This window comes from Rhinichthys klamathensis, unplaced genomic scaffold (genome assembly GCF_029890125.1).
Source record: "Rhinichthys klamathensis goyatoka isolate OS25496 unplaced genomic scaffold, OSU_Roscu_1.1 h1tg000003l_1, whole genome shotgun sequence".
NCBI lineage: Eukaryota > Metazoa > Chordata > Actinopteri > Cypriniformes > Leuciscidae > Rhinichthys > Rhinichthys klamathensis.
Genome location: NW_026606556.1, coordinates 3,702,680 through 3,846,858, shown reverse-complemented (window position 1 = coordinate 3,846,858; position 144,179 = coordinate 3,702,680). Strand labels below are relative to the sequence as shown.

Sequence of the window (144,179 nt, the reverse complement as noted above, 5' to 3'; positions counted from 1 at the left end):
CAAATAAACCACAATCAATAATAATATTTACAACACAATATACACTTTCTTCTAACTAACATAATACAATCAACTACTTAAAGCATAATATAACAAACTACAAACAAACAAAACAAAAAGATAAACTGTACGAAATAAATTAAAGAATCCCCCTCCGAATCGGATCATGATGGTACAGCTCAATTTCCTCTGGACCAGTATAAATTGGAAACCTGAAGCACCGCCTTTCCGATTGTCTGTTGCCACATGGAATGCGGCCGTCACTCCATGGACCAGGTGAATCTAGGACTCAGGTAAAGTTAAACAGCAAAACCGAGAGATATAAGTGTGCACCCTTCTGTACATTTACGATTTTAATAAACTGTTAACTCATTAAGGGGAGACATGGCAAGCAAAAAAAATGTCAATAACAGACTTGTGGTGAAAAAAAGTCCAAAATACACATTTAGGTCTTTATTTTACTATACTGTGTCTATTTGCATCTGTAGATTTCTCCTAAATTCAACAAAAGTTGGCGTTCTAAATCAACATGCTGCTCCGCGATCGCAATCTGCACCCTGTCATCACGTATACAGTTGGAAAGCTCTCTCTCTCTCCTGTGCAATGTTGTCAGATCCAAATATGGTCATTTCCTTTTTTATCAGTAACCAATTGTGAAAGTACAATGGGGCATTTAACTCTAAAAGCGAAATCTCATTGGCTGATGTCAATTCTTTAAAGGCCGTTTTCTCAAAATGGGGTTTTTCTCATACTCTGAGCCAGAAATCTCCACTTCAGCAGCACTTACATACACCAAACTTTCCAGTTGTATTCCTATCTATATTCTTAAGGTTTTTACTGAGGGGTTTGTTCATATATCATTCAGATTCTTTCTGAAATACAACATTTTATACCTAAAAGCGGGGCGAAAATTGATTTTGTATGGCTGTTGACAGTTTTTCTGATTAATGTAGCTCTGACAGTTTATCGTGACTTATGAGAACAAAAACTTTAGCTGAATAATGACACTATAGTCTTATAAAGTGCTTAGCATAAGTGAATACACCCATGCTAAAGTTGACTAAAAAGAGGAATAAAAAGTAATCTTTTGGAAATTGATCAAATGCCTTAATTAAAAAATGAGGAAAAATCCAACCTTTAAGAACACCAATTTTCTTTGTGAATGAATAATGTATAATATGCATAGTATCCTGGATCCATGAAATAACTGGCCTTTAAAAATAAAAATCTACCTACCTCTATGGGAATTTAACATAGCGGTGTCCTGACTTATGCCCCCTGTATTTTAAGGACGATACATTATTCATTCAAAAAGAAAATTAGTGTCCTTAAAGGTTGGATTTTTCCTCATTTTTTAATTAAGGCATTAAGATCAATTTCCAAAGATGATTTTTTTATTCCTCTTTTTTATCAACTTTAGCATGGGTGTATTCACTTATGCTATAGCACTGTAACTGCTTTTGATGTTGTTTTATAATTGAACTTTGCAACATTGACAGTTACTGAACTGAATTGAATCACTAAATTTAGCTGAATAATGACACTATTGTCTTCTGTAGAGTTGCTTTACAGCTTAAATTGAAGTTGTTTCATAATTGATGTATTTTACAACATTAAAACTGTTATTTTCCCTGTTTTTACTATGAAGCTGCTTTGAAACAATTTGCACTATATAAAGAAATGTGACTTGAGTCGACTTATCAAGCACCAACAATTATCAATATGTCAAAATAGAAGGTCAGTATGAGGAACAACATGAAGCTAAAGCTCTATCATCTCAATTGTGATGACATTCAGATTCAAAAATGGAACTTTTATGCTTCATGCCATGTTTGATGTCTCGTGTGCAACAACTGCCATAATTTTAAAGCTGCAGTAGAAATGAATGTTTTCAATGAATTGCAATCTAAATGTTAGCCTGTTTGATTGTGGAACACTTTTAATATTGCACATGAGTCATAATAGACTACTTTTATGATTCTTTTTCAAGCTTGACAAAATAGCTGCATGATGATGGAAAAATTCACAGCATATGGGTTGTGAACAGCATGAGGATGGCAGAATTTACCATTTTGACTACTTTAACTACTCAAGAGTTAAGCTACTCACAGTTACTGTTATTAATTTCTCACTGTCAGGTTATGAGACTGTAATACTTCACTGGGCTGTGCTGCAAGAAGGGAATTCATGAATGCTAATTGGACAGAGTGTACTCCTCTTGGCTGTAATGGTTGTAGTTTTATGAGACCACGGGCTGTAAAAAAGTTATTTGACAGACCACCTTACTCTCTTTCAGTACGGCCAGGCGTTGACTTTCCCCATCTCTACGGCCCATTTCCACCCCACACATGACTAATGTCACTGACAGCGTTATTAGCGCTGATCTACAGATGAGGTACACTCGCTAAACTTTCCACACTGACCATGAACTTCCCAGAATGTCATTAGTTTGTCATTAGCCCCATGAAACACACAGCTTTTGGCAGTATACAAACACATAGTAAAAACAAATAGGAGAAAGAAAATCATAAATTATAACATTGCTGTCACCTAGTTGGCACGACACATCACTGCTTGTGCAACCAAATTTTGCACTCCTATATATGACACAACAACACTTTGAGTGACCCAAGTACAATTTTTGGCTCATGTTTTTTTCCCAATCCCATTCCCATCCCTCCCTGTCCTTATCAAAATAAAAGCAGAAAGCCCCAAAATATAACTTACGTAAAAAAAATACATAAAGTGCCTTGCATAATTCTTTCTTTTTCCCCTTCTCAACAAAGACAAAAGGCATTTTAGCACTAGTGCAATAAAATGAAGAACAAAGGATGTGCATTAGGTGTGAAATTGATGTTTTATCTCCTGTATGTATTTTATGCTTTGACATTTAAAATCATATGCTTATTTACTGTATTTCTCCAACTTTCAACCATTAAGGTATTCCAATGCCCAACACTCTGTCTGAGGATTGCATAGCATATTGTGGTGAGTAGGACGAGGCCGAGGGCCGTGAGAGAACGGCGTGAGGCCAGTGGCGTGATTGATAATGAACGACACCTGGGCGACGCACCGCACTCGTATCTCTCACGGAGGAGTGGAAGCATAAAAGGAGGAGCGACGACAGTGAAGGACGAGAGAGGAAAAGGCCTGGACTTATGTTGTGTTTTATTGTATGTGACAGTCATCCATGAGGGTCTGCTGTCTTTTACTTTCGTTTTGTTGTTTGTTTTACCATTATTAAAGTATGTAAAAATTCGCCGGTTCTCGCCTCCCTCTTTCCACAACATCTAACCTTGCTGCATTGGTTCCGAAACCCGGGAAGAGGGAGGAACACGCTGTAAAAGAGCCCTCGCCGCTGTGGGGAATCTGCGGTGCCATAGAACATGGCTGAACAGAGGCTGTCACCATGGACGCTAGAGGCGGTGCGCTGGAGTGAGTTGCCGGGGAGGGACGGACGAGCTCGCTGCCGGCCGCCTGGGTGCTGTAGGGCCGGCTGCCGTCCGTGAGGGAGCGGAGTCGCCGCCGCCGTTCGCCGTGGGCCGGAGCCTGCTGCCGTCCGCCACGACTTGAGCTCAGTTTCCTCCGCATTATAAATATATTGCAGACCTATGAGATCTGAGCCGTAGATTCTTTATGTTGACCCATTATCTACGCGCTGCCTCAGCAAGCACGAGATCCAAGCTAGTTAAGACTCAACAGGGGCGGAGCTAAAACTTCCGATAGTGCGTGTGTTTTTCTACACATAGGGAAAATTTGTATGAATGAAACTGTCAGCCCACACTGACGTGCATGCACCGCCCCAAACAAACACTTTAACCCAGGTATACCCACTAGTAATGTAGTGAGGGCAGGGAGGGACACGATTTAAAAGGTGGTTTGCTTCACATGAAGTGGCGAGTCTGTTTCGATAACTACAACATTCAGCTCCTCAGAACTGGATAATTGCAGTACCGGTGTCTCATTCGGGGTGGATGTAATCGCAAAGCGTGATTCCGAACCCCGAGATGAGACAACTGGACCTGGCAGGAGGTGAAGGCAGAGAAAGGGTGAAGCCCGTCTCTAACCCCTCAGCAAGCATAATAGTTGTTGTGTAAACGTACCCTTAAAAATGAAGAGGCTGAACAAACCAGGCTTATATAGGGTGAGTAAACAATGTAATGAGTAGCATAAGTCCGGGCAAAGTATTATGGGATATGCAGTTCTTGATGGAATGACAATGGTCCAGGGAGGAGTGCCCTCTAGTAGATATCAAGGGCACACTGGCTGGTGATTGTCGCCTTGAAGGCATAATTATTTGAAGTCTACACGTTTGAGAGCTTGTTGTGTCCCAAGAATGAACCATTGACAAAAGTGCTTTTTTGTAAATAACTTCAGCAATAATGTCATGTTCCTTCCAGCCAATGGCCATTCCCCTGTATACCACAAACTGTATTGACTAAGCTTTCTACCAAGTTTATTTTTTAATGTACAGTTTCATTCTCTCTCTCTCTCTCTCTCTCTGAAGGATTTATAAGACAAATGCAATATCCCACATCACATCATTAGACATGAGGCTGTTTAATTAAACCCTGAAGCAATGCCAACAATAGCCATCATGAATTTCTCCTCCACCAAGCATTTAATTAGTCCCTTAGACCCACCAGTTTTCCAGACTCCTTCCACTTACGAACTGCCTTTCATAGACTTTCCAAACACATGAAACTTCACTCTGCATGTTCTTGAAACCAAAGCCCCTAAGGTTCTACGGAACAAACAGATGAGCGCAGGGGCGGACTGGCCATCTGTGTGATCTGGAGTATCACAGAACGGCCGGTACTCCAGGACGGTCGGCGGGCCGGCCCACCACCCGCCACACACGCAGTCATAAACTGTTTCCCCCCCCCCCCCCCCCCCCCCGCCCACTAATTTGTTTCACACTACAGTACTGTAGGTGGCAGCAATGCACCTTTAAGTTGGATGCCAGCGCGGAGCATTATCAGCTCGGCCCAAAAAAACTGCGATCGCGGCCGAAGCAGCTGTGCGAACTGATCTCGATCACGCGAACATTATTACACAGAGTTGCGCGATCCACTGAGAAGCATTTCAATTCAGCGCAGAATTCTCTATCTCTATTATAAACCCACAGATGGCTGTGATTTAAGCTAGTTAAAAGCCAGATTAAACAGCGCTGATATTCTCAACATCTTGACGCAAAAAAACAGGTGAAACATTGTTCCAAGAACAAACCAGTTAGAAGACATTTCACTCCACAACTTATGAATTAACTGTAACTTAGTAAAACAAACTTTTTTGACAGAAATGTGCCTGTATTCATATTAAAAATGCTGTTATATTAATAGTCATGTAGGCCTATAAATGTAGGCTATTAAATGTAATGCAGTAATGTTTTTGTTTAGAAGTTATGGCAGTTTATTTATTTATTTTGCATTAAATATTTATACTAAATGTTTATGCTACAATAGGTTTTTAGAGAATAATATATATATATATATATATTATATATATATATATATATATATATATTACAATTTTTTCACCAATTGTTGAACCAGAATATCAAGATATTTTATTATTTCGCATATGATGGTGAAAAATAAATAAGTTAAAGTTAAAAGTAAAGGTAAAGGTAAAGGTAAGGTAAAAAAAACACCACCATGTTATATGTATAATCAATATTTTTGAGTATAGCCCTTCTAGATTATTTTATCACTTGAGGTAGCCCTCACACACAAAAAGGTTGGAGACCCCTGGTATATAGTAACTAAATGTTTTATAATTACAAGTTTGTGTAATTAGTATTTAGTATTTTATTTTCAATGCAGATGTAATGGCATTGTACATTTTTTTGTTTTTATTTGAAGACTGAGGCTTCATTAATAAACAAAACCCCAATTGTCATCATTGTTTTTGAGATATTACTTGCTGTGAATACCTTGTCTGATATAGGTTACAGTATTGTGGCATAGTATCAGGACATCCTAGTGGCTAGGGGCGAATGGCTGGATGATGGGCCTATTTGGGAGAAAGTCCAGGGCTGTTTTTTAGCCCCAGTCCGTCCCTGGATGAGCGCCAACTCTGAGCATAATGGATTTTAGAGAGCATGTTTTACTGCCCTCTGTTGGGCTGGGGTGATTTGCCTGAGTGTAGACAGTCTACATTGAAGATTACAAAAATAAAAGAGTGAGACAGAACTATTCACATAAAGGCTAAGGCCATGTCCACACGGACACGGGTATTTTTATAACCGGAGTTTTTCCTACAGCGTTTAAAAAAAAAATCCCGTCCACACATGCTCGGTCTCCGTCTACATGAAAACGTAAAAACACGCAATCAAGCGCGGTCAAGAGCATGCCACGCCAGCAGGCGGCGATATAAACCTTAACCCTAAAGCCACGTTGGCCAATCAGAAGCGCAAATCTGATGTCAAACACAGCTGATAACGGCGCACACTCTGACGTCGCAAGGCAAAAACCCCGGTTTCACTGTCTACACGACAACACTGTAACCGGCGTTTCTGAAAATCCTCACCCTGGCAGGGTTTTTTAAAAATGTTCGGTTTCAGTGCGTTTTCGTGTGGACGAACGGCCGAACCGCGTAAAAAAAGTCACGGTTATAAAAATACCTGTGTCCGTGTGGACAGGGCCTAAGTCTGTGATTCCAGCACCACTAAGGACACCAAACAGAACTGCTTTTTTTTTTATTGTGATTTTCTTTTTACATATTTTTCTTATGTTAGGGACATGTGGCAGTTTAAAAGTACAATAATGCAAATAATCTTTACAAAATTTACTTTTTCCTGTTTATTGTGTAAATGTACACTCACCTAAAGGATTATTAGGAACACCTGTTCAATTTCTCATTAATGCAATTATCTAATCAACCAATCACGTGGCAGTTGCTTCAATGCATTTAGGGGTGTGGTCCTGGTCAAGACAATCTCCTGAACTCCAAAAGGAATGTCAGAATGGGAAAGAAAGGTGATTTAAGCAATTTTGAGCGTGCCATGGTTGTTGGTGCCAGACGGGCCGGTCTGAGTATTTCACAATCTGCTCAGTTACTAGGATTTTCACGCACAACCATTTCTAGGGTTTACAAAGAATGGTGTGAAAAGGGAAAAACATCAGTATGCGGCAGTCCTGTGGGCGAAAATGCGTTTTTGATGCTAGAGGTCAGAGGAGAATGGGCCGACTGATTCAAGCTGATAGAAGAGCAACTTTGACTGAAATAACCACTCGTTACAACCGAGGTATGCAGCAAAGCATTTATGAAGCCACAACACACACAACCTTGAGGTGGATGGGCTACAACAGCAGAAGACCCCACCGGGTACCACTCATCTCCACTACAAATAGGAAAAAGAGGCTATAATTTGCAAGAGCTCACCAAAATTGGAGAGTTGATGACTGGAAAAATGTGGCCTGGTCTGATGAGTCTCTCGATTACTGTTGAGACATTCAGATGGTAGAGTCAGAATTTGGAGAAAACAGAATAAGAACATGGATCCATCATGCCTTGTTACCACTGTGCAGGCTGGTGGTGGTGGTGGTGTAATGTGTGGGGGATGTTTTCTTGGCACACTTTAGGCCCCTTAATGCCAATTGGGTATCGTTTAAATCCTCTGATGGCTACTTCCAGCAGGATAATGCACCATGTCACAAAGCTCAAATCATTTCAAATTGGTTTCTTGAACATGACAATGAGTTCACTGTACTAAAATGGCCCCCACAGTCACCAGATCTCAACCCAATAGAGCATCTTTGGGATGTGGTGGAACGGGAGCTTCGTGCCCTGGATGTGCATCCCACAAATCTCCATCAACTGCAAGATGCTATCCTATCATTATGGGCCAACATTTCCAAAGAATGCTTTTAGCACCTTGTTGAATCAATGCCACCTAGAATTAAGGCAGTTCTGAAGGCGAAAGGGGGTCAAACACAGTATTAGTATGGTGTTCCTAATAATCCTTTAGGTGAGTGTATATTTCCTTAAATGAATGATCAATATATTAAATGATTTAATGGTAATTTGAAAATATACAGAATACATTGTGTTAATATATTACAATATATTGAATAATACATAAGGAATTTAAAAATATATGATAATATTTTTACATCTATGTCATAATGCATTTTATATTCAGTAATACACTGAATGAATCTATATGAATCTGTACCGTACTTTTACTTTTTCTTGCGCACAAGCACTTCTCACATGTTGCCAGTATTCTGGCTACGTTTACACGTGCCTGGCTATTTTCATAAACTGCCATTTCACCCGTCTCCGTTTTCAAAAATAACATCGTGCACACCTGTCAGTTTTCAGAAAAGTGTTTGTTTACACGAACCCGTGTATATGTCGTCAAGAGCATGCCAAACCTGTAGGTGACAGTGTAACGAGAAGCTCAAGCCCACGTTAGCCAATCAGAATCCCGAAAATAGTCACATACTGTGTTGTCGGCTGCCTTAAACTCCGTTATTCTCAGTTTACATGCAAACGAAGTTTTCCAAAATCTCCACTCTGGCCGGAGGTTTTAGAAAGAGTAGTTATCAGAGGCAAATTCTCCGTTTGCGTGTAAACGAAGGGAAATGTGTCCGTTTTTTCAAAATAACCATGTACATGCCTCTGACCACAAATACCTAAACATATAGAATCAGGCTATTAATTAATTGTATACATCGCATATTCAGAGCAATTATAAGCTGTATGAACTGAAGGGATCAATTATCTGCGCAATATTGCTGTGACTGAAGCCCAACTGTTTAATTTTGCACGAGAGGCGCGCAAATTACCGTAGGCGAGTTCACCACTGTGCTGAGTGTGCTCCAAACATGTGATAAGATTTGCGCCAACCGTTCCTATCGCGACGCTGATGATAAAAATGCTAAGGAGAAAGTCAAACATTTTCTAAAAACAGCCACTAAAGCCCCGTTCACACATCCAGTGACACGCAGCAACAAAGCGATATGATCCCATTAATTTCAATGGAGGGCTGGCAACTTCTGGCAACAGTGGCCATTGGCGACAGAATGTGGGCGTCAAGTGACGCGAAACAAGCAACAAAAGTTCAGAAATGTCAACTTTATTTAAATGAAAATCGATAAGAGTGAAGTCAGTGGAGTGCACGTGATTTATCTGCTGTAGTGTGGTGTCATGGCAAGATGGAGGAGAAGTTGATTTTAGCAGTTAGCAATTTCCCTTTACTTTACGATATGTCTCTGTGTACACACATTGAAAAAAAATAATGCATGGAAAAACGTGTCAGGGATTGTGGGCATATCAAGTAAGTTTCATTAATTTACCAAACTGCATGTAATATGGTCCACCTATGAATTGATTACAGTGTGTATGTATTCTAATAACTTACAGTGTTCTGCAAAACAATTTTATAGTTGTACAGTGGGGTAAGTGGGAAGTAGCACCCCCTGTTTTTTCTGTGGGCTACTGTTTAACTGCTGGGAATAAAATAAATTATATTATTATATACTGTATAATTATATTTATACTGGAATATTTGGGATTTGACTATAAAAAGAAATAGTGCAGATTTTATTATGTTTGACTTGAGTTGTTCAAATAAAATCAAGATGTGTATTAACCAATTGTCACATTAGTTTGGAGTTATGTTTTGTCATCACCTGCCTTCGTCACTCATTTGTTGTCACGGACACTAATTACATTCAGCTGCGCACTCATCAGTCACCATCATTAACACCTGTATATATATGTTCAGTTCTGTTTCAGTTCAGTGTCCGGTATCGAAGAAGGGCTAACGTTAGAAAGCTTGACAGCAGGACCAATGTGCAAGTTGGTGGCAGTTGTTGACAAACTTTACACTTTTTAGGGTTTTTGAAAAACTCTAAACTCTAAAAAAAAAGAAATTCTCTTTTTTTTTTTAGAGTTTAGAGTTTTTCAAAAACCCTAAAAAGTGTAAAGTTTGTCAACAACTGCCACCAACTTGCACGTTGGTCCTGCTGTCAAGCTTTCTAACGTTAGCCCTTCTTCGGCTAAACCCGCCTCCGCGGTCACAAAGCCAGCAGAAGATGGAGCTGCTAACATCACTATCAGCCAAAGGATTTTAACTTTCCATCCAAATGTTTTGGGACTGAAAGCTTCGCAAGATCATTCAACTCAGGTTGGTTTCAGAGGTGGAAATGACTTCATTATGTGAAAGAGACGGATAAAGCATTGTGCTTCACATTCTGCTGTTGCAAAGAAGGTAATTATTGAGGGCCGGACAAGAGGTTTTTCAAATTGGCGAAAGGCTGCGGAAAAATTTATAGAGCATGAAAAATCTTGTTTTACAATCTCTGAACAAGATTGCAGGGGTACTTCGGTCATTTCTGACCGGATTTTTTTAAATAAAAAAAAATGTTAAAAATCGTAGCTTCGTCGGAATGGTACGAAACTTGGTGACTTTTATGGTACTTGGTATACGAACACACACAAAAATTGGGGACAGGATTTGAAAAGTCTAAGTGGTCATAAAAAAAATAGTCACACTCAGGACCTTCGGGTCAAAAATGACCGGCCATAGGAAATGAATGGGAAATTGGCAAAAAATATGAAAATACAGAGTTTATTTGTGCGTACAATCTACAAATCAGCCACGATGCAGGAAAAAAGCACACAACAGTGAAGGGGGGAATCTCTAAAACATCAAGAGTGCAAAACAGACAAATACACTCACACACACACACACTTATACACACAAAAACACACACATGTACACAAATGAATGCGTGTCATTGCAAAAGCTAATTTTGGGAAACGTGTGAAATAAAAGCAATTATTCATCAATGTAAGAAATAAAGCGCACAGCAATGAACGCATGAGACTGTGAACAATCAAGGTTGCAAAATACACACACACACACACACACACACACACACACATAGGGAAATATGAGACTGGTGAAACTGTAACAGAGAAATGTGAGAATATGTGAAATAAAATCAATGAATCAAATAAAGGGGAGACATTGGGTCCAAAATGCAAAGGTCACACACTATGTCTCTCTCTCTTGAACACACACACGCACACACACACACACACAGTGTAAGATCAAACGATGGAATTCTTCCTTAGTAACCTCCAGGCCTATTGCAGCAATATGTGCTCTTTTTATGCGTTTATTAGAGGTTGAATTCAAATCAAATACTGTCAAACCACCCATACTACTTCTGAATAGGATGTCTACTTCATAAATTGTATGAAAATTATGGAAATACATGGTTCAGCAGATCACTCAAAACATATATGAAAATGGAGGTGCCCTTATATGGTCAGTAAGGAAGCTTGGCTTTCCATCTAGTAAAAAAGTTTGGTATGCGCCAAAATAAAATCTTGACTGAAAGCTTATTTTTTGAGATATCAACCTAAAATTTGGAACACAACTTCTTAAGATTTTTGGCTTTCATTTTCTTGCAGTTTTAGAGTAAAATATATTTTGTAATATATATATTTTATATAAAATATAGATAATTAAATTTTTACATTGTTCATTTTCATTAACTCAAACTTACATAACTTTTTTTCTGTTTCACTTCCATAATTAATTTCACTTCTACAATAATCTGGCAAATGTCTTCTTTAAAACAAGACCAACCATAGGTCTATATTCCAAAGCATTCTTGACTTACAACCATTTAAGTTTGGATAGTGATTTTCATGTCTATGCGAAAATAATATAATTTTTTTTTTTTTTTTTTTTTTATAAAATAAAACAAACAAACAAACAAAAAACTTAACAAAAATAGTCTTTGAGAATCACTTATTATAAATTAAAATCCACAACCTGAAAAAAATAGGCAAATATGTGCAAAAACAACTAGAATTCACAAGCCTTTCTACAGAGGCTGTAAATCCATCTAGTGGTTAAAATATGATATTGCATGATAATTATGCTCACTACATCCACCAGATGGCTCCAATGTGATTTAAAAAAAATGTTTTCTATAGGCCAAGGATCCACTTTAACCTGAAATACAGCATTAATTAAAAAATAATAAAAATAATATATATATATAAAAATTTTCTATTATATTCAATGGGAAAAAAATTATCATAATTATTGCATAAATATTAATTATTTTCATAAAATCCTCTCAAAACACCAAAAAAAATATATATATATTATTGAACAAAAATAAATTTCATTGATTTTACTGAAAAAAAATAAACATTGATTTCAGGGGTCCGGTCACTTTTGACCGCGAAGGTCCTGAGTGTGACTGGAAAACGAAGAACCCCAGAGGGTTAAGCAGCACACCAATTAATGCTTTGATGGCAAACGAACAAAAAACTGCTCGGATGGTTCTGGAGCTGGCTTTCAGGTCAATCAAATTTTTAGCCCGCGAAGGGCTGCCTCTGAGAGGCCACTCTCATCATGGCGGAGTGTTATGGCAACTTTTGCTGGAGCACACATTCACCACCCACTGCAGTCCGGGAGTAGCTGCTCAGAAGGGAGAATCAGATGTCAGATACAGTGCAAAATGAAATACTGGAAAGCTTTGACTCTCATTACTACGGGCTGACTGCTAACGGAACAACGGACACTGGTTAATCTGAGCAGTCCTCTTGCCATTTGTACTACGTGGATCCAAACCTTTCCCGGCAGAGTGTATTTTTTGGATTTTATAATGCACCTGACACAACATCAGAAACCCTCTTTCTTTGCATCAAGGACATCTTCTGTCGACTGAACCTTCAAGGACATCTTCTGTTGACTGAAAAACTCCAAGGCTACTGTTTCGATGGTGCCAGTAACATGTCTGGTCGATAAGGGTGCTCCGATTGATCGGTCGCTGATCATAATCGGCAGATAATTGCTTTGGGATGTGTGATCGGCGGTCTCTATAAAGGCCGATCCAGAAAAGCCGATCAGATGACGCAAAACTCGCGAGACAATTTTTTTACGCCCTGGTAAAAATCATAGACAGTAAAAGAAATGGACAGAGCGATCTCATTGGAACTCAGTTGAGACAGTTGAAGCCCACTTTTAGCGACTTTTGAGAACTTCCGTTCCTGACGCGCAGACTCAGACCGACTCAAACTAAGCTTGATGACGTGAGCAACCTGTCTGACAGACGTGAATCTTCTAGTAGCTGTGCGTGAAAATTGCCAACGTTAATCTTGCAGAGACGGGGAACTTGAGCAAAGAGTCCTTTATCGTGAGTGAGCAGGAGTAAGTATTCCGTTGCTTTTATGGACTCATTATCTATGGGCTTCTCCCTTGACGGGACGTCCCCCCGATTGCCTGCGAGCTTCTCCTCCTGTCTGTACGGTAATTTCTGTACAGCGCGACAGAGAGTCGAGTGGTTATGACGCAATCGTTAGCCTATTTTTACTAAAACTGTTTCTACGGGGCCATAATGTAACATAGAAGGTAATGGAGCCATTTATACATTGTCGTGTTTCTTTAGAAATAAATAATGGACAAATGGAGTCTTTAAACGCCTCAGATGTAAAGTTATTCGCTGTCAAAGTGACGCCAAAATGAATGGTAGTCAATGGAAATGCTAACGCAAGTGAAGTTCTGCTACAAGATGGCGGTACCCGGCCGACTTCAACTTCCGGTCGATGGATTACCCCCTTGGTAAAAATGGCTTCACCGGTCTGGCAATTCTACAACAGGGCTCTCAAGTGTCAAGCATTGAGCGTGACAGTCACTCATTTCGGTCTTTTGTCACGCTCTCCCGCCACACATTGTATTTCTCACGCTGAAAAACTATTTGTAATATATATTTAATATGCCGCAGCGGCCAAAACTCTGGCCGCGCCGCTCTCACTGTGGAACCGGCATGAATCAAGCGCGTTTCCTCTGGTGTTGTTCGTCGAGCTACACAATAGCCAATCAGAAAATAGCACTATTGTATCTGGGTAAGATTTAACGCAACAACCAATGACAAAAATGTATCCAAACCCCCCCGTGCGTCCGTCAAATCACTCGTACATATTTTTTTCTCTCATCAAAAAACTGAATATGTTCATCAGCGGTTACAGTTATATCAAGCAAGGATACGTTTGTGTTTTATTTTGTGATTACACCGGAATGAATAGAGTCCGCAACGGCGATAGATTGAAGCGCGCGTCCGAGTGAAGACTGCGCGAGACACAGAGCACTGTATCCATGCAACTGATCGCCGCGGCAACGAGCGCGCAGCTTGAGTTCAAAAACACATTTTAGCGCTAGATTTCTTATTTAATAGCGAACTAAATGAATGATCTGCTAGTTAACTGAAGATGTTTTATTTATTTTAATTAGGTACATGGTGGGACAGACTTCACTGGATCTAAAAAAAATCAATCTAACCATAGATGTGACCAGTAGTGGTGGCTTTCTTAATCTGTTTAAAATAATTTTGCAAGGGAATTATTTCACACACACACACACACACACAAAAGGTTTCTCTACCTCTCTCTTCCTCTCTAAATGCCCACAAAATCTGACTAAGCATCCCAGAAAAAAGCAAAGTTATAGATACAGATATGGAAGTTGTTAGTTTTTGTTTTGTTTTGTTTTTTGTTGCTGTGCACTTTACTACCTGTGGTCCTTTAAGTGTATTAGAAAAACTGATGGCTGACTGACTCAAAACATTGTTTTGGCTATAGCCTTTTTTGTTGCTGTTTTTAGTTTAAAGTAGTCTAAAGCTAAATTTAAAGACTCAGATGTTCTGTCTTTTATTCATTTTATTTTATATTCTACAGGAAAGTTGTATGTCAAGCCCTAAGCTGCTCCCAATAACCAAGCTGCTATGTTAATACATGTTGCTTGCAAATAAATACACAGGTGTCAATTCATTATGCATTGTCTTCTCTTAAATGTAATACTTAATGTACATTGTTGTTAAATATAGTTTAATAAGTAATGCTACATGATAAAAAGAAGTCTTCAAATAGACCCTGTAATCGGTGATCGGTATCGGTATCGGGTGATACAGCTTCCAGTAATCGGCCATCGGTGATCGGCCCCAAAAATCCTGATCGGAGCACCCCTACTGGTCGATTCTCTAGAATACAAGCAAGACTTAAGGAGGTTTGGCCTGGCTCATTATTTGTACACTGCTGCAACAATGCTCTTGACCTGGTGCTGCAAGAGGTAGCACGGGACGTGCGTCTTGTAGCAGATGTACTCAACTTTGTGCAGAGCGTCGCCACACTCATCAGAGAGTCAGATGCCAGTCACAAACGCCAAAACGTGTACCAGTCTTTTTTTGGTGATGAAGAAGTTGTGTGCAACACGGTGGTCTGTGAGGACAAAAGCAATATCAAGGATTTCCCATGCCTATGGCCCACTTTTGGAAACACTACGTGCACTCCAGCAGGATCCAGGTGTTCGTGGTGAGATACGGGCAAAAGTAGCTGGGCTTCTCAAGCAAGCTAAGGGGAGAACTGTTTTTGGGCTTCTCTGTTGTGAGGCAGTCTTTGGACCTTGCGAGGCCGTAGCAAGAAGTCTGCAGAGTGAACAAGCAAGTGTTTCTGGTGCACTCCAGTGCATACGCTCAAAGAACGCATATGCGCACTAAGAAAGGAGAGAGCTGTGGAGGAGATTTTGGCAAAAAAAAAAGCCTGTGCATCAGCTAACAACCTGAAGCTGCAGCCGGACTCTAGCGGGACAAGCAGGACGCCAGCTCGTTTTCACAGCACGACAGCGGTGGAGGATGTTGTGTCAGAAAAGGGTGAATCACTGTGTCGACGTGAATATTATGAGGCACTTGATCTAGTGACATCAGAAATCAAGCCCAGGTTTGACCAAACTGGGATGACTATTGCCACACAGAGGGACCAAATTCTCATGGATTCCGCAAAGGGGACAGTGTGCACAGAGGCCGACCTGAGTTCCCTTCAGCTTCCCAGTAACATGGACAGAGCGTCTCTACATCTGCAACTGAGGGTGCTGGGTGACCTCACCAAAAAAGAAACACTCCGCACAGTTCAGGAACTTGGACTTTATAAGTCAAACCTTCATCCACAAACAAGAGTACTCTTTAAGGAGGTGGAGAAGCTGCTTCAGTTGTGTTTTGGTTTACTTGTCTCTGCTTCCTCCGAGAGATCCTTCTCTGCACTTCGCCATCTGAAAACTTGGCTCAGTAACTCTGTCACTCAGAAGAGATTGACTCATATGGCATTACTACATGTCCACAGAGAAATTTTGGATCACATTCATACAGACACATATCAGCATCATTTCAGAGCGCAAATCCACATTTGCAGTGCCAAAATGTTCATACGTAAAATGCTGTTTTTCACATATATGACACCATGTGTGCTTGTTGTTAACTCTTGTCACTGCCGAACAGAATATTTGTATAATATTTAGTCTCTCTGGTTGTGATTTGAGACATTTCTCACAAACAGCAGAGGGGTTTGCAGAATGTGGCCCATTGCTTTAAGTCTGCTTTAGTGGTTGGCCTGGTTTAGCCTGTCACTTGCGTTGAACCGGTTGTAGAGTAAAACTTTAGCGTTCTTGTAGTCCATCTGCTCTCCTCTCTCTCTGTGGTTGCTCCAATGTTTATAATATTTAGTTTAAGTTGGCTATTTTTCATTTATTTCTATCTGCTTATAGAAATATTTACCATTGCCCATTAATTCAGCAGTTGTAAGAATTAAAGTTATTAAACTGATGCACACTTGTTAATGATGTTTCTATTGCGAATCATGGGTTTGTCAAGCCGGGTTTCACAATTCTTTTTGTTTGCATTGTACAGCTATATCATCGTTTTGGCTTTCTGCCGTGTGTGGGGTTCTTAAAATTATTAGATGTAAAATCATAAATGGGATATGACTATGAGTATATAGTATGATTTTTAAATAATATAATTATGGTTTAATATCATGGAGTGTAGTAAAAACAAGTTACAGACTGACAGCTGTCTCATAACCTGCGCGGAGTGAACGTGTATCGGAAACAACATACGCTCCTCTGTATGAAGTGCCTGTATCCTCACTGTCCTTATTATAAACTATAATAACCTGGACGCGGGTCACATCTCTAATTTTAGTTTTTAAAAATTGAGTTTAAAATATTGTTAATAACTTAAATATAAATGATCCTGGCCATTCAAAAACATGAATGTCGCAGAGCTTTTAGTATGAGGTCACTATATAGACCGAATTTCTCTCAGCACCCCCAGCTGTGACAAACTTCCAGCGCCCCTGTAGTTGTGTGATTTTATTGAAATATTTCTATTCCAAATTATGAGTGTGTACACAGACATTCATGTGTAAAAATCAAGCGGCAACCTCTCGTCTCTCTCTTCAAAACCAACACAGAAGTGATTTAAACTGCAATTCATCGACTGGCCGCTTGAGGCTGACAGCAAAAGTGAGTAAAATGTTAAAATGCCCAACTTCACAGCAGAAAAAAATATGTTTACAGCCTGGTGGCAAATAGTTGTTTTGGTCTATATAGCTAATTTTGCCCTTCATGACGACTGTGAGGGGGGTGAATTTTTTTACAACTCATCCGTTTAAATTATATTAAGCCTTAAAGTTCTGCATAATTAAAGGCGTGGCCACTTGAGTGACAGGTGGATTGCCGCTGCTGTCACTGCTAGTCGTTTGTCTGCTGTCTGTTAGCGTCACCCTCAGCTGTGTTTGTGCTTTTTTAGGGATTATTTCAAACAATTTAATACACGTATTATACCTTCGCCCATGCACGCCGTTGGATTCCGTCGTTGTCGAGTATGGAGAGAACAACCAGTGCTATATTTCCAGTTGTTGCCCTCGCATGCACTAATGGATGTCTGACAATTTCATTGCTTTTTGGAGTTTAGATTTAAAAACGTCTGTAGATATAGAGACCACACTCGTTATGCGGTACTGTTGCTCTCACGGGACAGATATGCTTATTTAACTTTTTAGTGTAAAATAAAAAGTACCGTCAGATGAAATCCTGCAAGTGTCAGTGCTTTCTCTCCGTCCATGCAATATGCACACCCTTGAATGACTGCGGATTTCTAGTGCATTTACTTGAACTTCTGAGGTAATATCTTTGGTTTAACCCATTTGAGAAATTGAGAGGCGACCAAAATCAGATTTTAAAATGGACTGAACAAAGCTCTTTATGAACTTGACGTGCGATGCCCTGCTGACTGACATGTATGCGCACGAATCACTGTCACACGCACAAGCTCAGAACTATATTGTAAGTTACTGCATGATAATAAATTTTTATAGCAGAATAATAATACATCACGATACACAGTCTTACTTTTAGTTACGTCTTTTAACTATTATAATATTTCGAAGGGCAAACACATGAACTAAACTATTGGCTTTTATTCTTCAATCAGCTGTCACTTTAACGCGAGGCCAGTAGCTCCACCCACGTCCTGCCTTTTTGCCCATTTTCTGTTATCCGGTAGTGACGAAAGGTGACGCGTTGCCAAGATGGCGGCGGCCGGCCCCGCCCACTTTAGGCTTCAAAAACCAAGGGGGTAATCCATCGACCGGAAGTTGAAGCCGGCCGGGTACCGCCATCTTGTAGCAGAACTTCACTTGCGTTAGCATTTCCATTGACTACCATTCATTTTGGCGTCACTTTGACAGTGAATAACTTTACAGCTGAGGCGTTTAAAGACTCCATTTGTCCATTATTTATTTCTAAAGAAACACGACAATGTATAAATGGCTCCATTACCTTCTATGTTACATTATGGCCCCGTAGAAACAGTTTTAGTAAAAATAGGCTAACGATTGCGTCATAACCACTCGACTCTCTGTCGCGCTGTACAGAAATTACCGTACAGACAGGAGGAGAAGCTCGCAGGCAATCGGGGGGACGTCCCGTCAAGAGAGAAGCCCATAGATAATGAGTCCATAAAAGCAACGGAATACTTACTCCTGCTCACTCACGATAAAGGACTCTTTGCTCAAGTTCCCCGTCTCTGCAAGATTAACGTTGGCAATTTTCACGCACAGCTACTAGAAGAGTAACGTCTGTCAGACAGGTTGCTCACGTCATCAAGCTTAGTTTGAGTCGGTCTGAGTCTGCGCGTCAGGAACGGAAGTTCTCAAAAATCGCTAAAAGTGGGCTTCAACTGTCTCAACTGAGTTCCAATGAGATCGCTCTGTCCATTTCTTTTACTGTCTATGTCAAAAACGCTCTTCAGAAACCTAGGGGTGACGTCACGGACACTACGTCCATATTTTTTTACAGTCTATGGTGCACCCACACGTGTGTATATCCAAATTAAATATCTATATACATATATATATATATAAAACAGGTGTTGATTATGCTACAGCTGTGATTATGCATTATGATAATGTGTGTGTGTATGTATGTTTGTGTTTTGTATTTTTAGTGGAGGAGTGTAGAAACAAGTGGAAGAACCTCCGTGACTCGTATAGGCGGGAGGTTAAAGCAGCACTAGGTTACTTTTCAACCTTCATAATATATTTCCACGTCTCTTGTGATGGTACATAGACTTACAATAGGTTGAATGACACGTCTGCCATAGCCTGACGGGGTCTGTAGCGTTTTTAATCGTACTTTTAAACTTCGGGTTTCGGTTAGTAACCGGCGAACAAAGAGAACTACAAAATTCGACTGCTTTACGGCATATACGTCACTTCCACCACCACCCCCACTTCCTTAAAGGGGGGGTGAAATGCTATTTCATGCATAGTGAGTTTTTCACACTGTTAAAGAGTTGGATTCCCATGCTAAACATGGACAAAGTTTCAAAAATTAAGTTGTACGTTTGATTGAGTATTTCTGTTCTCAAAATACTCCTTCCTGGTTGTCACAAGTTTCGGAAAGTTTTTTTCGAGTATGGGCGCGTATGACGTCAGATGCGCCGGAATTTCCTTATACGGCCCTAAGGGCACTTCTCTCGGAAGGGCGCGCGCGCAGCTGTAGAGCAATAGCCGTAACCTATGCCCATCAAAGCGCTGTGCATCGGCTGCTCTCGAATATGTCACCAAAGAAGTGTGTTTTTGGTTGCCAAGGCAAGACAACACTGCACAGATTCCCAAAGAACCAAGCGTTAAGGGACCAGTGGATGGAGTTTGTTTTTCCAGAACATCTACACAGTTGTGCAAGTGTTCTTGTTTGTTCCATGCATTTCGAGGATGATTTTTTTATAAACAAGGCCCAGTTCGAAGCCGGATTTGCTAATCGTTTTGTTCTCAAGGATGGAGCAGTCCCAACACTAAAGGTTAATGGTCTTGCATTGGAACCGCAGGCGGTGAGTAGAACCAGAGACAATTAGAACTGCTTCAAATATCTGTGAGTGTCTATCGGCGTTAGCTCGCCCACACGGCACGCCTCCACCCGCTCGGCTTTTCCGGAAAGACTCGGTACAGCCTATCTTTCTTTTATAAATATAATAAAACTAAAGACTTTTTGGAGATATGATGGATGCAATATTACTCTATAGACCTTATTCGCAAACACCGGAAGTAGCTAACCGCGGCCATATTGTTGACATGACATCTGTCCTGCTGCCCCTAACCGCGCGCAGATTTGAGTTGAGGGGAGCAGTAACCTGGCTTCATCTCGTCGGTATCAAGAGAAGATAATGCTATTATTTGATGTGGGTCCACACCAATCAAGCTTAAGTAAAGATCCGTCCTTATTGCCACTTTGCCAGCCGTAACTTATCCGGATATTTATAACGATCTCGTTCATACAGTATCCGTATACAAACTACAATACACCTCAACACAAGGCAACATAATGAACGACACTCGTCTCATTCGTGGAGGTGGAAAAACAAGTTCTTTGTGACATGCAAGATTTGTTGTATTAAAATGTAAATGCAAAAGAAAAGGCATGAGAGTCGGTTGTTTTTGTCAATTTTAAGTTTTCATTTAAAATGTTTGTGCGTTCATGTAAATGTTTAACATGGTTACATATTTGACCAATTTTGAGCAACTTAATATATAGAAGTAATGCATGGAATAATTGGCTTACATTGTTGAAATGGTGAGTATGTGTTAAAATAAAAATAGTGAGTACCGGGGTGTTTGTGGTAACGTTACAGCCGCGGATCAGTTAGCTATACGCACTGCAAACGCAGCATATAGCACTAAAGCACTGTAGCGCGTCCTGCTTCTGTACCGTATACGCAACGCACCGCACACGCATTGCACACGGATTATGTGTGAAACCTGTGGTAAAAGGATGGGAACAGACTTTTCTGTGGTGAGTTGGCTGAAAGTTTAGCCTATTTATTCTAGCTAGCCTCTCCTGCGCTGGCTCAACTCTGTCTCCTTCCCTTCACGTTTTCTGACAGTCGGTGACGGTAACTTATCGAAATCATAAAAACTAACTCAGAACAGACGTGTATTACACAACACACCATCACGCTGTTTAAAAAAAAAAAAAATACAGTGATAATACCATGGATAATACCGACGCTGCCTCGCTTGTGAATTGACAGACTGACAGTTGCCGTGATTTCTATGTCAACAATATGGCCGCCGCAAACATTGATGACGCAGATCGAATAACATCTATAGGTACCCAAGATTAACATGAGATTGACTGAAACTGAGTGTTTCACCCCCCCTTTAAAATCGGACGTGCGAGCCAAATGTTATAGTCATGGCCGAAGCAGCACAGAAAAACAAGAAAGCAAAGGTTTTATCGGAGCAAAGCAAAAAGAGACAAAGAGAAAGTGATCGCAGAACAAGGATCAACATTGGGCCAGCATTTTCTCGCTGGCGTGAGCTGAAGGAGGAGGAGGGGTGCCCGACCGATGCGGACTTGGCAAAAAAAAAAAAAAATCAAAAGAAAGCCTGTGTCTAAACGGCGTGCACAAGTTTGGTAGGGGCTACATTCTTGCAAGTAAATATATAAGATGTACAAAATCATATTTTAGGATACCTAACATGTCTGTGATATTTGTTTATTTGTCTTGCCTCAAGCTATAATGCAAAATCGATTTGTAAAATTTGCAGATTAATTTATGGTAGCTTGATATTATAATATTGACGATATATGGTTATTATCAACCACTCAAACATTGCATTGAAGTATCATATAGATTCAGTAAAACGGTAACCAATAGACTAGGCTACTATAATGACGCTGGCTTGTAAACGTGATCATCGCGATCATTTGTCGTTAGAAAAAAAATAAAACCCATGAAATTATATTCATATGACATGCTGAAATATATGCCACTGTACCTGGGATGAAGACATTTCACACGCGACGCAAGCAGAACACCTGCATGTGACCTCCTCCTACAGTGTTCAGGGCTATCATGGTTGTCAACAATTGCACGTGCATGTAGGATGACAGAGTTTACGACAGTAGTAGAGGTCTAGAGGACAATACTGTTTCCCAACTGTAGGGGGACCCCACCCCGAGAGCAAAAGTTCCCTGGTGTTCCTTTAATAAAAAAAAACAGACCAAAAGAGAAGTGTGCCAGCAGCAGAGGGTCAAAAACAGTGGAAGTACAGTGCCATCATGGGCTTTCTTAACCCTTTCATGGAGGCAAGAGCCAGCAGTGGGAACATGCCGGAAAAGGGTTAGGGAGCCATGGCAACTGAAAAGAAACGCAAACCAAACTGGAAGGCAAAGCAAGTCAGCCCGTCAGTCACAGTAAGCATCCAGGCAGACCCAGCGTTCCACATTGTCTACCGTCAGAGGACCCAGATGAACTATTCATTCGAAGCTTGTTGCACTAAATTAAATTGCTAAAACCAAGAAGAAAGGAGAGGCTGAAATTTGAAATTCATAAAAAAGTTTAGGAGGCCCAGCGCAGTCAAGAAGGAGGAGAGCAGGGTACAGACACACGACCAATTCATCCAAGTGATTAAAAGGTGGCTAATTCGTACGACCTCACTCGTACAAATTTGTACATTTGTCTAATTTACATTTGTCTGGGTAGGTCATTCGTACGAGTTCATATGAATTTGGTAAATCGTAAAATATGTACGAATTAGCAAAAATCATATGAATTCGTACGAATTAGCCACCTCGTAAAATTTGTACAAATTGCCGTGAGATCGGGTTGGGTACAGAAGGCCGTGAGGGGTGTTAGTAAGCTTATTTGCCCTCATGGTCCTGTTAGCTATACCTTGTGCAATCAGTGTTCATATTGTTAAAACTTTATAGTAATGTGTTAAAAAAAAAATCACTTTCAGGTCAGTTTTGATGAATAAATACATATGCTTCAGTTTTAAATCTGTTCCTTTTTTGTGATTGTTAAGAGGATAATTTGCTAAAAAAAATTATAATTATTTCATCATTTGATTGTTACATAATTACTTACATAATTTACCCTTATAATTTCATATATACAACAATTTAGTACATATTACAGTTCATAGCCTGAGTGTGTTCATAATAAGGTTTATTTGCATGGAGATACCATGGACATGCAGTCAGCATATCATTGGTTTAAGAAATGACACATGACAAAATTTCTCTTTTATTCAAATGTGGGTGGCTCTTAAAAGAGCCTTTGGTTTGCTTCTGTGAAGAATCTTTCATGCCTGTGGCTGCCAAGGAACTGCACCCTCAGCACTGAAGTAGTTCACGAGTGTCTCCCTCACATGCATTGCTTCTCGTGCAGCATTGTTGCTCCCTACTTGGCTGATGTTGTGCAGTTCAGAGGCTTCTCCGTCACCAACATGGGAAACCGTCCTCATTGTCCTCCGCAGGAAGTTGTAAGAGGCCCCTGTTGCAAGGAACCTGTAAAAATTTGAAATACGCAATTGTCAAAGCAGAAATTCATATGAAAAAAATGTTGAGCTATTAAAAAATACTGAATTATACATATAAGAAACAGCAAAGTAGAAAGAAAAAAATGATATAGGCTTTGTATATGATAAACATGTTGAACTGTAAAAACACGTACATGGTGGGTAATTCTACGCATGACACAATATACATTATATCCGAATTAAATGTGATATATACTATCTTTTAAATCATACCAGGCTCGGTAAATGCATTTATTTATATATATATATATATTAGAGGTGGGCATAGATTATTTTTTTTAATCTAGATTAATATTGAAATTAATCTAGATTAATCTAGATTAAAATGGCTCATTTGAATTCTCCCGAAGGCATTCAGAATATGTGTGCTACCCAAATGACTAAAAGTAAGTCTTTGAGAATAGTTTGCCTCGCGTAGGGATGTGCATTTCTGCCAAAAATGCCATTCGACAATCGAGGAGCAAAAGTAGAATATCGTAAAAACAAAAACAAAAAAAAACGCAATGACAGAAAGGGAGGCCAATTTCATCTTTAGCGATTTGTCATCAAACAAACTGTTTATTAATTGAACAAGTAACATGTTTTCGTCCTTTTTTTTAACATAGTAGGCTAATTGGAAGAAGAAAAAAAAACAATACGCACAACAGTCCGTTTTTGCATCGCCAATGCTCGTTAGATCAAAAAATAATGTCATCATATGTCATAAGAATTTTATGTGAACCTGCCTTGTTACTGCAATAGCCTCATTTTTAAACAAATTAGTTTCAATCAATGTAAACTATTCGTGTGATTATGCCACTGCGCAATACACGCGCAATACACACACAAAATGTATTACCTGAATGAAATGAAATCGAATGTATCGTCCTGTGGAATCATTCATTCACAGACAGCTTACGAAGATGTTCAACTAATAAAGATCTTCATCGCTGGCAAAAATATGATGCATTTGCAGATTTGCATTCACTAGACTAGACTGTAGATCGGCCACTTCATCCAACGCTCTTGATGCTCTTAAATCTTCCTGTTTCGAGAGTGTGAATTGAAAGCGCTTCAGACGATTCAGTGCGCGAGGAACTGAACAGATCAACTGATTCGCGAACCGATTTAGACAGATCATCTGACAACTTGTTTGATGAAGTCTTTAAACAGAATCGACTCAAAAGAGTGATTCATTTGTAAATGAGCATCGCTCATGCCCATACAAAGGACACAGCGCGCTTGATGCTCTTAAATCTTCCTGTTTCGAGAGTGTGAATTGAAAGCGCTTCAGACGATTCAGTGCGCGAGGAACTGAACAGATCGACTGATTCGCGAACCGATTTAGACAGATCATCTGACAACTTGTTTGATGAAGTCTTTAAACAGAATCGACTCAAAAGAGTGATTCATTTGTAAATGAGCATCGCTCATGCCCATACAAAGGACACAGCGCGCTTGGAATAAACTCATTTAACAACGTATTGCATTAAAATAAAGTAACGAGTTACGAGAGGAACGTCGCCCAACGTAACAAAGTAAAAGTACACCTTGTGTCCCTGACAGGAAAATACCCTACTGCGCGATCTGTGACAGTAGGCGCGGCGTCATACTACACATTAGAATTGCGCGAAAATATAACGATATTCGAAAAAGCTATTTATGATCCCAACCCAACTTTTATTAACGGCGATATTTTTTTTATCGCCCGATAAGAGTCTCACGTTAACGCAGCACGTTAACGCCGATAACGGCCCAGCACTAATATATATATATACATACACACACACACAGGGTTTCATGTAGGTGTTAAAATTAAAGCTTAAAGGTGCAGTGTGTGATTTTTAGCGACATCTAGCGGTTCGGTTGCGAGTTTACATTAAGGGCTCAGCCCACCGCTCACCCCTCCCTTTCGAAGAAGCTACAGTGGCTAAAACGGGACAAACATCGTAGTCTGAGACAGCAGAGAATAGCCAGCGTAAACCAAGTTTCTGTACCACAGTCCATTATAAACCACATCATGGATAAAGTTTCAGGTGAGGATCTTAATACATAATATAATAATAGTAATCAGCTGATTGTCTCACGAACGTAACCAGCACATTCTCCCCACATAGCAAACCCATAATACATCGAGGGAGAAGAACCACATGAAACTATGCAACTATATATTTTTTCTAACAGGATAGTAAAAGTTTAGCTGGCTTATATGAGCTGTTACTGTGGCTGAGCTGGTTAAAGCGTAAAGCCTTGTTTAAAGTCCCTGTAAAGGCAATTTAAAAAAAAAAATTCTAAACACATTATAAATGTTAGAAATGTATTGCTAAAACATATTACAAAGACTGTGAACTGTGAAGTACTGAATTGTGGAGTTAGACCGTTAAACAGTTTTTCACCATTGCTATTTTCCGGATTTTTTGGGCGGGGCTAAAACGGGGCTCGATGACGCACTGGAGCCCCTGAGCTCCTGGACACGCCCCTACTTGATGACGCACTGGAGCCCCTGAGCTCCTGGACACGCCCCTACTTGATGACGCACTGGAGCCCCTGAGCTCCTGGACACACCCCTACTTGATGACGCACTGGAGCCCCTGAGCTCCTGGACACACCCCTACTTGATGACGCACTGGAGCCCCTGAGCTCCTGGACACGCCCCTACTTGATGACGCACTGGAGCCACTGAGGCTGTCCGCTCCCCTAACAATAGAGCACATTCGCATCAGTTTTGCTGCTCAATCGTGAGTTACGGTCAGTACTATTAGTTACTACAGCAGCCTACAGATTGCTAGCTAGCTATGCCTTCGTCACAGAAATGCGTAGGCTACTACCTGGATGCGATCACCGGATCACATACAAAACAGATCGGAGTCCTTATTTAAATTTCCCAAAAACGATTACATCAAGAAGAAGTGGATTAATTTTGTGAAGAGCCAACCTTGATGGAGAGCTGAGGATCACTGCCAAAACCCGCCTCTGTGTAGTGATCATTTTACACGGGATAGTTAGTGATCATTTTACACGGGATAGTTCGGAGACAACTGAGACATTCACTGATAATCCGTTGTTACTGGTGAATGGGGCCGAACCGACTATCTTCCGCCTCGGACTATTCATCCTCCCGTCGCGCCGACAACTGGTGCCATCATCGAGCATCTATTCCGGCTGTAGAGTTGAGTGTGGCGACGGCAGCTTTCCCGCGAGTGGGCGTGGTTTCAGCGCAGCCAGCGGACACGCCCCCAGCGTTTGAGAGCAGAGACTACTGCTCATTTTTTCAAGATTTTGATAGCTTATTTTATGTACTTGCTGGCTGTTTTTATCATTCAAATTTGGCAGGGTGGCTAATAACACATTTTTCTGTGGTGTGACAAACTCAGAATACATACAAAATTTTGACTTTACAGGGACTTTAAACTCGACGCGTCCGCATGAGCCCAAAGGTGCGTGCGGCAAAAATGACGTGATTGTAACAGCGCGCACGCCTCCGCATCCCCTAGACACCACTACTACACACAATAGGCTTTTTTTCTCTGATTTTGGAAACTCGATCGACTTAAAATGCTTCCAAGATCGACGGGTTGGTGATTCTTGTAACTGTTTTACGGTCAATGACAAGAGTAGCCTACTAATCCGCTGTCTCACGAACTTAACCAGCACATTTATCCCCACATAGCAAAGCCATAACACAGCGAGGGAGAAGAATTAAGTTACATGAAACAATCCAACTACATATTTACACCACTGACAAGGGAAAAGTCACTACTCACGGTGTTTATGACTAGCTTCTTCTAGCTTCCTGCGGCTTCTCTTTCAAGGTTGAAGGGTTGGTCAAAATCCCTTGCCTCTTCAAATACATATATAATCATATATCATTTTGAATGGTTATATACTTCCTTTATAAAAATCAATAATCAAATATATTCATTATCACATAATAATTTTTATATTCTTGTGCTTGTGAAAATATATTTTCTTAAATGCATGGATGCAAGTAACCAGTTTCTTTTAGGTGCATTCCAATCTTACTTTGAGATTGCACTTAGTACACGCAGGACACGAAGGCCACGTAACCCACAAGGCCGTTTGTCTCTTTCTCTGGGATCAGTAGAAAGGTTAAAGGGTCCTAAAGGCAGCGTGGGCACATATGATTCTTCGCTGGACATATGGTCAAGCTATATTGAGCGTTACTATCAAACTTTAATTGTTGTATTAAAATGTATTCTTTCCAGTATATTTCCTTCCTTGGGAGTAAATGTCAGTTATCTGTTTTTCTCCCAAACGAGTGAATGTTTTAGCATTATGTTTTGGTATACTTAACTGATAATAAGGAGCTCAGACTCTCTTCAGCCTTGATGGGAGCTGTTATTTGCTAGTGTCTGTTATTTGTGTGTGTGTGCGTATGACATTCTATGTAGGTTCTGGACGGTTGGACCAGACACCCCGGCGCCCTTCTCTAACCTGCGAGGCCACCACAGACCTAAATCCAATGAGTGGACGACAACTATCTTGACTAATGGCGATAGGCACCCCTATCTCCTCACATGTGTTAAATTGTTTAGGCTTTCATGTTTCTTAGCCAATGAGAATCATTCAACCTGTAAGCAATGACGTAGCTTAGACCTTGGAAATGGTATAACTGCTGTGATCTTTGTAACTGTAAGCGGGGCGGCCTACGAACTCCTGTGTGAGTCTTGAAGCTGACTTCTGCTGATGAAAATGCAAACTATCTTCAGTAAAACTTTTCTTTAATTTTTTATAATTCTGACTCCGGGTCTTCATTCTTCATATCTGGTTCTGGGTCTTTGACTGTACACCCCTTACAAGGTAGTGACGAAACGCGCTCTGTAGATATAAATGCCTCATTCTAAGGTAATAAAAACATTACGGTTTATTAAGTAAGTTCTTTATACACCACTGAACACATAGTTATGGATGTCATATTGCATTTCTGTTAATAGATACTCAAAAATGTTACACATTGCACCTTTAATAAACAGGTTACTCACCGTAAACAAATTGCCAGCTGTTCGCCGGGTTAAATGGCTCGGCGGTAGTTTGTGTTCTCCTTTGCACTCTCCGCCGCAGCTCATCAAACTGGGTCCTGTCCAGCCGCAGTTCCTGCACCAGCCGGTGGTACTCGCCGTGCTGACTCCGAGCCCGAATGGTTTCGTGAACCCAGACAGACTGGCGTTTGCGCTTTCGCCGCAGATATGTAGCCGTAATGGCCAAAAGCATGTGTTATTCCACTTTCATTGTTCATATATTAAGCACTTTAAGCACTGATTCCATTTATATTGAGTAATTTCCATCCAAAATGTTAATTTCGATCCAAAAAAATAATTCAATGTCAATGTCAATAATGTAGGAGGGGTGACATTTGCTAATGACGTTTATAAGAAACCAGTATTGTAGAAGTGGGAAGTTCGAACTCGGACCCGAACCCGAAGACTCGAGAGGTGAAACTAATCGTTTCTGTTTCCAGTACAGAACCTATAAGCTTTTGCGCAAATGCGGTGAACAAATCACTCTCTGAGACAACGCGGTAGTCCCGAGTCATATTAAAGATTCGTTCAAAATGAACAAATCATTCATGACCGACCAATCACTACAGTATTGGGAACACCCACTAGCGACCTGAGCAAAAGTCACTGGCTTTGTGAACGGGGCTTTAGAGCTGCTTTACAGCACAATCGAACTCTGTTTGCATCATTGATCATTATCTTCCTGTTATCACTGTAAAGCGGCTTTGAAACAATCTGAATTGTATAAAGCGCTATATAAATAAAGGTGACTTGACTTAGCAAAGCAAATGTGGCTGTGATGACATGACTTAACTTCTTTCCAGTGTTCAGTGTCTCATGTTCTTGCTCAGACGTGGACAGGCTCAGATCTCTCTGGTGAAGCGGCTCACGTGAGTGGCTTGAGTTTCCTGTCAGGATGATATCCATCCAATCCTGCGTTTAAACCAGTGTGTTTTGTTGGATGGTGTGTGTCCAACCCTGGGGAAGAAAAGCAAAACAATTATTTAGGCTGACAGTCTATTACATCCCAGTCTTTGGGCTGGACTTCAGCAAGCCAAATATGTTATATCATATCCAATACAAAGATTATATGAACATGAATGTCTCTTTTAGAGCTTCTTTACAGCAGAATTAAATTCTGTTTTACTAATTGATTCTGTTAATTTTCTGTTTATTACCGTGAAGCTGCTTTGAAGCAATCTGTATTGTATAAAGCTCTATATAAATGAAAGTGACTTGACTTGGCTATAACAAGAACATTAAAATGAACTCAAACTATATTTGAAAATCTCACTACAAAAAAAAATCCAGAAATGAAGATAAATGACATCACAAATGTTGTATCCTACTCTGCCTGTTACACTTCTTCACACCTGAAATCACTGATCGAGTGAATCTCCTGAACTTCTCCATTCTACAGTAGATCATTTCTAATCCATCTATGTTGTAAGATCTGCTCTAACGTCGGGCGTTTAGTTGGATCCAGGGTTAGGCACTGGATAATCAGATCACTGCATTCTGTACACATTTTAATAAGGATAGAGCTGGTTAGTCATGACCATGTGACACTAATGTAGGCATTTATGAAAACAGCATCTGAAACATGAAAAATATAATGTAAAGTGTTCTTCATCTTTCCTTAAAAGATGAAGTATGTATTTTCTGCTGCACTAGTGGCACCTTGGGGAATTATAAAAAATAAAGCATATTTCAAACAATCTTGCAAACGTCCCTTTCGTGTGTCATGGCTCCCCCAGCTCAAACATCACAAACGCAGCTCTTACTGGTCCGTGTGAAGCCATGTTTCAGGTCCAACATATAAGGAATACTTTTAGCTGTGTTGCATTTGTCTTTATGAACGGGTGCATGATGATGCTGTATGGTATTAAAGCATCCTTTGTTGTGTGCAGCATCTCAATGCCCCGTTTGCTTTGGCGAGTTCATGACTCGTCTTTGAAGTTATAAATGCAGTGAATTTTTCCTATTATCCCACTGTGGCTAAACACCCTCAGGCTCCGCCTGCTACAGTAGCCACGCCCCCAAACACTATAGGTTGAGCTGGAAAAAGATTGACGGCTCTCAGTGTTTAGATGGAGCCTGGGAGGCTTAATGTTTACACTTTTGGGGAGATAAACCCACAAATGGCATATTAATAGTAATTGATGAACAATAAACTGGGTTAAGAGAATGTATTTTAACAAAAAACCTTACATACTTCACCTTTAACTGTTTCTGTACAGAGCCTTTGCTTTGTGTGTTTATCAATGTTATCAATATTATTCACTCACCGTTGGATAAGTTGGCGTTCTGAAATGTAACTTTGGCTTCTTTGATTTCCGTTGGATTGTGAAAAGGAGGACATGCATTCACCATCTCGTACAGCAACACTCCTAGAGACCAGACATTTGCTGGGACGGCGTGAAATCGAGGTTCTGTGAAGACTTCAGGTGGGCAGTAATCCAGGAGTCCTGTAAGCAAGACATTTGTGCATTGTTGAGCAATTTTTTCAAAGTGTCAAATATTCAGCAAGTCGTTACATCCAGGTTTCCAAACTCCCAAAATGCTCACCAATGTAAATGTCGCTGTCATAGCCATCACTACTAAGTAGCTGTCCAGAGCCAAAGTCTATCAGCTTGAGCTCTAACGTGTCTTTCTTCAACAGGAAATTGTGCGCATGAATATCATTGTGAAAAACGTCATGCTCAATGCAGTGTTGCACTGCCAGCACAGCCTGTCGCATGATGACCCGTGCTGTTGTTTCGTCCAGTTGAGGATTACGAATGATGAAGTCCAGCAAGCTCTCGCAGGGTTCGGGATACTCCATCACCAGGGTGAATTTTCGAGGGTGTTCAAACCAATCGTGTAGTTGTATGGCGTAGGGGCTTATGGGTTCTTGCCTCATCATTAGCAGCAGAGCCACTTCTGTAATGAGAGGTTCGGGACGCCCAGGCTGGAGAAAAGTAGAAGACAGAAGGTTAGCTGGGTAAAAATCTGAAGAAAACATCATTTTTCTTTGATTTTGGTAGATACGATGAACAGGCTTATTTGTCTATTACATTTACACCTAATGCTCCCTACAGGTGTATTAACTACAGTACTCAGCACTTAAACAACTAAATACACATTCAGCTTTTGGCCAACTTACAATAGCAAGATAAAGATCGTTGCAAGTCTTGCGCATCCGCTTGATGGCAACCTGCAAAAATGAAAAAAGAAACAGTATTCAATAACAGTAACAGCATTCAAGCGCCTGACCTTGCACATAACATTTTTGATTTGAGCATCTAAGTATTAAGCCATGTGTATTAAATATGTTTTGATACATGCAAGAGCAAAATGTTTATACAATTCAGCAAAATCAGCGAAAACCTTTTTGCCATCAAATTTCCGTGTTCCTTTGAAGACTCTTCCGAATCCTCCGGATCCAATCATCTCTCCCGCGTTATAGAGAGACTCGAAGGAGTCTGAAAAACAAACAGAAAAATAAGAGAAATATATGAGCTTGCTAGATCCTTTGTTTTATATTAAAAATATCAGTGCTGGTCGAAAAAATAAAATAAATATTCTCTGAAAACAAACCTCAAGATATCTTTAGTGGAAAACAAGACGATAATATTGTTTAAAACAATGTTTGAGAAATAATGACTGCAGATTTACCATGATGTGGCTCGACACCGGAGTGATCTGGATCAGAATCAGGCTCTGAGTCCAGATCTAGTGGAGGAACGAAAGGCTCCACAACATCCACAGCTTTACTGTCAGAACAGCAGAGGAACGGACTCTTTATAGCCGTCCACACGTTCCTGAAGAGCGAACAAATTCTTTCCAACTTCTTACGTTTTGTAGGTTTTTCTGAAACAAAGGGGGAAAAATTTAAGCATAAACAAAATTTAGAAACATCTCTGACCTCACATTTAACAATGATATAATGCTATAACTTCCATTTTACTGTTAAATTCTTATCTTTAATGTCCCAAATCCAAAGTAATGCAAATATTTCCAAGCTATCCGCCTGATGATCTGTTTCTGCTCAATACCTGCATAAATGTCCCTTAAGGGTGACCAAAAGTTTCTTTCACAATATTATGTAATAATAGTTGTTTATTTCACGATAACGATAGTTATTTCTTTGAATCTTTTATTAAAAATAGAGCATACATTTCCAGGCCTCATTTGGCACAGTTCTGGCAATGGTAAAGGTCATATGAGCCATTATGTCTTAAAATATATTTCACATTTATTTTCTATGAAATATAATATATTTAAATAAACATTTATTTTATTAAATACAGCAATGTCTTATTAAAGACATAACTTAACCGACTCTGTTTACATGAACACTGGTCACAACAGCCATTTTGACAATTTTGTCAGTATTTGACCATTCAAACGCAATACGTCTGAAACAACGTGGGATTGTGCGTGTGTTTTCGGGTGTGTGTCAGACAGCACGAGTGAGTTCATGGCTTATTGGCTTAACAAAAATATATTCTAAGAACGTTTTGTCCAACTAAAATATTTCAGAAAAATTTCGCTGAGAAACAGTAAATGTGACCAGACCTTAATTTATCAAATTTTTAAGCAGTCATCATTCTGCCTTATTTCAGTCTCACCTGTTGAGCTCTTGTTCACAGGTGAAGCCTCCATGGCACCCTGAGCAGTCGCAGTCGGGACATTAGAAGTGCCGGTTGGCTCGACGGGAACTTGACCAGGCAGTGGAGGACACATCAACTCTTGGAAGCTGTTGGATCTGGACAAACTCCTGTTAAGGCTGTCGGATCTGGACAAAGTCCTGTTTCCGTGACTGACCTGTTCATGTTGGCTCTCAGATCTGTTGTCACTGCTCCTCTTCTCGATGATGTAAGTGCCTCTGCTGCTCTTCTCGGTGATGTAAGTGCCTCTGCTGCTAAAGCTCGACAACCCACATAACCACCTCTCCACATTCCCCACAGAGCGGGACAAAGATGGTGTGGACATGATGTCCGGTGGAGAATGTGTGGAAGCAGCAATAAACTGCAATAAAATAACGTTAATACAAATAAAATACAAAACACAATACAATACAATTCTCCTCAGAAATACCCCTCCCAAAAAAAAAAAAATTTAATAATTAAATAAATAAAACTCTTAACTCCCTCTAAAATAAGAAAATAACAATCAAATAGAATTGTCCTCAGAAATAATATGATAAAACTATCAATAAAACTATGTAACTTAACGGATCTATCGTCCGATCTCCTTCTAGAATAAAAGTCTCCTCTCTGAAATCCTCCGAACAGCTTCAAAATCGCAAGATCAGCACAGAAAATATTCAGCAAGTCTCTGAATTCGCCTCGTCTCTCAATCAACAGAAAGCGATCTAGCCTGTTGATATTTGCAGTCACGCGTCGTCATAGCAACCGTATTATTCGAAATACCTGAAGACGTGCGCGTGAGCGCACATCGCATCTGTAAACAAACTGAATCAGGAATGCAGGACTGAATGTTATCGTTAAATAACCATTTAACAACTGATATAATCATGTATCATTACTGCTTAGCTAAAAATAATAAAGCCTTTTTTTTACAGTCTATGGTTAAAGCATGAAATAAGGTAACGTTACCACGAATCAGTGAATTTGACGTGGGTATTATTATATCAGTAATAAAAAATATATATTTAAAAAATTGTTATGTACAAAAAAAAGTATCAGACATTTATGTCAATGCGATTCAGAGATGAATACTGATATTGTCCACCAGAGGAGCCACAGAATAGCAAATCCAGATCACAGTTAAAAGAAAATTTACAATAACTTGTAATCAAAATAGCATATAAATTCATTATAGTTTCGTAAAGTTGAATAAAGCCCAATAATGAGTTTGAAAAAACTTACAGACCATGCATTTTTTTATTTAAATTTTAATGATATTGACAACATGTCAAGTTGCAGACAGAATGTCCAATTGAAGAAGAGGCACTATATTAATTTGTCTACTTTTATATAGCACATATATTAATACTTCCATAAAGTGACACTTAAACTCATATTTTATTTGAAAAGAGACATGTCCATTGTATAACTATATATCATCAACACAAGCCAGTGCTTGAACCCCGCGATCGCCTCAAGTTAAACTGCATTGTTTCATTTGCTACCTTCCGTGTCATTGCCCACAACGCTTACGTGACAGGACTTTGAAACAGCAAACAGGTAAAACAATAAAAGGCATGTTTCCCCAATATCTGTTTGTCCTTTGTTTGATGTTAAATGTCATTGTAAGCCTTTATGAAAGTTGAATAAAAATTTTTTTTAAAAAAATTTAAAAAAAGCATGACTTACGTCGCTCCATCATCATTATTTTTTCTTCGTTTTTGAACGCCCTGAGAAAGGATTTTTGTAAAGATAAAACCGAATTTAAATTAATCTTGAAAGAGATATTGCGCCTGGCTGCGTTCAGCGCCGACAAAACGTTGCAGAACGTTTTTTAAACAGAAACGGTGATGCGTTGAACGCACTGTTGTGATAACGCAGGAGTTGCAACTACGGCAGCTGAGAAGGCTTTTTGTGTTCTTTGTGAAGAATTTTCGGAGCCTGATGAAGTCGGAATAAATATGTTTAATACTACAAAATATGCCCGATGTAACAGTTACTGCACTTGCCGCCCAGAACACAAGAGAACATCCCAATCGAGTGAAGGGATTTGTGGAAACTGAAATGGAAGCACATCTTACCTAATAAAGACTAAAACACATCTATTTAGCCTCACATTCTTGTTGTTCATAATGTTTTATTAATACCCTGTATTTTCTTTCTCATTTTTAGGAAAAGCACTTTACATGCATTGTTTATTTCTATACCAAATGTCACACACTTGCAATGAAGCTAAAAATATAAACAACTACATCATTATGTTGATATCCTATATTTTTACAATAATACTTATGACAAACATGTCTTCTGATATCCTTAGTTGTTGCGTATCGAACACATTTGTAAATTACTTCCATTGTGCGAGTTCTCTTTAATACCGTGTGCTTTATATACATGTTGCTGCTGATTGGACTGCAGTTCTGACACGCCCACCAAACAAGAGAAAACGCATCTCAAACAGGGATGGAAATTAGCACCCGCCACCAGCCAAATGCGGGTGATTTTGTGTTGTGGCGGGTAAACTCGCTTCACCTACCGGTCACCGTGGCGGGTAAATAAAAATAGCATACTGTTTCACCCGGACGGCGGACACTTTTAGAGGAGGCACACCTTCAAACAAAATGTGGCGTTACATCGCAGGCGTAGAGGTCTGCAGAGAAAACATCATGGTGCGTTCACACCAGACGAGAATAGAGCGTCTGGCGCGAGTGATTTCAATGCAAAGACGCGTTATGGGCCTTTCACACAGGACGCGGAAAGCGCTGCGCTGCGCTATGAAACCCATTCATTTCAATGGCTTGCGCCGCGCGAAGACGTTTTGTTGCTGCGTCGAGCAAAGCGCAAGCGCAGCGGTGCGCACCATTGACTTGCTCGCGCGCACGCCGCGGTCAAAGTTCAAAATAGTTTAACTTTTGCCGCTGCGCTGTGACGATTATCAGCGCGGCCAATAGAAACGGGACATCCAAACAAACACGGAAATCAAAATGGATGAACGGCTAGTACTGTGTGTATCGGAATTTCCTGAGCTCTATGATACAAGTTTGAGGTCGTATAGGGACATCGGCAGAAAAGCTGTGTCATGGAGACATATCTCCATTCAAGTTGGCATGTCAGGTGTGTTTTAATATATATATAATTGGTTCCTTTGTGTCAGCTTTAATGTTTGAATAAATGTTTTATTCTAAAAAAGAACTGAGCTCATGATTCGTGTGTTGATTTCTTCTCATTAGCAGGAATAGTGCTATCAGTAGTGCTAACAGTGCTATCGCTCGCTTCTTAGCACGGGACAGATACATAACGTTAGTTTACTGCTGACCGAAAGGAGGAACAACAATCAAAATAACTATACTTATTACTGACATATAGAACTCTCAACATATTTTTTTGATTATGTTATCTGTAAAAGAAAACATGCCTAATAAATATGCACACCTGAACATAAGGCGTTTTCATTTCCAGCCTTCATGAACATTTGCAGACATGATATCACTTATAAATTATTAAATGGAAAATTAATAGTATAAGATTAATGTGGTTTGGAATTGTAAAAAATGTGTCTGCAAAAAAAAAAAAACTAGGACTCAAGTGCAGAGTTGATGGGTCTTTAATGATAATAAAATAAAACACAACAGACAACAAAAACTGACTTGACTTGACTGCAGGGAAACACAAGCTGTGTCCCAATGTGAAGGCCGCGGACTTCGAAGGATGCAGCCTATTCGTCCTTCGAAGGACGCACCATGTAGCCTTCGTAGGATTTCCTAATTGCGCAACCAGGTGTTCCCGATTACCGCTCCAGGCGCCAAGCAACAGTGCGAGAGTACAGCTGCCACCCTGATCATTCATTTGATAAAATTGAGTAAAGAGCTATGGAGCCAGAATTGGCTGTAATTTTTTTGTTTTATATTTTACTGGAGGACATGATGGAAGGATGTTTCAGCCCCGGCGCCGCCAAGTCATGTATTTTCGGCTTAGCCAAGAGTTGGCCAGAGCTGGTTTACTGCGTCCCTATTCAGAGGCTGCGTACAAATGTGAAGTAGCCTACTTTTTCCCTCACAGGACAGCAACACTACGCATTGTTTTACATTAAACTACACAAAAGTATATAGTTGAAATGTATCAACCTTGCAAACACTCAGATACCATTACAAAAATAAAATGTCCAGAGCCATGAATTTTATTTTATTTACACATTTAAAGTTGCATAAAATAATAAAAAATGATGAATAATAAAGAAATAATGTACAGAAAATAATTTATTCGTTTTCGCGTTTCCACATGACAAATGACGCATGCAATTGTGACGAATGAGTTAAGATGAATAAGAAAAAAAAACTTGTGGCTTTTAACTCTGGTTTCTCTAGCTATTTGAGTAAATGAAAACATAATACTTTTACATTTAAATGTGAATTTGCCGTCCACCACCGAACTCTCGGCCTCCCTTTAAAAAAAAAAAAAAAAAAATGCTGTCGTCACCAGCGCAATGACGTATGGGGTAGGATAGGCCGCTTAGGATCAGCTTAGGATCCATTTATGTATCCTCTCTTTCACGGGGAAACGAAGGGTGCATTTGGCGTTGCTTTTGAATCAGGGTAGCCTTCGTCGCGGCCCGATGACGCAACCGGCCTTCGAATACGGCCTTCGAGGATGCAGCCTTTGAATTGGGACAGCCTTCGTCGCGCCGCGGTGACCGGTGCCCAGGGAGGGACGGGAGGGTTGAGCCAGGGAGGGACGGGAGGGTTGAGCCAGGCAGGGACGGGATGGTTGAGCCAGGGAGGGGAGGGACGGGAGGGTTGAGCCAGGGAGGGGAGGGACGGGAGGGTTGAGCCAGGGAGGGGAGGGACGGGAGGGTTGAGCCAGGGAGGGACGGGAGGGTTGAGCCAGGCAGGGACGGGATGGTTGAGCCAGGGAGGGGAGGGACGGGAGGGTTGAGCCAGGGAGGGGAGGGACGGGAGGGTTGAGCCAGGGAGGGGAGGGACGGGAGGGTTGAGCCAGGGAGGGGAGGGACGGGAGGGTTGAGCCAGGGAGGGACGGGAGGGTTGAGCCAGGGAGGGGAGGGACGGGAGGGTTGAGCCAGGGAGGGACGGGAGGGTTGAGCCAGGGAGGGACGGGAGGGTTGAGCCAGGGAGGGACGGTTGGACCAGGGAGGGACGGGAGGGTTGGACCAGGGAGGGACGGGAGGGTTGAGCCAGGGAGGGACGGGAGGGTTGAGCCAGGCAGGGACGGGATGGTTGAGCCAGGGAGGGGAGGGACGGGAGGGTTGAGCCAGGGAGGGGAGGGGAGGGACGGGAGGGTTGAGCCAGGGAGGGGAGGGACGGGAGGGTTGAGCCAGGGAGGGGAGGGGAGGGACGGGAGGGTTGAGCCAGGGAGGGACGGGAGGGTTGAGCCAGGGAGGGACGGGAGGGTTGAGCCAGGGAGGGACGGGAGGGTTGAGCCAGGGAGGGACGGGAGGGTTGAGCCAGGGAGGGACGGGAGGGTTGGACAAGGGAGTGACGGGAGGGTTGGACAAGGGAGGGACAGGAGGGTTGGACAAGGGAGGGACAGGAGGGTTGGACAAGGGAGGGACAGGAGGGTTGGACCAGGGAGGGAGGGTTGGACCAGGGAGGGTTGGACCAGGGAGGGTTGGACCAGGGAGGGACGGGAGGGTTGGACCAGGGAGGGACGGGAGGGTTGAGCCAGGGAGGGACGGGAGGGTTGAGCCAGGGAGGGTTGAGCCAGGGAGGGACGGGAGGGTTGAGCCAGGGAGGGACGGGAGGGTTGGACAAGGGAGGGTGGAGCCAGGGAGGGACGGGAGGGTTGGACAAGGGAGGGACGGGAGGGTTGAGCCAGGGAGGCTCAGGCAGGGCTAGAGTCCTGGCAGAGGGCCAGGGTGCTACCGGAGGGACGGACCAGGGGGACTCCGGCGGGTCTAGAATCCTGGGAGAGGACCAGGGAGGTGCCGGAGGGACAGACCAGGCAGGCTCCGACAGGTCTGGAGTCCTGGCTGAGGGCCAGGGTGGTGCAGGGAGTTTGGGTGGAGCAGGCAGGGCAAGACATTTAGGCGGCTCTGAAGCGGACCCGTTCTTCCTCCTCCCTCTCCCTGAAGGGGTCATATGAGGACTGGGGACCTGGCAGTTTGTGAGGTGAATGGGAGGTGGGCCAAGAGGTGGAAGGCCACCCTCTTCCCCACAGTGGTATACATACCCCACAAACTGCCAGAAAGACAGTATCCCCAACATTTCCATCTCCCAGGCGCTTATTTTGTGGGAAAGCACTGAAAAATTATTCACAGTTTGGTCCGTATAGACTTCTAGTTCGCTGAATTTGTGAAGAGTTTTGAAATTGTGGCTTCAGTATTTGACCGATGCTTGTTAGTAATTGAAAAAAAAACTAACCAGATATGATTTGATCTTGGATCAATATGATACATTTGTAGACATTTAATAACATGTGTATAATAAAAAGGAAGAGTAAAGTCTCGTACACACCGGGACGAATATCGGTGCGCGTTATTCGTCAGCGTTTTTCAACGCGTTTTTTGTGTTCACACCCAAGCGATTTTCGCTGACGATGAGCCGAGTGAACATGCAAATTCATTCCCTGACATTAGATGGCGCCCATTTGCTCTGCAATACCACTCCATAACATTCTCTTTTATCAAGATTTTTGTAGTCGCTGTCGCGTTTGTCATATAGTTCTTTATGTTCCGACACCAACGAGACCAGCAGCTCTACATTCATCTTGCCTTGCATCTTCCTCGTCTTATTTCTTCCCGGGAGTGTAGACGCTACTTGACGTATATCTTCGCCGTTACGTATGTGTGCTCGGCAAGACCGTTTTGTGTTTGAGTGCCCCCAAGTTGTGTTTTACTGTAACTTCAGAAGCTCCAGACACGTGAGCAAAAGCGCCAATCTCATTGGTTGGATAGTTTTTGACGCGCGCGTCAAACTAAAAAAACGAACCCGAGGCGTTTTAAAAAAAATTACGCTTTTGCGCGTGGCGTTTTTCGTGTTGGTGTGCACACTCACATTGGCGCCCTTTGTTTAGTCACGAGGCGTTCAACGTCGGCGAATATCGCGCCCGAAATTCGTCCCGGTGTGAACAGGCCTTAATAGTTAAAAGTATCTTAGTGGCTGATTAACCAAGCTTTCCATAAAACAAGCCCTACAGTTTAATAAAATAACATTATAGAAACACTTTATATTTAGTTGTATTAAATGATTTGTTAATTGCATTAAATAGAATACAGGTTTAATAAAATATTTGCAGTTGGTAATAAACGTTGTTATGTGTTTGTGCAGAGTTTTTTGGTCGGCACTTACACTGTTCTGACCGGCAGGTGGCGTTTCGATACAGGGAATCATTTTGCGAAGCAGTTAGTTAAATTAATTAAAAATTTCGAAACGCTTCATTTCTCCCATCACTACATAAAGTATTCATAATTTCCAGAAATCTAAATACAAAAACAGAAAGAAAAGAAAGAAAGAAAAACATTGAATCAGAAGACAATACATCCAAATGAATTGAAAAAGAAAAATAGGATTTAGTAGTTTTAATGGGACTGGTATTATTGATGGTCCGCATCACACATTTCAGATTATGTAACCCCAAATATAAAACAAAATTAAGACTATAGGAAAGAATAAAACAATTAAAGAAATGCTGAAAAAGTATCTAACTAACACGGGGTGAGTAACTTAAGTGGTTTTCAAACTTTGATTTTTAGTTTAAAACAAGCCATCTTGAAAAGAATGCTGCTACTCAACACATGTACACCGTGAACAACACGGCATCATAGACAGTCACATGGTAAATGGCACGCTTCTTGAGCAAGTCCAAGTGCATTGAGATATTTGTTGCGCTTAATCTCAAAGTCTGCTAAATATTTGTAGAGAAAATTCAATGCGTTTCACCAGTCAACCCAATCAAGAAAACCTTAGGTGTTTTCCTTTGTGGGAATGCTCAGTTGTGTCCTTTCTTTTCGTGTCCTTTCTTTTCTTGTCCTCTGGCTCCCACAGTGCACTCCGGACAAACCGTGATGCTGCATCTTTGTCCAGACGTGCAGCTTTTCTTCTGTCTGTGATCTCTTTAACTTTGTTCATATATGTCCTGATTCTCTCCTGTGAGGTGGAGGAGGATGTTAGTTTCCCTTCTCTGTTAGTACAAATACCAAACCAATATTCACAAAGACAAGTAGTGACTTTACACAGAATTCTTCTTTCACATACTGGATTTCTGTTCACAGATTTAATCAGGGTTTCTGCTGGTTTTACGAAGGTACATTTTTTTAAAAGATCTTTAAGACCAAGTAAAAAAAATGTAAGGAATACATTGAAGGGAAAACAATATGTTTTGTAAATGTCTAGGGAGAAACACAATGAGTTGTATTAGCAACACTACAGGGTTTGAAAATATAACTTCCAACATATATACCTTTTTTTATTATTCATTTTACAAAACAAGTAGCTTAAATACCTCAGCTCCCAACCACTAGAATTTGGATATAACTTTTACTTTACATTCTGATAACACTGCAAAAAAGTGATGTTCCTGCTTTTTGTGAAATTAATCAAAACGCAGTGTTTTTGTTTAAAACAAGATAACGGAGATATCTCAGAAAAATCAAGGGAAGTTTTCATAGCTTATTGGCAGATATTTGTTCTTGTTTTTAAAGCATGAACTCACTTAATTTGGTTCAGTTTTTCAAAACAATGTATCTTAATTTAAAGATGTTTAGATACTGTATGTGTATTGGGAAACAAGATCTTTGCAATGCAGGCAACATTTAATGCTCTGCTCTGATTTAAGACCCTTTTAAAGCCTTAATTGACGTAAATTATGACCATAATTGAGAGACCTGAATTAAGACTTTTTGGCCTGGTTTTTAGATTAATCCAAGATTAGGACTTGGTTCTATTTGGACATTTAAGTAGCTTTTATAAACCTTCCTTAGAAAAAAACATCACTGGTGTTCATCTTGAGACAAAACAATGTCACTGACATATTTTAAGATATGTCAGTGCAAGTTGCTTTTAGTCTGGGACTAGGCTTAAGCCTTGTCTGTGAAACCGGGGGTTTAAGACCATTTTAAGACCCGCAGAAACCCTGTTAAAGCCACAGCAAGTAATTTCGGCCACTAGAGGTCGCTTATTCAAAACAATAATAAAAGCGTTGCTTGATGACCCCGTGAATGAGCGTGGAATCATGGGATGTGTCGTCTTCACCTTCAAGCCAATAGAAAGCAATCTGACGGGACTCATGTTCATGTAGGAGCTGATGTAGGCTATTAAAGTTGTATTGACGTTACTATGGTATGAAGCAGGGCGGGGCGAGAACCTTGGGACACTGTTTTTATTATACTTATATGCTGCAGTCATCCTTTTGTTTTGTTGTTTATGAATATTTTACGATTAAAGTTACATTTAAGGTCTGCCTCTTTCTTCCCCAATCTTGAACTTTGTTACGGTTACGTTTCATCACTTAAATTCACATTATTTTATTTCATTCCAATCAAACAGACACAAGTGATGAATTACTACTCATACAGGTCACTTTATTTGACGTATTAAAATTGTGGGGTAATGCAGCGCTGTTTAACTCAAAACAATCATACTAAAACACATTTGAGTGTGTTGAAAGTTATAACGTTACTGTGTTTTCGCTTGGTGGCTGGTATGAGACACTTGTTGCACATTGCCGTAAGCTAGATTGATATTAGAATATCATATTAATAAAAGCTGGATGACTTGTGTTGCTAAATAGCATGCAATTCATTTTAAAACATTGTATGGTGTGGAAAATGCTGAATTACTGTTACTACAAATAAAGCCCTGATTATGCTATGTTAGCCACTTGAAAGAATAGCTTTGCCTCTGAGGCATGATACAAACATGTTACTCGCGGTGAAAACAAGAGATTCAAACAATATGACTAACTGTATTGAGCTATTTAACAATGATTAGTTTCATGTCGATAAATGTATCCAAACAGTTGCTCACTTGTCTAATAAAACACAATATATTAAAGCATCTTTGGTGTTTCCATGGTTTAATAGACCAGCCTCGACGACCGTGTAAACAATAACATGGAGACAGAAGCAAGCTTTGCTGACTTTGTTGTCCTTTTTTTAGCAGCCATTGTGCAGCTAAACTCTGCATTTATAATACTGCCGCTGCCCACATGCGCAAGAGGCAAGCTATTATTATTAGAGCAATCGGCAACAGTTTATACTTGTAAGCGCATGCCCAGTGTGCATGAATGGTTATGTGAAATGCGTTTTCGGTCGTGAAGTGTGGTCGGAGATCGTTTCTGAAATGCAATGGAAGCACCAGTATGACGAGAAGTGTAAACAGGGCCTCAATTTTAAAGAACATTTATTCCAAAAAAGGTTCTACATAAGGGGAATGTCTTATTTCATGTTTTTTTTTTTTTTGTGGTGATACATTGTTTACAAGCTAGTTCATACAATTTCACATTTAAAGTTTGACGACAATGACACTAGAGTGATTAAAATAACTTCCTAACCTTGTCTATACAAAATTATATGCAATATTTCAACTGTTATCATGAGTTAAATTAATTAAAAATTAAATGATAGGCAATTAAAATTATTTACTGTGGTTATCCACAACGTCACAAATACTACTGATGAATTTTAACTTGTAATTTGAAGTAAAATGACAGTCTTTTCTTACCAATTCTTGTTTGATCGCATGGTCTTTCGGATTGACTCCTTGTGTCACCAGATACACTAAGGAGGAAAGTTAAATCTTGTCATAACCTGTTAAATTTTTATTACACTTGACAAGTAAAACACGTGGTGTAAAATCTTACTCCAAAACATAGAGTTGAGGGCATATGCAGACATAAGATCCAATTTAGCTTGATCAAGAGGATCCAGCTGGAAATGAGGTACAAAAAGATCAAAACATTCCAATAACAAGTGTAACAATGTATAAACATAATAACATAATGTAACAAGTTAATTTAACTGTTGATTTATGCATTTGTTTCCACATACCTTACGCAGATGGTCACTTCTGGATACAGACACAAGTGTTTGGACCATATTCTGGACAGAGCTCACAGAGGAGTCAAAATCATTGAGGTTTTCCTCGATTTCGGTGGGATAATCCTCTGCTGGGCCGTCATCAGCCATTGTCTAACAACTGACTGAAAAAAATAATGATATATTTAAAACAATTTGATATAAATCCGGGTTCCTATACAAACTGACACTGAATTACCTGAAAAAATACATTTTTAAAAACACATTTGAATAGGAATATTTAGACGTCTACATGATATTTTAAGTTTAGCATGACTTTTCAGGTCTAGGCTGGACGTTTTAAATTCCTTGATATTTGACAATGGGGAAATGCATGAGAGATGCTTTAATATACAGTTGTGGACACCACGTTAATGTTATAATATTATATAACAATAAAAGCATATCTAATCAATAATACACAAAAAATACAAGATTATAACAAGTGTGCAGACTGAATGTGATAGACAGTATGGAGATGTCTTTATCCACGTGTGTGTGTGTTGGTGAGAATGGTGACTGCGTGTTTTTACAGCACAATTGCTTTTCTGGACGAAAAACAAGATCAATCCGACGCCCTCCGGGACAGTCCATTAAACACTTATTACAATCACATTTTCACACAAGTATGTTTATGTTATTTAAAAAGCCCTTACCTGTAATCACACACACGACACTGCACTTCCGGCAAACACAAGAAAAATCCAAAATGAGCGACGTTCAATTCCCGTGTATTTCAAAATAAAAGCCACGCAAGAGTACTTTTATAAGCAAACCCCATAATGTGCTGTTGTGTGGATTGCGAAATTAAATCTAAACATTTCAATTTACTGGGTGTTAGCAGTGTTTTTACAATAACACACTAAGTAAATATTACACTGATAAACACGGCACACTTAAATAATATGTATTACTGTAAAAAATATTATTTTATATATTATTATTTATTACTCATCCTCCTTTTCAGATACTCATCCTTGCATGAAATGGATAAAAAGCTGTGCTTACATAGTATTTATCAACTTACTTATTATTTAAATATTAAATATAATTTAAATATTCATAAATATTAATTTATTAGTGGATTTTTCAGGTTGTAAGAGGAAAAAATGGGTTTAACTTTAATTTAAAGTTGCGTATATTATTTCTAAAATCCTTTGCTGATTGCAATTTCGTGAACACAGAAATCATTATCATAAATGTGTCTCTTTTTTTGGTTACATGACTTTTAACTTGCCGTAAAGCTTTTAATTTGAAATCGTGTTATTAATGTTCACCAAGTAAACTGTACTGTACACACTATACAGATGGTTTTGTTGTTGTGAACGCTCCTATGTTTGTGTGACGGGCACCACGTCTACTAGAGTGTGTTGTAGTCTATATGTGGAAACCAGGTACAAGAAAGATGAATTCAGCTAAAATCAAGCTTTTGGTGAGTGAGACTCTTGATACAGAAGAACTGATAAGAATGTAACGTTAAATGTGTAACGTTACTTTGACATGCAATGTAAGTCGCTTTGGATAAAAGCGTGTGCCACATGTAAAATGTAAAAGTAAATCTACGCGAAAAGTCATACTGTTGCAGTTCACAGTTAAACCTAGTTCAGCAGGTTTGAATTGATTCATATGTGAAGGAGTGTCATAAGTCACCTGATTGCGATAAACATTAGACTAAACAAGGTTAAACACACGAGACTTTTATCTGGTGTAAGTGTAATATTGTCATTATTTATAGCCTCCAAAACAGCTGTTTCGTCTCTAACAGCTGTGTAGATTTCTCTCATAACATCTGTACATTTCTCTCATAACGGCTGTACGTTAAATGTATTACTATACAGTTACTTTATCTGAACTTTGTATATCATTCGTCTGACTTCTGATTTATTTTCTTAGCTATAACGTTAGCCTACTGGTTTTCTGTTTTAAATGCAATTTTCCTACACATTTAAAAAAAAAATGCTGAATCTGTCTTTCCTGTCATACTGAAACACACTTCCCTTCACTGTCTCGAAACCCAGCTGACTACCGACACAACATTTATTATGGGTAACACGATAACCAGAAATGTTGCTGCCTATAGGAGCACCTATAGGAAAGAACAAAATTACATTTAACCCTCTTCATTATCTCATTTGTTTCTCCCAGACAGCATTGAGAGTGAGAGAGAAAACTGAGACATGTTGCTGCAAATTCTACTAAGAACAAATGATCTGAGCTCCTCTTCACACTAATTTTATATTTTTATACTCTTTTACTGTATGCCAACAGTTGTCTCGTTTGTCTTTTTCTTCTAATGAATTTGAGGAAAAAACTCTAAGACAAAGTTCATTTTTCAGTAAAACATATTTGAGAACTTTAGTTTAACTCTTTTTATTGATGTTTTTCCAATCAGAGAGATAATAAGAGAAAGACAATACAGTGTTTGTTTCGACATATAGACCAAGAAATACGGATGAAATTAAGCAGAGGTATTTCTTACTCTGATTCAACAACAACAAAACAAATGAAACAAAAACAAACAAACTAAAAAAAAAGGATTATAAATGGTGGCTTCCAAACATACTAGTATATTACAAAACAATACAAGTAAGAATAATATTAATGTAGTATGCATGTACAGTGTGGTAGCAATAAAATACAGCAAAAACTGTAAATTTTACTAAAAAAGGGGGGGGGGGGGGGGGGGAACTTGTCAAGAAAAGCAAATACTATTTATTTCCCTTTTTTTATGTACTCATATTTGAGAACTTTAGAACTAAATGAATGAGCAGCTTCCAAACAATACAATGTTTTTCTTGGTGTCTATATTGTCAAGTATTCTTTGTAGTACCATGTGCATTTAGTTCCATGATATTACCATCGGACACTATCAACTGTACCCTTTTGTAATGACATCTTATCTTTCTAATGGCTCTGCATAAAACCTTTTGCACTGTAGTGATCATATTTGCCACCGTTACCATTGGTGAATGACCATTGTCTTTTTTTGATAGAGCAGCCCAGTTAACAAAAATATGTTCTAAGAATGTTCTGCTAACATTCCTATTAGTTATGAAAAAGTTATTTCTCAATGTTTTCTGAACGTTCTGAAACAAGTAATAACATTTAAAAAAGCATTAAACGAATGTGCAACTAATATGTAAAAAAAAAAAAAAAAAAAAAAACTCGATGTATAAATAACGACCGTTATATCAACATTACTGGAAGAATGCTTGCTCATAACTTTGAGAGAATGTTGGCGAAAGTTCTGAGAACGCTCCCTGTTAGCTGGGAGAGTGAGCAATGGGCAACAATGCAATGTAATGCTAGTAAATAAAGGCAAAATTGGTGAATTTAAATGAAGACTTATGTTACACAATATTTATTTCAAATTATAATAAAAAATAGTAAATGTGCACTGTTCATTGATGAGGAGGATATCATATTATCAGCGGTATATTAGAGTGTGGTATTTGTTAATAACACAGTGAGTATGTTTGTAGTCTTCTAGGTAAATGTTAGTCTGGTGGTGTCATGTGATTGAGTGGAGTACAGGAGGAGCATGTGAGAATTTTGTAATTAGTTTGAGCAAATGCACATAAAGCATTACCAGTTACTCCAGCATTCCTTGAGTGACGCACCAGAGGGGATTGGGATAGAGACAGATTGTTCTGTGTAACTGGCTCACATGCTGTACTTTGAGTAATGTGGTGGAGGTGTTTTCTCATGTCTCTTGCAGCGCTGTGAGTCCTGACGGAGTGTTTGCTTCTTTCTTCCTTGGGATCTGAGTGGCCAGCATCTCCAGAATGGCAGACTGGTTTTAAAAGCAGACTGACAGTAATCTCACAGCAGCAGAGGCGCTGACAGTCTAGTAAGTTTGGATACACTCTTTCCTTCGTTTTTTATGGGTTCTGTGTTTTAATGAAGTGGTTGTTATATTTTTGAAGTTCCTTCCTCTTTATTGCTTAAGCAAACATGGACATGCATGATCATGTGACTTATGGAGGTAAGGCATGCTATTAGCCTACTTTTTTACTTATTTTACATTTTTTTAATATTAGATTTTCGCCTGGTGAATGATAAACTGGCATAAATATCCCAAAAGGGAGAACCTGAGCCATGTCTAGAGATCTGAATAGCCTTTCTCAAGCACCAATGTTTTCACCTAACTGAATGGAAACACCAAGGTGTGCTTAAAAAAGAACAACAACAAAAAACTGCGCTCAGTTGAAGTGGATTTTTTTTATAAAGACATGCTTATAAACTACAGTGGAAACGCATTTACCAATTAATGTGCAACAAAAAAATTCATGTGATTAGATAACTGCACTAACCAGCATACAAATCTCATTGGACACCATCTCAAAAATTAGTTTTAGTCATTCTAAAATATCTGAGGCAAAAAAAAAAGCTTTAGTTGCTTCCCACGGTTGCAGCTTTGTTTCTCTATATTTACAAATGAAAACCACCTAACCACTGCCCAGAACACCCTAGCAACCATATAGCAACAATCCATGAGTGGTTCTCAACGATCCGCTCACATTTCACCCCAAAATTACTATATATATATATATATATATATACACATATATGTATATAACACTTAACACTTGACTCATTAATAGTACCACTTTCTATTCTATTTCTATTGTATCTTTGTTTTCTTTTCTTTTTTTTTAAACTAACTGCCAAAGATGCTTTTCTTACTTAGAATTTGTCTTGTTTCCAGTCCCAATATCTAAAAATCCTTAAATCAAGATGCATTTTCTAGATAAGTAAAATAGCATAAGATATATTGGGCCAGATTTACTAACAGCTGACACTAACCCTCTTTTGGTGTGAAAAAACTTCTGTCAGAATTTACTAAGTTTTGCTCTAGTCAATTTACAGGTGTTTGTGCAATTATTTAATGCCCAAAAAAAGCATGTCTTAAACCAGATGCTAATTTAGCGCTGCTATTGGTGGATTGCGTTGGTCATTGTGGAAATGTTCCGGCTGCGTCTGTGTTCTTTAATTTGCTCATCATCAGTAGATCAAGCGCTGAACTTTCCACTCCCATCTGGGCTTTTGTGGAATTGTCTTCTCAGGATAATTTGCCCTGTTTAGTAAATCTGGCCCTGTGTCTTGTTTTCTGGGAGGAAAAAATTATCTAAATTAAGTGAGTTTTTGCATAAAACAAGCAAAATTATCTGAAAATAAGATCTCTTAGCCCATTGGCAGATCATTTTGCTTGTTTTAAGCAAAAACCCACTTCATTTCTAGTAAATGCATCTTGATTTAATAATTTTTAGATATGTGGACTGAAAATAAGACAAAAAGACATACATATTGTTGCTCTTTTTTTTGGTTCAAATGCTTCTATTGATTTCCTCATTTGTAAGTCGCTTTACACAAAAGCATCTGCTAAAAGATTAAATGAAAATTTATAAGCAAAATATTATTTATACATTTTTTGTCTTTTGATTTTGGGGCAAAAAATGTCCATATAGTTATATTCCTGACCGTTTTTGTAAGAATCACACCTGTTTACCCCCATTATTGTATTAGCAAGCTTTGCAAGGACAGGAACCACTCACTTTTTTACTCTGAAAATCGATACATTTTCTTTCTAGTTTTTACCCTTCTCCTATTTTTCTCTCTTTTCCAGCATTAGTTTATCCTGGTCACCCTCACCTATACAATCCGTTGGATTTCCCTCCCTCCATCCTCTCTCTTTGAGAATGGATGGTAAGCAGTCTCTTCAGGGCAGCACGAACTCCTCCTACATTCCCACTGCCATCTCCTCCATGTCTGACGAAGAGCATTCAGAAGGTGAGGCGGCGGGGGACGACACTTCCCCATTGCTGTCCCGACTGCAGCCAGCGGGACCCCTGGAGACCCGTCGCTGCCCGGAGGACTCCTACAATCTAGTGTACATCATCTTCTTCCTGATGGGCATCGGCTCTCTGCTGCCCTGGAATGTCTTCATCACAGCCAAACAGTACTGGCTGTACAAGCTCAGTAACAACTCCAGCCCCGCTGGTCAGGAGGAACCTCACAATGACCTCAGCGTAAGTGTGTTAAAAAAAAAAAAAAATCTTTTGTTTATAATTTACATGATTTTATCTATTTGCACACTGTAAAAAAAGAAAAGAAAAGGTTGTTTGCCAGAAGGGTGGTTGCCAGAAATTCACTATGAAAAATATGATGACAATATTTTAGTGTGAGTATATATATGTCATACCCATTACCAAGCCAAACACTCAAGAGTTGTCATGACAGAACTTACAGTAAACCAACGGACAGGATTTTACCGTGGCAATTTAAAGGTTTTTTTTTTCTTCTGTAAAATTACCGGAAAAAATGACAGTGCGGCTTTGAAGAATAGTAGGTTTTACACAGCATATACAGTACATTGCACAGCCATGTGCCAGATGTTGCTAAAGCGTGTCAGATGACAGAGAAAGTGTTTGTCACCTACTTGCTGAAGAACTATTTAAAGGAATCACAACGTTTCTGCGCTTTCTGCTCACTCCAGCATTCTCAAGGTCTTGTGATATTTGACAGAACTGACGTTCTTTTCATATGCAGAATCACAGGACCTCTTTTTGTTTTCTAGGGTCACTCAAGGTAAAATAAAGTAATAATGGGTAGAACATGTCCCCTTTAGATGAGGACATTAGTTGCATTAGTGTGTGATTTATAGTGTTAGGGCTGGTTTGCACGTGACAGAACGTGTCTTTTCCACTACGCTACTTTTCCATTGTTTTTCTATGTAAACACACTAGACGCACCATTGTGCTCACGTCTTTTGCACCGTCTTGTGCATCACACGTGTTCAAAAATGTGGTCCTCAAGTTAAAATAAGCAAAAAACAAAAAAAACTTTCTTGTGACCTTGCGGTATTTTTCCATTCCACTGCCCGTCTCACGTTTTTCAAAGCAAAAAGGCATTCTGTCTGAATGGCCCCTTAGTCTACTGTTGTCATTCCTTCTAGACTGCAATTGATCTAATGACGCCCACTGGTTGCATTTTAATGTTTGTTTCTAAATATATTGAATTAGCAGGCTTTTATAGCTTTTATGTTTGTATTTCTCTCTTAGTTGCTGGGGTGTCAAAGGCAGATCACATGATTTTAAACAGGAAGAAAAACCATCAGGTTTTTACGTCAGTTCTAGTATTTGGATCATTCATTTTTAAACTAAGTTGAGCATTCTTGGTTAAGTTGCCATAAACAGAAATCTGGACACTTTTTTCCAAAGAGATTAAAGTTGCAAATTCAAAAGTATGATTTGAATATTTTTCTTCTTCCCTGTTTGTCACTCTCACTTCTCCTCAAACTTTAGTTTTATCTGACAGGGCAGGAATGGTAAAAAGTAAAGCTTCTTCCACTTGTGTTTGTGCGTGTCAGTCATCAGGAGCACATGAGCTTTGGCCTTTTGAGCATGTGGCATATTTCTCTAGGAATTGTAAGAGGCATCATTAAGGATGACTGGCATATTTAAAGGGGCTATATGCAGAATTCAGAAACCCTTGTTATTAGCGACACCGGTGGCGGTTAAGTGAACTGCAGCCAGCAACTTAATGCTCGTGCTAGTACTTGTGCACACGTAACATAAAGAGACTGAACGTGATTCAAGGTCCTGATATACTCATTGTGAAGTTCTTTTTTGTTCTTCACTTAGAAATGTGAGAAGTTGGAAATACCTTTGCAGCGATATACTGTTAACGAACATCCCGACGCCTTTTACGCTGCTGACAGAGACGTTTAGATGAATATTTAAATATGTGTTGCACACAGCGGTAAGAAAGCAGCAGTTAAGGAATAGCGATGTGGATATGTTTGCACGAGCTCTGCGATTCACATGCATCATGACAACAGATAGTAATAGGTAATTTGGGATTACAAAGTTAAGAATCTGTTTAAGATCTGCTGATCCTATGTCTTGACATGACATCACATGAAAAACAAAGGGGAACTACACTGTATTGGGCATTCAAGATGAATATAATGGCATCAGTTTCCAGTGAGGGGGGGGTTGTCAGTCGTTGATCTTCCTACTGAGAGTCAAACTATGTGTGAATGTTTACATAGTCTTAGTTCTCGTGACCAGCTACTGTTTATACCATTTGGGGTACTATATTCTTCACAGTCGGGGATAATTGCCTGTATTGTCTGTCTTTAGATGCTTTTGTTTTAGTGGTCACTTCTAAGGCTGTGTAAGGTCAACACCTTTAAGGACTGCACACTTAAAACCTATAAAATACTCAGACTTGATGACTGCTGCTACCAACAGCACGTGTTCTCAATGAAAAGTCCTACTGAAGATACAACAAAGTCTCCTGGTCTTCGCTTCTGACATTTCCAACAGTAATACAAATTACTGAGGAAAACTAGGTCACAGGACAGGACCAAAACACAATGAAAACAACAGAACAGGGGCATACCTATGGCTTCTTAACTATAAAGATTTATTTTTACTGTATTTTTCTGTCTGTAATTTGTGAAAAGTTTTTCAGTGGATGATATCTAGAGACCTGGGTGACCAATACATGTCAATAAATTATATAATACAATTAATGATTGCGAATAAAAAACGCTAAAATTGCTGAAATTAACCTTTATTGTACACAAGGTTTCTCAAAAATATTTGGAAACAGAAAATGTGGGTTATCTATTTACAAATCTGATACTGGACATATAAACACAGAATCACTATTATCAGGTAATGATCTCATGTCAAATAGCAGCAAATGAATAATCCAAGGCAGCCTATTGGTCTGTCAACTTGATATGAATTTAAAGCTGAATACTTTCTGCAATACATCTGATTCTGATTGGTCAATGTGGTATTCTGCAATCAGATGTGTTTATATAATGACCTTAAGCTAACTGCCCTATGTAGCTGTGCTAGTTTCCTCTTTTATCATTCTGCTCTCTAATTATTCTTGCATAATAATAATATTTCATGCCTATTTATTGATTGGGTTAGTAATAGCCATAAAAGAAGTGTTATTTAGGAAAAATGACTGGCATTGTCCCTTACATACACCACTGATGCATGTATGATTTTGAGTAACGTGAGTTGACTGATGTTTTTTTTTTTTTCCAGGATTACTTTGAGAGTTACATCTCCATCGCTTCCACAATTCCATCAGTGCTGTGTCTCATCCTCAACTACCTCCTGGTCAACAGGTAAAACAAACACATCTGCACACTTTCTGTATTATCCAGCCAGAGCATGTGATTTATGATTTCAAATGCCTATAAATCAATGAGGGACTTTGAGATTTGCATTTCAGATTCTACAGTGGATGAAAAGTAGCATTTGTTTGTCTTCCCATAAAAACAGGCGCTAAAGGTTGCAACTTCTTTTGCAGCACAAACAAAGCATCTGTCTCAGCCTAAATTAAATCAGTTAACACACAGTGTCCTGTTCAAGTGTACTGTGGTATCTTTGTAACTGTTGCCAATTCCTGTACTCTCAGAGAATAAAGATTCACTGTCAGTTTTCCAACATTACATGTTCATCTCCAGGATTCACTTTTTTTTATTTTTTTTTATTAACTAATTTAGGCTAACCCTAACCCTAATACCAGTTGCAAACAACATTCCTTTGTGGCCAGCAAGTAAAGGAGAAACGTCATATAAATAAAAATAGTAATAATGTTGACCCTTGGCATTGATGTTGACCTGTAAACAGGGGCTAAATTGGCTTTAGAACATTCCTTGACTTTCTGCAAACTACTGAAGGAGCATAAGCAGCATGTCAATAAGCCTACACTGCAAGAAATTGCTGTAAAAAAAAGTAAAGAATTGGCAAGTAGGAGTGCACTGATCTTTGAATATACCATCTGCCTCAAATTTCCTAATTGGTGCACCAGTATTGGCAAGGTTTAACTAGCAGTAACCAATATTGATATCAGTATCTAGGCAGTAAGGTGGCTGATGGCAGTATGGTGCCAATATATATATATATATATATATATAGCATAAACCAAGAAAAACCCAAACACATCTACTAGGGGTATTTAATTAAAGTTTCAAGAGGTCTGGTCTCTATATTTGCTTCCCAGTGGAGGTGCGGACAATGCTTTTTTGGAACAGTTATACATTTCCATTGGGGCAGTCGTAGTACTTTGTAAAAGAAAACATCCTATACACTCAAAATAATCATCAAAGATGAGATTCTTGGGCCCCGCGAGCATACCTGTCAACACTCCCGGTTTCCCCGGGAGTCTCCCTCCTCGTATTTTGGTACCCAAATGTTGACTGGTCTGCCCGAGAACCAAAGTTGTGATGTCTAAGAATTTTTATCTATGTTTACCAAAAAACGAACATATTTCTCCCAATTGGATATGGATATAAAAAGATGGGGTTTTTTTGTTTTTGTTTTTTTTACATTTAGATATGTGAATGGCACATAGAAGCCTTGGGACTGAGAAAACATACTGGGGGTGCAGGTTTTACCTCTTAAGAAAAGTATGGACCATTTTTATATTTTGCACAAAGTAAAAAACTACTAAAAACAAACATTGTACATAATCTAATAATCAAAATTCTTATCTTGAGGACAAAACAAAGTCAACTAGTAATTTCAAAGTTTTTTGTCATTCCTTGCCATCTTTAAATCATTTTCCAAATCATAACATTGTTTATCATGAAATGCTATTAATATGCTGATTAATAATGCTAAATGTATGGAGAGAAAAAAACATCTAAAGGTGCCACGCGTCTACTTAAACGGTCAGAGTCACATGTATAACAGATACATTTGCTGCATTCTCGTTTTCTGTAGCGTTTTAGCAAAAGTATCTATTTTGCTGCTCATGCCATGGAAAAAGGCCAGAACGCTAGTAATATTCTACACTGAACAAAATTATAAGCTCTACACTTTTGTTTTTGCCCCCATTTTTCATGAGCTGAACTCAAAGATCTAAGACTTTTTCTATGTACACAAAAGGCCTATTTCTCTCAAATATTGTTCACAAATCTGTCTAAATCTGTGTTAGTGAGCACTTCTCCTTTGCCGAGATAGTCCATCCACCTCACAGGTGTGGCATATCAAGATGCTGATTAGACAGAATGATTATTGCATATGATTCTTGTGGCCTGTGGAATGTTGGTCCACTTTTCAATGGCTGTGCGAAGTTGCTGGATTTTGGCAGGACCTGAAACACGCTGTCGTATACAGTAAAGTGTACAGTAAACTGCACATTTTAGACTGGCCTTTTATTGTGGCCAGGCATAGGATTTTCCAAAATCCAAAAGGATAACACATCTATGTGATAGATAACACATCTATCCTCACTAACACAGATTTAGACTTGTGAACAATACTTGAGAGAAATAGGCATTTTGTGTGCAAAGAAAAAGTCTTAGATCTTTGAGTTCAGTTCATGAAAAATGTGGGCAAAACCAAAAGTGTTGCGTTTATAATTTTGTTCAGTGTAAAAACCACTCAGAACAACAAACCAAGCATCACCCCGGCAACCTCTCACAACAATCTAGTTCTCTCTGTGACTCTGTATGTGTATTTCTTTCAGGTTGTCCTCTCGGGTCCGGATACTGTTCTCTCTCCTGGTGATCTTGGTTGTGTTTGTGGTGACCACAGTGCTGGTGAAAGTGGACATGTCTGGCTGTAGGATGCAGTTTTTTGGGGGTACTCTGGCCAGTGTGGCGCTGGTCAGTGGGGCGTCCAACATCTTCTCTGGCAGTGTGTTCGGTATCAGTGGCCATTTTCCTATGAGGATATCTCAAGCTATAATATCAGGTACAGCTGAACTTCCTTCTGATTTAACTGAATAAAAAATGTCCCATATGCCACCTGCACATTGTTACAATACTTTTGGCTAGACCTTCCGCTTATCTCACGCACACCTCAGTCATTTAGTCCGTTTGTCCACCAATGTGTTTTTTCCTATGGTTAATGTATTTTTTCAATTGTTTTCAATGGGTGCGCCACATATTTAAAGGGTTAGTTTACCCAAAAATGAAAATTCTGTCATTTACTCAACCTCATGTCGCTCCAATCCAAACCCATAAGGCTTGGCTTTCGTTCATATTCGGAACACAAATGAAGATCTTTTTAATGAAATCTGAGAGCTTTCTTTCCCTCCATTGACAGCTACGCAACTACCATTTTGACGTTTCAAAAAGTTAATAAAGAGATCATACAACTAATCCATATGAATTGAGCGGTTTAGTCCAAATTCTCTGAAGAGACACAATCACTTTATATGATGAACAGATTGAGTTTAGGCTTTTATTCACATATAAACATTGATCAACTCACACATCAGTTGTGGTAAACAGAACCTCAAGCATGTTTGCTTGACGTGCAAGAAGCAATGAGGTTCATTCTCGTGTTACGCAGCACATTCAAGCTTCCACAAGAACCAATGAGGTTTGTTCTCAAACAAACGCAAAATCAAATACTAGTAACACCGCCGTGAATATACCATTTCATGCCAATCAATGCATCTCAACTGAAAAACTGCACCCTCAGCTAGGCGTTTTCAGCTGGCTAAAAAATGATTTGATGGACACAGCCTTATTGTCAATGCTCTTGCCATTGTACTGTTTTCTGAAATTATAGAGTGAGGTTTGGAGAAAAAAATTATCTAAAGAAACTGAAAGTAGCTGTGAGAAGTAGTAGTCTGGCAGAACAATCATCAAACTTCAATCTAGTTTTTGTTTGTAAAAAAATGTATGGGGTTAGAATTGTTGCATATTTTCAGATAAATAGATTTTGAGCCAAAAATAAATGTAAAGAGATTCACAAATAATTACAAATTCACAAAAAAAATTATTTTTTCAAAAATTCACAAATAAATAAAATAACTTTGCCTGCTGTTTTTTTGTGGACCGCATAACACAAATTATGAATTCTCTGCTACACGAATTTGTGGATTTTGAAACATTTCATGCGTCAACACACAAATCCGCAAATAGGTAGACTCAACCCACTGTCTACTTAAGCCAATCAGATAACAGCCACTGACCAATCATAGCACGCTCTCGCTCCAACCAATCATGTTTTATTTTACAATCAGGGAGGGAACAGAGTCAGTAACCAAACACACTATTACTGTTACTGGAAAGGTACGTGTTTGGTTCAATTAGTTTTATTGTGGCCAAAACATTTTAACTAGTGGGGGGAACGTGATAAGTTAGCCTGGATGCCAGCCGAAATTAGCCCCACCCAGCACCCACATCATTTGAGGATGGGAAGTTCGGTCTGAACTTGATCCGTTTTGTAGCAAGTATGCCCGAACCAAAGCTGTTCGGACCAATCAAATTGTCAGGGCGGGCTTTATACGATGACGTAACGTAACGTAATCATCCACGTCACCAAAGAGTGCTTGTGTTGAATTCATTTACAACAAAGAATGGCTGCCGCTGGAGAATTTAGATGTGTAGATTCAGCCTGTTATAGAAGATGTAGACAGCGCATTCATTTTAAAAGAGGAACAGAGAACCGCGATCAAGGCATTTGTCGATCCAGTTGAGCGCTGAGGCATTTTCTTTCCTGGTTCGGTTGAAACACGCCCCATAATCACAGCCCAATGGAGCAGTATCAGACTCACATTCTGACTAGAATCTGAGCATGACGACGTCAGGCTAGTGATAAGTCATAGGCGGCCCAAAATCATTTCGTCAAGGTAACAACGTCCTTATGTTGTGGCCATGCGATCTTCTGTTCAGGGAACAACCTTATTTTCTCTTGGTCTGTGGTGATAGGCCAGCCTGGAAGTTAGCATCACCTTAGACCCCTCGACAAAAACCCATTAGAATTTTTCCATACGCTTTTGGATTATTGCAGAAAAAAAATTCTGTGACTAACAAAAGTTTATGATTCTACATGTTTTGTTCATTGTGATAATCTTCACAAATGACACCACGTCGCATGACTTCAGCGTCATCGTCACTAGCTTCCGAGAGCTCTTTCAGTCTATGTTTAAAAAAAAATCCGTCAAAGTTCGAGTTATAATAGTTTGCTAGAGTGTGATTATAAACATGACTCATTTAATGCCCCAGACAACCTCTGTAGATCCATTTAGACATTTGTTATCAACTGCCTTTTACTAGACAAGTAAAATCTTTTTGAAAAATACAGTCTATACATCTATACAGTGAGTTAAACTGACTCTGTTCCCACCCTGATTGTAAAGCAAAACATGTGTATTCCAGTTCTGAGGTACAGTTAATGAGAATCGACATGGGGGGTCCTGTTTCATGTGCTCTAATTTACAGGCCTCCAAAATTTAACAAGGATTTTATTCAACAATTCTCAGAGTTCCTCTCTAATATCGTATCTCGTTGTGATAGACTGTTGATTCTTGAAGACTTTAACATTCACCTTTGCTGTCCATCTAAACCTTTGGTGAAAGAGTTTTTATGTCTCATTGAATCTTTAAATCTGTCACAATCAGTTTTTAGCCCTACTCACAATTTGGGGCACACATTGGATTTGGTGTTGTCTCATGGTTTTCCCATAACAAATCTGAGAGTGATTCATTGCTGCTATCTCTGTATTTTCTTAAGTGAACATAAACAGTTGTGAAAGAAAACGCTTGTGTATCAGACTGTTGGATCAGTGCATTCGCTCTTAAAGTGACAGCAGCCTAATAAACCTGATGCCGCCTGTGACCCTAATGACCCCCTGAAATCAAAATGTAAGTTTAGTAGCTTTTAATATGAATATTTTCACCTTAAAGGTTAGTTCACCCCAAAATGAAAACTCTGTCAGTATGTCAGTGTGTAAGCAAGTCTACAAGAGTCTGGCTGACAACCAAAACAATCGATTTAATCTGTAATTAGCTCACGCATTTATACGCTGCTATCTCTGACCGTTTTGTGTTTGAATCTGTCTGTGTTTTCCCACCTCCACTTGCTCTCAGTCTGGGAGTTATTCTGGTTTCATTCAACCTTCCACTGCCAGTTTATTTTCAGAGTACTATCAAACTAACTTTGCGGATGCCATCTTCTTTGACGAATTAAACATTGACGAGATGGTGGAAGATTTGACTAAATCCTGCTCCACTTCGATAGACTCTGTTGCTCCCCTTAAGCCCAGGAAAGCCAAGGGAAAGGGCACTGCTCAGCCTTGGTTAAATAAAAAAACCCGCTCTCTTAGACAAGAGTGTCGGAAGGCAGAGCGAATGTGGAAAAGAGACAAACTCTCGTATCTTATGAATGTTTAACTGCATGCGTGACTAGTTACCAAAAGTCAGTGAAAGAGGCTAGGTCTGAATTCCTCACAGAACTCATCACTGAAAATGCTAACCGACCGAGACAATTGATTCAGTGCTAAATCCTTTACCAGCTCCTTCTCGTGCTTCATCTCGGGAAAACTTTGAGAACCTTTTAAAATGTTTAGATAATTAAGTTTTGTTAAGCCAGTAACTTTTGATCCCCCTTTGATTTGCTCAACAACTGATTCGCTAACTTGTTTTCATCCAGTTACCACTGCTCAGCGACCTGATATTGTTCCAGCTGCGAGTCTGATGTCATCCCAACTCGTCTTTTCAAGGAAGTGTTTGAAACCTTGAGCCCAGCTGTCAAAGCTATTATTAACAATTTTCTAGCGAATGGAGTTGTACCTGCTAGTTTTAAACATGCTGTGGTTCACCCATTTTATTTATTTGTGAATTTAATACATTTTTGTAAAACTTTTGTATATGTTTGTGGATCTCATTCTAATTGTTTGTGAATCGCTTTACATTTATTTGTGGCTATTTATCTGGAAATATGCAACAACTCTTTTTTCGAATACTATTTTCTATTAATATCCAACAATTCTAACCCCCAGTCACCATGAAATCAAAATGAACAATTCTTGTTTTTTTATGTAATATTGCAGTATTTATAAATGATTTACCTATTTAATTCATTTTCCCAGGTAATCTTAAACTGAATAACTTCCCACATCACATGTTCTTTCCAAATCTTTCTTCCCACAACATGCTCGCTCAAGTTACAAAAACAAATGAGATGCACACCGATGTGCGAAATTGGATCTAGCAAAGTCAACGTGCATGTCTGCCAGCACTGTGATGACATTATTTTCTGTTACATGCAACCAAGTGAACTTGAGGACGTGGCGAGTACAAACCAGGCTTAATCTTGCATCTTTTGACTTCAGGTCAGGCCATGGGCGGCACTTTGAGTGCATTGGCGTCGATAGTAGATCTGGCTGCCTCAAGTGACGTGACCGACAGCGCACTGGTGTACTTCATCACAGCTGACGTCTTCACTGTTATCTGTATCATCATGTACCTGCTGCTGCCCATACTGCCTTACTCGAGGTGAGTGAGTCTCCATAACATGTAGCACAAACACATTTCAGGTATGAACAGACCAGCTGACACATTTCCATCGTTGCACTGTTATATATCGTCATACCACCCAACACTTGATAACCATTATGAACATTTCACTACACTAAACATGGACCCTATGAACATAGTTTACTTTCATTTGTCTCATGAGTATCTGCCGTAAACCCTCACCACATGATATTCACAGTGTCGTTTGTTGAAAGGGAGCAGAAAGAGGAAGTGTGCTGCTGGTAGTGAATCCTTGAGTTTCATCAGCGGTTTCGTGACACCACAGTTTCGTGACACAGTTGTGGTGTTGAGATCAGGAGTTGACGATGTGCCTCATTTCTGCTGATTATCAAATCTGTCGGTCAGCCAGACACAAAACGAGAAGTTTTGCAGAATCTCTCTTCCATATAATGTCACTGAAAGGAGACAGAACTATCAAACCCCAACAATTCAGTAAAACAACCATGAAAGTATAAGTAAAGTTCATATGTTTTGTGAATTATATTACAAATCTTCTGAAACCATGTGATGGAATTGTTTGAAGAACAGCTCTCAAATCTCATTCAGATTCAAACATTTACTTTCATCGTATGGAAAAGAGCGTCTTGGAGATTCTGCTAAATATCTCCTTTGTTCCAAAGAAGAAAGAAAGCAAAGAAGATTTTAGAACAACATAAGGGTAAATGATGAAAGAATTTTTGGATTAAAACTATTGGTGTAAATGCAGTACTGCGAGATACCATTAGGGCACTACTAGAGTACTGAATTTACATAATGCGATTATATCACACTATCACTAAATCATTTAATTATTACTTATTTAAATCACAAGAAATTATTTAAGTAATAATACAAGAGTTGATCACTTCTGTTTTGTGTTTTTGTCTAAATCATTGATTGTAAATCCTTACTTTTAAGAAGATAATTTTAATGTTTTCTTTTCTTTTGTCAGCACTATTTTCATGGCACATAGCATTGGTTTCTTTTTCTTTTCTTTTTTTTTTTGGTTAGAAGACACTACTGTTCAAAATGTTGGGGACAGTAAGACTTTAAAAAAGAGAAAACAGTACTTTTATTCAGCATGGATGCATTAAATATATCAAAAGCAACAGTAAAGACATTTAGGTTGCACTTTATTTTACAATATGTTTACTTAGTGTACTTACCTAAGAAAGTACTGGGTAATGTAAGGTAAATACATGGGTTAGGTTTAGGACTAGGTTCAGAGTTAGTACAGTTATTACCCAATTATTGTAATTACTATAATACGTACATATGTACATGGGGAACAGGACTGTAAAATATGGTTTCCCAAAAAAACAGAACAACTGTTTTTGAATAATCATAACAATGTTTCTTGAACAACAAATCAGCATATTAGAATGATTTCTGAAGGATCATGTGACGCTGAAGACTCAGCTTTGATCACAGCAATAAATATATTCAAATAGAACATTTTGAATTGTATTTATATTTGTCAATATTGTATTTTTGAGCAAACAAATGCAGTCTTGGTGAGCAGAAGAGACTTCTTTCAAAAACATTTTAAAAATCTTACTGACCCCAAACAGTAACGGATAGAAAAAAACCCATAAATATGTGTGGTCCATTCCCATCACTGGGATCATTTGGAAAATAATAAAGCAATAACAAAACAACAGCACACAAATCACTGGCAAAATGCTCAAAATGGTTACTGAGAGTCTATTGTTAAATACTTCCTTTTTTTAATCAGTATAATTCTTAAACACTGTAAAAAGTGATCAGTTGACAACTTAAAAAAGTGAGGAAACCTGTTGCCTTAAAATTATTAAGTAAATAAACCATGCGTATGTTGAATGGTCAAGTTCACATAAATGAATTCTTTCAATTACGCATGAAGTTTATTTACTTAATAGGGCAGGGCTGGTGATGGCGCAGTGGATAAGACACATGCCTTTGGTGTGAGAGACCTGGGTTCGAATCCACTGTGAGACACCAATGTGTCCCTGAGCAAGACACTTAACCCCTAGTTGCTCCAGAGGCGTGCGACCTCTGACATATATAGCAATTGTAAGTCGCTTTGGATAAAAGCGTCAGCTAAAATGAATAAATGTAATAATTTTAAGGCAACGTGTTTCCTCACCTTTTTTTAAATCAACTGATCTCACTTTACAGTCCACATAGTGACCTTCACACACAACCATGAGGGTCTACAGAGGTTTTCTGCTTAATATATTTGACTGTTTTATGGTTCTCTTGTCACAACACAAAAAGGCTTCCTAGTCATTACATTAAACTGTCATGTGGTTGGTTTTGACATTGGCTGTCACGAGGCCATTATAAAATTTTAATGACAAATTCAATTTGTACCACTGTAGTTGAGGTCAAGAAAAGTATTCATGACACAGTTATAATGGCCTTATGACAGCCAATGTCAAAACCAACCACCTGACAGTTTAATGCAATGTTAACCCATAAAGCTAAGTGGTTTCTTAAGTTTGATAATTAATCTGCTATGTCATGTTTATGAAATATTTATGACAGGTTGTTTTGTCTTAGTAATGTCAAGTTGTCATGACAAAGACACTGACAGGTTATGATGTATTGGTTTATGTCAAGTTGTCATAACAAAGACATCTCAAACAATGTCATATTTGCATTAAAAATGTCATAATTGAGCGAATGACACTTAATGACAGTTGTCATAAATAAGCATAAAACCTCCTTCATATTCATGACGTGTCATGTCATGATTATAAAGGTGTCATGTCAGTCTTATGCACACCCCTTCAAGTAAAGTGTTACCGAGTTTTTGAACAGAAACGAACACAACTAGCTGTGACAATAGAAATGTATAATATTTCATAGAAATGATAAAAGATTAGACAAAATACTATTATAGTCTATTATATATTAGTAGTCCGTTATTTATTATATAACAATAATATATAATAATCAATGAAACCATTTATTTCAGTACCCAGACAGTTACACCACCTAAATATTTTTTTACTTTAAGACCCACAACACAATTTCAACGCAGAATTGGAAAACGTATTCATCACAGTCATTGTCTGTATGAATTGCAGCTTTAATTTAATTTTATTTCTTTCATTTTCATTGACCATAATACCAGATGTCAATCTGTCTTTCAGATATTACATGGACTTGGCTGCTGCCCCCTTTAGTGAGTCTAACAGCCACACCAGCAGCTCAGACTCGTCAGACGTATCCGTGCCCCCCCTCAGACCCATCCTGAAGAAGACCTGGGTGCTGGGCGCCTGCGTCTTCTACGTTTTTTTCATCTCCATCATGATTTTCCCGGCCGTCTCCTCGGGAGTCCAGTCAATGAATAAAGACTCTGGAAACCCTTTGACTACCACATACTTTGTGCCTCTGACTAGTTTTTTACTGTACAATGTTGCAGACTTCTGTGGCCGCCAGGTCACGGCCTGGTTGCAAGTGCCGGGTCCGACCAGTCGCGTGCTGCCATTACTGGTCATCTCCAGAACCGTCTTAGTTCCTCTGTTCATGTTCTGCAACTATCAGCCGCGGTATCACCTGCACAATGTATTTTTTGCACATGACCTCTTCCCCGTGGTCTTCATCTGTCTGCTTGGGATTTCTAACGGGTACCTGGGCACACTGCCCATGATCTACGGGCCCAAAGTCGTGCCGCGGGAGCTGGCTGAACCTGCAGGTGTCGTCATGTCCTTCTTCCTCACGCTTGGGCTAGCTGTGGGTTCAGCCGTCTCTGTGGCGCTCGTTCACTGTATCTGAGTCTGTAAGACAGGCTGCCCTTCAGACTTTTAAAAGGATTGCCTCAGGACTGATCATTTACACTACAGCACACCATTTTTTTCTCATATTTTTTTGTTACAGTTTTTATGCATTTTAATGGTCCTAATGACATGTATAGGTTTTTTCTTTATTTTATTCTTTTACTTTTTTTATTTTTATTGTCATCTTTTAATAGAATATATGTGGTCATGTTCGGGGCCAATTTAGACCTTTTATAATAAAATATTTGTATAAAAAGAAGCATTGTATATTATTTTCCTGCCATAATACACAGACATAAACTAGAAGGGTTTTAGTGTGCTTTAAGGGTTTAAAGTGTTGTTGTTTTTATTGTGATGTTACATTTTTAATGTTGAATGCAAAAAAATTAGCATATCAGCTATACTATTGTCTCTTGACAGGTTATGCTTGAATGCTTATAATTTTGTTGGTATTAATTATACACATGAATTTAGACCTTTTTTAATAAATATTTTTAATTGATGAGTTGAAGTAGAGGAAGGAAAAGCAGCCATTAAGTGTCCAGCACACATCTGAAGTCCTTCAATGCTGATAAAAAAAAAAAAAAAGTTTCCCATGATGCACTTCATTTAGTTGGGTGTAAAGACAAAGTGTGCAGAGCTGGAAGTGTGCTGGACTCTGGACAAAGAAGCAGCTCAAATATATTTTGTCAAATACATTTTTGATTATTTCTTAGTTTTGATTACTATTTTTTTTTAAATTGGGAAATGTTTACAATAAAGAATTAGTAAGTGTATTTACACTTTTGCAATTAAACTCTTTTAATCCATTTGATGCATTACATCAATTACAGTGGAAAGATCTTAAAAAAACATTCAGGGTATCCATAATTATATGACGTTCCCCTTTATACACTTTTGTGTTTTTATCTAATATTAACAGATACAACTTTTTGTAAATGTTGAGATTAACATTTAATAAGATTAGTAAATGCCGTAGAAGTATTGCTCATTGTTAGTTCGTGTTAACTAAGTAGTTAACTAATGTTAAAGAAACACTCCACTTTTTTGGGAAATAGACTCATTTTCCAACTCCCCAAGAGTCAAACAGTTGAGTTTTATCGGTTTCGAATCCATTCATCCAATCTCTGGGTCTGGCAGTAGCACTTTCAGCATAGCTTAGCATAGATCATTGAATCTGATTAGACCCTTAGCATCTCTCAAAAACAAAAATGACCAAAGAGTTTCGATTTTTCTCCTATTTAAACCTTGACTCTTCTGTTGTTACATCGTGTACTAAGCCCGACGGAAAATGAAAAGTTGCAATTTTCTAGGCCGATATGGCTAGGAACTTTGATGCGTAATAATCAAGGAACTTTGCTGCCGTACCATGGGTGCAATGATATTACGCAGCGCCTGAAAATAGTCCCAGTAGGTAACTTCCAACGTGACCGGCACTAATATCCTTGCGCCTGCTGGACCCATGGTATGGCAGCAAAGTTCCTTGATTATTACGCAGGAATGAAAGTATAGTTCCTAGCCATATCGGCCTAGAAAATCGCAACTTTTCATTTTCTATTGTTCTTAGTCAGATGTAACTACAGAAGAGTCAAGGTTTAAATAGGAAAAATATCAAAACTCTTTGGTCATTTTTTTGAGAGGAATATTAACGGTCTAATCAGATTCAATGATCTATGCTAAGCTATGCTAAAAGTGCTACTGCCAGACCCAGAGATCAAAATGAATGGATTCGAAAACAGTAAAACTCAACTGTTTAACTCTAAGGGAGTTGGAAAATGAGCCTATTTCCAAAAAAAAGTGGAGTGTTCCTTTAACAAATGAAACGTACTCGGCTACTAACGTAACCTCGGTTCCCTGAGATAATGGGAACGAGTACTGAGATGAAGAAAATATCCTTTTTCTCTGAATGTTGAAGACTTTTTATTAAATAACTCATAACGCACAAGCCATAACAGTGCAGGAATCTGCCTGAATCTAATGGCTGAGCAGTGACAACTCCACAAACCTATGGCGACACAGCGTATGTGCGCGAACCAATCAGTGGGCAGCCAGCCCAGCGGTCCCTGAATTCGCCAGAATGGGCGGAGCATCTGTCTATAAAACTGGGCTCATCTCACCATAGGATTCAGATTAACTCGACTGATGCGGCGGACGCCTAGTCGTGTAGCATAATAGCTCGGCAAGCTACGCAATACTCGTTCCCGTTATCTCAAGGAACTGAGGTTACGTTAGTAACAGAGTAAGTTCCCTAACGAGTCTGAGCCTCCAGGGAGATATTAGCTGGTCACACCGAGGTCAACTACAGCTAAATAGAGAGGACTCGTGCTTGTAATTTAGGAATGTCCAGGTTATAAAACCTGGTGAAGGTGGATGGCGAAGACCAGCTGGCCGCTCCACAGATGTCGCCAATAGATACACCACTGGACCACGCCCAAGAAGGGGAGTGTGCTATTACACCGATGGGGCATTGAAGGCTCATCGAAGTATAGGCCAAAGCAATAGAGTCCAATATCCAGCGGGATAATCTGCTTCGTGACCGGGTGCCCTTTGGTGCGGCCTCCGAAGCACATGAAAAGCTGCTCTGGCTGTCTGAACTGGGCAGAGCACTTGATATATACTCTTAAAGTAAGCTCAATTCTCGCTCATCTTCATAAACGGGCAGATCAGTCAGTAAAATGACCTCTTCCCTGAATGGAGTAGACGGCCCTTTAGGCACATTGAGGATGACTTAGCAGTCGTAATGCCCAAACTCAAGGCAAAATGCCATCATGGAGAGCGCTTGCAAATCACCCACTCGCTTGACCGATGCTAGCAGGAGGGCGGTCATAAGCAAAAGTGGCCATAATTTGACCGACTGTAGCGACTCAAAGGGAGGTCCCCTAAGGGCTGTCGACAGGGGGGATGAGGGATTGAGGTCCTGCCAAATGACTGGCCGGCCACAGGAGTGTGGTATGTTGCTATGGCCACCACATACACTTTAAGTGTGTAAGGGGTACGACCACCACCAGTTGGAGAAAACAGACCACTTAAGGGCATAGAGGCATCTTGTGGACAGGGCTCTAGCCTCAGATATAGTGTTCAGGACTCCCGCTGGGAGGTCCATAAGTTCCTGTTGAGCGGCCATGGAGGCCAAATTGTTCCTTTCCCCTTAGAAAGGACGTCCTTCCTCAGGGAAATTGGCCATGGGGCTGTTGCTAACAGCTGCATCAACTCAGGGAACCAAGGCTGTGTCTGCCAGAGAGGGGCCACTAGAAAGACTAAACGTCTGTCCTCCCTGATCCGTTTAATTACCTGATGGGTGGACCAGGGTGGGCTTGATCTGAGCCCACCCTGGTAGTTTATGTAGGACACCACTGCCGGACTAAGCCGGGGTGTCCTATCAGGTCTGGTAGGAAGGCTTTGAGGGCTAGAAAAACCACCAGCATTTCCAGTCAGTTGATATGTAGCGCTTTTCCGTACTCGACCAGGAGCCGGAAGTCGGTCTGCCTTCGCACAGAGTTCTCCAACCCGTGTTGGAAGCGTCTATCGAGACCACCTTCCTCCTCGAGACCAACCCCATGCTCACAACGGTTTGGTATCAGCTTGGGGTCCTTTCAAGGGGCCAGGGCTCTGATTCAGCCGGGGTTTACCTTGACGCGGAGGCGACCTGAGTGCCAAGAATGAGCTGGGACCTGGGGTTTCAGCCAGTACTGCAGAGGCTGCATGTGTAGCAGTCCCAGCGGGAGTACTGATGATGCAAAGGCCATGGGGCTCATCATCCTCTGAAAGGTTCTGAGAGGGGGGGGGGGCACTCTGAACAATGCTGCGAGCCGCTGAATCGTTAAAGCATTCTCTGATGTAAGCCAGTCCCGCATCCAGGCCGTGTCGAGAACTCCCACCCGGAAATCAATTCTCTTCTCCTGGGAGGAAGAAAACGGGAGAGCACGAAGGGCAGGGCCGGTCTCTGAAAAGAAAGCGTCCCGCTAGCGTAGAGAGGAGAAACTCATGCTCTCGCAGTGAGAGCAGCACATCTCGGTGAGCACGGCTTCTGCATGGGATTTCCCCCAGACAGGCGACACACTTACTGTGCTCGTCAGATGGGTGCAGAGGGGCTTGACATTTGCAACAATGCCGTGAAATTTGCTCTTTAAAAATGTGCTCTTTGAATGCAAGCTGGATATCCGGCAACAGGCTGCTTGCAGCTGTAGTCTGCTTGATTGCAGAGCGCCGAGTCAGCTTGTTGGCGCTGAATCTGCTCGTTCCGCTACAAGGCTCGTTCTACTACTTCAGCTTCTCCAGGAGTTCAGCGAAGAGATGTCGACCATTGCTGAAGGAGATTTAATCTGAATCCTATGGCGAGACGAGCCCCGTCTTGTAGACGATTGTGCCTGCTCCGATTGGTTCGCGCACATACGCTGTGTCGTCATAGATTTGTGGAGTTGTCACTGCTCAGCCAATAGACTCACGCAAATTCCTGCACTGCTATGGCTAGTGCAGTTTCACGGCGTTATTTAATAAAAAAGGCTTCAACATTTGGAGAAAAAGGAGTTTTTCCCATCGCGTCTGGCGACGCAATACAAGTGAACCGAATCGATACGGAACCTTATTGTAAAGTTTTACCAATACATTTGTTACAATTTAGAAAGATTGGGGATTATATTAGTTTTTCAGTAATATAAGCATTAACATTTTTCCATTCCTTTATGATTTAAGAATTAGCCTATTTAAATATTGAGACAATTCAAATAGAAAACATACAGTAGCCTACTAACCTGAAATTTCACACTCCGTACCTATAGACTGTAAGTGTCAACTCTGTCTGACCTCACTTAATTCTCACTTATTTGCCTTTTGCATGAGGAAACAAACGTAAAAGGATAGTTCAAAAGGGATAGCACAGTTAAAATGAAAAATAATAATAATATGGAATCAGTGTTGCCCCACAACTGTTTGGTTACAAACATTCTTCAAAATATCTTCCTTTGTTATCTGCAGGCAAAGACATTTATACAGGTTTGGAACAATTTGAGGGTGTCAGAATTTTCATTTTTGGGTGAACTATCTCTTCAACACTCTTAATAGGCAGACACACCTGTTCATTCCTCTGATCCTGCAGGCTTCAGCAGTTGTGTGTGATAGTAATGCTGTGATGTAGCTAGGGTTGGGTACCGAAACTCGGTGCCAATAGGGAACCGGTTCCGACGTAAACGGTAGTAACCAGACCGAATAAGAACGAAAATTTCGGTGCCTGATTTCGGTGCCTAACTTCATTAGGCACACACGCACACACACAAGGTCTCTCGCTCTCTCTCTCTCCGCCGTGCGTGTGCTACACAGTTTGGAGCACAGTCTCTTCTGTCTCGCAAGCGCGCTCTTTCTCGCAAGGTTTGGCTGCATTTCACGTGTAAAATTACGTGTCAGAACGCCCTCTGGGTGTGCCGATAGTCTGAATCCCATATAGAATCAAGCCAATTCATTGGCTGATGGCGCGGGCGCCGCATCGACGCACTTACGTCGTCATACTATGTTGGCGCGCGCGCGCCATCTGCTCCTCAGATTTCTTTGCCGAAAAAGGAAGCTGGTCGGCAGCGCGAGGAGCTTGGCAGCGTCTCGTTCCCTATTGAGAGATATGTTACACCAGTAACCAGAGATGTTCTCTTTCATAGGTTCACTCAACGCTGCGTAGCTAAGAAGCAGTGGATTTGTAGGCTGCTGTATCACGTGCCGTTTGAACTGACGCGCTACAGCGATCTGTCACATTTCAAAGAGCCAAAACGTTATTTATTGTGTGAATCTCGTAAAAATATTGACAGAATCTGACAGCTGTGGATTTGTTCCATATCAAAAGTAACCTTCTCTGTCTTGTCTGTCCGTGTCCTCTTTGTCCGCGATTTTTCTGTGTGAAAAGGGTCATTTGCGTGAGTCTCACGGTCAATGCGTGAGAGTTGGCAGCTCTGCCTGCTAGTAATCTCTATTAATCTCCAGTATTATTACATTGTTTGATACAATATTGTTTCATTTGATATTATGTAAATATTAATTTTTATTTTATATTGGTTTTATTATTACCATATGTTACTTGTATTTATATTGTTTAAAGATTTAAGTTAATATTGTGTCCAGTTTGGCCCTGTAAATTAAAGGGTATTATTTTTTGATAAAGTGTGTGCGGTTTCATTTTCTTAAGGACCGATTTAAGAACCGTTTAAGCACCGGAACCGTTTAAAAAATACCGAGTAGGTACTGGAATCGGATAAAACCCAAACGATACCCAACCCTAGATGTAGCCTACATTGATGTACAGAATGCAGATATGGAGAGATACATTAACCAGCTGTTTGTTTCGACTTTGTGATGTTCTTAGAAGTGTGAGTTAAAGCCCACCCACCCATACAAACCACAAACTGACCAAAGGCAGGACCACCATAGGTGGACTAAATAAACCCAGAGGAGCACATTTCCTCGAAGACATGGTATGTTAACATCTATTTTAGGGATTTTTTAAAAACGAGAATGTAGCCTAACTTACTTAGCGACTAAAGTAAAGAAAAAAGGGGGAAATTCCGTGGAAATTCTCGAAGTTCTATTTGAGAATTAGACTAGTTGATTTGTTTTAACTTTAGGTTAGTGTGTTTACCAAGAGTGAGAAGCGTCGGCATTATTTCACTAACAGAACAGGCTAATGATAAATTACACAAGTCGTCACCGTTTTCTGAGAACGAAAGTTGTAGGCTATGTTGACGATTTCGCCTGCGATTTAATGGGACACAGGAACGTGCTATTTTATAAAACGTGATCGATATTATTCCTGCATGACTTGTTTCGTTAAAGTCGCATAAAACGGCAATGTTGTCTTGTCAGAAAAGTGAAGACAACCTAAAATCAGCCAAGCAGATGTGCCCTTTTTTCACAGTTGCTTTTAATTTCTGATCTGTCGTTTGGAACTCAGTAAATCGGGAAGTTAAGTTACTGCCAATAACGAATGCAAGTATGTTTTTTGAGTCATTAAAATTAACCAGCTCTTACGAGTCTTTTGTTCGGGAGTCAGAATAAACTGACTGCGATGTATCTTTATGATTCACTAATATGAACCGGCTCATAAGATTCATTCGTTCGGGAATCAATCGGGCGCTGTGTGTTTCTCACACACGCTATGCTGTAGATTTCACGTTGTTCAACAGCGGTGATTCTGCGCCAGATAATACTGTAGTAAACACGGTGTTTCGTACTAAACAATGAAACTTGTCCTGAATAAGAACCGCATTTCGGCTATCAACCCTAATCGTTACTGCAGTGCAATACTGTAACAAAAGCCAGGTTCATACTCCAGGAAGTGACATCATTTTTGTAGGATAACAACAGCACCAGCATCAGTAAGTCGTAACAATGGATTTAATGAATGTTCTGTGCTATTAGTTGGTTGTCTAACTTTAAAACATTACTCCTCGTTTTCACAGACAAGGCTGAAGCCTAGTCCCAGACTAAAATGCATGGAAATTCTCTTGCACTGACATATCTTAAAATATGTTGTCTCAAGATGCACACCATAGACTGATGCACACCAGTAGTTTTTTTCTAGCTCGTTTATAAAAGCTACGGCTTAATCCTGGCGTAATCAAGTCTGTGAGTGTTGTTTTGATAAAATGTCAGAAATCTTCCAAAAGGTGGTTCAAATATCAAACATATACAACATCCTTAAACTTAAGCAGATTTTTCAAGAGGTAACAGTTACAATCAGGAATGACACAATTATATGTTGTATACGTTTGACACATTAATGCAGATAATTATGACTTTTGCTTGTATTTTTTATGCACTTTACATGTTGTCAGTGGTACAAATGAAATGTACTTGTTTAGGTGTTCATTGAAATCCTCACGTATCTCCCACAGACAGAAGGCATCATGCTGGATGAGGTGGTTGTGAACGATCAGTCGTCGATAGACACAGAGGAGTCGATGCCATGTTTCCAGACTCCGGGCCCCACTGTCACCTTCCATCAAATCCGTTACCGTGTCAAAGAACGATTAGGAATGTTTAGTAGGGAGTGGGTTGTAAAGGACATCCTCAAAGATGTCAGGTAATGACGTGTTCTGCTTGTCAAAAGTTTGGGCACACCTACTGGTTCTTTAAGCATGTACACTCCAGGGCAAAAATATGGGCCAAGTCCAAAATGGCTAAACTCTAAGCTTTTAATTGTCTTAACCACAAATGATTGGCAATTCAAGCAAATGCACTACTTAAAAAGCCATTGCTGTATCAGAAAAACATCAAAGGTCGAATTAAGTTTTAGGCAGAATATAGGAAGTTGTACGATGAATTACATTGGAACACAAGTTGTTTGGTGATGTTTCAGAGCGGTATCGAAAATCTGGTGAGAAATATAATACATGTATCTCTACCAAAGTGAAGCATGGAGGAAGAGTGTCATTGTTAGCTGCTGGTATTGGTGAGCTACTTCACTGTGAAAAGTCATTTAATGCTTCAGAGTACAGAAGAATATTGCATATTGCAATATATATAAGTTGTGATTAGAAGTTATTTTTATTAACAAGACAATGCTCCTGCCCAAATTGTGAAGACAACCAAGGAAGTGGCTTGAGAACAAGTCCATCAGGCTCATGCTTTGGCCTGGTCAGAGTCCAGATTTGAACCCTATAGTGAATATTTGGTCTCACATTAGACTCAACTGAACTGGGAGACATTTTTCATCTACTCATGAACTGTTTGAAGCCATTAACATTGACTGGCTCTTCTTCCTGTAAAAACCTGTCTGCAAATTGGGGAAGGCTATTCTGTGCTAAGTTACTTTATCTACAGTATTTGTGCAATTCTTGCTAATTTCCTGACCAGTGATTTGTGAAATTAATTAGAAAAATTAAAAATTCAAACTTTTGACTGGTAGGTTTTACAATACAGTTTGAACACATTAAATATTTTTTTTATGTTGTTGAAAGAAGTCTCTTCTGCTCACCGAGACTACATTTATTTGATCAAACATACAGTTAAAACAGTAAGATTGTGAAATATCATTACAATTTAAAATATTCTATTTTAATATATTCATAAAATCAGCATCATTACTCCAGTCGTCAATGTTTAATGATATTTCAGAAATCATTCTAATATGCTGATTTGGTGCTCAATTATTATCAGTTATTATTGGTGTTCAATTATTAATAATGTTTCTTATTATTATCAGTGTAAGGTTTGCTGCTTAATATTTACGTGGAAACCATGAGACATGAGTGATGAATGGAAAGTTTAAAAGACCAGCATTTATTTGACAGATATCTTTTGTAACTTTATAAATGTCACTTTTGATCAATTTAATGTATCCTTGCATTTATTTATGTATTCTTCTTTTAAATATTACTTTTGAATCGTAGTGTCTCACAGTTTCCATGAAAATATTAAGCAACAAAAACCTTTTTCAACATTGATAATGATTAGAATTGTTTCTTGAGCACCAAATCTTTTTTTTTTTTTTTGTGTGACATATGAAGGCCAATACGGGTAACCCATACTCGGAATTTGTCCTTTGCATTTAACCCATCAAAATTAGTGCACACACATTAGGAGTAGTAAGTGGTGAACACACACACGGAGCAGTGGGTAGCCATTTTTGCTGTGGCGCCCGGGGAGTGATTGGGGGTTAGTGTCTTGCTAAAGGGCACCTCGGTCATTTCCTGACGGTATTGGGAATCGAACCCAACCCACAACCTTTGGGTTACCAGTCTGACTCTCTAACCATTAGGCCTTGACTGCCCTAATCTTATTAGAATGATTTCTGAAGGATCATGTGACACTAACGACTGCAGCAATGATGCTGAAAATACAGCTTTGCCATCAAAAGAATAAATTAAATTTTCAAATATATTAAAATGAGTTTTTTCATTTTGTAATAAAAATGATGTCTTTTTAATTTTTATTACAAAAAATTTATATCAGCTGTGTATGAAGAAGAAACAGTGAAATACATTTCACAGCTGTTCGCAAATCCATATAACTCCTTGTCTAGTTAAAAGCAGTTCAAATGATGTTTTCATTTTTTGTTTTCAATCTGTTGCAGTGGTATCATAAACCCCGGAATGAATGCTATAATGGGCCCTACTGGAAGTGGAAAGACATCGTAAGCACATGTTAATTTATTTCTGTTGATTCTTTTTAATAGTATTTGGATGCTAAAAATATCTGAATCTCATTGCATTAGACAAAATATCAAAATAAGTTAGATTCATTTTAAGGAAAAAAATATCACAAGCACAAGTTTATATATAAAATATTTTACAAAATAAATACATTTTTCTTAGTCACTGCACAGTGAGATTCATTCACTTTCAATCGTCTCATAAAAGGATAATTCGCCCAGAAAGAAAAATTTTGTCATAATTTGTATGTCGTTCCAATCCTCGATGACTACAATGGAAGTCCAATGTTGTTTGGTTCCCTATACCTTTAAGTGTTCAATTGTTTTTTTGTTTTTTTACTATTATTTTTAAGTAGTTATCTGCATATAATATATGCTATTATTAATATCAGTGTGTCTGTCTTCAGGCTTCTGGATGTGATTGCAGGACGGAAAGATCCTAAAGGCTTAAAATCAGGTCAAGTTCTAGTTGACAACGCCATCGTGACCTCTGACCTCAGGCTCTGCTCTGCATATGTAGTTCAGGTGAGGAGACAAAACTCTCTGGCTTTCTAAATATTTTAAAGGTGACATATTATGTCCCTTTTCACAAGATGTAATATAAATCTATGGTGTCCCCAGAATGTGCCTGAAATTTCAGCTCGAAATACCCCCAGCCCAGATCATTTATTATAGCTTGTCAAATTTGCCCCTTTTTGCGTGTTAGTAAAAACACGCCGTTTTTGTATGTGTCCCTTTAAATGCAAATGAGCTGCTGCTCCCCGCCGCCATTCAGAAGATACTCAAGCAATAACAAAACACGCAAATCTCACTCATCTCACTTGCAGCTAAAAAGGCTCTTACTCGTAAATGGCTTCAACCTACTTCACACACTATAGAGGACTGGAAAGCAATTGTATATATAAGATGGAATTCCTTACCTTTTCTTCAGAATTAAAAAAGCAAAAAGGGGATCTGTAGTCGAAAAGATGGAAGGAATTTTTGGAAAATTGAGAAATAGTAATTATATAATATAATAATTATATAATCATAGATTCATATTGTTGTAAATTAAACACTGTAATTATGTAAAGTTTCCACTTGACTGTACTGTACCCTATTATTTTTATTTTCATTATACATGCACAATTATACATATATTCTTTTGTTTGTTCTCAACGTTATTTATTTATTTTTATTTTGTTGTGAATAATTCAGGTTCTGTAAATGTTACGAATTTATTGTGAAATTTGTAGGAAGTCAGCTGGACTAAGTGCATCCAATTTTTCTTTTAATTCTGTAATGTATATTTGACTCCTCCTAAAGCTGAATTTTCAGTCTTCAGTGTCACATGATCCTTCAGAAATCATTCTAATATGCTGATTTGCTGCTCAAGAAACATTTATTATGATTATTATTATTATTATCAATTTAATTGGCCGAAAGCAAATGAGGTGGCAGTGTGGCAGCAGCTCGATAAGGACCTTAGCTTCATTCTGGAGCAATCACTGCGTGGCAAGGTGGAATCCAAGCTGAATCGCATTGGAGACATCCTGTACGAGGAGTGCAGAAGCAGGTTCGGAGTAGTGGCTGAGAAGCAGAAGGGTTCAAAGCAGAAGGGGAGGAGGGAGAGAGAGATCGAGAAACTGGTGAAGAGGTGGCGCCAGCTCCTAAAGCAGTGGAGGAAGGCAAGTAAAGAGGAGAAGGAGGGCCTGAAGCCACTGTGGGAGGAGGTGAAGAAGAACCTAGCCAGCCTTCGGACGGCAGAGCGCATCCGCAAAATGCAGAAGGCGGAAGGAGAGGAGCAACTTCTTCAAAAACCCCTTCAAGCATGCGAGACAACTACTGGAGGATAAGAGAAACAGGAAGCTGGAGATCACACAATCACAGCTGGAAAGTTTCATCAGGGAGCAGTACAGTGACGCAGCGAGGTCAACGCCGCTGGGATCACCAGGTTATGTTCCTCGTCCAGCCCCCCCCCATCCTTCCTGTTTAACACCGATCTCCCCAAACTCAGTGAGGTAGCAGAAGTTGTACGGAAAGCGAGAGCAGCCTCAGCTCCAAGCCTCAACGGGATATCTTATAAGCTGTACAAGTACTGCCCAGGGGTCCAGAGACACCTGTGGAAGCTCCTGAGAGTGGCCTGGAAGAACAAGGTCATCCCTTCAGAGTGGCGACGAGCGGTTACAGTGTTCATCCCGAAGGAAACGAACTCTACCACCATTAGCCAGTTCAGGAGCATTGCACTCCTGAATGTTGAAGGCAAGATTTTCTTCTCCATCCTGGCCAAGAGGTTGTCCACCTACCTCATAAGCAATGGGTACATCGACACTAGCTGCCAGAAGGCAGGCGTGCCAGGCTTCCCAGGGTGCGTGGAACACTCTGCAGTCCTATGGGAGCAGATCCAGAGAGCAAAAAGAGAGAGAGGTGACCTTCATGTGGTGTGGCTGGATCTTGCCAACCCATACGGGTCCGTCCCCCACCAACTCATCGAGTATGCCTTGGACTTTTTCTACATCCCTGTCTGCATTCGTGCCCTGTTGACCAAGTACTTTGAGGACATCAAGATGTGTTGCACCCATCAGGACTTCACAACAGGCTGGCAACAGCTGGAAGTGGGCATTGCCATGGGATGCTCGATCTCTCCCATCCTGTTTGTAGCAGCCTTCGAGGTTATCCTGATGGGGGCATGGGTGATGGTTGGAGGTATGAAGCTACCATCAGGCCAAAGGCTACCACCAGTGAGAGGCTATATGGACAACATTACCACCATTCTCCAGACAGCAGCATGTACAACAAGACTGCTGAAGAGGATTGACGAGCTTGTGGGGTGGGCGAGAATGAAGATCAAACTCGCCAAATCACGCAGCCTGTCCCTCAGGAAAGGGGTTAGAAGCGACCATACCATCTTTGTCGCAGGCGGTGAAGAAATCCCTTTGCTGGTAACTCAGCCCGTCCGTAGCCTGGGTCGCACTTACACAGTAGACCTCTCTGATAGGCAGATGGGGGAAAAAACAGTGAGGAAGCAGCTCGCAGATGGCCTCGCCAGGATCAATCACAGCCAGCTCCCCGGCAAGTATAAAGTATGGAGCTACCAGTTCATACTGTACCCAAGGGTGAAGTGGCCTCTGAAGTTGAGCGAAGTTCCCTCCTCAGTGGCAAACAAGATGGATGGGCTAGCAAACTCATTCATCAGGAAGTGGCTGGGTCTACCAAGATGCCTATCAGAGGTAGGCCTCTTCAGCAGGAACACAATACAGCTGCCACTGCGATCCATTGGCCTGGGATACAAGCATTTGTCATGGTCTGATCTGTGGAAGATCCCCCAAGCCAGGCTCAGCTTCCTGATTAGATCCACCTATGACACCCTACCTTGTCCCAGAAACCTCCACCAGTGGTTTGGCACCGAAGAACATTGCCCCCTTTGCAGTACCAGCAATGCAAGCCTCCAGCACATCCTGTCGGGCTGCAAGACAGCAATGTCCCAAGGCCGCTATAGGTGGCGACACGATCTGGTGTTGAGGAAGCTAGCAGAGGTGGTAAAATCATGTAGACAGGAGGCTAATAGTAATACCTTCTGTGCCAACGAAAAGTCCCATCCTGTTTGCAAGGGCCGGAGAAAAAATCAACCACCCTCACCAGAGAGCAACATCTAGAGTCCTCTTATCTGGCAGTGAGTGGAATATGAGGGTCGACCTGGGGAAGCAGCTCCAATTCCCCAGGGAGATCGTAGAAACTTTGCTCCGGCCAGACCTGATCATGTGGTCAGAGCCATGCAAGACCATCTTGTTGGTGGAGCTTACTGTCCCATGGGAGGAGGGAATGGAAGCTGCCAACGAGCGGAAGCGTGTCAAGTATGCAGACTTGATAGAAGACTGCAGAGAGGCTGGCTGAAAAGCCACTATGTTTCCCGTCGAAGTGGGATGCAGGGGCTTCGTTGGGTCCTCAACGGTTCGCCTGCTCCGCGAAATGGGATGTACAGGAGCAGGGTGTCGAAAAGCCATTAAAGAACTGGCAGAGGAGGCAGAGAGGGGCAGCTTTTGGCTGTGGCTAAGGAGGAAGCATAGGGGATGGGGGCCAAGTAACATCTAGGGTATCAGCAGGGGGTGGCAGGGAGTGATCTGGGGTTAAAGGAGCGAAACATCCATGACTGGTGGTCCCCAGCTGATGACCCGTTTAAGCCCAAAGAGGTGGAGCACACCTGCACAAAAGGCACCGGTGGAGGTGTGTCAGGCAGCAATGCCCAGCAGGTCGACCATCAGCCTGTATTTCTATAAGTTATCCATTTTGAAAACATTTGTGCTGCTTAATATTTTTGTGGAAACTGTGATGCATTTTTACAGTATTCTTTGATGAATAGAATGTTTAAAAGAACAGCATTTTAACAAAGAAATCTTTTGTGACAATATAAATGTCTTTCAGTTTTGATAAATTGAATGTGTCCTTGCTGAATAAAAGTATTTATTTATTTTAAAAAAAACAACTTTTGAACGGTAGTGTATATAATGTTTTTGTTTTACAGTATGATTTGTATAAGAATTGCTGGATAATTGGTAGAAAAAATGATGAAATCATACATTTCCTTTTGTTTGTCTTTCAGAATGACATTCTGATGGGTACTCTGACCGTAAGAGAAAACTTGGCCTTCTCTGCCAATCTTCGTTTGTCACGAAATGAGTATTCCTCATCCGACAAAGAGAAGAGGGTCGATTCCGTCATCCAGGAGCTCGGCCTGAAAGACTGCGCAGACACTAAGGTAATGGACTTCAGCCTCGTGAAGAGGAATGTTGAAAATGATTTGTTGTGTTGGTATGAACAAAACATCCTCTCTTCTTCAGACTGAGTGTTTGAAAGAACTTGGTCAAGGTCACATGTGCTTCAGTCACACACAAACAATTTCTAACAATACGATTGGGCGCTATGTCAGAATATACTGTGTGACAGTAGGTATGTGTCCTTGTTTCAGATTGGGACGATGTTTTTGCGGGGTGTTTCTGGTGGAGAGAAGAAGAGGTGCAGCATCGGTATGGAGCTCATCACCTCCCCCTCTCTCCTGTACCTGGATGAGCCCACCACAGGCCTGGACGCCAACACTGCCAACTCCATCATGGAACTACTACAGAAGTACCACACGCTCTTATCAAATATACCTACTTCTTCTGCTGTAAACACAGTGTTCTAGGTTCACTACAATTGAGCCATTTAAAAGAAAATCACAAAAAATGACTCACCCTCATGTCGTTCCAAGCCCGTAAAACCTCCGTTCATCTTCGGAACACAGTTTAAGATATTTTAGATTTAGTCCGAGAGCTTTCTGTCCCTCCATTGAAAATGTATGTATGGTATACTGTCCTTGTCCAGAAAGGAAATAAAGACATCATCAAAGTAGTCCATGTGACATCAGTGGGTTAGTTAGAATGTTTTGAAGCATCGAAAATACATTTTGGTCCAAAAATAACAAAAACTACGACTTTATTCAACATTGTATTGTCTTCCGGTTCTGTTGTGGATCCGCGTTCAGTGCCGCCGCTGACGTGTGTCTGGTGTGCCCGAGCTTCGTTCACAGTCTGAGGGAGACGCACGCTGTAAACAAAACAATCTTCGCAAGCATGTCTAAGGATTTCGACACAGAGGAAGACTTGCATTTCTTTGCCCAGCCATATTTATTTGAACCCGAATACACGGACGCACCAGAGACACGTCAGCAGCGTCTTACGTCAGCAGCGGCACTGAACGCGGATCCACAACAGAACCGGAAGACAATACAATGTTGAATAAAGTCGTAGTTTTTGTTATACATTTTGGACCAAAATGTATTTTCGATGCTTCAAAACACTCTAACTAACCCACTGATGTCACATGGACTACTTTGATGATGTTTGTATTTCCTTTCTGGACAAGGACAGTGTACCGTACATACATTTTCAATGGAGGGACAGAAAGCTCTCGGACTAAATCTAAAATATCTTAAACTGTGTTCCGAAGATGAATGGAGGTTATACGGGCTTGGAACGACATGAGGGTGAGTCAATAATTACATAATTTTCATTTTTGGGTGAACTAACCCTTTAAGTGCTTTAAAAGAAAGTACAAGCTTCATATTTCTGCTTTGATACCATTCTGGTGAATTCTTCCCATGGACATCCATTCAAAATGCATAATTTACACGTATTACTGTGCTTCAAATTGAGGGACAAGTCAAAATAATGATGTGTGGTAAATGCCAGCCTGTCTCAGATGATTTTAAGTTTTGTTGAAACTTCCGGAAAGTTGCAAAACATGTACCGTGTTTTCACCTTCAGGGTTGTTGTACTGTGTAGCTGTCAGGAGAAACCACATTCCACTCAAAGTCAAAGCACAGGCACATACAAGGTGTTTTTTTGTCAGTTTTGATCATGGGCAAGTTAGAGATTGATTGATGTTTTGATCATTTACTTGAACTAGTTTTTACACTGGTTTTACACTTGTTGTTGTGTTACTCAGGATCTCCAAAAAGGGTAAGACCGTCATCTTCTCCATTCACCAGCCACGCTACTCCATCTTCAGCCAGTTTGACCACCTCACCCTCATGAATAAAGGAGAAATCATCTACGCAGGGGCCGCCGACAAAGCCATTACTTACTTTGAGGACTTGGGTACTGACATACTGATGATAATCCAAAAATTCAAAAGCAAATAAGCTGTGATTCGCTAATTACATCATTGCATGTGTACTATGATTCTCAAACTTGTGTCGCTGTGTCGTAGGCTACAAGTGTGAGCCATTCAACAACCCGGCAGACTTCTTCCTGGATGTCATAAATGGAACTGTCCTTCCTCAAATTCACAACAATAAATCAGGTGCTGTTGTGGTTTAAAAAAAAGAAATTATTCAGCAAGGATTGGACAGATTAAATTGATCCAATCTGACAGTAAAGATGCTTATAATAATATAAATAATATATAAATATAGATAAATGCTGTTATTTTATACTTTTTATGCAGATAATAATAAGAAATGTTTCTTGAACACCAAATCAGTATATTAGAATGATTTGTGAATTATCACGTGACACTGAAGACTGGAGTAATGATGCTGAAAATTCATAGGAATAAATTACTTTAAAAAAAAATATATATATATATACACATTTAATTTAAATGATATTTCATGATATTAATGTTTTTACTGTATTTTTATCAAATAGTGAGCATAAAATACTTTTCAAAAACTTAATATTTATCCATTTCTGGTCATAATTTGGAGACAATGAGCATATGAACTGTTGTGCCGTGCTGCTTATATTTATCACGCAGTAAAAATGCCCAAAACCAGTCGTCTATGGATGAGAATCCTAAACCAGGACTGGTGGGACGTTGTCCTGCTCCTCTTCACAGACACTGAGTGAAAGGAGAATTTTAGAATAATGGGACACTCATTTATATGACAGTTTATTCAACAGGAGAAACAGCTCATTCCGCACGTCATACATTATTACGCTATTTCAACGTCATTACACATGCGCAGTCCTTTCTGTTTCGGTTTTCAGTCTGATCGAGTGTTTACATGTCCTCTCGATCAGATTAGAAAAGGAATAAACCACCCCTTTCAATTCGATCCAAATTCAATTCGGATCGAGCTAAATCAGATCGATTAAGGTGTTTACATGAAGGCGTTTTTCAGTCCGATTGAGCCGTCAATCCGATTACTAACAGATTATTTGGTTGCATGTAAACGTAGCCAAAATGTATGCTTTTTCCTGTGAGCTTTTTGGGGGGTTTTTGCATTCTTTTTTTGCATAGTAAAATAAAACCTGTAGCTGTAGTTTTTGCCTTTTTTGTCGAATAATTTTGTCAGATAAATACCTAAACCAAGTTTAGTGTTTTGTGTGTTCCCTATTATTTAAAATATTTAATAAATATAAAATGTTTTCCTCATATTTTGATGGTTTATTTGAATTTGTATGGTCATTAAAAACAAATATCCCCAATACGTTTGGCCACTAATGGTTGTAATTCTTGGTACTTCACATGGACATTTCTAAGGTTTTAGTCGTGGTAACTCTAAAATAGTATTTTTTTTACATTTCTGGACTATATGTGATCAGCTAACCATCTGTGTTTGGGGTGTTTATAGAAAAGTGCAGCAGCAGTGAGGAGACTGTGGAAAACGAGAACCCTCTGGCAGTAATTTACAGACAGTCCACTCATTTCATCAAAGTGAAAGAACAACTCAGTCAGATTTCAGATGGGCTTGACCCTGAGGTCACTAAAGGTGACCGGGTCGGTTACGCCACACCTTTCTATTACCAGGTACGTAGAAGCAACGGGTTAGCTTGACCTATGTTGACTCATCAGGTAGGTATATAACCAAGAATGACATCAATAGATGACCTTCCATAATTGATGAACTTTACACAGTTATTGAACTAAACTGAATCAACACTGCACTGATTTCAACTGAATAATGACAGTTTACTATTTTCTTTTTAGAGTTTCTTTAGAGCAGAATTGAAGTCTGTTTGCATCATTGAATCATTATTTTCCTGTTTATCACTGCAAAGCTGCTTTGAAACAATATGTATTGTATAAAATAGGGATGCACGATATATCGGCCACCATATCGGTATCAGCCGATATATGATCTTTTTAATGTTATCGTTATCGGCCCGATAAGGAAATTTGGCAGATATATTTAAGCCGATAAATAATGGATTATTTCCTTCAACTGAAACACTTCAGATGCGCACTGTTCGCCATGATGGGTTTTGAATTGCTTGAATATGATTGAAAAAGTAAAATAGAGTTTAGTGCAACGTGCAGCGCAAGTCTGTCATATAGGCTACATAAAAATATAATGAGCACATTATAATTGTGTACTTGGGACACGGCTTTTAATAGTGAGATTTTCGTTTTTGTAATCAGGCCTTCAAAATTGATACAAATTTGGAATTAGATTTATCGGCCAATATATCGGTTATTGGCTTTCAAATATAAAGAATGATCGCATTGATCAAAATGTTCATATCGGTGCATCCCTAGTACAAGACACTATAAAATTAAAGGTGACTTGAACTCTGTACATTTGTAATGAGCATATGTCTAATATGTTGCAGCTCCTTTTAGTGAGTGGCCGCACTGTAAGAAACATCTTGAGGAATCCTCAGACGTCCTACGCTCAACTGTTCCTCAACATTTTCTTTGGTATTTTAGTGGGACTGATATACTACCAGATCCCACACACTTTACCAGAGGCTCTTCAGAACAGGTGAGTACCTGCTACCAGACCAAAGGCTCAAAATTAGTGTTCACTAGGTTCTAACTTAACTTTTTGCCACCATTTTTAAAATTTGCATTCATGGTACGTGAATTATGAATATACACTCACCTAAAGGATTATTAGGAACACCTGTTCAATTTCTCATTAATGCAATTATCTTATTAACCAATCACATGGCAGTTGCTTCAATGCATTTAGGGGTGTGGTCCTGGTCAAGACAATCTCCTGAACTCCAAACTGAATGTCAGAATGGGAAAGAAAGGTGATTTAAGCAATTTTGAGCGTGGCATGGTTGTTGGTGCCAGACGGGCCGGTCTGAGTATTTCACAATCTGCTCAGTTACTGGGATTTTCACGCACAACCATTTCTAGGGTTTACAAAGAATGGTGTGAAAAGGGAAAAACATCCAGTATGCGGCAGTCCTGTGGGCGAAAATGCCTTGTTGATGCTAGAGGTCAGAGGAGAATGGGCCGACTGATTCAAGCTGATAGAAGAGCAACTTTGACTGAAATATCCACTCGTTACAACCGAGGTATGCAGCAAAGCATTTGTGAAGCCACAACACGCACAACCTTGAGGCGGATGGGCTACAACAGCAGAAGACCCCACCGGGTACCACTCATTTCCACTACAAATAGGAAAAAGAGGCTACAATTTGCAAGAGCTCACCAAAATTGGACAGTTGAAGACTGGAAAAATGTTGCCTGGTCTGATGAGTCTCGATTTCTGTTGAGACATTCAGATGGTAGAGTCAGAATTTGGCGTAAACAGAATGAGAACATGGATCCATCATGCCTTGTTACCACTGTGCAGGCTGGTGGTGGTGGTGTAATGGTGTGGGGGATGTTTTCTTGGCACACTTTAGGCCCCTTAGTGCCAATTGGGCATCGTTTAAATGCCACGGCCTACCTGAGCATTGTTTCTGACCATGTCCATCCCTTTATGGCCACCATGTACCCATCCTCTGATGGCTACTTACAGCAGGATAATGCACCATGTCACAAAGCTCAAATCATTTCAAATTGGTTTCTTGAACATGACAATGAGATTACTGTACTAAAATGGCCCCCACAGTCACCAGATCTCAACCCAATAGAGCATCTCTGGGATGTGGTGGAACGGGAGCTTCGTGCCCTTTATGTGCATCCCACAAATCTCCATCAACTGCAAGATGCTATCCTATCAATATGGGCCAACATTTCTAAAGAATGCTTTCAGCACCTTGTTGAATCAATGCCACGTAGAATTAAGACAGTTCTGAAAGTGAAAGGGGGTCAAACACAGTATTAGTATGGTGTTCCTAATAATCCTTTAGGTGAATGTATATAGCTTGTGTTAGCAATGGTGACTTTCAAAGAAAGACTTGCAGCCATCATTGCTTTGCATCAAAAGCCTCACATGTAACATCATGTCACAAGGTGAATCATGATCATGAAGTGGCTCGGAGATCATTGTATCCAAATTTTAAATTCATGGCCAGGCAACTCCCTGGATCTTAGAGAACCCATAGAGAACCTGTGGTCAATCCTCAAACGGTGAGTGGACAAGTCCACAAATTGTGATCAACTCTGAGCACTAAATAAGGCAAGAATGGTTCACAATCATTTAGGATTTGGCCCAGAAGCTGATTTCCAGCATGGCAGAGCGAATTGCAGAGGTTATTTAGAAAATATGTACATATTGACAAATGTTTTTCATTTTTCTCTCTTCAGAACGGGAGCTTTCTTTTTTCTGGTCATCAACATGGTGTTTGGCAACCTGTCTGCGGTGGAGCTCTTCATCAGCGAGAGAGTGCTCTTCATGTGAGTCAACCTCTAAACATGAGCTTTCCAACCTGTTAGATGAAGACCATCAACACATGTTCCTCTCGTCTTCAGCCATGAGAACTCGAGTGGTTTCTACCGCACCTCTGTCTACTTCCTGTCTAAAGTGTTTGCTGACCTCTTTCCAAACCGCATCCTCCCCGTCTTCATCTTTTCTGCCATCCCGTACTTCATGATGGGTAAGTAGTGGCACTGCCTTCTATGATACCTTCTCTGGCCAAATGTCACATGTATCCTTTTCCAAGAAGGCAATCCCATTGTGTCACAAATGATTAGCAATAGCATCTCCTAAAATAACACGTATGAACATAAACGGCCCTTTTTTATGAGCTCAGGTCTGAAGCCTGACGTGGAGGCGTTCTTCCTGTACTGTTTGACCATGAGCATGGTCAGTCTGTCAGCGGTGAGCTTGGCCTTCTTGGTCAGTGCCAGCGTGGGCTCCTTCGCCATGGCTAACATCCTCATCGCACTACCATATGTCTTTATGATGGTGAGTTTGGTGGAACAGAATATATTTACTTAGGGGCAGGTTCACACAGAGCATGATTTTCCATAATTTTCCATTATACAGCACTAATTTAGACTGGACATGATCAACCGTTGCACTCGTTTTTTAGTTCCTGTAACCTGCGTCTCACGTTTTTAATTGCAAAAATGTGTTCTGGGTGAATGGCTCCTTATAGAGTGTTTTCAGAACTTTAGATTTTGCCTATGTTACAAAACAGAGACTTACAATGTTGCACTTTCTCATTGGTTTAGTTAGCTTTTTAACATTTCAAAGTGTAAATATATACAAGATCTTGACCAAAAATGTATGCACTTCTTGAGGGATATACACTCACCTTAAGGATTATTAGGAACTCCTCTTCAATTTCTCATTAATGCAATTATCTAATCAACCAATCACATGGCAGTTGCTTCAATACATTTAGGGGTGTGGTCCTGGTCGAGACAATCTCCTGAACTCCAAACTGAATGTCAGAATGGGAAAGAAAGGTGATTTAAGCAATTTTGAGCATGGCATGGTTGTTGGTGCCAGACGGGCCGGTCTGAGTATTTCACAATCTGCTCAGTTACTGGGATTTTCACGCACAACCATTTCTAGGGTTTACAAAGAATGGTGTGAAAAGGGAAAAACATCCAGTATGCGGCAGTCCTGTGGGTGAAAATGCCTTGTTGATGCTAGAGGTCAGAGGAGAATGGGCCGACTGATTCAAGCTGATAGAAGAGCAACTTTGACTGAAATAACCACTCGTTACAACCGAGGTATGCAGCAAAGCATTTGTGAAGCCACAACACGCACAACCTTGAGGCGGATGGGCTACAACAGCAGAAGACCCCACCGGGTACCACTCATCTCCACTACAAATCGGAAAAAGAGGCTACAATTTGCAAGAGCTCACCAAAATTGGACAGTTGAAGACTGGAAAAATGTTGCCTGGTCTGATGAGTCTCGATTTCTGTTGAGACATTCAGATGGCAGAGTCAGAATTTGGCGTAAACAGAATGAGAACATGGATCCATCATGCCTTGTTACCACTGTGCAGGCTGGTGGTGGTGGTGTAATGGTGTGGGGGATGTTTTCTTGGCACACTTTAGGCCCCTTAGTGCCAATTGGGCATCGTTTAAATGCCACGGCCTACCTGAGCATTGTTTCTGACCATGTCCATCCCTTTATGGCCACCATGTCCCCATCCTCTGATGGCTACTTCCAAGCAGGATAATGCACCATTTCACAAAGCTCAAATCATTTCAAATTGGTTTCTTGAACATGACAATGAGTTCACTGTACTAAAATGGCCCCCACAGTCACCAGATCTCAACCCAATAGAGCATCTTTGGGATGTGGTGGAACGGGAGCTTTGTGCCCTGGATGTGCATCCCACAAATCTCCATCAACTGCAAGATGCTATCCTATCACTATGGGCCAACATTTCTAAAGAATGCTTTCAGCACCTTGTTGAATCAATGCCACGTAGAATTAAGGCAGTTCTGAAGGCGAAAGGGGGTCAAACACAGTATTAGTATGGTGTTCCTAATAATCCTTTAGGTGAGTGTACATGTTGTGATGGTTTTTTTCTATTTAAGAGGTGCATACATTTTTGGGTCAAGATCTTGTATTGACAATGCAAGAGTCCAGCCTCTGTAAAGCCTCCTCCAGCACATCCCGAAGACTTTCAATAAATTTAAGGTCTGGACTCAGAGGAGACAATTCATGTGTAAAAATGATTCTTCATGCTCCTCACAACCATTCTTTCACAATTTGAGCCTGATGAATATGGACATTGTCATTCTGGAATATAGCCATGATGTGTCTTCGTACATGTTTAAAGGAGCATTGCGGAAGTTCTGAAATTTCTTACCGTTACTGAGAGTGGCCGTTAGAGAAACTGCAGCCAGTCTCATGCTCGTTCTCGGTGCGGACGCTCGCACGCTCGTTGGCCGCACTAGATAAGGCTTATTTTTTTTAAAACTTACGAAGAGTTTCCGTGGGTATCTGGATTGTGCTGGAGGCTGGTCACTTCTTTCCGTCCGCAGAGTCCATTTGAAACACTACTGCTAGCGATTGCCGCTGCTTACTAATGGCTGCCGTACGGATGTAAGCCCAAGTAGACAAGAACGCGCATGACGTCACATTTTGTGAATTTTCATGCCAATTCGGACCCGACTCTTCCACACACAATTGAGCCTACAGGCTGATAGAGGCAACCGTGGTGGACAGTCAAGGTGTCATTCTTTCTATTACATTATGGTTGGCTCATAAATGTACAAATTAAGACTCTATCTTAAAGATTTTTTTAAGTAAAAACCTACACATAGCCTCTTTAAGAAATGAAAAGCTACACACTCCATCATTTATGGTTAGAAGAACTGCTGCCAAACATATAACATGCTAGAAACATAATAATCATGGCAATAATGATCCAATCATAGACTCTTAAGCATTTGCCTATTTAAATCAAAACAAATTTGGTTTACGGTGTCATTATCTGATTATTTTGTTGCACTATTGTGTCAATATGCCTATGAAACAAACTATCAGAGAAAATGTGCCAGTTTCCAAATTAAAGTCTTCAAACGAGCCAGGTGTGAAAATGCTCTTAGATTCCAGATATAGGAAGTAAATGTCAATTTTTGAGCTGAAGGTCATGTCTAGAGTCTAACCCTCATGGGATTCATGCACAGAATGTTTTGGGGTCATAGCTCTGATTTTCCTGTCCTGCTTTCTCAGGTGTTTGGGGGTTTCCTGGTGAACCTGAATTCGATGCTGAGCTGGATGTCCTGGCTGAAATGGGCCAGTATTTTCCGATATGGCTACAATGTAAGACCATAAAACATTTTACAACACATTTGAGGCTGTATATAAATTTGCAGTTCAGCAGTAACTCACTCAAACTGTCTCTCTTCAGGCACTTGCCATCAATGAACTAAAAGATCAAGTCTTCACCAGTGACTACACCAGGTAGGACTCGCTCACGCTCGACAGCGCCACCTACTGGAAATAAGCAGAACAATCAAATCTGTTGAGCCGAAGTGGCCACAAGAGGTCAGTGCCAGTGTTTAGACGCAAACCTAAGAAACTCTCTCTCTCTCTTTCTCTGACCGGCAGGATGACAGGAGACATGTACCTGGATCATCAAGAGATCGACCACAGCGCTTGGGGTTTTTGGCAGAACCAGGTAGCTCTGACAGGCATTATGAGCACGTGTCTGATTCTGGCGTACGTGCAGCTGCGTCGGATCAATCGCTGGAAGTGATGGAATGACACTGGTTGTGTGTGTTTTTTTATTCTGAACCCTGTAATCAGGAAATTATACTTTTCAGCTTGTCAACCATAAAGACTGAAATGTCAGCCTTACACAGTGTCCACTTAACTCACTACCTCGTATCTTCTACCTCTGAAACTACCCGTGGCATGAAGTATAAAATTATATGAATATTTGTACATTTTTAATTTGTTGCGAACTGAATACAGATGCTGTGAACCTGAAAAAGGATATTACGATTTTACGCCTTACATGTGCTTTTATTTGTTTGGTAAATTATTTAAAGCCAAATTGTATCGTTTTCATCTTTTTGAAACATGCTGCATCTATTGGCAAGGTTTATTAATTACTAAAACTATTAGTAAAAACCTTAGATACACTTTTGCCCCAACATGATTTGGTTAGAAACAATGCAAAATATTGAAAGTGAAGGGGGAACCTGATGTGATTTCAAGAATGTTGGGTTGAGTTATTGCTTTTACAGACGCTAAGTTAATTAGTTTTTTTTTTCTTCACAATGAAATGCAAGTAACATCATATTATTTCTTCCAAACATATAACTAAGCAAAATGGCTTAGAGGGAAAAACATAATAATAGTAGTAAGACAGGGACTTAGGCTGCTTTTTTAACTCCACTTTTAGAAATACATTCACTAAGCACTTCCCCTCGGGAGAATCCCACCGCCATTTTGAAGTGCATTCAGAGAAGTTTATTTTGACAGACCCTCGACCCCTCGATTTTGACCGAGGGATCAAGTCTACTTGATATGTACACTTCAGGCAGATCCATAGACCACAATGCAACGTCACAGCATAGCATATTGCCCATAATTTACCCCCACAACTAGTTATTTTTACACTTAACCACATTAATAATTGTAGCTACCTTAAGCTGAGTTTTCTTAGTTCATTGTTTTGTTTTCCTTTGTGCATTTTTTTATATTTAAATTGAACAGCCCAAGCATACAAACAGGCCTGTAGAAGGTTGCCTAAACAAATTTATAAAGAACATTATATAAATCAGCTCCAACTCCAGGTGATCAAGGGTACAGTGCAATCCATTTAAACACATTGCTGGGTTCAGCCAGTAGTGGGCACTCGTGCAATGATGTACATCCGAGTTAACGAGATGGAAGTTTGTGAGGAAATGGGCTATATGCACGCATAACTTCCGCGTTTGACGCAAGGATGCTCTTGCGTTTCCGGTTGGGGAGATTTAAAGCGGAGGAAAACCGAGGAAAACGGGATTATGGCAGAGTCTTCAAAATTTACTGTCCTCTCGTCTTTGAAACGAAACTTTAATACGTTTAGATGTAATTTTATATATAGTTATGTTTATTTAATATAATAAACACAGAAGCATAAACAAAATGAGGGTGTCTGTTTTGTCTGTTTTTGTGACTAACGTTTCTTTAGTATAGCAATAGAGTATAAAAACCAATATAAATTCTCGGTATAGTATTGGACTCTACGATCGGCGGAAGTAATCCAGCTTCCTTAGACCTTCACCGGAAATACCGCCGTGCATAGAGCCCATTAAACGCAGCCTTAGTTTATCCATCGGTGGAGATGTGGACGTTGCACTCAAAAGGCAGGTCTGAATGTAAATTTGCTTTTGAGGTGTGATCACATTAACAAAACTTTCGACCAGAAATCAGAGACAAAATAAAAAGGTCTATTGTCAGTGTTGTATCAATTCTTGAAGCACTGCTTACACAGACACTCAAAACAAGTAGCTTTCTGGGGTTTTCTCATCGTGGTGAATTTGTGTGACCAACTTTAACACTGAAATTTAACTTATAACACTGAAATTTAACTTTAGCAATTTTGTCAGATCAACAGTAAATGACCACAACTTAAGAAATAGCTGGGTTTAAGCAGACTAAATTGGAAAAGTCATGCTTTCATTGGAAGATCAAGTTATTACATTAAAGCTCCAGTCCGTAACTTTAAGTTAAAAATAATCCAAAATAATTATATAAAAAAAAAACTTATTCTGCCAGTGGTCAAAACTATCTGCTTGCCATAGCTAGATTCAAAACGGTTAGCTTGTAATAATGATTTTAATTCCAGTGGTACTGGTGGGTTTCCGCGGGAAATTCGAGCATGTCTTTGCGTCATGACGTCACACCCGTACACATAAAGAAGGAGTTTCGGCTAGCCGGCTATACTGCGCGTGACGAGATGTTTAGATGTATAGGCTTTTCTCGCAGCACTTTACATGATTAAACTTATGGCATCCAGAAAGATCCAAACAACAATCATTAGTGTCAACTGGAGATTCAGCAGTTATAAAACCCAAAAGACTTCGTACTTCGGATTTAAGGTGGCTAGAGAAAGAAACCGTCTCATGCGAACACAAGGATTTAAACATCGGCGGGGCTTTTGAAAAGTGCGTGAACTCCGTGTTTTGAAGGGGTTCAAAACGGAAGAAGAGACGGCTTTTTTCTGCTGAACAAGTAAGACATTTCAATAGTTCAATCGTGTAACAGTAACGTTTTCTTAATTCACACAGTTATGGAGTTTCCTTTGTTGTGCCTTTCTCGTTTTGCTATATTATGGAGAATATGAATTCTGAACTACACAGGTAACCATAAAACACATTAAATTTAACATTAGTCACGCAATGCTGATGTTAACATGAACAATTTGAGAACAAAGTAGGCTATAATTTGCACGGTTGCTGTAAATCACGTTGATTAAATCTAACGAAGCTTATCATGTCGAATGCTTTTTCCCCCTTAGTTGGTCAGAACAAAAATGGATTTTACTTACTTGTTCAGAAGACATTTTCTTATGAAAATTCTTATGTTGGTCAAACTTTCAAAAAGTGAATCTGTGATTCTGTATGACATTATATCCACACAGCGCGGTGACTGACAGCAGCACTCGCCTCAAAGCACTGTGTTCATCCGCGCTGTTTCATGCCGATTTACAACCCACGTAAAGATGATAATTCCGCGAATCACTGCAGTTACAGATTTCGAACAGAGAGATGGCGACAAAGAGGAAAAGATACGGACTGGAGCTTTTACAATGTTTATAAATTCTACAGAGGAACTGAATTCTATTTAACTTTCAAAGAAAAGGCATTTAAAACCAAAGAAACAGAGAAGGGGTTTGAGGTTTTATTTTATTTTTTTTAAAAACAAAGGCTCAGTCTGAACAGTGTGAAGCATGAGGATAAAATCTGACATTTAGGGAGCAGTGACTGATCAATCGGTGAGGGATTAGTGGATCAAATGAAGAATGTCAACATCACTTTCACCATCAGCTCATTAATAACAGACACAAAATGACAAAGTTAGAGAATCAACTTATATTAGGACCAAAATGTCACCCATTAAAAGTAAGTTTAAATCACTGGCCTTGCAGGCGTATTTGCCGTTAAAAAGGGAAGCAGGGATATTAGAGCATCCTAAATCATTTCATCTTTATTCTCAGGGGTCTCAGACCACCTCTTCCATTAAAGGCACAATCTATTTCCATATAAACTTCTCTTGCAACTTAGATGCTATGTGCATATTTAAAGGAGGATTGTACAACTTAAACAATAAAAAAAAAAAATCCAGTTTCAGTGCAAGTATTTCTCATATACCTACACCTCCCTCCAAACCCCTGCCCCCTCAAAAGTGTACATGTCCTTTCAGTAAAAGCTTTCTTCCCCCTGAAACAAGGCTGTTAAATTAGATGTGACAGATCGATTTCAAATGTCACTTATTAAAAGAAAACCCAAGTATTGATTTCAAAACAGAAAAGCAGCGCTACAGCAATTCTCCTTTAGTTTCCCATGATTGCTCTGGAACATTCTCCTCATCCTTTAGTTCCATACGTGACGCCTGCAGTGGTCCATGGCCTACAACACACACAACAACAGGCTGTGATGTACATGAAGCTTCGGTGTTTGTAAGAACATTATATGCTCCAAACATGACTGGGCATCTTCTGGAGGCAGAAAGGCAATACTCACGTTACAGCGGGCAGCGTTCTCCACATTCTTACACCAGTATGCTGGTCCCCAGCTGCACTGCTCCATTCCCAGCAGCCTCTGCACTGCCTCAGGACATGCTCCCAGCTTCTGGATTCACCAACAACAACAACAGCTCAGTCTGGGCTCATCATTTGATCACATGACTTCAGCATGAGAGTGCAGTGTAAATCTTACCATGCAGACAAAGTCAGGGTCGAGTGTCTGGAGCAGCAGCTGCACCAGCAGAGGCTCGTACTGCTCAATGAGCTGGTTACACTGCAGAGAGGAGAGCGGTCACACACCGTAGGGATATTTTCACGCCAGTATATACATTTCACTTTTGAATTTGCAAATCCTCTGTATATAGGCCTATAATGACGCTCAGACGATGGCGGAGGATTTGGTCCGCGACAGATCCTTTTCAGTCATCTCTCTTTACTCTAACATAAGGGAAATCTGACTCCTGCTGTGACTCTGAGCAGACGCTTTCAGTTTAAAATTGAAGCGTCCGTTGTCTAAATGAACTAAATGGATTTTAATTTCTATAAAAAAGCAAAATGACAGTTGGGGCGTTGCCACAGTGGGCAAGTATTGCAATCAGCGTACGGCCAAACAGTGTAACACCGACTACCACAACAAGCCTAAAACAGACGCTAATCTATAATGGCTGATTCTCAATGCTGTTCAATTCAATCCACTAACAAGTACAAGCTTTAGCAAATCAGATGTTAGACTGCATGTTTAGAGCCCTATGATTTATGTGATGTGGAAAGCACGGATAGAATCAGATTTGATCATTTACATTAAATCATAAATCCAGAAATTAAAGACAATTTATGAAAAAAACAAACATTTCAAAGGGGCCTATTATAGTAAACATTAATATATTAAATTGTTAAAGTCTCATGAATTCAGATGATTAGACATGCTTTGGATTTTTATTTAATTAAACCATTAAAATGGAACCCACAAATTGACTGAATTTGAATCATTTGTTCTTCAGTTGGAAGTACTGCAAGTGTGAAGTATGGATGTAAGATTAAGCATGAAAGGTTTGATGTACCTGATCTCTGACTGCTTCAGGCAGGAAGCTGCAGACCTTCATCACGGCCTCCTCAATCTCTGCCTGAGTGGCGTTCTGCTCCAGGATCCCGTCCACATAACGCACTGCCATCTTACACACGTCACAGAAACCACCCGCCTCAAACTGTTCCTTTTCCATTACAGCTGCGAGACAGGAACAAGAAGCAAGAGCAAGGCAATAATGTAAATACAGTGCATCCAACAGAGAAACAAAATGGAACATTATGCTGAAAACAAACGCATCACTTACGGACATGGCTGACCCCATTGCAGAGCCCGAGTAAAGAGCAGAGTGTTTTGGGATCCACCTCCTGCACAAGCAGCTCAATGATGGCCTGCCCGTAGGTCTCGATAAGGTCCTTGCACTGAGCCTTGAGTGAGGAGGGCAAAATATCGCAGACTTTCTCCACAGCCTGCACAATCTGTGCCTAAAAATTCACAACAAATGTCAGCTTCAATGAGATGTCCCTCCATTGAAAATCCATTCCAGAAAACTTTTCAGCTGCAAAAATGTCATAATCTGAATCGAACTAATTTAGGTCTTATTTCACATAAGCATTGGTCGACACATACACACATTAAATATTGAACAGAAGCACAACTGTGCTTGATGCACAAAAAAAGAAAAGAAAAAAAAATTATGTTTTGGGTAGACTTTCAATGAGGGACAAATCCAGGGGGCTGTACCATGAAGTCTTATACCAGTGTTCGACGCCATACTTGTGCTCCACGGCTAACCTGTTTGGAGGCAGGTTTTGTTCTGGGTAAGAGGTCAATGTGCACACACTTCTTAGTTAACCAAATCAACCCAATCAGGCTTTGTCACGGATGCTGGTCATCAACTTTGTCAACTCTGGTTTCTATTTGACAACCATGAGCTCAGGATCAATACCAATCCTGTAACAGAGCTTCATGGTACAGGCCCCAGGTGTCACTTAATTTGCTTTCGTTTGTGTTTAAAAATATCTTCCAATTGTTTTGAAGATATTTTTAAACACAATTTACTCATACTGGTTTTTGTTAGTCTCCAAACTTGTTAGTTTGTTGGACTTTTTTTTGCAACGGATTGTTGGCTAATTGCCTGACTGCAAAAACCAGCATGCATGCCATTACACTTTAATAAATCTGCTTTCTCTTCAATGAATGGAGAAGAGCTTATTACAACAGTCCCACCTCCTGATAAGGTTATCTCGCTGGCTTAATCAACCCTTAAAGGGATACTCCACCCAAAAATAAATTCTGTCATATTTACTCAAACGGGTTTGCAACAACTTGAGGGTCTTTCTTTTGCTGAACACAAAGGGAGATATTTTGAAGAACTTTTGGAACCAAACAGTTGTTTGGCACCATTGACTTCCATAGTAGAAAAAAAAAAATACTATGGAAGTCAATGGTGCCAAACAACTGTTTGTTTCCAATCGTTCTTCAAAATATCTCCCTTTGTGTTCAGCAGAAGAAAGAAACTCATACATTTATTTCCATGCATTCTACTGGTACTCTTCGTTATTTGCTGTAGCATCGAAATGGGGTTTTTAAACTCGTAAAATAACAGATTGTCAATGTTGGCTTCATACCTCAGATGTCTGACCCTCAATCATGCCCTCAAGTTCCTTCATCACAAACTCACAGAGGGCACACTGAGGGGACTCACGCACTCGCACCAGATTCTGTCAAAACAAATGCATGTGCATCAAGAAAATATCCTGCAGTTTTACACAGCTTCCCCACTTGAGTTTGATTTGAATATTTAGAGCTCACATTTATTGCCAACAACTTGTCAGTTCATTTTCATTATCAAAATTGAAAAAAGTGCTAACATATGTGGGGATGTTTCCTACTTTCTTGTTAAGAATGCAGAAGCTATATTTTGTACCTTAGCAGGCTTGGTTAGGACAGGCATTTCAAGTTTGGTTGCAGGAAACGTCTTGACAGCAGTGATGGATTTGGCAGGCATCAGCTTCTCCATGCGCACAGAGGACTTCTTAATGGGGCAGAAGCCAGCACGAGCGCAGATATCCTTGGGTTGCTGGAGGAATGGTAGAGACACATTCATTGAGTTACATGTCACCATGTTGGGTCAACATGAGCAAAATCTCAGGCATGCACTGACTGATATGCGTATACAACATCAGGATGGCATCATGCAGCATCCATTGGAACACACCTCTGTGGGCATGAGGTGGAGCAGGATCATGGGTAATCAGTTAGTCAGTCTCCCACATCAGTCACCCTGCCAGCCTGGGGACTACCACGCTTACATATGCGCAAGTGTGATCTGATGAACCAACTTGTTCATCCAACTCATGTGGTTAAGTGAATAACGGTTAATCAGTTCTCTAATGATTGAGTTAACAATTCTTTTAATAATTCGGCACAAACGCAACTTACTTCAATGGCCTTTCCCAACACCCACACTTGTGGTCTTAGCCACTTGAGATGACATGCACACACCAGTAAGTGCACAAGACTGTCCCATGTCTGATAAAACTCAACTCTGTGCCCTTAACACCACACTATATCTAATACCACTGCTGAGCGCATCATCATGTTTAAGAACTCACATGACCCGATATCGTGAGTGAGGAAAACTTTGCAGGGTAATTTTAATTAGATATTACATTTAATTTGGTAGTAAACCTAAAGTTTTGCACATTTTATTGGTGCAGAGATTAGTATGCATTTAAAATTGTTTGCAATGGATTTGTTAACTTAAAAGCACCACAATTAATAAACTGTTGCCCATTACCCATTAATGACTGTTCAGATATTTACAGTATTGAAAATCAAAATGTGTAAATATAGCTCTGTAAAAACTTTACTTGATCACTATAAGTGTCCCATCAGATAAATCAAGAGTTCTGCACACCCACTTGAACACTGGCCAAATACCAGAAATGCATCATGCAAAGAGAGGTGTAAATACTGTAAGTGTGGGTATTGGGACAGGCCCCAATTCAAGATGCGTTCAGACCAATTCGGTCACTGAGGGAGTCAATGCAAGACCAATTCAAACATAAATTGACCCTGCGTCCAAATGTGCAGGCTATCCATCCTAGAATTTATGGTAAAACGATCAGTCGTTTACAATTAATTTGTACTAAAAACTCAAACTATATAATGAATAACTTTGTTAAACTTCTTCAAAAGAGTTAACGGAATGAAAAGGTTTCCTAAATACTATGCGAGATAAGTGTGACCCAAAGCATAGTATGTTGAAAAGGGTATGCCAAAAGCCCCCAGATGGTCTATTTCTGGTAGGTTTTTTTTTTGAAGTGTGGATCTGTGCATACTCTAATATTGCCCACAACCCATTGTGCTGTGGAGGAGGATTAAGTTCAGAACTACAAACATGATTAAAGTGTTAAACTGCAAACATGGCGGATGTGCACGACCAATGGTTAAGCACATTTTAGTGTCGCTTCCATCGTTCTGGTGAAGAATGAAGACAGAGCCTTTATGAAATTAATGATATTTTGTTGTTGTTAAATAGAACCATATTTTGTTGTTGTTAAATAGAACCAGTTACTGAATAAGAACCAGTACATAGTTCCCAACCCTACTCACAGATAGTGTTTTATGGGTGATAAATGTTATGATAATGGAAGATCACTCTGGTACTACATCTACAATCAAACCCTCAAGGTTAGGGCTATTTTAAGAGCGTGTGAGTGGCTATTCTACACAACACAGATTAGCAATGGTCACTTGGATTAGAAAACAGCACAGGTGATTAGCCACAGGACAGATTAAAAGACAAGCTAGGATGAGACTAGCAGCTCAGAGAAACCTACCTGCTCCTGAAGACCAGAGCAAACAAAACCACAAGTAGAAAAAAAAAAAAAATGAAGGTGGGAGTAAAGAATGGGGGGAAAAAAGACAAGTGATTAGAGATGTGGATTAAGCTGGCAGACAAGCTGAGTGTCTTAACAGGAAAAGGGAACATAAGCAGCTTTGTTCATGTCCAACAAGCTTTACAAATTAAAGGGGTCATATTTTAATAGTGTTTTCCCCCTGCGGTCCACTAATAAAAGCTCATTTATGCAGAAGTCAGAATTAATTTTCACGACCATTTTCCACCCTCTCTTTGACCCTTTAAACAGGATGCTTTTGCTGCTTGTGCCTTTAGTCTACAATGCAAAGAGGATGTTTCTATTAAACAATCCCAACAGTTTTTATCCCCCTCAGTATCAGCCTAGTCGCAAATTCTGCATTATACCGTGACAATCGTCATAATTTCGGCCAAGTTTCTGAATGTCGCATGCACTTTGCTGATAATGGGTAACACTTTACAACAAGGTTCCATTAGTTAATGTTGTTTAATGCATTTACGAACAATGAGCAATACATTTGTTACAGTATATTAACCTTTGTGACCATTAGTTAATAAAAATAACTAGATCAGGTTAGCTTAGGTCCATTAAATATGATTTAAACCAAAAGTTGTATCTGCTAATGTGTTCGTAAATGAGGAAATTAACATTAACTATGATTATCAATGCTTCAGAGGTATTCATTGTTAGTTCATGTTAACCCTTAAAGACCTAGAACATTTTTGGGGCACCCGACTCGCCTGTTTTTCTAACCAATTATAGCAGTCAGTGCCATATATCATTTTAAACAGGAGAACTTGAAGTTTCAATCTAGTTTATTTAAATTCCCAATTTTACATTAATTTTGTCTGGGAATAGAGGAGATTTACTAGATTTAAGAAAAGCGGCAGAAAATGCTCTTTTTTTTACTCTACTCAAACAGAACCTCCTGAAGATTGGATTTTTGCCTTTAGAAAGTTATACTTGGATATTCTAGATTTCCAGATTAAATTGTCTACATGTAACAATCCCTTAACAAGTTATAGCCATTTATAACAACATTATTATAGGCGTTTCACTGAAAAACTAGTTTATTTACTGACAATGTATATGTCCAAAAAGTAAAAGTAAATGTGTCAAAAAAGTCAGAAAGTAAATTATTATTATTATATAACAATGATTCTAATAGAACACCGAAGCAAAGTGTCAAAAATCTGCAAATGAACAAACACAAATAGTGCAGCGAGTAGTGTAAACAACTGTGACAACTGTCATGTGCAACAAAAATACAAACAGTGCAATTGATTTTCACAAACTATATAAGTATTAACATATACGAAACGGAACTCTTGGCTATGTCAGTTCTCTCCGGACGGGTTGGGTTTCTCTCCGGACCACATGGGTTTCATTACATCATCAAGTATTGATCAGCATTGATTCAATCACGTTCACTACGGAGCCTCTGAATGTCCAACTGAGAATCTCCTCTTTACAAGACTTCAAGCATACAGATTGGATTAGCGGTTAAATTATTAAACATTTATCAAAAGTTTTTTTTAGCCACGGGCAGCTGTCTCAGTTTTTAAGGGTTAACTAATATAGTTAACTAAATGTTAACAAATGGAACCCTATTGTAAAGTGTTACCCTGTAATGTTTATGTGGGCACCAGCAAGAGATCTGCAAAAGAGTTTAATTTTTAAACTAATCCAACTAGCAATAAATGCTCTTTCACTGGGGAGAAAGAGTCCTGGAAATTATATAGAACACTGTGATAAGTAAATTAATTTTATTCCTCATATGACCCCTTAATAACTCACTGTGGTGTGTCACGAGAGTGGAACTCAAGTTCCATTTTGGTAGTGAAGAATGGAAGAATGAAACTACTGTAATGCCTACACAAATGAGAAGACCTTATGCAAAATGCTAAATGACTTACCATAGACATGAGCTGTTGAAAGACCAGTGGGCCGTACTGGCTGATGTACTCTTTGCACTGTTGAAAAAAAAAAAAAAAGATGAAAAAAAATAGCAAGATATGTACCAGACATGCAATGCAGAACAAAACATGGCAGCTTTACATTGAGCACACAAACTCAATGCTCATGTTCTCACCATGTCAGACATGCCAGGTCCCAGAAGCTCACACTGGCTCTCCACTTGTGCGATCAGAGCGCTGATAAATGAGGCGTTGGCTTTGGCCTCCTCCTGAGTGTCAGTGAGGAACGTAACGCAGTCATTGCACACTACATCTCCACTCATCTGCACACAGAAGAGAAAAACAGCCAGTTAGGGAACATACAGGATGACAAATTCATGGCAACACTACATAATATTCATCAAAGTCAACATTTAGAACCCCCATGGCTTTTTACCCCATTAAAACACACAGGTGTGACAGCTTCACCTGTGTTGTGCTCTCCTTGACTTTCTCTTGGGGGTAGAGCAGCTGGGGGATGTTGAGCAGGAAGGGGTTGAGTTCATGCTGGTTCAGGTCCACTTGAGGGATCTCGTTGGACATGAGTTGAGCTTTAGCCAGAGCTGCCTGCTGGGACACACACAGGCCCATAGCAGCGCACACCACACCGGGGTCATCCTGCAAGATGAAGGACAACAGAAGCATTGTAAAACAAACACTCAAATAGGATCTGCAGCTGAATACACTGACCCCCTTCAGTTCTTTAAAGAGGATTGTGACTGATGCTTTGAATGACAGATGAGGCTCAACAGGAAGGAAGAGACAATTACACAAAGGCTGCTTTGGTCTAGTGCTGCTAAGATGGTTAGCCATTTAAAAGTCTAGTCACACTAAAGCTTTAGTTAGATTTGGAGTCATGAAAATGTATGCGTTTGGTTTCAAATTTTCCCCAGTTCTTTTATTGCAGTTAATGAGAACAATGATTCCATTGTTAGAGCAACTTCTCGATTTGGTTTTGTAAAAGCCACAATCAACATTCTGATGAAGTAGTTATGAATAGAATTACTCTATTGGTGCACTCAAAGGTCTGATGTAATAGTCAAATGAGATACTACCATGGATGAAATTATCAGCCATTTAATTATCGGCATGTGCGAGACTATTCGAATAGTCGCTTAAAAGATACTGCTGCTCGACGACTTGGAAATACTAGTAGTTTACTTTTTTTTGCACATTTAATGTTTAGCTTTATATTTTTAGAAAGGCTACTTTTCTTACAGTCATGTTAGGGTTACATATTACAATTATATCATTTTGAAAAGTGCATATCTGGAGTGGATAACAAAATAATTTCATTTACCTCAGAGATTTTGCATGTGATAGAAGCGAAGCGATGCGTTTGTGTAAGGAAAAAAAAAAACATTTTAAAAACTTTATAAAGTAAAATAACTAGCTTCCGGCCAAACGGATTCCACTTAAGTGTAAAGCGCAACTTACTGCTGATTTTTACACTACGCCATGACGCACTACGCAACTTCTGACGTCACAAGTTGACCTATATCTATATATATACACTTTTAAACGGTCCCTAAATTAAAATGATATCAACAAGCCCTACATCATTAAAAAAAAAGCCATTAAACATAACATTTAAAATATAGGCTACTGACTTTGTTATTACTACATTAATGTTGAGATTAAATGTAAAATTACTACAATATAACATAGTTAATTTGTTTGGTAACACTTTACTTGAAGGGGTGTACATAAGGCTGACATGACACCTCCATAACCATGACATGACATATGTCATGAATATGAAGTAGGGTTTATGCATGTTTATGACAACTGTCATTAAGTGTCATTCGCTCTGTAATGACATTTTGAATGCAAATATGACATTGTTTGAGATGTCTTTGTTATGACACCTTGACATAAACCATAACATTATAACCTGTCAGTGTCTTTGTCATGACAACTTGACATTAAATTAAGTTAAACTGTCATGTGGTTGGTTTTGACATTGGCTGTCATAAGGCCATTATAACTGTTTAATGACAAATTCAATTTGTACCACTGTAGTTGAGGTCACGAAAAATATTCATGACAGTTATAATGGCCTTATGACAGCCAATGTCAAAACCAACCACATGACAGTTTAATGTAATATTAACCAATAAAGCTAAGTGGTTTCTTAAGTTTGATAATTAATCTGCTATGTCATGTTTATGACAGGTTGTGTTGTCTTAGTAATGTCAAGTTGTCATGACAAAGACACTGACAGGTTATGATGTATTGGTTTATGTCAAGGTGTTATAAAGACATCTCAAACAATGTCATATTTGCATTAAAAATGTCATAATTGAGCGAATGACACTTAATGACAGTTGTCACAAACATGCATAAAACTTCCTTCATATTCATAACATGTCATGTCATGATTATGAAGGTGTCATGTTAGTCTTATGCACACCCCTTCAAGTAAAGTGTTACCATTTGGTTTTATAGTTATAATAGTATTTTATTTTTAGAATAATTACAGATCAAATATTCTACTATTCGTGCACCCTACTCAAAGCGAAACTAAAGAGATGGAACAAAATACCGGAAACTGCATTTTTCTACCATGAACCAATGTCCCAGGAAGGTGTTGTCACCTTGTGGAACAACTGCAAAACAAATTCAATGTGCATGTGACCTGCGTGTACAAAGTATGCACGGTTACAAAAATCGGGCAGCACGCAGAATATTCTGGTGAAGAAATTTGAGCCATGCACACTGTACGCAGAGCCTCGTTTACCCGTAAAAACCGAAGTAAAATGTGGGCTTGATTGAGCAAATAGGTTTGTAACAGCATGAATCATTTGTCCTTCTGCTCATAAAGAGGCAGCTTGTTTGAAAGAGGTATTGAAAGTACTGTTACTAAACACTCACCACGTATGAATCACAAATCAACTAAAAGGGAAATTGTTAGTCAGTTAAAAGGGAAGGAAAGTATTCAGCTCACCAGCTCTCCTTGGATGATGCCCATGAGAATGGGGAAGTAGTTGTCCACAAGCTCCTTGCACTGGCCAGCCAGGCCCTCATCAGGGATCAGCTGACAGGCCTTCTCCATGTATCCGAGGAGTTCGCTCTAGATTCAACACAAGAATTTAGACTTTGACCTCGATTAAAAGCACTCAACTCCAGTGTTATCATGTTCGCATACCTCTGTGGCATTATCCTTCAAAAGCTGCTCCACCACCATCAACACCTCTTTGCACAGATCACATGGCACAGTTTTCTGCGAGAAGAAGGTTTTATACACTTAGTGCTCATGAATTATGCACTGGCATACTAAAGAGCTTCTGAGAATCAGGTCAACGCACCATCTGAGGCTTGTTCCACACATTCTGTTGGCAGTGTTGGACGGCATCACAAAGAGAAGCAGTCTTGACATTCTGGCACCAGTAGGGGGGACCGCGGGCACACTGCTCCGTACCCAACAGGGGACTCGCCACAGCTAGCAAGAAAACATCAGATATGTTCAGAACAGCTGCGATGGACACAGACGTGAGATGACCCATGCAACATCAAATAGCACTTCTATCTGTACCATATTTTTCTTATCTGATCAGCCTGCCAAGAATTATGACACTTCAATTTTGGTTAACAAAAAGAGAAAGTTTTGCATTCTAATAGTATTGTTGTCGCTTTACCTTTGTATACAGGTAGAATTACATCCAGGTGACCTATAACAGGTTATTCAAACTTTAGGCTTTCACAATCAGAATATCTGAGCCTACACTGCTATTGAGACTAGTTTAAGATGTTAGAGCAAAGCTACTTTACAGAACTGAAACTGGATTTGAAAATTCGGGAGCATGTGCCTGGAAAGTCCCCAGAACTTAACCCAGTTAATACTGATTCCACCAAGTACAACACCCCATTATAGTTCCTTTAAAACTTTCCATGACATGAACAGTCTCAAATCAGGAATAAACAGGCTCATGTGAAGCCAGTGACAGCAGATTTCTTTCCACTTCGAGCACATCAGAAACTGAACTGTAGTTGCACAGTCACACTGGCATCTTTGGATCTGAAGAATTATTCCTCCTACTCCTGAAATTACCATTGGGGGAAAAAAAAACCTGCAGACTCCAGTCCAAAATTCATAGGCAAGATATTCTGACATATGACACATGCACTGACAAAAACTAGGAGCGTGAGCAGTCTTATGATCCAGTCTCCGTTTCCGCCAGCTCACCCTCTATAGCTGATTGTACAAAAGACAAAGTTGACAAAACCCAGATGTGAAACTGCAAGTGCACTACTAACAAATGACTAACACTAGTGTTTTACTGGAATTATGACACAACTAGAAAGTATTTTTGTGTGCACGAGTGTATGCATAAACTGCAGGGTTGAAGTCACTGGGCTATAATATTCATGGATCTAGCATAGGCCTATATGACTTTGTGGTGTATGATTTAACAATAAGGGACAGCCTATACACTGGTCAAAATTGGACCGACTCCCAGAATTTTTTGAACCGGTTTAAAAGTTATCTGGAGCTTGTAAAGTACTCGATTCAGCACACAATTCCTCACACAATACAAGTCGTGACCACAATTTCTCCCAAGAGAGAATTTGTATTTATTCTTTTAAATGTATGACAACAAAAATCATACTTTGTACTCCCAACTTAAACTTGGAAACATTACCAAAGGACTAAACTCTTTTTAAACAAAGAAACCAAAAGGCACCAAGTATACCATTACCAATGAAAAACTAGGGGTGGGCATTTTGGTCCACAGATTGGCGCTGCACATCTAACTGTCTATGCAAGTGTGATTAAAGCCGGTTTTCCGGATTTATCATAAGTGCTGGTAAAATGTAAGTACTTTATGGTGTGTAGGGCAAAACACTTTCATTACTTGAATGATACCCAGTTTTACAGCCAGTTCTTAGGCCATATGTTTATTGCATGGCGCTTTCCCATATTCTGTACTGTCTGCACCTTCTCACATATTAAGATATTTTTTCTGATTTGATTTTGACAACTGATATGAATTGCACAGCAGAAGTGAAAGCCTGGTGGTTTAACAAACCGTGGGGTTTTTCATAGGGATGTGCAAGAGTACTTGGACATGACAGCGACGATTGATCATTAAACTGACTTTAAAAAAATTATTGTTTTCTGATTGGCTTATAGCCACATTTTGGTAAGTACCCAAAGTCAGATTGGTTGGATTCGACTCATTGTGTGAATGTGTAGTTGACATAACATGTCAAGTAATGACATGAAACCACTAAACAACATTTTTCAAATTCTCTTATAAATGCGTACATGCAGTTTGAGCTCATATTAATGGAGACATGGAATAAGGAGTGAACTGCAAAAAGTGAAATACAAATTGGACATGGATTGAGTAAACAAAAACACTTGATGTTACATTAAAATTGTGTGTGTGTATATATATATATATATATATATATATATATATATATATATATATAATATTATATATATATATATATATATATGATAATTTAACTACCTGAAATGCGGAAGTGATCCTAGTGATAAGTCAAGAGCAAACAATCACATATTCAAGATGCCATAACACTAAACTTTTATAAATAGTCATGCTCCAGGTCTATTTGGCCAATAGTGTCCAGCTTCCTCTTGTGCAATTCCTAAGAAAGCTGCATGCCAATGAGAAGTAGAACATTCTGTGGTTGAATGACTTGTGGTTTTAAATATAATAATTTTTCACAAACTAGAAGCTCTGACTTGACCATACATATATGAAAGACATAGCATGAAAGACTTTCAGACCTCTCTGCAAAAAGATCAGAAGTTAAATTGTGACTGTAAGCAGAAATCCTAAAGAGGAACACAGAAGAGGATGTGGCAACTACTGGTGTAGCAGAGATCTGATACCTGGGAGTGAGAACAGACGAGCAACAACACTTGCTTGGATGCAAATGATAACGCATATAACTGGTCAGATCTCAGATTAAAGAAAACTTCGGGTTAAAAGACAGTCTGAGTACATCAGCATCAAGGCAACGCTGATAAACAAGTTTCATGTACTGTGTCAACAACATCCAGACACTGTCGTCTGTCAGAGCTCAAAACAAAAGAGATAAAGGTGATGAAATCATTTAAATCGATCATGCAGGAGACGAACGTTATAAGAAGTGATGAGTCATAATGCGGACATGATTCGCATTAAGTAACGTTACATGAGAGGAAATTAAAATGTAATAGTACATTCGTGACTATAATAAACCCAACCCATTTACATTGGTTTCAGACAAAACAATCGGCAGATAAAAATTAAAACTCAACAGTCAGAGTTTAGACAGGTTGAAAAGATCTGACTGCGCAAAAAACACAACTTACATGCGTATAAAAAAATACAGATACCAGATAAGTCAACTCAAATAAATAATTTCGGATATGTTTTTAAAAATACCGGAACGTCTGTTGTTTATAACACCTAACTGTTAGCGTTAGCCAGCTAGCACAGCACGTCAATAAACAAAACGGGACCAAAATATTAATATCGCCATTATTAGATAAGATTCTTTATTCTAGCTTTCTGGAACAGAGGAATAAGTTAGGACGTGTATTCGAAGATAACATTTCCATTTAAGCGGGCTCGACTTTCGGTAACCTACATGACATGTTTACCAAACACTTCCTCCGCCATTAACTGCAGCTATGACACACTTCTTACAAGGAACTAATACACACAATAATGTGGAGCTCAGTAAAACCAATATATATATTTACCCGTGGAGATAAAGAGAAGCGTGAGAAGCATCATGTCTTCGGAAACGCTTCTATCGAACAGCAGTGTCGTGTTGTGTATCTGGTCTGGGTCTGCTGATGGTGTTTGTGCTGCAGTGAATCGCGAGGTCGTGTGATGATGAGGCTTTATGCTGATGATCTCACTGTCAGCTGACCGCGTGACTGGGGCGTGGCTTTATGAGGGAAAATGACCAGAGACCTTGATCATTTCAATTGTGTGGACATATTGAGCCATGATGCTTTTTGTGTTTCATCTACGTTGCTCCTTAAAGTGCATGATAAAATCATCAAACGTATTCCAATGCCAACGATTAAATGAGTAAAGGAACATTTGAAATATTCAGTGATAGTAGCCTGCAATATACGATCTTATAGAAAATGTAAGCTTTGGTGATAGAAAATGCTCTAACAAATTTTTGAGGAATTGTTTAGTTACAACAATGTTTCCCAGGACCTGTAAAGAGAACATATTTCCGTGATTATGAGAAGAAAGACATGTGTGAAATTAGAACCGATTTCCTTTCATTTCCTGTTAACCCTAAATGTAAAGAGGCGCACTTTGAAATTGTGAATCATATAAACCCTGCAAAAGAAGTATTTTAAGAATAAGATTTAATGTTAGGGATTTAAATTTATGTCAAATATGCCAGTTGATATCGTTTTTTCAGTGGTGCGTGGATTCTGGAATGATGCATTCGGTTGGAATTAAGGATAAAAATGTATCTTGTAATAAATAATTTGTTGCTTTTGCTTAAATTTTACATACACAAATGTCGAATTTTCAAAAATCCTCCGCGATTATTATTTTTTAAAGAGGAATACATTTGATATTGGAATATATTCTAATATATTTGGAGACATTGAGAGGGATAAAAAGTCCCAAAGCCTATTGTATTCTTTAAGTAATAAATAATTTGATGCTTTTGCTTAAATTTTACATACACAAATGTAGAATTTTCAAAAATCCTCCGCGATTATTATTTTTAAAGAGGAATATATTTGATATTGGAATATATTCTAATATATTTGGAGACATTGAGAGGGATAAAAAGTCCCAAAGCCTATTGTATTCTTTATTGGAGGGTTTTTGTCTTATAATTATTATTATTATTTTTTAAATCCTACTCCTATACTTTTCCTATTCTTTTTATTCATTTACTTAGTTATAGTTTTTCTTTCCTTTGATAACTTTGATAACTAACATATTTTTTTGGTATGTTGTGTAGAATGCGATGTGAAAATGCAACAATCTCAGTCTTTGTTTGTAAATCTTTCAATTATGACTGCTTTTCTGTTAATATTCAACAAACAAATGAAAGATCACTTGAATTGTGTCTTTTTGTAGTAGCCTATTTGTGAGTTTTACAAAGTATTGGTGTCATTTATGTCATATATTGTTCACAATTTTACAATGGTTTAAAATTAAAACAATGGTTTGATACTTTTTTACAGTACCATTTTGATATTTCATGAATTGTTTTGTTTAATGTTCGCTAAAAAAAGCCTAGGATTTTAGTGGCAAATTCATTCATTCGCCATATGGAGTGGGTTAGGGTTAACCCTAACATGACCAGCTATTGGTGCAAATCGTCACAAAAGGCCATTGTGTGAAAGACCAACTGTATTTTAATGTTACATTTAATTTCCATTTGCTAGTGCCATTTCTACAATTACAAAATCACCATTATATTGCCATGTTTTGTTGAACATCTACTGTAGTAACACAGTATATGTGCCATGTAAACCATTATATATGTATACAACAATTTAAATAGTATATAGTACAGTACCATGCATGGTGTTACCATATTTTCAAGTGCCCTTGGAACATTCACTTTTGTGGCTTTTCCCTTCATTTAATAAGATTTTTTATCAAAAATTGTTTTGACTAGGAACAGCTTGTCCGAAAATAATGCTATATCAAATAACCCATTCATTATAAATCAAACTTATGACGCATTTGTAGTATTGACAACCTCTTTAATTTTAACCTATTAATACAAGTACCTTATAAGATTAAGACAATTTATTCAATGTTTATTCAACTGATGTTGATGACATTAGTTAAGGGAGACATCTCTGCGTGAGATAAAGAATGAATTTAACCACTCAACAAAAACGAGATTAAAGCAAGTAGTTCGAGTTATGAACCATATGATAAGAGAAAAAACTTTGAAAAAGAACTTTGCATTGTTCATTTTAGCACCTTGTTTGATTTGCTTTTGAATCGATTAAAAACTTTTGTATGCAGTTTTTTTTATCTTTTCTCTGCTGACCTTTTTTTTTTACATTCTCTACAAGGAAAAGTAGAATGGATTTTTTTTAGTCTTGCACAACAAACTCACATGACTGTGTCCTGAGGATAAATCATTTATTATATAGCTTTCCTCTACTCCACTTAAATGTAGTTCTTTATGTGTGTCCGTTTAATGGAAGAGAATGAATGCTACAGACTGAAAGAATTTCAAATTATTTATTTCTGAGCATGTAATTATTAAAGCAGATTCTGTCATACTAAAATTAAATACGCCAAAAACAACACTGATCCTGCAAAAAGATCATATGTACAGAGTTCTTTGCAGAAATACACACCATTAGCTGAAGTAAATGCACTGCTGCAAAACCATAAAAAGGCTGCTGGCATTTACTAGCTTGTCTTGTCCGTTCACATAATCCAGCAGATGAGGTGATCTTCACAGTCCTAGGGGGAAATGACAGGAATTTACTTGTGGAACATGTGATCAACAACAGTCTTATTCAAAAATGACACAGAAACTACAGCAGAAGTGTGACTGTGTGAACCCAAAACCATTTGAACACTTTGGCACAGATTTCATTGCATATCAATCCAGGTGGCACCTGAAAAGTTTTTTTATTTTTTAACCTTAACTTAATTTGTCTTATTTGAATAAAATCAAACTTAACCCTTGCTTATGGAATATTGCAGTATTTATTATAAAGGATTTACCCGTGCACGTTGCACGGCTTCTTTTTTAAGTCATGTGCCCTTTGTAATCTAAATAACTTCGCCTCTCACTTGCAACGGCATCTCGGGCGCATCCGAAATTGCATAATTCCCTACTATATTGGCGAAAACAGTATGTGACAAAAGTAGTATGTCACTCTGAACTCACAGTACTCATAAAAGAGTAGTCAAAAAAAAGTAACTGGATGTCCTACTACTTCCGGTGAGATTCTGAAGTGTGCAATACAATGGACACTTAACTATCCCATGAGGCCACAGGAGAGGATTTGTGAAGCAATGCAACTGACGCTGGTGAGTCCCGAGATAATGACATGGCAAATGTAGTATGTCCGGACTACATTCATAGTAAGACGACAAGACGTACTTTTCAAGAACGTACTTTTTGTGAAGCCTTTAAGTAATATCCGTTCTTTGGATGACACATTAAACCGAGGTCCTGAATCTCTGTGTTCATTAAAAATCCAAGGATGTCGTTCGAAAAAGAGTAGGGGTGCAACCCTGGCATCCTGCCCAAATTCCTGTCCATCATTGCCTCCTAATCATCCCCATATACTGATTGGCTTCATCACGCGTTTCCTCTCCACCAGTAAGCTGGTGTGTGGTGGGCGTTCTGGAGCAATATGGCTGCCGTCGCATCATCCAGATGGATGCTGCAGATTGATGGTGGTTGAGGAGATTCCCCCTTCCATGTAAAGTGTTTTGAGTACCCAGAAAAAGCACTATATAAATGTGACAAATTATTAATTCAGTGTAAAAAGTGTTTACTGGCGCGAGGGTGGGACAACCTGTCACTCACATAAGATCAACCACCCAGACAGCAACATAGTGTCGGGTACATGTGGATTCAACGCGTACCAGATGTAGGCCGGATCTGGGCCGACACTATGTTGCTGTCTGGGCAATAGAAAACACACAGTGTGCAGTTGCAAAGAAGAATAGACGCGTGACATTATATTCATAATAAGAAAACAATTTATTTCCATGCAGCGATCAGTGTCAGGCAACACGTTATACTCGCACTATCAGCCGCGACTGACTGGATGAGCGTCGAGCAAGCGTCTGTAAGCTGCCAGTCGGATCACTGCCATTTGACTGGTTATATTGGGATAACAGTCCCCAAAACAGCAATCATACTAAAGAACATAATCATATCAACAGATGCATAATAAATGAGCTAGAAAGGGAGGAACACAAAACACAAAAACTGTCAAAAATCAATGGTTTCTGAAACTTGCCAAAGTCAGACTTTGGACAACTAGCCAGCCACTGGCAGGTCACGTGACATGCCAGGCTCAGACTGGCAGCTAACTGCCAGTGGCGGCTCCTGCCAGCCAGCTGAAGATTGAACCCCCACTCATCAATTCCTAATGGCCCTGCGTTTTCTCTTGTTCGTGCTGCTTCAGATAACTGGGAAGAAAAGACTATGGCAACTTGCGTTTCAACTTGTGATTTGTAGCGATTAACTCATTTCTCCTTAAGTCCACACAGGTGGGGTAGAGTTCATGACCTTAACTCCAATAATGTTCGAATACTACTTCATTTTGAACAATTTATTCATAGTTTTATAGTATTTTAATATCTAACCCGATTATCAGAAATCTTAGGAGTAAAAACAGATGAGAAAAACAAAGATTCTCACATTTAACGGGATGTAACGTTACTCTTTGCTTTCTCGTTCTGTAGGCCACAGCACTGCGCCTCGGAAACCTCGACGTCTTTCTTGAGAACAGTCGGACGCAGCACGTCAATGTCTCGTTCGAGGTGATCTAACAGCCCGCTGAGGATCTTCGGCGAGGCGTGGAAGTCCACGGAGAAGTATCCTCCGTGCGTGTGGAGACAGTTGTGTTTGGAGATGTTGTAAGGCAGCCTGCGTTCCCCGAGGTTCTCCAGACCCCGCACCACCGCGCCGCGCTCGAACAGCGTCTCCACCGTGCGCCGCAACACCGCCGCGGTCTCCGGCCTCCGCATCGCCTTCAGGATCACGGACAGCTCATAACGCGGCATCTCCCGGTGCTGAGGGAATAGAGAGGTTATCTAAAAGACAAATATCTCTCTCGGTGGAAATATGTCACACACAGTCAGAGCCTGCTCTGAAGTGCATGTGTGTCTGCTTCAAGGATACTGTCGAAACACATGTGGAGGTTGATGCAGTGCGCCATCTACAGCATCGGAGGATTATGCTTTCTTCTTCTTGCTATTTTACGGTGGTTGGCATGCATTTCCGCCACCTTCTGCTCCGGAGTGTGAAACAGAAAATACCATAAGGTTGAGGTACTATGTACCATAGTAACAGCTACAGTACCATACAATGTACCATGGTACCACGGTAATATCTGAGGTACAAATGGTATGTACCATGAAGGTACCATGGTACTACTATGGTATACCATGGTATGTACTATAGTTTATCATGGTAAACTTTCTTATGGGTGTGAATCAGAAAGTAGGTTTACAGACTTAACTTCCTTCTTTCTCCCCCACGCACACACACCCACACACACACACACACACACACACACCTCATCCCAGTCCTTCTACATAATAATAATAATAATACTAATAATAACAACAACAATACCCTCCTCAATACTACATATATTTATATCCTATTAAAAACCCCTGTTTCTCTTAAGAAAGTCATAAGAATAGTAGTCCGAGCCCTATCGCTGCTCAATAACCCTTTTAATGTGTTATTTAATAAACAATGTCCCAATCTTAACCATATCACAATTTCTTCTCTCCTATTTCCACTTCCAACCCTTGTATCTTTAACATCCCTTTGAATTTCCCATCTCCATCCCACCTTTCTTGCCACTTTTGATTTATTTTCTCCCATATCACACTTTTAACCTCTACTTTGCTAATACTAACTTGCATTTCTATATTTCCTTTTGTTAACGCCCTTTTTACTAATTCATCTGCCTTTTCATTCCCCCTTATCCCTATACTGGGAACCCATATCAACTTTACCTGTCTTCCTTGGATTACTATTTTTGTTAGTTTTTACTGACTGGAGTACTTCAAACAGAATATCTTGTCGACTTCTTGAATTGAATGACCTAAGGCTTGTTAAAACTGATGATGAATCTGAGCATACCAAAACTTTGTTCTGTCCCGTCTTTTCTACCCATCGGATAATGCAATTAATGTTGCCAGCATTTCCCCTGTATAAACCCCTAATTTATTAGATGTTATCCTATTGATACCTATTCCTTTATCTGGTATCGCCACCACCCCAAATCCCCATCAAATTACTATGCTTGCATAATATAGAGCTGATCATATTAATGCCACATACAGTATATTATTTTCAGTGATGATCTACTTGCACCCTAATCTCTTCCCCTCAGACATCTCATCACATTAATTACGTTTTGCCACCTTTCCTCCATTTTCCTTATATGATCTGAAAATATCAATTGTGAATCCAAACTAAATCCTAAAAATGTAAAAGTTCCAAAACCCTCTCTGAATCTCTTCCATACATTATTAGCTTTATTCCTTCCTGAACTCTTTTCCTAGTAAAAAACAACAACTGACTGAGTCTTTTCTATAGAAAATCTAAATCCCCAATCATAACCCCACTCCACCACTTTATCCATTGCTTAGGATTATGCTTTAACCTGGTGGTGACCTTTGAATTGGCTTTGAGGGAGAAATCGATACACCTAAAAATAATAATAAAAAATAGTGCAAATATATAAATAAAATCTTGTCTACTTGCGTTATTGCCGTGTGTGTAGCAAGTTTTAAACTATGAAGCACAAAAAATGGGCTAATAATGAAAATATGTAAACAGTTTAAAAAAATCAAAACAAATTTAGCTACACTGTTGAAATCTACAAACTGTATAAAACTGTTTTCAGACCTTATTAACCATGTAAAGCCTTCTGTAACATGAATTCATAAGGACTCTAAATTATCAACATGATCAAAATTATTAAAAACAAATTATTGTACACAATCTATGACATGCCTTCTTTTGTCTGATTGTTAGCTTATATTTTTTTAAGTACAAGGCCTTAGTAGGTATAATAGCTTTTTCATCAGAGAGAGTACAGAGGGATGGAAGCAAGAATTTTAAGTTGATTAAAGGAGGGGGATGTAGTGGGGTTTCAAAAACCTGAATTCATGAATGAAGAATTTAGCAAGTCCTATCTAAAAGTCGAAAATGTTATAATCGTACATTTAGTATGACGCACTCATCGTGCGCCATTTTCATAGGCTCCACGTGACGTTGAAATAGCCAATCGCGCTCCTCCTCCACATGAGTGCAACGAAGATGGCGCAAGACGGCAAGGTGCCCAGCGATCTCTACCAGCATGTGTACTCTTTTCTCGTGGAGAATAAGTTCGCCAAAGCTGCGAAAGAGTTTATAAAGCAGTCTAAAGTGGTAAGAGCCTTTCACGTGTTTATTAGAAGCCCTCGTGCGCGCGGAGGCAGTAGTCCTGGGATGTGTCGATCGGGGCGCGTAGATCTGCACACGCGTGGGACTGACACGCAGTTTCTCCTGAACACGTGTTTACGAGCCGCTGTATAAGATGTGCTTTAATAATACATTTAATTTCTGCCGGTTGTTTTATAATTTGTAACCTGTGCTATTACAGCAGTGTTTTATTCGTTTACATTTTTATTCTTAGTCCAGAAGTAATTATATTCATCACTATTCTCCTAAGACTTTTGCAACAGGTTCAGTGTTGGACAATGTTGGAATCAAACTGTAAATGTATAACATTTCCCAGACCTTACAGTATAACATATATAGCCTGGGATATCAAAACTAAGTAATACATTTATATGAAGAGTAGGCCTAATACATTTATACAATATTGCAGTTGACAAAAATAAACGAGAATTCAAAACTGACATATGCTGCATATTCATTATTCTTACAAATGTTTTATATAGCCACAGAGTTCTTAATATCTTCTAGTTTATGAGTGTCTCTGCTGCTGATGATCACCCCTCAAATTTGGAGTTTCTACTACTTTACATTTATATACATGCGTGCACAGTGGCGTCATGCCCATTCAAAGTGAGGGGGCACGTGCCCCCTCAGATTTTTCCTCCCTGATAATTTTTTTAAATTACTTGTTATAATCAGATTCAGCACGTTGTTCATCTTCAATCCGCAGCGGCGCCGAGCAGAGCGCACGTCAGAAACAGAGGACACAGGACAGGGTGTGTGTGTGCGCGCGTGTGTGTTCATCTGAGCCTCATTGGTCTGTCACTGCTCGTCAATGTCAGAATATTTGAGATGGCCAATGAAATCAAAGGAGGCGGGCTTTATGCTCACAGAAGCTTAGCGCGAATTTTAGACTCACTCGACGCTTCAGTCAGTGTACAGTCAAGTGCGAGATGTAAGTTGCTAAAGTAAACATTTCATATTTGACAGTTTTTTTAGTTCATAAATGTTAAACGAATGACGAAAATAATCAGGCACACGAATATACTTTTGTCTAATTTCGCCATTTTGAACTGAAAATAGGCCTATGTAACGTGACTCGTAATGGCTAATAATTAGTTTACTGTCATTGTGAGGGGAAAAGCCGTTTTCCTTGTCAGGCACAAGATTAATAATGAATGTATACATATTGAGAATTAATATAGTACAATTTGTAGCCTTAAAGGGATACTCCACCAGTTTTTCTTATTAAACTATGTTATTCCCTTAACTAAGACGAGTTGATACATACCTCTCTCGTCTCAGTGCGTGCACTATATCGCTCTGTATTGCCGCAAAACTATGTTAGCACTTAGCTTAGCCCATTCATTAAATATGGGCCAAGCAGAGAAGCGACCAAACACTTCCACGTTTTCCCTATGTAAACACAGTTACTCGAGTAGTGTAACTTGACCTGGGCTGGTGACACAAAATAAACCGTTGCGCTTTTCTAAGCGTTTAAAATTGATGACTATATTGTATGGCGGAATACCATAACAAGTGCTTTTGAGCACTTCGACTTGGCGCAATAATATCTTCACTCGTGAAAAGTCCCGGCTCCCGCTTCCTCTCCCCCTCCCTCTGACATTTCCGTCAATACAACCAACGTGACTTTTACTACCTGTGCTGTGCTATTAGCAAACTGCAGATCATTTGCAATGGCGGACTTTGTAGATGATTATGACTTCTTTGTAGAAGACCCAGAGCCATATCTGTTTGAACCCGAGTACACAGAGGAGGAATTAGCTCTTATGGACCGTGAGAGGGAAAGATATGATCCAGAACAGACCGGAGCTTTCCCGAAAGCAGCTAACCAAGCTCTCCGCTGTATGTGGTGTGTTGGAATTCGGTGAAAAATGACAGCACTATGTACATTCTCCTTATTTTCACAACCCTTTACGATGCACGTTTTAACCATGATTGTATACAAACTAGCTTCCAACAACCTGTTACTTCGTCAACTCCGCTCAAACTACTACTACCGGCGCATGTCACGTTGGTTGTATTGACGGAAATGAGAGGGAGGGGGAGAGGAAGCGGGAGCCGGGACTTTTCACGAGTGAAGATATTATTGCGCCAAGTCGAAGTGCTCAAAAGCACTTGTTATGGTATTCCGCCATACAATATAGTCATCAATTTTAAACGCTTAGAAAAGCGCAACGGTTTATTTTGTGTCACCAGCCCAGGTCAAGTTACACTACTCGAGTAACTGTGTTTACATAGGGAAAACGTGGAAGTGTTTGGTCGCTTCTCTGCTTGGCCCATATTTAATGCATGGGCTAAGCTAAGTGCTAACATAGTTTTGCGGCAATACAGAGCGATATAGTGCACGCACTGAGACGAGAGAGGTATGTATCAACTCGTCTTAGTTAAGGGAATAACATAGTTTAATAAGAAAAACTGGTGGAGTATCCCTTTAAGTAAATTAAAAAAGCTCAGCTTTAGGAGGGGAAGGCAAGATCAGGAGACTGAGAGAAAAATAAAGAGTGATGGATAAGAAGTGAGAGCAGGTATTGACAAATAATCTACTGTCCGCTGACATGGTTTTAAGGCTATTTCTTATCCTTTTTTTGGCCTTCAAACGTCTTGAAATGCACATATCAGAGAAATAAAAATTTGAACCCCCTACCCACCTCAAATTTAGGACCTCTTTGATTATAAAGCCCTGTCTACGGCCCTGTATTAGGTATAAGATCAATAATGAATATGTACTGTGAATGAATTTAATAAACTTAGTTAGGCTACCTAGCTTTCCTAGTAGCTTTCAGTAACTCGTCTGAGAAAATGATTCATAAATCAACCTATCAGTTGACCCTATGTTTACTTTCTTCACTGACAGACAAAAATGGAAAGCCTATCAGTCAAAGTTCAACTTTAGGAGGGGAAGAGACAGGGCAAGAGAAAAACAAAGAGAAAAAGTGTGATGGAGATGAGGAGAGAAAAATAATCAGCTGCGTGACATGGTTTTAAAGCTGTTTGTATCCAGTTTTTTTGGCCTTCAAAACATCTTATAATGCACAGATACACATACTTTAACTTAGTCCTCAGATAGAGGAGGGTTGCTGCTAGCTCCGTTAAGGTATTTCTGTCCCTCCCAAACTGCATTGAAATAGTATGTTTCGCAGCCAGAATTAAAAAAAATTCAGGGGGAGAAACCCCCCTGACCCCTCCTAACATGATCCATATCACCCGTCAGAAAACAATTGCAACGTCTCAGATTGTGCCCCCCCAGAATTTTGGCTTGCATGACGCCCCTGTGCGTGCATATAGCATTTGTGTATTTAAGTTGTACAATTTTGTACTACAAGTATTATAGTTTGCAATCTTATCTGTTTCCTCTAATCAGAAACCCCAGGACCAAAATGACGACAGTCTCCTGGACATCTTCAATTTCTGGGTGAAGTAAGTATAAGCTGTCTTTTAATTGTTTGTATGGCATTGGCAACTGTTGCTCACTCTTGCTCATGCCGGTAGTTTTGCTGTCATTTCCACTGTTGGGTTGTAATCACTACAACTTCTTTCCTCAAGGTCCCCAGAAACCAAAAAGCGTAAAGCGGTCACCAGTGGCCCTGTGGCTGTCAATGGCCCGTCAGCCAAGAAAGCAAAGAAAGATGCAGAGAGTTCAAGCAGTGAAGACTCCAGCAGTGAAGAGGAAGCTGCACCTGCCAAGAAAGCAGTACAAGGTACATAGCTGTCAAGTTTCTTATTAGGATTCCACTTAATGGCCCTGTTTACACCTCGTATCGAGATGCGTTTTGGTCGATCGGATAACAAGTGGAGGACGCTGAGGGTTGAGTATCGTTTCGATTGGAGCGATTCCGATTCTTATCGAATCCGGATCTTATCGATTCTTGTTTCCGATTCCAATATTTAAAAAAAAACATAAAAAAACAAAGGGCAAAATCTTGAATAATAAATATTACTACCTTTTATTCTTTCCAATTTTAAGCAATAACCAATAAAATAGTTCAAGTGAAAGGAGTCTCTTCAAATAAAGATTGTTGATTACATTACTTCAGTAGGTGGCAAAACTCGACTGTTCAATTTTTTTTCATTGAATCATTCAAGAAGACTCGGGAGATTAATTCAAAAACAGAGAATCATCCATTCATTAAACAGGTATTTATGAATGAGACACCGAATTAATTAGTTTTAAAAGTGTTTGAATTAATGAATCAAATTAGTTTTTTAATTTTATTTTTTAAATAGACTGGAACATATTATTCTGTGTAGATGTAATTATGATCTCCATTTTAAACAAAACAAAAATAATTTTAAACCAAATAGATTCTCACTAACCCAACCCTAGGTCTAAAATGTCTTGAGCTTTTCCACTTTCGACCACTTCCAGAGGTAGTCGAACACTCATTCGACTAGATTGGTTTCGTGGTGTAAACGCTCATGTGTTCCAAAAGACGTCTAATCTCCTCCGCCTACTGACCTAATGCGTGAACATTATGGGAAACGCGCTAGCCAGACGGGATATAAACTTTGTCGGCTGAAGACTCAAGTTTGGTTTGAAGTTTGTTCGGCTGGTCTTGTGGCTGTCAGAACAGAAACTAAAGCTGCTGCTCTCCATATTTCGTCGTCTCCGGGAGCATTCATATGTAAATTGCGTGAGCTTATTCTGTCCATTAGATCGAAAGATCTAAAAAAATCCCATACATTTACCCGCTCATAGACCATCCCTTCGAAGAAATCAGGATAGAAGTGTTTGAAAGTGGACAAAAGAGACAAATTAAAACTCCTGGGGCCTCATTTATAAACGTTGCGTACGCACAAAAGAAGGCGTACGCCGCTCTCTACGCAATAATTGGTATTTATAAAAAGCAATCTTGACGGTAAAATGTGCGGTCCTTCACGCAAGCTCTGACCCAGGCGTACGCACAAAAACGGGTGAAATGAGAAATGGCGACACCGTCGGCAGATGGAAGAAACACGTGAAAGTGTGTGAAACTAGACCGTTGTGTAAAATAAATGGCAATACTGCCTCTCATAAATAACACGAAGACTTCACAAAGCAAGTCTTACAATTAACAGCCTACACGAACACCCGTTTGATCGATCTGCATCTGATATTCTCGCCAATGTGTCCGTCTGGCGGAGCAGATATAGCTAGATATAGCTAGATAGTCAGTCGGATAGATAGATAGATAGATAGATGTATTATTTGTCCTCTGGGTAAAGTTGTTTTCATAGTAAAATGTCTTTATCAGCTACGGAATCATGGTATTCATGCATATGCCTCTAGTTTGTTTTATTTTTGATAAAATAACGTATGACGTAGACCTATGTCTCAACCAATCAGAAAGCTGCAAGAAATTACATTTGTGCTGAACTATTTCCCATTTCCAAGTAGATTATAACCGACATCTGTAGCTTGTCATTTCTTTTTTATTTCGGCCACAGTCCGAGGTTGTGAGGCTACAGCATACGGCATCTGCAACCTTTTGCCACAAGTGCCTTTTTGGCATTAGTAATGCCCACACTGTGCCCTCCAAACAACATTTTTCTCCTCTTTTCCACCTCGCCAACGATAACTTCTACTTCACATTGAGTGAAGTTACGTTTTTTTGATTTCCTTTCTATGTTTGCCATGATTTCGCAATCGATGAATATTAACTTGTGGGCGTTTCACAGACTATTTATGGGCAACTATGGGCGTGACATGAAGCCGCAAAAGCTGCGCTACATTTAGAATTGATTGTGATTTATTAAGGGAAAAATGCGTAGGATGTGCGTGCGCACGGTTTTATAAATCCGAATATTTCTGTGATTACGCACGTCCTATGTTTCATCCGTACGCCACTTCTGACGCAAATCCTACGCAAAGTTTTATAAATGAGGCCCCAGGTGTAAATGTGTATGTCTCCCTCGTCTACTTGTTATACGATTGACCAAAACACATCTTAATACCAGTCTAAACGGGGCCAATGATTCACAAATTAGATTTAATTGGTTGGACTGTATGTTGGTATTGTTGGTGCTGCCAGAGAAAAACATAGCAATAAAAATGTTGTTGCAGAGTAGAAAAGGAATGTATTTTTTTGCAGTGTTCTGTCTCAAGAAAATATTCATGAACATAATTCGGGTTCCAGTATTTATTTCTTGATTTCAAACTGTACTCTGTTTTTGTCTCTTACCCTCACAAAAGGCTGCGTATACTGTATCAAAAATACAGTATAAACATTAATATTGTGAGTGAAATATTTAGAGCCCGACCGATATGGATTTTTGGGGGCCGATACCGATATTAGGGAGTAAAAAAAGCCCGATACCGATATATCGGCCGATATTATTTATGTGTATATTATAATACAGTAGCAATATTATTTATGTGTATTATAGTACAGTATACCAGTCAAAAGTTTGGACACTTTCCTATTGGTGTGTACAAACTTTTGATGGGTACTTTACACAGTAGCTATAAACAGAATAAATATATTTTATAAACACGTTTTGCAATGATCACTCACATGTGGTAATCAAACACTTGTGTGACACAGATATGTAATGGAGGCAGGGGGAATGATAGAATGAGAATTATCCAGCTGAGCTGTAACCAAACTAGTTTGCATTGCATGTTATATTATATTATATTCTAAATACTGTTGCATAATCTTCACTAACGACTTTGTCTTTTAATTTAGTCATAACTATATCAATAAATATATAAAAAGTGTCACTGACAAAACCTTATTATCTTCTATTTTTACTCTTAATTCCTCTAATCTCTACCAGTGGAGGAAGAACTCAGATCTTTTTACTAAAGTAAAATTAATAATATCATAATGAAAACGCTTTTAATTACATATGTACAGTACTTTTATAGTATTTTAAATAATTAGTAAGCAAAATGTACTAAACGTGAAACTAGGCTACTCTTAATGCAAAATGGCCCTATATAAAGTGTTATAATTATATAAATGTTTGGAATATTGCTTGATGTTGTAACGTAGCGTTATCAGGCAGAATGAGCTTTAACACGGTGTCTACACCGGACGCGGCCGTTACTGCTCGCGTCGCAACAGTTTACCCTGACAAAGCAGAATCAGTTTACTGTCGGAGATCAATCGCGCCACGCATTTTAATCAAAGTTTCATCAACCAATTGCCTTAATAAATAATAAGTAGGCCTAAATATAGCAGACAATATAATCAGGACTTCTCAGCTGCACGCTTGCAATAGTCACAAAGATCACATACGTGACAGAGGCTGGTAGCAGAGAAATCAATTCTGGGAATTACACTGCGCAAATCACAAGTAGGCTACTACCCACCGGATGAAGAAGGGTTGGCTCTCACTCTCCACAGGCTACATAAAATATTCATTTTATTTTATTTTATTTTTCGTGTTCGCATTTATGAGGAAAAAAACATGTTACAGACGCAACAGTTCAGCACTACGGACGCATTTTTTAAAAATATTAATTTATCGGCCATTATAAATGCCGATACCGATAGTTAGGAAAATGCCTAAAATCGGCCGATAATATCGGCCCGCCGATATATCGGTCGGGCTCTAGAAATATTATTACAATTTAAAATAACTGGTTTCTTTTCTATTAATGTAATTTATAAATCATTCTCCGTTGTTTTGGTGCCAAAATAACTTATCAATGTAATAACAGTTGTGAGGCTTAATAGTTTTTGTGGAAAAGTGTTGCATATATATATATATATATATATATATATATATATATATATATATATATATATATATATATATATATATATATATATATATATAAAAGATTATTTTATGAATAGAAAGAACAGCATTTGACAGTGTTTGAAATTGAAATCTTTTGTAACATTATAAATGTCTTGACTGACACTTTTGATCAATTTAATATGTCCTTGTTGAATAAGTGTTAATTTCTTTCAAAGGGAAAAAAATCTTACTGTCCCCAAACTTTTGAATGGTTGTTTTTCAACACTGATATGAAGAATTGTGTGTTTCCAGTGAAAGCTCCTGCTCCAAAGAAAGCAGCAGCTGTAGCTGCTAAAAAGAGCAGCAGCTCTGACTCCAGTGACTCTGAGGATGAAGCTCCGGCTAAAACAGCAGCAAAGGTCAGGAAGTTGATGTTGTTTACATGAGCGTGTGGGATTTCTCTGCTAGAATGCCTCTTCCTGAATCTCGGCTTGTTGAATTGTTGTGCAGAAACCTGCAGCTGTGAAACCTGTTGTTCAGCCAGTGGCAGCAGCCAGAAAGAAAGACACCAGTTCCAGCAGTGAAGAGTCTGACTCTGAGGAGGAGCCCGCCAAAACTCCAGCTAAAGGTGAGCTGAAGCTCGAGGTCATATTCTCAATCACTACTTCACCTGTGTATTACTCGGGGCTTACTCAGTCAGTTGCATGTTCAAAGTGATGATCTGTGGTCTCCAGGGGCCAAGCCTGTGGCAGGGACCCCTAAATCGGCGTCCACTCCTGTACCTGCAGCTCAGAAGAAGCAGGACAGCAGCAGCAGTGAGGACAGCTCGAGTGAATCTGAGGACGAGGCTCCAGCTAAGGTCTTTTAACATACTAACATGCATTAGAATTCACTATTTATTTTTCTGTTTCCCAAATTGTTTTAATTGCTTATTACATAGTTACATTTTTAGATCATAGGATATTTTTGCCATATCATAAATTTAATATCACGATTATTTTCAGATTATCAAGATTCTTTTTCATGATGGTTTTACTATTTTGCAAGTGACTGGGCGTTACAGCCAAACTAATGTCCCTATTTAAAAAAACCTAGCCTTACAAGGAAACAAAATATAAAATAAAAAAGAATGGCAGACATTTAGGCCAAAGTGACGAAAATAAAAATCTTTGTCATTATTTTCTTTGCTATTAAAAGATAAGAACAAAGATACACATTACATACACACAACATAATCTACAACTGAAATAAACAGTGCTTTATATTTTCAGCTACAGTAGGTGTATTTAACAGTAACATTTAAGAAAGATTAAGATAAATTAAGAACAAATATAAAAATAAAACACTACATAGACTTAAGTTAAGCCCAATTTATACTTCTGCGTCGACCTCCCGCCGTAGCTATGTCGTAGGCTGTGTGTAGCGCGCGTACCCTTCGGCGTACCCTGACGTGCACCTCTCCAAAAATGTAACAACGCATCAATTCTACGCGGATGCAAGCGCTGTGATTGGTCTGCTAGAACCGCTCCCTCGGGTTTCACATGTTCCCTCTGCGTCCAACAAGTATAAATGAAAACCAACGCGTAGTCTACAGCATAGAGGCTCCGGCGTAGGTCCGACGCAGAAGCATAAATCAGCCTTTAAGAGCAGTGAGTGATTTTCTGTTTTCTGTTTTTTTTATGAACATTAAAGGGATAGTTCACCCAAAAATAAAGATTGCCATCATTTACCCTCTCAAGTTGTTTTAAACCCGAATAAGTTTCTTTCTTCAGTTGAAAATAAGTTATTTTGAAGAATGTGTGTAACCAAACAGTTGCTGGTCCCCAGAGACTTCCATAATATATTTTTTCCTACTATGTAAGTCAATGGAGACCAGCAGCTGTTTGGTTACACACATTCTTCAAAATATCATATTTTGTGTTCAGCACAAGAAAGAAATTAATACAGGTTTGGAACAACATTAGAGCGAGTAAATAAGGACAGAATTTTCATATTTGGGTGAACTGTCCCTTTAAGGACAAGCGGCAGCATGTTTACTATTGGGCTACTGTCTCTTTAAAGGGATACTCCACTTTTTTTGGAAATAGGCTCATTTTACAACTCCCCCAGAGTTAAACTGTTGAGTTTTACTGTTTTTGAATTCATTCAGCCGATCTCCGGTTCTGGCGGTACCACTTTTAGCATAGCTTAGCATACATCATTGAAGTGGACAAGACCATTAGCATTTCTAAAAAAAAAATGACCAAAGAGTTTCGATATTTTTCCTATTTAAAACTTGACTCTTCTGTAGTTACATCGTGCACTAAGACCGACGGAAAATGTAAAGTTGCGATTTTCTAGGCTGATATGGCTAGGAACTATACTCTCATTCCTGCGTAATAATCAAGAAACTTCTCTGCCGTACCATGAGTGCAGCAGGCGTAATGATATGACGCAGCGCCTGAAAATAGGCCACCTTCCGTCAACACAACGGAACTATTTTCAGGCGCTGCGTCATATCATTACGCCTGCTGCACTCATGGTACGGCAGTAAAGTTTCTTGATTATTACGCAGGAATGAAAGTATAGTTCCTGTAAGTAAAGTATAGTTCGCCTGAATGGGTTCAAAAACGGTAAAACTCAACAGTTTAACTCTGGGGGAGTTGTAAAATGAGCCTATTTCCAAAAAAAGTGGAGTATCCCTTTAAGACCTGCACTCATCTAATATACATGCATATGACAGCACACACTCGATTTTCTCTTAAATGTTTGCTTTCACTTTTGACACAACCTACTGTGTTAATGTAAACCTTGTGTGTATTTGACAGTATTAGCGCAATAAGACTCGAAATATAACTTAGTTACTTACTAACCAGTCGCTGTTTCCAGGCTTATAGTGCCTGTGTGCTTCGGGTGTATGCGCTCAGTAAAGCTCATGTTAGAACAGCGCATCAGCACGCGAATGAAATGTTTAACCATGCAAATAATGAACTTTTGTGAATTGCAGTGTCTAAGGGTGCTCCGATTGATCGGTCGCCGATCATAATCGGCCGATAATTGCTTTGGGATGTGTGATCGGCGGTCTCTATAAAGGCCGATCCAGAAAAGCCGATCAGATGAGGCAAAACTCGCGAGACAATTTTTTTACGCACTGGTAAAAATGGCTTCACCGGTCTGGCAATTCTATTCTACAACAGGGCTCTCAAGTATCAAGCATTGAGCGTGACAGTCACTCATTTAGGTCTTTTGTCACGCTCTCCCGCCACACATTGTATTTCTCACGCTGAAAAACTATTTGTAATATATTTAATATTTCGCAGCGGCCAAAACTCTGGCCGCGCCGCTCTCACTGTGGAACCGGCATGAATCAAGCGCGTTTCCTCTGGTGTTGTTCGTCGAGCTACACAATAGCCAATCAGAAAATAGCACTATTGTATCTGGGTAAGATTTAACGCAACAACCAATGACAAAAATGTATCCAACCCCCCCTCCCTGTGCGTCCGTCAAATCACTCGTACATATTTTCTCTCATCAAAACTGAATATGTTCATCAGCGGTTACAGTTATATCAAGCAAGGATACGTTTGTGTTTTATTTTGTGATTACACCGGAATGAATAAGAGTCCGCAACGGCGATAGATTGAAGCGCGTGTCCGAGTGAAGACTGCGCGAGACACAGAGCACTGTATCCATGCAACTGATCGCCGCGGCAACGAGCGTGCAGCTTGAGTTCAAAAACACATTTTAGCGCTAGATTTCTTATTTAATAGCGAACTAAATGAATAATCTGCTAGTTAACTGAAGATGTTTTATTTATTTATATTAGGTACATGGTGGGACAGACTTCACTGGATCTAAAAAAATCACTGGATCTAAAAAAATCAATCTAAACATAGATATGACCAGTAGTGGTGGCTTTCTTAATGTTTAAAATAATTTTGCAAGGGTTCTTCACACACACACACACACACACACACACACACACACACACACACACACACACACACACACACAGGTTTGTCTACCTCTCTCTTCCTCTCTAAATGCCCACAAAATCTGACGAAGCATCCCAGAAAAAAGCAAAGTTATAGATACAGATATGGAAGTTTTTTTTTTTTTTTTTTTTTTTTTTTTTTTTTTTTGTTGCTGTGCACTTTACTACCTGTGGTCCTTTAAGTGTATTAGAAAAACTGATGGCTGACTGACTCTAAACTAAAAACAGCAACAAAAAAAGGCTATAGTCAAAATAATGTTTAAAGTAGTCTAAAGCTAAATTTAAAGACTTCATTTTATTTTATATTCTACAGGAAAGTTGTATGTCAAGCCCTAAGCTGCTCCCAATAACCAAGCTTCTATGTTAATACATGTTGCTTGCAAATAAATACACAGGTGTCAATTCAATATGCATTGTCTTCTCTTAAATGTAATACTTAATGTACATTGTTGTTAAATATAGTTTAATAAGTAATGCTACATGATAAAAAGAAGTCTTCAAATAGACCCTGTAATCGGTTATCGGTATCGGGTGATACAGCTTCCAGTAATCGGCGATCGGTGATCGGCCCCAAAAATCCTGATCGGAGCACCCCTAGCAGTGTCCCGTGAGTGTAACTCTACCTCTGCGTGTAAATATACGTTGCGTCGTACAGTATGTTGAGACTGAGGCGCCAGAACTGCAACTGATAGAATGCACTGTAGAAGGATACTACGACATTTCTTCAAAAGCAGATCGTGGAGACATTTTAATTGTCCATGATCAAAAATCGTGATATCGCACACCCCTATTTTAAAATGTAATCAAATGAGTTTTGAAAAATTCCTTTTTATTTTGGCTAACATACCGGGGACTTTGTATTTAAATAGCAGTTTTTCTGAGGTTTAATATTCACATTAGGGAATTTTATTTAAGATAAAAAGAATAAACTAGTCTTATAAACCATGATTTATGTACTTTAGACGCTAATGTGAAAGTGAAGAAACGTTCACAAATTTCACAGTTCCATATTTATATAAAAAAAAATTCTTTTTGTTGATGGTTTGAGATTGATATGTTCCTTTCACTTTATCACAGAAAGCAGTAAAAGCAGCAGTCCCGGTGAAGACCCCTCCAGCCAAACCTGCGGACCCTGCAGAGTCCAGCAGTGAGGAGTCGTCCTCAGACGAGGAAGATGCCCCTCCTACTAAGAAAGCCAAGACTGGTATTACTGCTTTTCTTTCACATCTGTCTTAAAGGTGCACTGAAAAGAGGGTTTTTCTGGCTTATATCACCAATATTACAGTGATCTTGGACTTTACACTGAAAACTTCACCATAGGTGCAGCATTCACCAGATCATGTGATCTCAACATAACATTAAATGGCTTTTCAGGACAGTATATGACTAGAGTCTGTCATGAACATACTTCATTTGAACATTTGTCAGAAAACCTTAGTGCACCTTATATGAGGCAAAAATTATTTTCTGAAAAAGGACACCAATGTGAAATTGAGCATCTCTATTCACAGGACAATTCAGTGCCGTCCCGCCCCCTGCAGCACTGACAACTCGTGCTCCAGTCAAAGCCCCCGGTAAGAGTTTGAGGTGTCCTGTAGGGCTGCTCGACTAAGCCAAAAATCATAATCACTATTATTTTGGTCAGTATTATAATCACTATTATTTAACTCGGCCATATGACCAAATCCTTATAGTAATATATTTTTTTTTTACGATGGTGATATACACTCACCGGCCACTTTATTAGGTACCCCATGCTAGTAACGGGTTGGACCCCCTTTTGCCTTCAGAACTGCCTCAATTCTTCGTGGCATAGATTCAACAAGGTGCTGGAAGCATTCCTCAGGGAGTTTGGTCCATATTGACATGATGGCATCACACAGTTGCCGCAGATTTGTCGGCTGCACATCCATGATGCGAATCTCCCGTTCCACCACATCCCAAAGATGCTCTATTGGGTTGAGATCTGGTGACTGTGGAGGCCATTTTAGTACAGTGAACTCATTGTCATGTTCAAGAAACCAATTTGAAATGATTAGAGCTTTGTGACATGGTGGAAGTAGCCATCAGAGGATGGGTACATGGTGGCCATAAAGGGATGGACATGGTCAGAAACAATGCTCAGGTAGGCCGTGGCATTTAAACGATGCCCAATTGGCACTAAGGGGCCTAAAGTGTGCCAGGAAAACATCCCCCACACCATTACACCACCACCACCAGCCTGCACAGTGGTAACAAGGCATGATGGTTCCATGTTCTCATTCTGTTTACGCCAAATTCTGACTCTAACATCTGAATGTCTCAACAGAAATCGAGACTCATCAGACCAGGCAACATTTTTCCAGTCTTCAACTGGTCAATTTTGGTGAGCTCTTGCAAATTGTAGCCTCTTTTTCCTATTTGTAGTGGAGATGAGTGGTACCCGGTGGAGTCTTCTGCTGTTGTAGCCCATCCGCCTCAAGGTTGTGCGTGTTGTGGCTTCACAAATGCTTTGCTGCATACCTCGGTTGTAACGAGTGGTTATTTCAGTCACTGTTGCCCTTCTATCAGCTCGAACCAGTCTGGCCATTCTCCTCTGACCTCTGGCATCAACAAGGCATTTCCGCCCACAGAACTGCCGCTCACTGGATGTTTTTTCTTTTTCGGACCATTCTCTGTAAACCCTAGAGATGGTTGTGCGTGAAAATCCCAGTAGATTAGCAGTTTCTGAAATACTCAGACCAGCCCTTCTGGCACCAACAATCATGCCACGTTCAAAGTCACTCAAATCACCTTTCTTCCCCATACTGATGCTCGGTTTGAACTGCAGGAGATTGTCTTGACCATGTCTACATGCCTAAATGCACTGAGTTGCCGCCATGTGATTGGCTGCTTAGAAATTAAGTGTTAACGAGCAGTTGGACAGGTGTACCTAATAAAGTGGCCGGTGAGTGTATATTATAAGTATATATTTGCTGGAAATAAGGTTGCTATGACATCTACATTGTAATTTCGATACCAGAGCAGAATACTAGGCAAACGAGATGGACGTATCGCCCAGTCCTAGTACATTTGAATTAAAAAAAGGCAGTTTTTAAAGGCATTATAACAAAACTGCCATGATGTACAAAGTCTTTAGTTTATATATAATTCTTTAATGTGTTACTATCATAGGGATTGGTTAGAAAATGTGCTTGCTTATTAAGATGTCCAAATTATAGGTGCAAGTTCTTCAAGCAAAATATAATTTCTTTTTCCTATCCTTTTTCCAAGCGGCCGCAGTTAAGACTGTGACTCCCAAAGCTTCTGCTAAGAAGGACTCCAGTTCTGACAGCTCTGGTACGTCACTCTCTGCAGATTATCACCACCAGGTCACTATTGGGGGTTTGTTTTTCCCCTCTGTGTCTCTTGAGTGCTAATGAACTTTCTTTTTCTCAGATTCAAGCTCAGAGGATGAAGCAAAGAAGCCAGCGGTCAAAGCTGTGCCCGTGAAAGCAGCCCCAGTTAAGAAGCCTCCTACAAAGGTTGCTCCTGCTCAGAAAAAGGACTCTTCAAGCTCAGATTCTTCAAGCTCCGAGGACGAAGCAGCAAAGCCAGCTGTCAAAGTCACACCTGCAAAAGCTGCATCTGCTAAATCTACACCTGCTAAAGTCACTCAAGCTAAAGCCGTACCCGCTAAAGTCACTCCAGCTGCAGACGAATCTTCTAGCTCTGAAGACTCTGACGATGAAGAGGCCAAGAAACCAGCAGCTAAAGTTGTCCCAGTTAAACCTGCGCCCGCCAAGAAAACGCCAGCTAAAGTCACGCCTGCTGCAAAAGAATCTTCTTCATCCAGCTCAGAGTCTGAAGACGACGCACCGGCCACAAAGCCTACTCCGGCCAAGGCAACCCCTGCTAAATCTGCAACTCCAAAGACAACTCCTGCTAAAGCTGCTCCTCAAAAGAAAACTCCTGCAAAAGCTGCTACTCCAAAGGCAACCCCTGCTAAAGCTGCTCCTCAAAAGAAAACTCCTGCAAAAGCTGCTACTCCAAAGGCAACCCCTGCTAAAGCTGCTCCTCAAACAACTGCTAAGAAAGATGATTCCTCAAGTTCAGGTCTGTTGTTGTCATTATGTCCAGTTATTTTATTTCCAAATTACTTGGAAACATATGGTGCACTCTCATTATGTACTATATAGCAAATCTCAAGTGCTTGATTGTTATTTTTTAAATGAAGTCTTGCAAAACCCTTGAAAAAGCCATATTTATGAAGAGGTACTTGTAAAGTGCTTGAATTATTGAAAGACAATGTATATAAAATTAGTTTAATAAAAAAAAACCCCCACAAATATAATATTTTCACACTAAATTAACGCTGTAGCCTGTCTGATATAGATATTGAGCCGTTTCTCATATATTTTTTCCAGGTATCATATGTAGGGATGCACCGAAATGAAAATTCTTGGCCGAAACCGAAAAAGAGGAAACCAAGGCCGAAAACCGCAACACCGAAAGAAATTATGCCAATTATTAGTACCATTGCATTTATGGCTATGACTGTGTACAAACTTTACTAAAATCAAGGCATTTCAATTGCATAAATTTAATATAAAATTTTCCTGATGGTTAGAGGATAGTTACTTGAGTCGCCCCCTGTCGTTTCAAAGAATAGTACAACGGCGAGCGCGTCGAGTATAAACGCCTCGACCGTTTGGAGAGGTGCACGCGCTGTCTGTGGAGACTCGCGCTGCGGAGGAAGGCGAAAGTATAAACAAGGCTTCCGTCTCCTCGTGGGTTCAGATATACTGAAATACGCATGGAAATACGTCCACACCGCAGACATGTTGCTTGAGACGAGCACATGCAGGTCGCGGTTTCTGTTTGCGTCATCACAACATTTCGGCCAAATTGTTTCGGTGATAAGTCTTTCAGCCGAAAACCGAAAATGCACTTTTGCGCCATTTTCGGCCAAAAATATTCGGTGACCGAATATTCGGTGCATCCCTAATCATATATTCATGAAGAAAAATCTATTTAAATGAGAAAAAAGATCTTTGTCATGGTATCCCTTCAATGGTTAAGGGGATTTCCCATGATTGGGACGGCACTAGTCAATTAATTGATCTTTGTGAAGCATCAGATTCAGCTTCACCCCGCTTTGCTTGGAGGTTGCGCCTAAGGTGTTGTTCAAAGTTTAAAATAATAATTTCTTTGTTTACAACCTTGCTTCGTTCCAGAATGAATCGGCTTTTTTTTTTTTTTTGCATGGTCTACTAACTCGCTCTCAAAGTCAGTCCCTTGCCGCCACCTACTGGCACAACTATATAGCCTGCACTGAAGTTGTTGATAAACCCCCATCAGACCGTTTCTCAATACCAAGTACGTCAACATTATAATATAAATTATTATTTATTGAACAATAATAGTATTTAATATATATTAAATAAGTTGTATTTTGGATACCTTATATCTAATTTGAGTAAAAAACAGAAAATCTAAAAAAGAAATTGGGCAAGCAAATCCTTAGATTGAAATGTAATTAAACTGTATTAAAATGTAATTGGTTAACCGCCAAACCGCGAGATTTGTTGCTGCTTCACCGCGGTAAGAAAAAATCCCATACCGTCACAGCCCTACTATATAATAACTTTTGTTATTGCTTATATCATTGCAAAAATGTAAGCTATCGTACAGTTTCATATACTCAAATTGGATACATTATTTCTAGCTACTTTTTTCTTCCATGCAGTACTCGTGTTATTTTATAGCAAATCTCAACTGCCAGTTTTGAATTTTTTTGCCATTATTTGGAATGGATTAACTAACATTTGTTTCATCATAGTTGTTCATTCAGGTTTGGAATGATGCGAGTATAAGTAAAGAGATCCAGAGTGAGTGCTGATGATCAAGATTGTATTAGCTTATAGATCTGTTTTACCTCCCACAGATTCGGACAGTTCTGAAGATGAGGCACCAGCTAAACCAGCAGTCACGTCCAAGCCTTTGAGCACTCAGAAGAAACCTGCCACCACACCGGTATCCAAACCTGCCCCAGCCAAACCAACCAATAAACCAGCGGAGAGCAGCTCAGACTCGGACAGCTCTTCAGATGAAGAGGAACCTCAAAAGAAAGCCGCCTCCACCACACCTGTATCCAAATCTAAACCTGTGGCTACCTCAGCCAAATCTACCCCTGCAGCTAAACCCGCTGAAAGCAGTTCAGATTCAGACAGCTCATCAGATGAGGAACCACAGAAGAAAGTCGCCGCCACCACACCGGTATCCAAACCGGCTACCCCAGCGAAACCTGCAGCTAAACCAGCCGGGAGCAGTTCTGACTCTGAGACTGACAGCTCTGATTCAGAGGCCGAGACTCCAGCTGCTAAGACCCCGAAACCAGCAGCGACTGCTAAGAGCCCTGCCTCTGCTGCTAAACCACCGGCTCCAGCCAGTAAGGCCACAGCCAAGTCCAGCAGCAGTGAAGACGACAGTTCCAGTGAAGACGAGAAGAAAGTAAAGGCTACTGTGACGCCCAAAGCAGCAGCAGCAGCTAAACCAGTCGTTAAGCCAGTCGTGAAGGCAGTCACGAAGCCAGCTGTGAAGAAAGCCGAGAGCAGTAGCTCAGATTCATCAGACAGCTCAGACTCTGAGGCGGAAGTGAAGAAGACTCCCGCCAAGCCTGCAGTCGCCAATGGAAAGCCTGCGAAACAAACCCCCACCTCTGCAGCGAAGACGCCGGCCAAAAAGACAGCAGAGTCTTCATCCTCGGATGACAGCAGTTCTGATGAAGAGGAGCCGTCTAAAACACCGGCTGTCAAAACTCCACCCGCTAAAAAAGCACAGGCTGCTAAAGCCAAAGCCAGCAGCTCTTCTGAGGACTCGTCTGAGGAAGAGGAAACCAAGACTCCGGTCACTTCTGCAACAAATGGTATTGGCTGATGCAAACGTGTGTTGCTGGCTCTAAGGCCGGTTCTTATTACCTTTAACAGAGAGTGTTATGTATTACATAAACACAAAAAAATTGAAACTTTCAACTATTTCGCCTACAACACCGAGCACCACTCAGCACTTGAAAATAAAAAAGCTAAGTCTCGAGACATTTTATAAGACTTTAACTAACTTGATGTTATTTTTAAAAACATGGCACTTGCGTGCGAGATGCGAGCACCATTTAGCACATTCACAGAAGACGCGTTTTTGCGTTCACTCAAGACAGGGTCAAGGTCAGTGGAATTGGAAAAAAAAGTCAAGACTATTTTTTTTTAAAGTTAAACTTTTTTAAATTGACTGCAAGATGCAAGTACAACAGTCAAAGACAAACATCAAGTGTATATTTATTTACATAGAAAAACAATGGTGGCACAGTGGAATGCAAAATGAGTTTTATTTATTTATTAAAATGACACTCTAAATAAGAAAAACTCATGACTATTTTTGTCACAATCGAATTTGTAACGTAAGATGACCTGCGGGGGTCTGGGGTTGGGCGGCTGCGTTAAATGCGTTAATACTCTAAACTTTAATAACCAAATCCAATTCCCCATAACCAATTAATTAAATTAACACGTTATAGCGACAGCCCTATTACAGCTTTTTTTTTTTTTTTACAGCCCTATACTGCTCTTACACAAAGAGAACACTCAAGTCATAATTGAATACAATGGTGTTTAGAGTTCACATGTTGGTAAGCTAACAATGTGATACTCTACAAAACATGCACAGCAAATTTGGTTTGCTCCATTTTGTGTCTGGACGCAGTTCACATGTCAGTGTAAAACTGTTGATATGTAAGTGTTTATTGTAAATTGTTTAACTTTCTTTTTAAAGCACTCACATTTGTTTTTTGTCTCTCTTCCTCCAACAGGCACACAGAGCAAGACAACACCCAAGAATAAAAAAGTCCCCACATCCACACCTCAGACCTTCCCCAGAACCAAACAGAAGGTAAATGCCTGTGTTTGTTTGTGTGTGTGTGTGTGTTGGCTCAGTGCATATTCAAACACCCAGGGGTTGAGGATTCTGATTCCTGGAAACATGTGACAAACACTAGTACAGGTCCTTCTCAAAAAATTAGCATATTGTGATAAAGTTCATTATTTTCCATAATGTAATGATCAAAATTAAACTTTCATATATTTTAGATTCATTGCACACCAACTGAAATATTTCAGGTCTTTTATTGTTTTAATTCTGATGATTTTGGCATACAGCTCATGAAAACCCAAAATTCCTGTCTAAAAAAATTAGCATATTTCATCCGACCAATAAAAGAAGTGTTTTTAATACAAAAAAAAAGTCAACCTTCAAATAATTATGTTCAGTTATGCACTCAATAGTCAATACTTGGTCGGGAATCCTTTTGCAGAAATGAGTGCTTCAATGCGGCGTGGCATGGAGGCAATCAGCCTGTGGCACTGCTGAGGTGTTATGGAGGCCCAGGATGCTTCGATAGCGGCCTTAAGCTCATCCAGAGTGTTGGGTCTTGCGTCTCTCAACTTTCTCTTCACAATATCCCACAGATTCTCTATGGGGTTCAGGTCAGGAGAGTTGGCAGGCCAATTGAGCACAGTAATACCATGGTCAGTAAACCATTTACCAGTGGTTTTGGCACTGTGAGCAGGTGCCAGGTCGTGCTGAAAAATGAAATCTTCATCTCCATAAAGCTTTTCAGCAGATGGAAGCATGAAGTGCTCCAAAATCTCCTGATAGCTAGCTGTATTGACCCTGCCCTTGATAAAACACAGTGCACCAACACCAGCAGCTGACATGGCACCCAAGACCATCACTGACTGTGGGTACTTGACACTGGACTTCAGGCATTTTGGCATTTCCTTCTCCCCAGTCTTCCTCCAGACTCTGGCACCTTGATTTCCTAATGACATGCAAAACTGAGCAACAGTCCAGTGCTGCTTCTCTGTAGCCCAGGTCAGGCGCTTCTGCCGCTGTTTCTGGTTCAAAAGTGGCTTGACCTGGGGAATGCGGCACCTGTAGCCCATTTCCTGCACACGCCTGTGCACGGTGGCTCTGGATGTTTCTACTCCAGACTCAGTCCACTGCTTCCGCAGGTCCCCCAAGGTCTGGAATCGGTCCTTCTCCACAATCTTCCTCAGGGTCCGGTCACCTCTTCTCGTTGTGCAGCGTTTTTTGCCACACTTTTTCCTTCCCACAGACTTCCCACTGAGGTGCCTTGATACAGCACTCTGGGAACAGACTATTTGTTCAGAAATTTCTTTCTGTCTTACCCTCTTGCTTGAGGGTGTCAATGATGGCCTTCTGGACAGCAGTCAGGTTGGCAGTCTTACCCATGATTGCGGTTTTGAGTAATGAAACAGGCTGGGAGTTTTTAAAAGCCTCAGGAATCTTTTGCAGGTGTTTAGAGTTAATTAGTTGATTCAGATGATTAGGTTAATAGCTTGTTTAGAGACCCTTTTCATGATATGCTAATTTTGAGACAGGAATTTTGGGTTTTCATGAGCTGTATGCCAAAATCATCAGTATTAAAACAATAAAAGACCTGAAATATTTCAGTTGGTGTGCAATGAATCTAAAATATATGAAAGTTTAATTTTTATCATTACATTATGGAAATAATGAACTTTATCACAATATGCTAATTTTTTGAGAAGGACCTGTATATCGGCTTCAGTGATATGAAATCTGAGAGATTTCTCTGCATCTTATTCAAAGTCCGTTCCACCAAAACCGAACTTTTGAAGCCTCAAAGTAATCCACATGAATTAGAGCTGCAGGATTCGGAATTAAATTGAATCACGATTTCTTTTGTGAGAAATGGAGATTGCGATTCTCCCACGATTCTGAAGAAAAAAGACAAAATAAACAAAATAACATTTAAATAGACTAAAGCCATTACAGTTTTGTCAGAACCTGGAGTTTACAAGATATATTAATTTGGACAACCTCTCATTCATCAAGACTTGTTTCGTTATTGGATGAATGAGTTTTTGTGAATAAATCTATGAATGATTTAATGACAAACACTTTTCGTTTGTCGCCACCTACTGGTGTAACGATAAGCAATACGATACAAGTGTCAACATACTTTTTTTTTATCCCAGTACGCTTTTATACCGTTATTTAAATGTTTGTAACACAAAAATAACACTAATGTGTGGTTGAAAAGACTGTTTGTGCCTCATACTTTACATTTACATAGCAGCTGCTTTGTGCAGATCAGCGGAAGCACGAACGCGGATTTGAATGTTGCAGTGTGATGATCGTACTTTCAAAGCTTAACCTTAGTTTTCAACCGGCGAGAAGCAGAGCGAGCGCTTTCAGGAAGTTCTGCTTTACACAAGCGCGAGCGTGAAGCTCAACTTCCAACGCTCGCTCTGCTCCGCACCAGTGGACACGCATCATTCATTAACATGGGCAGCGGCAAATCACGCGATGTGAAACGGGCATAATAGACATGGCTTCGTGGCCATTTAGGAATAAGATCGCAGTCTTTTACTGATTAATTGTGCTGCCCTAATATGATTTGAGAAGTTTAGACCAAGTCTTCAAAAAGAATTACATTTTTGTCTGGTGGACAAGTTTTAAAACTGGTAAAACACATTTTTTCAAATGATTATTATTAAATTGGCTGTTAGCAGAGGTAAATTCTCCGTTCCCACAGTAGGAAGCGCCACACAGCCATATTGTCACGACTGTTTGGTTATGCACTTCTGCTTAAATGCATTTTCTGTTTGTTTCTCGGTTGTGTGGCTTGTAAAGGAAACCAATGCTCCTTTCCGTAGAGTAAGAGACGAGGAAATTGATGTGGACCCCCGACTGGCAGACAATTCATTTGACGCAAAGGTGAGATTTATAAACACGTGAATGCATATTAGGCCAATATTTACTGTAAGGAGATTGTCCTCGTGCATGTGTAGTGCTTTGTTTCATTTGTTTGACTCTTTGATTATTTACTTCAAGATGGGCGCCAACGGAGACTGGGGGCAGAAAGCCAACAATGTGCTTAAATTTACCAAGGGCAAATCTTTCCGGCATGAAAAGACAAAGAAGAAGCGTGGCAGTTACGTTGGCGGCGCCATCTCCACCACAGTGAACTCAATAAAATTCGACAGCGAATGAATGAGATCACAATCTAAATGAACTTTGATTCCATTTGAATGAGCTCTCCCGCCTGTATCTCCCATTCTTTGCTGTATCGGCTCTAGCAAGCGCTGTTCTTACCCATCTACCCTCCCGCTGCTGTTCTGCCATCAGTACTGAGGTGAAGAAGGCAGAAATAGAGGCGGTTGGGGAAGTGTACGGTTTCATGATCTTCTACACTCAGTCCTTCATGCAGTTAGACATGGTGACCACGTGGTGGCATCGTTTCATTAGTTTTGCAATAGAAAGTCTTTTGATTAGCTTATGTCAAATCATTTTGGCTTTACTGTAAATGTTTCTTGAGGTTGGTTGACAAATTATGAATGGTTGTTCTAACAGGTAATTGTTGATATACTAGAAATAAAGGAGAGATTTTCTTTTTTTATTATGCGTCTTAAAGAAACGTCATTGTTATGGTTACGTTATGAGCCTTTCCATGTATTTTGAGCCTGGTGATCGTCTCATTTGAAGAAGCCATGTAATGACTCCGCCCACTTCTGTTCAACGGACCACTGGAAGACCGCCATCAGTCATCCTCATTCGATTTTAGTTTTGATATTTTATGGTTTCACTTCTGTTATGCAGGATTTTGTAATTTGGTCTCCCTTATAATCAGTCTTGTAACTGTAATAAAATTTGTCTGAAACTCAACTGTCTTTTTTTTATCAAACTCAACTGTCTTTTTTTTAATCAACTGTTATGACATGGCTGAGCTCATGACGGAACTTGTTTTGTTTGCCAAAATGTTTGCTGATAAACGGATTTAAATCCATCCTAAATGAAATGTTATAGCAATGTGTGACGAGTGGGTAACAGGTGCAAGTAACCGTAGCTGTGAGTTTAGCCTAAAAGATTCACTCAGTAGGGTCTAGTTAATTTGGGACCAGATGTTAAATGATAAAGTGGATGGGCCTGTATTGGTTTGAAGAATTGTTTACTGAATCTATCAGATTTACTGAATCAACATCTGACTCTCCAAACTGTGTGGTGTCTGTCTGGAAATAAAGCTTAGGTTTATTTAACGTTGTCAAAGAAGGATCAGTATCATTAAATACATGTTGCATACCAGCTAGTAAAGAGACACTCATGTAGGGCTGGGGGATATGGTCAAAAAAAGAATTCCCCCATATGATATTAATATTTATTACAATATTAATTTACCATTAATGGAGAAGGAAATGCTTTCTGCATATTTGTTAGACCTTGAGAATGAATGTAAAGTTGTTTGTTCAGAATTAAACTCCACAGAGTTACCTTTTAATTTAGGTCCCCATGATGTCCATTTTATTTTCAACTAGGTAAATAGTTTTTTCCATTTTATTCTTTTGGCATTCTGTTTTTTATGTAATACATGTGTATATAAACTTAAAAAATGCAGTCAAACTTAAGTGTTGTTGTAAATTGTTCTATTTTCATTTGATTACACTGTTTTATTTTGTCAAAAAAGATGATGTGCAACAGAACTATATAATTTTAAAACATGGGTAAAAAAATATATTGTATGATACATGTAGAAATAATAATATTATTATTAGCCTACTTTGAGAAGTACATTTTAGTAAACATGCAGTAGTTGATATATTTGTCATACTTTTTCTAAGCTAAACTTGTCATTTCAGTTTAAGTGCGAATTTGAAAGTAGTTTTTCTAAAAATGAAACAGTGAAAAGCTCTTGAAGTGACTCTTGGAATGAGTTCATGTCCACATATCGAGACGCAGATGCTGGAAACACCGTGATCGCCACATGTGTGTGAGTTTGTGTATCGGAGAAAAACGTGCTGTTCATCCACATAGAGACAGAAATATTTTAATAATGATTAGCGACATGCAAGTTACTGACTAGTCATATTTATTTCTGCTGTGTGATAGTTAGATAAATCCATATCGAGTAAAAATATCCAGAGCCTATCACCGTTTATCGACGTAAATTTTATCACAAACTCGATATATCGATCGTTTATCGCCCAGCACTACATTTACGACAACTACTTACTAAATCTTAATATTTATCTAACAAAATTTACTTAATGAAATATCAATGAACAGAACTTTAAAACATCAAAAACAAATAGTAGAAATGTAACTAATTTTATGTGTGACTTATTAAACATATCTATTAGGCGAGTCACAATATATCGCAATGCAAAAATGCAACAATATGTAGTTCACCTAAAATGAAAATGTGAGAAAAAAATTCAGGTTTACAGAGGTTAGTGCCAGTACTACATTAAACTTCTATATATAATGTTGAATATCATTTATAATAATGCAATGCGGGAATATTTGAGGGTCCTGATAATGCCAAATGTCTTATGTTACCAGGCCTACATTATTTTTTTTAACATATCTAGTCAGTGACAGAGTGGGACAAATAATTCAAGGTAAGGACCCAGAAGTCTGCTTTATTTATGTTTTCTACTATTTCTTATAGGTTTTCTACTATTAAAACTTAGGTCAGCCTAACTTGATTCCAAAATGTAAGTTTACCCCTTCTTTAACTGCTAGTTGATCAGACTAGTTATTTTGTATTAGGGGTTCAAGCGCGCAGCGCTGAAATATTGTTATTGTTAATTTTTCCAAGGATCAGCATTCTCCCCTAAAAGTGATCGGGCAGAACGAACCGTGGAGACTTGAAACTTTGAGGGCTGGTAGTAGGCCTACTCACACCGCCCAAAACGTCACCAAGGCCTGTTCCGATCCGCCTGACGGGGGCGCTACAGCGGTCAAAGGTACAAAATGGCCCATAACTCCCGTTAGGCGTAGGCTCAAGTGTCTTATATCGTTGGAATTGTTTTGGGGATTTGCTCACCCTTCAGGCGACAATTTTGAGTAATTTTGGCTTTTGTGAAAAACCTACTTTTGCGCACTAGCTAGTTCTCGGCTTTTGGCCCAATCGGAACCAAACCAGTGCAGCAAGATTCTCTGGAGTCTGATTGTCAATAATTATCAAGAAATTTTGAAATTTCGCTCGACGGTCGCTAGGGGGTGTCAGCGGCCACTTTTACATAAATGGCTATAACTCATGAACGGAACTAGATCTTTTTTTACAGTCTATGAACTCGATATTTTCACCAAATTCGGGACACGTGTATGAGCTCAATCTGAGGTCACTTGAAAAAAATCGTGACGATTGGCCACTTGGTGGTGCCAAAAAACATTGAAATGTCTATAACCTCCCAACCATTAGCCCAAATGACTTGAAAATTGGCATGCGCTGTCTTTGTACGAGGTGGCATGATAATCTTTGAGGACATTGGCGTATCTCGAAAAACATGGCCACCAATGAAATTTGAGTAGCTATCAGACAAGGTTACCAAAGGCTGATCGTAACGAAACTCTGTGAGCATGTTCAACTCATGGCTCTAGAGTTGTGTGAAAATTTTGAAAGAAATCGGCCCCCTAGTTGGCGCTAACTAGTTTTATGCCTTTGTAATCACGTTGTTTTTCACACATACACACAATATTCATGTCATTTGCTCCATAGACAAAATAACAGCTGAAACGTAATGTCAAACTAAAAGCTTTCTTTTGTGAAGCAGGTGATGTATTATTAGTTTTATTCATTATAGTAAAACTGTGATTCTACAACATCAGAGCCAGCAGTTTTGTGGCAAAGAGATAAAGTGAAAGATTTAACAAACAGTTTGATTATCAAAAAGATTATCATCTATGGCATCACTTAGACTCACACAGACATCAAGAATCAGCATATAAATCTCAGCAATGGTGATAAAAGTATTCATGCTACAATGCATGCTGCAGTCCGGAGTGAGTTCCTGTGCTGGTACCCAGCATGCACAGCGACATGAAACTGTTAATGTCACCATTGTTGAGATTCATATGCTGATTCTTGATCTCTGTGTGTCAGCATAATAACACAGAGGTTTTTAAATCTGATTGTCACAACAATAGATCTTACAGTATCACATTTATACTGTAATTAATAATATAAAACTAATAAATATATCTCCTGTTTAATCAGAGATTAGGCTCTGGATAAGTTCAGTGAATCAAGTCACTAAATTGTGAGTTTTATCATCAAACCACAACCATCAACCACACCTGATTATATTTTCTTTTGACTTTTGTGTCACAACAAGTGTGTTTTAAACACAGCAGCCAGAGGAAAACTGATATTATACATTCAAGGGTCAAGAGCCCAACTAAAGCAAACGCTGATCTCCATCATCTTCAATGAAACAATAAATCATCAACATAAACCTGTTAATTCTCAATAGCAACTTCTGTAGATGCGTGACAGAAATAAAGTCAAACTGGTTAGTAATAAGTGAAGCTGGTAATGCTGTTTGTGGAGTGGTTTAATCCTCCTCTGCTGAGATCTTCACAGATTTAACGTCTTCTTTTATCTTCAGTGGATTTCATCTAAGGCTGTGGATGAAGTCAGTTGTAGGTTCTGCGTTTCTCTTTCGTTATTTCTCGTTCCTTTAATGATTCTGCTTGTTAGCAGCAGGTGCTCTTCACTAATGCTCAATCATCACTTAATGAATCACTTTAATCACTCAATTTCTTGACTGCAATGTATATCTTCTTTTAGTGACCTCAACTGAAATAGCTTCAGAGTAGCCTACTCATAACTATTGGTTTCTTAAAATCCAGTTTAATTGTGTATTAAGAAATATCCTTGTTTTTGTGGACTCAATTAAAATAAGTTCAGAGTACCTACTCATAACTATTGTTTTTTATCAAATTAATTGAATTGAGGTATTCGGTGTCCTCAAATGTTTTTAGTTAACTGAACTTGTTGGGTTTTACAGTGTGCGGCTAATCGCTAGAATGTATAATGTAAACATTCTTTATTCATATAAAAAATACTGAAATATGAAAATCACACGAACCATCAACCATCTTATTCGTGTTTATTAGCTTCTTATTTAAAGTGTAGAAATGTTTCTTTGGTTCGTTCTTCACAGAGCACAGGGTTGTACAGGACAGCGTCATGCAAAGGGCAGGATTATGGTTATGATGACTCACGTACAATGATTGACAGCTATAGAGATCAAATGAACGTGCGACAAGTCATAAACTGATGAAAATTAGGAAGAAGAGAGACAGAGCTCACTCTGAACGCTCTTTCAGCTCTTCAGATCGCATAATTCAGTGGATAATAAATAAATAAATAAATAAATAAATAAATAGAAAGGGTATTCTGTATGACAAAATATTTTGCAAACGTGGTAATAAATCAACATTTCTCCAAATATGCACACTTTTGAACTAAGTGCCCTAACGGACACTGTACTAAAGGCACTCGTTACTAGATTTTAAGAACTATGTTAAAACTCCATAGTAACCATCTATGACAACTACTAACCACCTAACACCATAGCAACCATCAAATAAACCATAGCAAAGCCCTGAACACCCTAGCAACCGCCTAGAAACGCCCTAGCAACTCCCCAAAATACCCTAGCAACCAACTAAAACACCTTAGCAACTGCCTAGTAACCACCCAGAACACACTAGCAACCACCCACAATACCTTAGAAACTGCCTAGCAACCACCCACAATACCTTAGCAACTGCATGTATTTGAACACAAATAAACCGCAGTAGACATGAGTGAATTCATATGAGAGTTGATATTCTATTTCAAATATCATACAATACAGATTGATTATTTTGCAATCCTGACACAAATTAAGAAATGAATGTCACTGCAACCAAGTTTTATCATAAACAGGGGTCAAATATCAAAGCTGGAGTCTTTAATCTTTCCAATGATACTCAAGTTTGTCCAGATCAAGTAAGTGTGATGTTTTAAAATGCAGTGAATGTTTAACAACAATAATCTGGGGCCATCTGCAATCTTTGCCTATAAAGGGGTTACATATCTATATCTAAAACACAAACCACCACACAATAGCAGAGGAGTCTTATTATATTATATTATATTATTATATTATAATAGTCTTTTTTTCTTACTACTTACTAATGTGTTTCTATAATTCACATTTAGAAATTATAAAATCACTATTATAACATTTACAATCATATTTTATCCAAATCCATCACTTCATATCTATTGAAACATTAGTTTTGAAAATTGTGCTTATGAGTAATGTGAAACCTATGGAAAAAGGTGTTTTACAGAGGACACTAGCAGTAAACATTTCAGCCTTTCATTCTTTTGTGAATGTGTTTTAGCATATTCTCCATCATGGATATGTTATGGTGTCAGGCTGTCAGCCCTACATTTCTGGTTGGCCTAGACCTTAACAGCATAGTGTGCATTGAGGTCTTAAAACGCTTGAACCCCGTTAATTGCTGCTTGCAGCTATATTTGTTATTATCTTAATAGTTTATGCAACTGGTTCTGCGTAAGAACGAAGGCGACGTTTTGCTGACCTTTTTTTTTAACCTTCTGTTTACTTCCCTAACCGCTTCATTAAGTGTGAGAGCTGGCGGACACATCTGCAGAATACTGCATTAATACAACACGAGTCAACCCCACATCTCTCTCTCTAGCCAGCTCTGCTGTAAATTTATTAAGTTTATGGTTTATCAGAGATCTATGACAGATGGTGACTTTAATGTGTGCTAATGAAAGAGGCTCATGGGTACGTCCTTACATTAGCTCAGAGAAGAGCTGTAAATGCTGATTCACCTCATGTAAATGTAATGCTGCCCTGGGGAGGGTGTTTAAAACACTGCTCATACTTCAGCAATGGGGAATTAAATAATATAATGCTTGAAACCACAAACACCTCACTTTCACCTCTAAGTGTCTTCTTGAATCATGGTTTCTATTCATTAATAAAAATAGAGTTTATCATCATTTCATGGTCTGCATTAGGATCTAATGATGGAATATTTCCCCATTAGTCTTTGAACGCAAAATATATCCAGTAGCATATATATATATATATATATAAATATATATATATATAGGGATATATTATCCCTGCCAGTGCTTTTGAAAGAATTTGCTAGCCAGCGCCCCCAAAATTTCATGGCCCCCAGAATATTTTATTTATATGAATATCTGAACAAGCAATATATCAAAAGAAAGAACAGAACCAAAAAAAACAAAAACAGTTTTATTCTAGCTTCATGCATTCGTTTTTATCAACACTTGAATGTGGGTAAGTTT

At 39.4% G+C, this 144,179-nt stretch overlaps 8 protein-coding genes across 13 annotated transcripts; 3 read left to right on the top strand and 5 right to left on the bottom strand.

Annotated features, from left to right (window-relative positions):
• Positions 1-30,066: 30,066 nt before the first annotated feature.
• LOC130084869 (serine/threonine-protein kinase pim-2-like) lies at positions 30,067-33,665 on the bottom strand. The gene is made up of 7 exons (XM_056250399.1): positions 33,302-33,665; positions 32,346-32,540; positions 32,058-32,152; positions 31,834-31,884; positions 31,257-31,638; positions 30,977-31,156; positions 30,067-30,206 (listed from the first exon to the last, which is right to left on the bottom strand). Exons 1-7 carry the CDS (start codon positions 33,663-33,665, stop codon positions 30,103-30,105), a joined length of 1,371 nt encoding a protein of 456 aa, XP_056106374.1. The 3' UTR covers positions 30,067-30,102.
• Positions 33,666-37,869: 4,204 nt separating this feature from the next.
• On the bottom strand, positions 37,870-39,546 carry LOC130084861 (uncharacterized). The gene has a single exon (XM_056250387.1). The coding sequence runs from the start codon at positions 39,544-39,546 to the stop codon at positions 37,870-37,872; it is 1,677 nt and encodes a 558-aa protein (XP_056106362.1).
• Positions 39,547-40,838: 1,292 nt separating this feature from the next.
• Positions 40,839-45,107, bottom strand: c1d (C1D nuclear receptor corepressor). Its single transcript, XM_056249750.1, has 5 exons — positions 45,005-45,107; positions 44,322-44,473; positions 44,135-44,201; positions 43,996-44,051; positions 40,839-41,421 (listed from the first exon to the last, which is right to left on the bottom strand). Exons 2-5 carry the CDS (start codon positions 44,457-44,459, stop codon positions 41,227-41,229), a joined length of 456 nt encoding a protein of 151 aa, XP_056105725.1. The 5' UTR covers positions 44,460-44,473; positions 45,005-45,107; the 3' UTR covers positions 40,839-41,226.
• A 592-nt stretch (positions 45,108-45,699) lies between these two features.
• On the top strand, positions 45,700-64,661 carry slc29a3 (solute carrier family 29 member 3). 3 transcript variants are annotated; one of them, XM_056249724.1, is made up of 7 exons: positions 45,700-45,780; positions 48,067-48,198; positions 49,975-50,377; positions 53,420-53,502; positions 55,854-56,080; positions 60,455-60,617; positions 63,776-64,661. In XM_056249724.1, exons 3-7 carry the CDS (start codon positions 50,048-50,050, stop codon positions 64,398-64,400), a joined length of 1,428 nt encoding a protein of 475 aa, XP_056105699.1. In that variant the 5' UTR covers positions 45,700-45,780; positions 48,067-48,198; positions 49,975-50,047; the 3' UTR covers positions 64,401-64,661. The 3 variants fall into 3 exon arrangements, with proteins under 3 accessions (XP_056105699.1, XP_056105718.1, XP_056105709.1); XM_056249734.1 differs by having other exon boundaries at positions 45,739-45,784; positions 48,124-48,198; XM_056249743.1 differs by lacking the exon at positions 48,067-48,198 and having other exon boundaries at positions 45,708-45,780.
• A 6,965-nt stretch (positions 64,662-71,626) lies between these two features.
• On the top strand, positions 71,627-89,738 carry abcg2c (ATP-binding cassette, sub-family G (WHITE), member 2c). 2 transcript variants are annotated; one of them, XM_056249677.1, is made up of 16 exons: positions 71,627-71,761; positions 72,278-72,461; positions 74,454-74,513; positions 74,939-75,056; positions 79,111-79,266; positions 79,477-79,634; positions 80,994-81,145; positions 81,258-81,350; positions 82,627-82,802; positions 83,606-83,757; positions 85,482-85,571; positions 85,647-85,771; positions 85,928-86,082; positions 88,825-88,914; positions 89,003-89,055; positions 89,203-89,738. In XM_056249677.1, exons 2-16 carry the CDS (start codon positions 72,286-72,288, stop codon positions 89,348-89,350), a joined length of 1,902 nt encoding a protein of 633 aa, XP_056105652.1. In that variant the 5' UTR covers positions 71,627-71,761; positions 72,278-72,285; the 3' UTR covers positions 89,351-89,738. The 2 variants fall into 2 exon arrangements, with proteins under 2 accessions (XP_056105652.1, XP_056105661.1); XM_056249686.1 differs by lacking the exons at positions 71,627-71,761; positions 72,278-72,461 and having other exon boundaries at positions 74,959-75,056.
• A 2,737-nt stretch (positions 89,739-92,475) lies between these two features.
• On the bottom strand, positions 92,476-107,016 carry psap (prosaposin). Its single transcript, XM_056249697.1, has 14 exons — positions 106,922-107,016; positions 103,506-103,639; positions 103,346-103,420; positions 103,145-103,270; positions 100,627-100,815; positions 100,335-100,481; positions 100,159-100,215; positions 96,286-96,438; positions 95,987-96,079; positions 94,663-94,840; positions 94,393-94,556; positions 93,525-93,605; positions 93,330-93,437; positions 92,476-93,215 (listed from the first exon to the last, which is right to left on the bottom strand). Exons 1-14 carry the CDS (start codon positions 106,953-106,955, stop codon positions 93,180-93,182), a joined length of 1,575 nt encoding a protein of 524 aa, XP_056105672.1. The 5' UTR covers positions 106,956-107,016; the 3' UTR covers positions 92,476-93,179.
• Positions 107,017-109,395: 2,379 nt separating this feature from the next.
• On the bottom strand, positions 109,396-112,011 carry mrps6 (mitochondrial ribosomal protein S6). The gene is made up of 2 exons (XM_056249763.1): positions 111,565-112,011; positions 109,396-109,640 (listed from the first exon to the last, which is right to left on the bottom strand). The coding sequence occupies exon 1, from the start codon at positions 111,927-111,929 to the stop codon at positions 111,567-111,569; it is 363 nt and encodes a 120-aa protein (XP_056105738.1). The 5' UTR covers positions 111,930-112,011; the 3' UTR covers positions 109,396-109,640; positions 111,565-111,566.
• Positions 112,012-114,158: 2,147 nt separating this feature from the next.
• nolc1 (nucleolar and coiled-body phosphoprotein 1) lies at positions 114,159-137,719 on the top strand. Of its 3 annotated transcripts, none has more exons than XM_056249648.1 (15): positions 114,159-114,318; positions 117,716-117,771; positions 117,898-118,052; positions 122,335-122,441; positions 122,533-122,650; positions 122,757-122,881; positions 127,073-127,199; positions 127,507-127,569; positions 129,248-129,313; positions 129,413-129,936; positions 130,009-130,069; positions 131,901-132,881; positions 133,818-133,897; positions 136,688-136,771; positions 136,889-137,719. In XM_056249648.1, exons 1-15 carry the CDS (start codon positions 114,193-114,195, stop codon positions 137,045-137,047), a joined length of 2,832 nt encoding a protein of 943 aa, XP_056105623.1. In that variant the 5' UTR covers positions 114,159-114,192; the 3' UTR covers positions 137,048-137,719. The 3 variants fall into 3 exon arrangements, with proteins under 3 accessions (XP_056105623.1, XP_056105631.1, XP_056105638.1); XM_056249656.1 differs by having other exon boundaries at positions 127,507-127,575; positions 129,257-129,313; XM_056249663.1 differs by having other exon boundaries at positions 136,711-136,771; positions 136,889-137,048.
• The last annotated feature ends 6,460 nt before the right edge of the window (positions 137,720-144,179 follow it).

Coding starts and splice junctions, on each gene's coding strand:
- LOC130084869 (XM_056250399.1), bottom strand. CDS start 33,665: ATGTCCACACCATCTTTGTCCCGCTCTGTGGGGAATGTGGAGAGGTGG. Junction 31,639..31,833: donor ACGATCTTTATCTTGCTATT/GTAAGTTGGCCA, acceptor ACTTTTCTCCAG/CCTGGGCGTCCCGAACCTCT. Junction 30,207..30,976: donor GAACGCCAACTTATCCAACG/GTGAGTGAATAA, acceptor AAATGTGTACAG/AATGCAGTGATCTGATTATC.
- LOC130084861 (XM_056250387.1), bottom strand. CDS start 39,546: ATGGAAATGTTGGGGATACTGTCTTTCTGGCAGTTTGTGGGGTATGTA.
- c1d (XM_056249750.1), bottom strand. CDS start 44,459: ATGGCTGATGACGGCCCAGCAGAGGATTATCCCACCGAAATCGAGGAA. Junction 44,052..44,134: donor CCTCAACTCTATGTTTTGGA/GTAAGATTTTAC, acceptor TTTCCTCCTTAG/TGTATCTGGTGACACAAGGA. Junction 41,422..43,995: donor ATGCGATCAAACAAGAATTG/GTAAGAAAAGAC, acceptor TCCACCTCACAG/GAGAGAATCAGGACATATAT.
- slc29a3 (XM_056249724.1), top strand. CDS start 50,048: ATGGATGGTAAGCAGTCTCTTCAGGGCAGCACGAACTCCTCCTACATT. Junction 53,503..55,853: donor AACTACCTCCTGGTCAACAG/GTAAAACAAACA, acceptor TATTTCTTTCAG/GTTGTCCTCTCGGGTCCGGA. Junction 56,081..60,454: donor ATCTCAAGCTATAATATCAG/GTACAGCTGAAC, acceptor TTTTGACTTCAG/GTCAGGCCATGGGCGGCACT.
- abcg2c (XM_056249677.1), top strand. CDS start 72,286: ATGCTGGATGAGGTGGTTGTGAACGATCAGTCGTCGATAGACACAGAG. Junction 81,146..81,257: donor TACTTACTTTGAGGACTTGG/GTACTGACATAC, acceptor GCTGTGTCGTAG/GCTACAAGTGTGAGCCATTC. Junction 85,572..85,646: donor AGCGAGAGAGTGCTCTTCAT/GTGAGTCAACCT, acceptor TCTCGTCTTCAG/CCATGAGAACTCGAGTGGTT.
- psap (XM_056249697.1), bottom strand. CDS start 106,955: ATGATGCTTCTCACGCTTCTCTTTATCTCCACGG. Junction 103,640..106,921: donor GCTTCTCTTTATCTCCACGG/GTAAATATATAT, acceptor TTTTCTTGCTAG/CTGTGGCGAGTCCCCTGTTG. Junction 100,482..100,626: donor TCAAGGAGAGCACAACACAG/GTGAAGCTGTCA, acceptor TTCTGTGTGCAG/ATGAGTGGAGATGTAGTGTG.
- mrps6 (XM_056249763.1), bottom strand. CDS start 111,929: ATGCCGCGTTATGAGCTGTCCGTGATCCTGAAGGCGATGCGGAGGCCG.
- nolc1 (XM_056249648.1), top strand. CDS start 114,193: ATGAGTGCAACGAAGATGGCGCAAGACGGCAAGGTGCCCAGCGATCTC. Junction 114,319..117,715: donor TTATAAAGCAGTCTAAAGTG/GTAAGAGCCTTT, acceptor TCCTCTAATCAG/AAACCCCAGGACCAAAATGA. Junction 130,070..131,900: donor AGATGATTCCTCAAGTTCAG/GTCTGTTGTTGT, acceptor TACCTCCCACAG/ATTCGGACAGTTCTGAAGAT.